Here is a 144,179-nt window from a genome sequence, read left to right as displayed (position 1 = left end):
TTTACATATGTACAATATGCGATTATACAAGCACATGCCACCGTACACTGTAAACTTGTACTAGTAATTACAAGCATTCAACAACAATGCCAAATTACTTGAAAGAGAGTCAAGATTCAACTATTCAACTGAGTTTTCATACAATGTTAGATAACCGTTTGCTCCAGAATCCGAAGCAACCATTGGCCATAAATACTATGCATATCCTCTTGCCACAACCATACTCTTGATAATTATCATTGAATTCTCTGTCCTCTCCTTTCTAAGTAATGCTCTTAGTCATTTTGTTTTCTTACAATGACGGCCTAATGCACTCGTCAAGACATGCACTCAACTAAGCTAGCTCAGACAAAAAGCAGCAATAACAAAAGAGCTGCAACTAGTTAGTTATTCTGGCAAAATATGGATCTCAAGCATATAAAACATAAATAGAAGGTTGCTTAGTAACATACTGCTTCTAAGGGTGAATATGGAGGCTGGCGGGTTAACATCTCTAAAACAGTGCACCCTAGGCTCCATATATCAGCCGCTAACCCATAGCTTCTGAACTTTGGATTGACGACCTGCAGTTACGACCAACAAGGATGAAAAAAATGGAAAAGATATGCGCCTAATGTAGCTAATGACAGTATGTTAAAATAATGACAGTATGTTAAAATAATGGCAGCAGAGAGTGCAAACCTCAGGTGCCATCCAAAAAGCAGATCCGTTCAAGGATTTAGCATCATTCATTCTAAAGGCCTGTAGAATATACACAGAAAGTCGATATGTCATATTCAGAAAAGTAAAGGATAATACCTGTCACTTTGTGCATTTGTATACGTGTGCTTGTCAGGTGTGCACACATATGTTTTTGTAAATGCATCTTTGTTGCTCATGCGCACTGTGCATGCGTATGTATTTGAGCACGTGCGTTTGTTGTTAGCGCACGCGTGCGAGAGAGAGAGAGAGAGAGAGAGAGAAGTCACTTCACTGATGAGACATACCTTTGCCAATCCAAAGCCTGCAAGTTTCACAGATCCACTTGCATCAATCAGTATGTTAGCACATTTGATATCCCTACAGAATGAAGGAACTTAAAGCTAAGAAACCAGCATGGCTGTGCGTAGGACTAATAAAAGATTAAAATTTTCATACTCATCCTCAGAGTAAAAAATATTGCAAACTTACATTTCCACCTTCAAGCATTCACATTGTAAAATAATCTTGTCTATGCTAGATAATGCTGTACAAGGTCATAGAGTTGCTTTGTGTTTGCTGACTATCACGACAAATCTACTTCTCATAAATCCACATTTTGGTTCAAAGATTTGACAACTCCCTTAAATCCAGAAAAGTATTTGGATAAGTAGAAGTATTATCAAAAGGCACCAAGGTTGTGCCCCATGGCACAAACTATATAAGTTTCCGTGTACTTTGTTTGGTTAGGATCTCTGTCCTTATCAAAATCAATCATCCATCAGAAATGAAAAGTGTACAACATGCAAAGTAAAGCATCTCTCCTATACCTGTGGAGCACATTCCGGTCATGAAGATACTTCAAACCATTTAGAATTTGCCTAGTGTATGCAGAGACTTGGGAATCTCTCAAGTTGTATTTGTGATAAATGGTTGCAAGTGAACCTTTGTTCATGAGCTCAAAGAAAATGTAAAGCTTCTTATCATCCTGGAAGAGAAAAGTCCAACCCAAAAATTTCAAATTATTAGGAGGAAGACAAACATGTATATGAGGCACATTGAAAACACAGGGAATACTTTAACACCTCCTATCACATGCAAACCGAACTGAGAACAGCACATAGAATTGATGAAAAGAGAGCCACAAACAGAAAGAAATTAAGGGATGGCTCTAAAACAATGTTAGAACCCAAAAGATTAAGTTATGAGGAAGAAGGAGGCTTCATGTATATAAGGCCCATCGAAACCTTATAAACAAATGATAGGAGATATTTTAACAAGATACATTAGCCACAATATACCAAATAGCAAATAAAGTAAAACATACTACACCAGTAATGTTTGCGCTTTTTTCATTAATTGTACTAGATGTCTAGGCCTCTTATGACACCAAACTCATCATCGGATCATGACGACACCCTACCCACAGCAATCGGGTCTACCAAGGCAAGAGGACCCTAGACGAGGCCCTGAGGTTGATTACGCTTCCTAAAGTGCACTTTGGTATTGAGGACCTCCTCGACGACCGATCAGTGTTCAGTGACAATCTGTTTGATGGGGGTAAATTGAGTAGAAGTTTGCATCAAATGAAAATTTTAAAGCAATTTTGTGAACTTAACAAGGAAAAATAAGGCAAGACCGAATAAGCGATAATCATGGTTTTGAGTTGCAGAAGTGTCAGCATAAACAGTTGCACATTTCACCCGGCGGAAGAATTAAGAGGTCATATTGCATTAGTCCCTCATTCTCACAAAATAATGTGGTGGATTGTAGGCTACAAACCACATTTTTTTGACAGCAACAATCCTTTGCATGTTTCATCTCCAAAAAGAAGCTAATGTCATGGCACTTTCTTAGAATATGATGCTTCTTGCCAAACTATGTCTAGGGAAAAAATGAAAGGTACTCAAAACATTTAAGCCACCAAGACAGGAACTACTTCCCTCATGATCAACAATTCCACTTTTAGTTCCCTCTACTATAGAGGTTAAGAACTATATGATGTTGCACAAGGATGAGTGGAACTAAATGACACACTGGACAAGAATAGATGGAGAAAATCAGCTAGTGGAGGAACTCCATTGTCGTTACCACAGCCACGACCAGTTATAGACAAGGGAGAAATGGTTGGAAATTAGTCATGTGGACCATCAGAGGATACTTGAAGATTAAATGACTTCGCTTTCTTATCCTTTTCCCCCTTTTGTTCTATTAGTCGGGGCTGCCATTTGCCAGAAAGTGTCGGATTCCTTTTTATTAAACCCAAGAGTTTGACCTGAATCTTCAGTTTGCCAGAAAGCTATTTTGTAAATCATCCACTTCCAGAAAACAAAGGGTTGATTGATTACAAGAGAGGCTCTCTTTCAAAAGGAGGAAAAAATTTACTTTCATAGAGAGAGAGAGAATTTTCATAAACTGACATCTACTCTACATATTTCCTTCACTCATATAATTACTATTGCGGGTAATAGTCAATTCATCACAAACTTTTTTTGTGGTGAGAGGGGGACCTAAAATGTCTGTCTCTGTTGCGAGTGGCTGTAACAGCTAAAAAGCCGCAACAGCTGTGAGCTTATTCAAGGATAATTGCAGCTAATATATGCAGTGGTTATGAACCTACCACTATATTGTGGCTGCAATCACAGCCATGTTCCCCTAAATATTTTGTTCAGCGATAACATAATTGATGCCAAAATGAAAGATAGTGCAGAAAGAAACTTAATAAGGAGGAACCACACCTTGTCTGTGCCAAAGTATTGCACTAAGTTCTCATGTTCAAACTGACTAAAAAGAGAAATTTCCTGAAAAGAAAGGACAGTATCATTAGAAAGGAAGAGAAAAGAACATCTATTGAACTCACACCAGATTTATGGTGGTATATACGGCACTCTTATAAATACTTTAGCATATACATCAGCTTGGCAGTTATAAGAACGAGTAACTCAAATAGTAATGCCTAAGGGCCAGTTCACAAGATACAGAAAGAAACAGGCAATTACCTGCTCAAGCTGCAATAATCTCTGCTTGCCTTGGCTTCCTTGATCTAACAAGGAAACCTCCTTTATAACCACAAAGAATCCATCACTGTGGAAACAGAGAAGCACGAGAGAGACAAATATAACATAAATACCAATTCTTATAAAGAAAAAGAGAGGAGAAAAAAAAAAAAAAAGCTATTCTCATCAATATCACTAAAATAGTTCCTTAGCTTTCAGCATTTGAATTTAGAATCATCAAATGGTTTCTGAAGCATATTTCCCATACATGCTGATTTATCACACTATCCATTCGTCAAAAGGAAAAAAAGAAAAAAGAATCGCATGCTATTCAAGCTAGTAAAGTTGCAGAAAAACAATGGAGAACTAAATATACCCAATTTTTGAAATATTAGATCTTTACTTCATCAATACATTCAATAATCAAGAATGGTCTTTAACAAGTGTCATACCAATCATGCTAGAACTCCAATTCCAAATATGAAGATCAAACACTTTAAGCAGTTGGGTAAACGTTTGTGATGTCTGTTTAAATGAGCGTTACGTCAACCAAATGATAACATGTTACGACTAGCTCAATTGTTCCTAATTCTAACCACAGCAGTGCTCAGAAGTGCCATAAAAAGCTTCAAATGACATCACAATGGGAGAACAGCAACTGCAATTTTCCCCACAAAATGCGTACAGCGAGTAAATCACTGATTATAAAGAGAAAAGCAAAGGAATCTTACTGGCAGAAGCCTTCATAGACACTTCCAAACGACCCACTTCCCAAAAATAGGCCCTTGTCCCATGAAGTGATCCTTTGTATGAAACTCCGACTGGCAGAGAGGGTGTTCCCCGCATCATCCTTACTCCCACTGGCAGGGAGGGTGTTCCCCACGTCATCCTTATCATCACACTCCTCATCTCTTAAAGAAGTTGACAAACAAGAGTGCCAATCATCCATACCTTGCGAAGTGCTTCTTTCACTAACCTTCTCGTCATCTCCATCCGACCAATCCTCTTTATTCAAAGGGCGAACAGGAGAATCCTCGTCTCCTCCAGGACCTTCTTGATTCAAAGGGCGAACAGGAGAATCCTCGTCTCCTCCAGGACCTTCTTGATTCAAAGGGCGAACAGGAGAATCCTCATCTCCTCCAGGACCTTCTTGAGGACCGAATGACTTCAACAGATCCGAAGTGGAACTGACTTTGTCCACAACAACAGGCCGCAACTTAACTGACGGCGGGGAAAGGACCGTAGGCCTCCCTCCCCCAATTCCTCCCCCAGCAATCTCCATTGCCCAATGTTTACAAACTGGACGTACTTCAGAGAAAAAAAAGGGGCACGTGCAAAGGCTTTGAAAGCTTCAAGATTATCTCTTTCTCTTCTGCAGGATCGGGAGGATATGACCTCATATTCGCCAAGGTCGAAGACGAAGTCAAGCGGGCGAAATTTGACTTCTTCTTTCCCTTCGGAGTTTCACTGCAGCTTCGCACAATTTTGCTTGGAAAACCACTGTAAGGTTTATTCCCGCGTTAAATAAGATTTAACATTGGGTTAATATCCAAAAACCTCAAACTAGTACATATGATAAATTTTCCTCAAACTATTTTTTTAATCACCAAGAACCTCAAACTTATATACATTTGACAAATTTACCCTAAACTGGTATGTGACAAACTTACCCTTTATTAATCTTCGTTAAATTTTACTGTCAAATTATTAAATTAAATAACGCGTGACAGTTGACCGAAATACCAATTTGGGATTTTACGTGCCGTTTGTCACAGTTTACAATTTTTGTGATTTTTTTGTGGTATTAATCTAATTTAGTGGAGGGTATATTTGTCACAAATTTATCAGTTTATGATTTTTTACAATCAAATAAATTAGTTTAGGATAAATTTGTCATAAATGTATCGTTTAGAATTTTTATGGTCGATCGGAATAAATTTGTCGGATGTACTTTGGGGTTTTTCGGGATATTAATCCTTTAACATTTATTTTTATCAGATTACGGAATATCTGCATTGTATATTTGCGAAAAGGTGATCAAGGCCTGGAATTTTCCCCAGAAAAATGAAATCTCAAGGACATAGTAAGGCTATGTTTGGGAACCTTATGGGAACAACTATTTGTATTCTTTTATTTCTAAAAAAAAAAAGAATAGAATTCTTTGGTAAAATTTTTGTTTTCAAGAATAAAAATCTATTATTATTTTTTTTTTTTTTTTTTTTGCATTTAGGAATAAATTTGGAACAAAATCAAGAAAAAGAAAAAGTTGTTTCTTATTCTTGAAAACAATTCTTAGAATAAGTACTTTCTTTTTTTTTTTTTTTGCTCTCTTTTCTCTTATTCTCTTCCCCTTTCTCCTTCTTCCTTTTGGCCCATCGCCAGCCATAGCCGAGGCTGGCGACACCGAGCCCCGTCGTGACTCTCGACCTCGCCTTGACTGGGTTTCAGTTCAGCGTCCAACGAAAGTGCTCCCAGGGCATGAGGCAACTTTGCGAGGAGGTTCAACAACTGCTGGAAGGACAAAGCATATCTGTCCACTTTGGTTTCTCAGTGTCACATCACTATCATGCTATCAAAACTTTCATATTGATACTCCTAGATTCTTGTATATGCTAAGGGAAAATGCAACTATGGTTGTTTTCATGGCGTGACAATCAATTCGACACACCTCTCCCCTATGGAAATGTTAATTAACCTATCGTGTAGTGACTAACCACTATGGAAAATTTCAGAACAACCTAATGGAATGATTAAAACTTATGGACACAACTGTAGAACGTGACAAGTTCGTTAGGAAATTGGGAAACGGACCATAGACACTATAAATACATGGACCATTTGCTCCAATTTAAAAGTTTAGAGTAGACCGTTAACATAATGAATTTTTGGAGTAAAACGGTACAAATGTGGTAAGTTGATAAAGGTATCTCCCCATTTGCCCAAAAGAAGACTTTCAGAACTATGAACCGTAAAGGGATGGCATGGCAAAAACCTCACGACAATTTGTTTTTGTAATGAGGTCAAGCAAAACCAGAAGTAGGTGGCTTCCTCAATTCTTCACAAAGGGATGGTCTAGTAACTGCGCTGCAAAAGGCCGATTCTTCGAATGTCGTCGCAAGCTTCTGCGGATGAAGTCTTGAGCATCTTTAGACAATGATTTCAGAAGTGGAGGAGGTTTGCCCTTGCGAATTTTCTCCAATGCTTCCTCCTGCCGCAATAAGAACGAAAATGTAGGAGACGCTAGCGTTAATCACAACTCCAGGGGGAGTTAACATGTGACAGTTGGATAAATCAATATGATTTGTAGACAAATCTAAGGGCATCATGCTTCAGGCAATCTTCTGCATTGATCATTCTGGAATCACGGTTACTACAGAAGTAGGAGACGTGGATGATATGTAACAGCTCACAAAAGTATCTATTGCTTTTTGCTCAAAATTCTTTAATGTTTAACCAAAAAGTAGAAGAAACAGGGCGTCATTTGCATGATATGGCTTCGAGTAGGATGGTATTACTTTTTCTCCTCCAGCGGAAGGTGCACACCTAACCGTGAAAACATTTTCCTTTTGTTTTAGAGCTGAGTTTTCTTTTTTCAGTTCGGAAATTCTTTTGAGAGAAGTCTTAAGACTAAAGCATAGTTCATCAATATATTTAGAAATTTTGACAGGAATTTTAAAATCACTTGCCTCAAATTCACATGTTGAGTCGATCCCGAGTCGATCCAGTCCGAGTCCGATTGTGCCATCGACATAGATTGGCATATCCATTATCACTTTCTTCACACTCGCATCACTCCAGGTTTCGGCTTTGAGAGCTTTTCAAAATTTTTCAGCTTTTCCTCTCTTCTTCTTCAGAAGAGGACAGTTGAGTCTGATGTGTCCCTTTTTCTTTTGGATCTTCATCTTCATTGATCCTTTCCACTTCATAGGACTGAAGAGTTTCAATCAGCTCGTCGACATATAGTGGCATGATTCTCTGCGTCTCTCTTATCGAAGTCTTTATGTGATTCCAATCCACGGAGAGTCCACGCGAGCTTGTTTACCTTCATGGGATCGAAGTTGGTTGACCTTGATTTTCAAGACCATTTACAATATCAGAAACGACTAAACATGTCGATATTGATTCTCCGATTTCATTACGAAGGCTTCGTATTGACCGAGAAGAATGTTGATTCTTGTTTCCTTCACTCGACTGTTCCTTCATAGGTGATATGCAATTTGTCCCAAACTTCTTTGCTGTACCACAAGAAGATATTCTATTATATTCAGTTGGTGATAAAGCACAATATAAGGAGTAAATTGCTTTTGCATCGAGTGTTTGTCTCTTGATTATTTCTTCTGAGACATTCCACTTTGGTTTCTTCGGTTTCTTTTCCTTTTTTCGGGACGATGCGGTGGTAGGAGTAATTCCTTTTTCTACAACGTCCCATTCCGGAGGATCCTTTGATCGTAGGGGAAAGCTTTCATCTTGTTCTTCCGGATGTTGTAATCCTTTCCATCAAAGTAGGGTGGTCCTGGTATTGCTTTGCCCTTCCATCGCCCCCACAGTGCTAGCATACTAGCCATGGATCTTTTACTATGAAGTAAAACACTTCAAATAAAGTAAGTACACAGCTCGATACCAATTGATATAGCTAGTATGAGTACCTAGAGGGGGTGAATAGGTGCCTAAACAATTTATCGATATACGGAAGCAATTCTTAACATATGATAGAAAATAAATTCTCTCTTAATTAACAAAATGAAATACGATTGAGGTAGAGAGAGTGAGGAAGAGAAAATTGAACACGGGATTTATAGTGGTTCGGCTTATTCCAAGCCTATGTCCACTCTTTCCGATCGACCGATTGTTTCCGGTGGATTTCACTATGATCAAAAGAGAAGTTACGACAGCTTTGCCTTGATTCCACAAAGTGTAGATGTTTTACCACACCTCCTCAAGGTCTCTCACAAATATAGACTCTCTTTTGTATACAAGTATTCGCTCAAAGGATTTATCTAAACAAATAGGAGCTTCGGACTTTGGAATTCTTCTATCGCGCACACCTCGAACAACTAAGAACGTCTTCCTTATATACTCCTTTATGCCATCATACCCGTTGGCACTTACTAAAGGAATTCCTCCAATCTACCCGTTGGACGGAATCAATTAGGAAGATTGTTCGAGCTATTAAAGGAACGTGTTGATAGCCCATCAATCCTGTTCGCCCATACAATCAGGATCTCGGTTTCCATAAGTAGAACATTCCAATAATATTTAGACAATCATCGAATCTTCAGTCATTGAATCAATCTTGATCAATCAAAGGATTCCTGATACGTCTTCTCCAACCACGAGATCTTCTCCGGATGATAAGGTTAAATCCTGAACAAAACATCCAGGTTACGGATAACCTTTCTTCAACGGATCGTAGACTGTCAATGAGGATAGACTTTGAGTCTTGAGTCTCGGCTGTCCTAGGAAGTCTTCGAGACTTTAACTAACAGAGTCTGCAGACCTTTAGACTAGACTGATGGAAACGTTTTGTCAACTTCAAAACACTTCACGAAGATTTCTCCAACACAAGTTTCGCAGATCCACTTGCATCAACCAGTATATTAGCACATTTAATATCCCTGCAGAATGAAGGAACTGGAAGCATGAGAAACCAGCACAACTGTTGGTAGGATTTATGAAGGGTTTTCATAATCATCCTCACAGTTAACAATATTGCAAATTTAAATTTCCACCTTCAAGCATTCGCATAGTAAAACAATCTTGTCTATGCTAGATAATGCTGTACTAGCTGATAATGTTGCTTCGTTCTATGCTACGGACATTACTAATGCTGCGAACATTGCTACATACAAGAGGCATGCGGACTTCTTGGCAAGATTGAATGTTGAATATGGTCATATACACATTCAAGTCTTTAGTTGGTCTTTATTCCCTACTTTGGAACCATCACATGCACTAGTTCACTCTAAAGAAAGCCTTGTAGGATAGCAATGCTCAATCTATCTATTATTGACCGATCTACTCTACAAACCAATGTTGGTACTGTTGTCAAATCTGATTCATTCGCTCGATATGATGATACCTCTAAAGAGGTTGTGAAGTGTGAGCATCGCCATAGGTTGTTCATACTAAGGCTACCTGTTGAAAGTTATATGAAAAACCTACAGATTTTTTCATAAAGAGTCACAAAGAAAGGCAAAAAACAAGGCAAACCATATTGAAATTGTTCCTATTGCACCTACTGCTGATATCAGTTTATCCTAGGAAGAACTTCAAGCATTTTGACGTCTATTGAAAGCTTATGTTGCTACAACCTCCTCCATGGTTACCAATTCGCCTTTTCATTCTACTTTGTACCTATCCACTATGGTATCTTCTTTGGGGGGATTTAATACATCAATGGTTTCTAGCTCATGGATTATTGATACAGGGGCTACATATCATATGATAGGTTCTTCTAGTCTTTTTCATAAATACACCCCTACTTCTGGTAGAGACAAAGTTCACATAGCTGATGGAATCCTCTCCTCCATTGCTGGAAAAGTGTCTATCAATCGTTCCTCCACTCTTCCCTTGTCTTCTGTTTTACGTATCCTATCATTCTTTACTAATCTCCTTTCTGTTAATAGTCTAACTCGAGAATTAAACTGCAGAGTAACATGTTTTCCTTATTATTGTGTTCTCCAAGATGTGGTAATGAAGAAAGAGATTGGACATAGTAAATTGGATGGTGGTCTTTATCTGCTAGAGGGTAGTGGAATTTCTACTTCGACTTTCTCTTTTATGCCTCATCAAGTCAATTAGGCTTTGATGAATCTCCACCAATGGCATTGCAGATTAGGTCATCCCCCTTTAGGAACTTAAGAAAAAAAATTTCAAGTTTTGTTCCAGCTTGTAATAAAGATGAAAGTCATCAACTTATCCATCTTCAAATGATAAAAGCTGTCACCTTATCAAGTGATTCATATTGATGTGCGGGGTCCTTCTTGTCATACTTCTATTTCTAGTTATCGATGGTTTGTCACTTTTATCAATTGTCATTCCCATACAACTTAGGTTTATTTGTTGAAACATAAGAGTGGCATTTTTTGCTATTTTCAAATCTTTCACAAACTAGTTCAAACTCAATTTGATGCTATTGTGAAAATGACAATGAGTACAATGAGGATCAATTTCGATAGTGTCCCTCTAATCATGGCATTATTCATCAAACCAGTTGTGTTGATACCCCATCACAATATGGTGTTGTCGAAAGAAAAAATCGATATTTGTTAGAGGTCACTAGGTCTCTTATGTTTGCCCGTCATGTCCAAGCTCAGTACAAGAGTAATGATATTTTAACCGTTGCTTATTTAATCAATCGGCTGCCGACAAGAATTCTCGATTCCCATACACTTATTGATGTTTTACAAGGATCGTCAACTTTTATTTTTCCCCCTGAAATTTTTGGTTGTGTTTGTTATACTCGTAAGTTGGAGCCCTATGGTCTCCGCTGCATTTTTTCTTGGGTATTTAGCTACTCATAACGATTATAAATGTTATCATCCTCCCTCTAGGGACACCATTATATTTGTGGATACAATTTTTTACAAGTCTAAATTATATTTATTTTGCCCCATCTTTTATGGGGGAGTGCCTGAGTGTAGAGGTGTTGCCCATTCTATATGTTCCTATGGATATTACTTACCCTTTTCCTCCGATAGTCTCTAATGGTCCTCCTCCTTCTCAAGAAGAGAACAGTGCAACGCAAGAAAATGATAGTATAGTTCCTCAAGGGAGATAACAAAACAACAACTTTAGGGGGAGACATTGAAGGCCTATCGTTGTAGGGATCCTGCTACCAACACTTAGCTTAAGACCACTGATGCAGGTTAAGACCACGATGCATTGCCTATTCAGCCATCATCTCTGGAATCGGATTCTACTACTTTTTATGGTGAGGATTCTCCTTATGATCTTCCTATTACACTTCAAAAATGTACTAGATGTGACAGCCTGAATTTTCAGAATTTGTTTTCAATTAAATAAATTGGGCATTTCGTCGACGCGCCTATAATGCTATTCTCTAAACTGATCACTCACGAGATAACTGGACTATTTGGGGAAGTAATTAAGGAATTTAAATGCAATGGACTTGAGAATTCTACCAGGAATTGATTACTTGACCGTGTTGATCTGCAAGGGTCGTTACGACCTCGAATCGATCGAGAGATCGAGAAATATGTCGATTCGACTAAGATATGTGATCAAAATATGGGTGATTCCACCTGATTGCAAAATTCTCATCGATTGGCACTAAATTGATTTTTTATCGTTTTGGGTTCCCTGTGTCGGTATTTGAAACCTCGAGATTTTCACGACAACCGAGAGTCGACAAATATGTTGAAGATATATGATGTGACTCGAGATAAATCGATCACAATTGCACCAAAAATTCCTAAAAGTTTCCCGGTAGATTAGGTCACGCTAAAAGTGCACCGGAGTGAAATTAACCGTGAATTTGAACCTGATTTCAGAAATTGAAAGTTCTGTCATGTCACGATCTATTTTAGGAACGTCGACTCATCTTCCGAAATTTTTTTGGAGATTCCGAGATTTTTGCGGAAAGTCGTTTTAGACGATTCGGAAAATTAGCGAAAATTCGAATGGGCCAAATTAAAGGAAATTTGGACTTCTAAGCTGAGCCTTTGAGTATTGGGGACTTATATAAAATTGTTTGGGATTTTTCTTCATCGAAATTGGACCTCAATTTGGGAAATTTCATGAAGAAATTGAAGCCAAAATTTAAGGAAATTTGGTGTTGGATTTTGGGGCAACAAATTTGGCTTTAAAATGGGATAAATGGTGGATTTTAATTCAAGAAAGAGTTGGGGACTAAGAGGATAAACATGGAGACATTTGGGGGACCAAGCAATGATGAAATAAGATTTTTATTCTTGACTTTGGCAGCCCCACCTTTGGCTTCTTACGCACGGTTTTCCCCCTGGCTGTCTTCATTTCTCTCGAAGTCGACCTCTACCTCACGGCCTATGCTTCTCTCCCATTTTTCCTTCGCCGCTCACGGAATTGCATCAACGCCAGCAGCTGCTTCTCCTTTTAGCTAGTGAAGCCGCACGCGTCCAAGCTGCCACATGTCTGTTTTCATCTCCACCGGTCAACTACAGCAAATTCTGCGCCCACGCCGTTGACTCCAAAGCAGCTCACGCTTTCCTTCCCCCATCTCTGCCGCTCGTCTGCTCCACTTCTTCGTGTCGTCTCTCCTTCAGCCTCTATCTTTGCTTTCATTTTTGCTCCCTTCGAAGACCGCTCGTTCATCCCTCATCCATGCTCCTCATCCATCATCATCTTTCTTCCGCTCTCTCTCTCTCACGGCCACAAGCCCACGAACCGAAGCCCTCATTTCCCAATTCCCCTCTGCTGCCACGCATCCACTTGGTCAACCGAAGGAATTCTCCCTCAGCCGTGTTGACCGCCCTTGCCAGCAGCCCACGCGTCTCCAACTTCTACCGAGCCTGCTGCTCGATCGCTCAGTCCACGCCAGCTTCCCTGCCGCTTTCGCCGCCACCGAAGATCAACGAAGCTGCTTTCTCTGTTTCGCTCGTGTCTTCACCCAGCGTCTTCAGCCACGCGAGCAGCAGCAGCCCACGCAAATTTTCGGGCCCAGCTTTGGCCGTAGACTCCAGCACGTTCGGCCCAATTGAAGTCCATCAACGGCCCATCTTAGCCCATGAATTTCAGTCCAGAAAGTTTAAAGCCCATCCTCGGCCCAATTCCAGCTCACTTGAGGCCCGCGCAGTCAAGCCCAATTCTGAGCCCAAGCCCACGAAGCAAGCCCAATCCAACGCAATAACAAATCTCAGTTTGGGCTGAGATTTGTTGGGCCAAGTTTAGGCCTGATCTAAGCCCGTGGGTGTCGTCGCGAGCCCAAGTTTGGCTGCCGTTGCACTGTCGTTGCGGTGAACCAGTTTCCGCAATAAACTAGTGTTAATTTAGCCATTTTGGCTTAGGTTGGTATTTTTAGAATTTAAATTGAATTATTTAATCATTTTAGAAATTAATTAATTAATAATTATTTTTTCGAAAATTAGACTGGATAGCCGTAACCTAACTTTGTGCTGATTGCAATGGTATTATTAATTTCTACAATTGAGTGCTATATTGAGTGCTATATTGTGCAATTTGAAATTAAATTGTAATTTTGGGAATTTATCTCAAAATTGTATAATTTCTTTAATTAATTAGAAATTATCGATGCGTCGATTTACAACACCAAAAATCTTTTCGGACTCTGTATAAATAGTGGGATTTTCTAAAGTAAAGATATGATATTTTTGGCTCAGATCGACCGTGTACCCACACACAATTATTTTTATGGGGTACCTTTAATACGATGAAATTAGGCCAAGTTGGATATTTAATTGAGGAATTGATGTGCAAAGCACAAGATCCTTGGCCAGGAGTATTGTATTGCGATTCAGCTTCGGGGAGCTTTAACATCATTATAGATTATTAGCAGCTTCGGTGACCACTATAGATATCAGCTTTGGCAAGCATTATAGTTATTTAGTAGCTTCAGTGAGCAATACTTGATTTAGCAGCTTCGGCAAGCACATGTTATCTAGCAGCTTCAACGAGCACATGTTATCTAGCAGCTTCGGTGAGCATTAGTTGACCTAGCAGCTTCGATGAGCAAAGTTTATACATCAGCTTTGGGGAGCAATCATATATGAGTATGTCTATTTCAGCTTAGGTGAGCAGTGTTCAAATCGACAGAATTTATAGATGGCATCGATGACATGGAGTCAAATGAGTCAACTGATTGATGGTTGAATTGAATGGGATTGAATTGAATTGTTTGGTCGAGTATTTAATTGTACTAACTTGCAAGGTGGAACTGAGGCGAGGTAAGTCATCTATGCTAAATGCATGATTGTGTGGTTAAGACGTCTCTAGGCGTATCACCCTCCTAATCGAGGTTTAGATCGTGGACTTGCTGAAACATTGTCTCATTACTTATTGTATAACCATTTTCAATTACTTAGAAGGTGGTCGTTGAGGACCAAAGCCCCAAAGACTGTGGAGGTGGAGTCAGAAGGATTGACATTTGGGTGAAAGCCGGCCTTTTTGTAGACTTTTGACCAAACTCCTTTTGTATCTAAATCCGTTGTTTATAAAAACATGTTTGTTTGTGAATGTGTTGTCTTGCTTTTCTATCCCGAGATGGTTACTGTCGGGGGATTTATCATTCACTTCTACATGTGTAATAAAATGAAAATGGTTGGCGACTCGTCCTGGGAAGTCGCAAAATTTTATCGACCAAAGAGGGATGGGCATGCGCTCGAGGATCGGGGCGTGACACTAGAACTTGTACTCAACACCCTATATCCCATGTTGTCTCATATGACTTTGTCTAGTTCCTATCGTGCTTTTGTATCTTCTCCATCTCCTGCCTCTGTCCGTGGAATTGGCGGAAAGCTTTTGCAAATGAGAATCGAAGGCAACAATGTTGGAGGAGATGCATGCTTTGAAAAAAAAAAAAAAAAAGTGGCACGTGTGATCTTGTTTTTCTTTCTCTTAGGAAACAACCGGTAGCATTTTGTAGTCAAATAGAAGATGGATGGTACTGTGCACAGATATAAAGTACGGTTTGTGGCAAAGGGATTCACTCAGACTTATGGGATTGATTATCAAGAAATATTTGCTCTTGTTTCTAATTGAATATTATTCAAGTGCTAGCTTCTTGTGCTGTTAACCAGGGATGGGATCTTCAGTAGTTAAATGTGAAGAATGTCTTTCTTCATGGAGAGTTAGGAGAAGCGTATACGGAGATTCCTCTAGGTTTTCTTGTGACAAAACTCAAGGTAAAGTGTGTTAGTTGAAAAGTGCACTTTATGGTTTAAAGCAATCACCTCGAGCCTAGTTTGGTAGTTTCAAAAAGTTATGGTTTCCGTTGGGTATAAACAAAGTAATGTTGATCATACTTTGTTTGTGAAGAGATCAGGTGCTAAAGTTATTACTCTTATTGTCTATGTAGACGATATTGTTGTCACAAGGAATGATTATGATGAAATCAAACGGTTGAAAAAGTTTCTTGGATAGGAGTTTGAGATATAAAGGAACTTGGAAAGCTCTGGTACTTTCTTGGGATTGAAGTTGCTCGATCTTTAAAAGGTGTGTTTCTATCCCAAAGGAAGTATGTCCTTGATCTTTTGACAGAAGTTGGGTTATTGGGTGTCATCCCTGTGATACATCTATTGAGGCCAATACCCATCTTTGTGAAAGGGATGGTGATCCAGTGGATAAGGGTGATTATCGGCAATTAGTGGGCAAGTTGATTTATTTGTCCCACACTCAACTTGATATTGGTTTTGCCATGAGCCTAGCGAGTCAATTTATGCATGATCCATACTCTACTCATATGAATGCCGTTCTTTGGATCCTTTAGTATTTGAAGTCTGCTCTTGGGAAAGAGATTCTTTTGTGTCCTCATGATGGCTCGAAAGTTGAAGCCTATGCAGTTGCTAATTGGACTGGATCCCCTATTGAGGCCAATACCCATCTTTGTGAAAGGGATGGTGATCCAGTGGATAAGGGTGATTATCGGCAATTAGTGGGCAAGTTGATTTATTTGTCCCACACTCAACTTGATATTGGTTTTGCCATGAGCCTAGCGAGTCAATTTATGCATGATCCATACTCTACTCATATGAATGCCGTTCTTTGGATCCTTTAGTATTTGAAGTCTGCTCTTGGGAAAGAGATTCTTTTGTGTCCTCATGATGGCTCGAAAGTTGAAGCCTATGCAGTTGCTAATTGGACTGGATCCCCTAATTGAAAGTTTATTTTTGGGTATTGTACTTTCTTGGGAGGGAATCTTGTGAGTTGTTGCAGTAGAAAGCATAATGTAATTGCTTGGTCTAGTGCTAAAACAAAGTTTCGTGCAATAGCACAGAGAATTTGTGAGTTGTTATGGCTTAAAGGATTACTTGAAGATATTGGTGTATCTATTCATGTTCCTATGATGCTATATTGTAATAATAAGGGTGCTATTTGTATTGCTTACAATCCTATACATCATAATTGTACAACACATGGAGATTGACAAGGACTTTATCAAGGAGAAGTTGGAGAGTGGTTTAATTTATATTCCCTTTGTTTAGTCTAGTGATCAACTCGCTGATGTGTTCACTAAAGGACTAAGGGTTAAATTGTTTCATCCTATTTTAGTCAAGTTGGGCATTTGTGATATTTATGCTCCAATTTGAAGGGGAGTGTTGAGAGTATCTCGCTGATTGGGGTATTTGTCTATTTCCTTTGTTATTTTATGTACGGGGACAATAAGGGTGATATTATAATTTTGGCATTTTTGCTTTATTATAAATAGATAGCTTGGGGTTATATCGACATAATCAAGCATTTAGTTCAATTTTTGTCTTTCAACACTTCAACGTCAACAAGACTTACATTCTCATGTATTTGTGCGTCTGTATCTCTTCAGTGCTAGTTCTTATGCCTATACTGATTCGGCACGTGTAGAGTTTATTTGTTTTGATCTCATCAAGAAGTGTGCTGTAGCTTTTTATCTTTTCGTGCTAAGTTGTTCTGAGGACAACCATAAATAATGTGTCGAGTTATTCTAAGTGCCAAGTTTGAGGTTGTAAAGCTTTAATTACGATGTTATCATCCCATCGAGTAATTTATTTATTTTTGAGTGATTTTCTGTAGTTCTTCTCGTTCAACTACTCTTTTGTTTTGCGATTCTAGGTTAAAGCTTGGTTCAGACTACCAGTATGTGTTGGATGCAAAAGGGTCTACGCCTGCGGAGGCGATGGGCATTGACTACAAGTTGACACTAAACTCGGCACTCAGCATGCATGCCGATGACATGAACAAAAGCTCGGTGGAGAAACTGAGTGTTAATCATCCTCCAGCAACAGTCCAAAGAAACTGCTGCTAGAATTGAGGAGAAGAGAAATCGCGTTATGCAACTTCATTCACGTGTTGATGAAGTACTTAAATTAAGTATCAACACATAATGTGTTCGGTCTGTGCATCTCTTAGAACTCGAAGTTAGGTTTTGCCTTCTTGATGAATAATATGATACCAATGAAATTACGGATATGTTGGTGAAATTGGAAAGTGAAACTGACGATAACATCCATTTTACTCAGTGTAGAGGTATTGACAAAATTGGCGCGAGAGGTTGGTAATGTAGACTTTTTGGCTGGGAGATTTGAGTAGCGACAGCTTGTTCTGGGTAGTCAACGGCAGTTGAGAATATTATTGTTCATTTAAGTGTTGAGGAGTAATGATACGGTGCTTGATATACCTATAGAACAAAACTGTCATAGAAGTCATCATTACAAACGCAAACGGGATTCTTTTTAATGTTTGCAATTATTTTTCTTTCTCTTCATGTTCAACATAATTTGGGGACTCGTAGAAGCATATGATGTGGGTGTCCTTCGGGAACAAAACTAGCTAAAAGTTATCACTAGTGTCAGGAAAAAATATTGTAGGTTAACACGTGCTTTATTTTGCTTCTATACAAGTACATATAGATGTGCTTAATCCTTTAACATCTCAAGGACCTAGCTGTATAACTCTCATCAAGAGAGTTAGCATATTACAAGAATTTGTGGACTGCTTGCCTCGTATTGGCAAAAGCTCTAGTACAATAATTTTGCTTAGCTTGAAGGTCAAATGAACTGAAGCAAGAAATACAAGACTACATTCATAGATATGCACTGGAGGTGCAAAGGATGGTGGAGGATGTTGAAGTAGTCATAACTTGAACATTGTGGAAAGAGAAGCTGCAGACGTCCTGAAGGTATGTTATGGTCTGATCATTTGACTTCTGGCACTGAAATATATGGCTAGAAATCTTTTGTGCCGTAAGTAAACAGAATTTAAGTCATGCCTTACAATCAGTAGGATCCCTCCAATTGGAACATGATCATTTGATCTTCTGATAGGATATGAGAGAGAGAGAGAGAGAGAGAGAGAGTAATTAAAGTCGGGTTCTGATTAAGTTGAGCCTTCTTCTACTTGCAAAGTGTAGTTATTTCTTCATTTTGGTGTTCGTGAAATAAACTGGAATGAAAAATGCAAAAAAAAAAGGAGAAAAACTCAGTATTTTGCCCCTGCATCAATAAGCCCGATTGTTGTTAGTACACAATTTGCATGACGCGATAGAAGCGCTTATCTTGACGTGACCTGTCATTGATAAAAACCCTTGAATTTATCAAACATGGCCTAATATCAAACAAGCAAAATCGGGAAAAGTATCAAAAAAATTTTAAACATATTGCAGTGATACCAATTCAGTCTTAAACTTTTCAATTTGATCACTTTAGTCAGAAACCTTTTACATTGATACCAATTCAGTTCATCCGGCCAATTTTGGCCTGCCGGCGCTGACGTGGACATCGGTTGGTGACCGGACGTTAACATAGCAATTTTTAAATATTTTTTTATTATTTTTTCCTTTTTCTTTTATTTTTCCTTTTCTTTTCTTCCTCCTTGGATTGTTTCGACGGTGGCCGGTGAGCCTCTAGTGAGGCTCGCCAAGCCACTAGGGGAGGGCCTTGAACCCCTACTTTGCCCCGGCGAGGGTCACGGCCCTCGCCCGTGTCACGCACCAAACCCTGAGCGCGTGCCCATTCCCGTGTGGTCGATAATATTTTACTACTTCCCAGGACGAGTCGCCGACCCTTTTTGTTTTATTACACATGCGGAAGCAAAAGAATAATCCCCTGACAGTAATCATCTCGGGATAGTAAAGCAGGATACGAATTTACAAAACAATCATGCTTTTATATTCACATAATGTCAAGTACAAGGTCTATGACCAAAAGACTACAAAAGTCTAGTCTTCCAAAAAAGAAGCAGTTCTAAGCTCGACCTACACTTTAGATCACCTTCTCTCAGCTCTAGGTCCTTCACTCGATGAACCTGAAAATGGTTATACAATAACCAGTGAGACATTGTCTCAGCAAGTCCACCCACTAAACTCCTATTAGGAGGGAAATACGCTTCAGGGCGCTCTAGCCATACAACCACACAATTAGAACAGGGAACTTACTGTTGACACCTAAATTTTACTATTCTACTTAAAGTTTAATCGCATACAAAACTAGGAATTAGTTGTTAAAAAAAAATCCAAAAAATTGTCATAAAAAAAAACAAAACAAAAAAAAATGCTTAAGGGGTTGAGTTGGGCACGATCTAGCCTAGGCCCGGCCTAGCTCCTTTCCCCTCCGGCCACGCTTTGTCTTCCTCCTTTGCACGTAGACCTGCAAAAGAGAGGAAAAGCGAGGAGGAGGGGGGGGGGACGAAAAAAAAAAAAAGGAGAGAAAACAGAGAGGAACCGGAGGAGATCGGCGAGAGAGGAAGGGGCTCGAGACCGAGAGAAGCCGAACCACCGCCTCGCCGCGCTTGCGCCCGACCCGGCGTCCCTTCGCACGAGTCGCCGACCGCGCTTGCTCGGCTCTTCGCAACACCAGCAACCGCGAAGCCCGACGCCGTCGCTGCTCGAACAAGCGAATGTGGAGGAGGGCGCGGCGGCGCTGCCGTCTGCCCGTCAAGCCGCTGCCCTGAACGCCGTCCCGGCAACTGCCTCTGTCCGGTTGCGCGCCGCCGCCGGCGCCACCGTCTGCGCTCGAACCCGCAGCCACTGCAGTGCTCGCCACCACGCCGGAGCGCTGCCCACCTTCGCCGCGACGACCCGCTGCGCTCCGTCTGCGGCCCGACACCCGCGAGATCCCGGGTGGCGGCGCGCCTCCGTCTCGCTCCGCCGTGCCTCCACTGCGAGAACCCGACGCCATCCGAGCCGCCGTTCTGCACCTCGGCGACGCCCACACCTTCGCGCCGTTCTTTGCCGAAGCCGGACGTCCGCCCGGCTGCCGTCAGTGCTGCTCGAGCCACCGTCCACTGCCTCGCCCACTTGGCCCGCGCTAAGCTCCACGCTAACGGATCGAACCGGTCGCCGCGCCGCGCCGCCGCCACAGCCGTCGAAGCTCCGCCCCGTGTTGTTTCGCGCCCTCCGCCGGTCTCGGCGCTCTGCGCTAGCACCCGATCCCGCCCGTCGCGGCGGGAGATCCGCCAAAGGCCCGGATGCGATCACGCTCGATCGAGATGCGGGAGTCTTTCCCTCCCGCCGCATCATCCCGCGCCACCACCACAGCTGCGCCTCGACTCGCCTGCGGCCCGAGCTTCGCGACCCTGCGCAGAGCCTCCTCACCGCCGCCCTGGCCGCCCCCTGACGCCGTCCGAGCCGCCCCTCCGCCCCGGCCGCGCGCCGCCGCTACCCACTGCGCGCCGCGCTCCTTCGATCCGTCGCGGCACCGGACCGCCGTTCTTTGCCCGTGCCGCCACCCAGCTGCCCGTCGCCGTCGCCGCCATCGCTGCCCGGTGTCGGTGCCAAGCCAAGCCTTGGAGAAGGAGGCTCAAATCGGGTCGAACAGGGTCAAGCAACCCTCCAAACCGGGTAGGGTTTGGTCTTGAGTGGGTCGAGGCTTGGGTTTGTCTCGGGCCGGGCTTGGTCAGTAAATGGGTGGGCTCTTGCGGGCTTAGGAAATATGTGGGTCTTTTAATTTTCTTTGGGCCTTGACTAAACTATTAAAAAAAAAAAAAAAAGAATTTTGGGCCCACTCGGGCCGTTTGCCGACTAGGCCGAAATCGGAGTCCGGTCTACGGCCGGACGGGACCCGACCCGCATCGAACGGGCTGAACCGGTGCTGTGGACCCGACCCGCCGGTCCGGCCGAATTTTATTTTTAAGTTTATTTTATTATTTAAAAAGAAATTAAAAATATTAAAAAAAAAATTTCGAAAATCGAAAAAAAATTATTAAATATTGAAAATAGTTTTAATTTTAAAAAAATAAAAAAAAAAATTAATTTTGTTTAAAAATTTAAAAAAAATTAAAAAAATTAAAAAAAAATCAAAAAATCAAAAATTTCGAAAATCCAAAAATGATGTGATTTGGTTAGGAATTGCTATATCTTGCTTTCTTAGTGTAATTAGACATCTATTTGCTTGCATATTGATTATGTCGTATGTTTAATTTATATATTTAATTATGTTTGATTGCATGTGTTTAATCTTATTACAATTAGGATCTTGGTAGTTTTGATTATTACTTTAATGATTGCGCGCCCGCATGATCACCTCACATGTTAGTGGATAAATATGAAATCAATCCAAATTGCCTGCCAAAAATCATTTTGTTAAAATGAACAAGATTAGGTACCGAAGGGCACTAATTGGTTAATTAGTGTAATCAAGTCCCCGAACCTAAATTCTGTTTGCGTAGGAAGTGAGGCACGCTCCCATGCCTCACTTGGTTTCTAGCCGACCCCAATAGGCTAGTGGCGACTCATTTTATGCAAAATTTCTTAAGAATATCCCAACGTCACGCGGGTATGGGCTTGGGAGAGCTCGCGCCTGTAATCATGGGCCTTAGGCCCGTCTTTTAGGCAATACCCTAAACCTTCCTCCCCGAGGGTAGGTCGCGACACTTACCTCGTCTCAGTTCCTTCCTGTAGGTCAGCATAGTTCATATCTCAAATGCACGAAATTAATGCATACGGCAATTGAAACACCTTACTTTTCTCAATCAACTACAAGGGTCTCAGCCAAATCCATCACAAGAGTCCCGATTATAAAACCAAACCATTATAACACGACCCATACCATGGCACACAATTTTATCTCATAATCAGGCGCATCAAACTCAGACAATCATGCATTCCAATTGTTAATTAAGCCACTCAAGGCACTGTCGACATCCATGTTCAGCAGTCTACTCGCATAGCCAGGCATCGTCTCTTTCCCATAGAGCACGGCTACATCACATTGACAACTATCTCGAAGGAGCTTAGGTCCAGAATCTACTGCAACCCGCTATCCTAATGCATGGGTAACCTGAAAGTGGGATTTAGTAACGTCCGGCGTAAACGTTAGGACGAGTTCACTTTAACCAGCACACGACCACTCAATCTCGGCCCAGGACACTGTGCATTGCATAAAAATGCCTCGATTAAAATAGCGATCCTGGCCTATTTTCTTTGTATTATAAATACATTGTAAATTAGTCGTGTGTGGTACACACGGTCAACTCGACCCAGAAAAGGTGATGTCTTTCACTTTTAAAATCCTACTGTTTTATATAGTTTATAAAACCATTTTCGGTGTTAAAATCCAACACCAGGATTTTCTATATAAATATTGAAAAATCACAATTTTGGAATTAAATACCAAAATCCAATCAGCACTCAATTTGCATAAATTAAAATTCAATTGCAGAAATTAATCACACCATTGCAATCAGCACGAAATTCCAGATCCTTTGGTTATCCCGCCTAATTTCCGGAAAAATAATTAATAATTAATTAATTTTGAAAATTAATTAATTAATTCAATTCAATTTCCAAAAATACTAACATAGGCCAAATTTGTTAAATTAAATACCAATACGGACCCGGAAAATTCCCAAACCCTTCTAGATAAATAATACAATTTATTTAGGCCTTAGCTAAACTATGCTAACCACCTAACATGCTCAATTAAATAATTAAATTTCTAATTTAATCTAACTAATTACCTAATTCCTAATTAAATAAATCTAAACACCCCTTAGACGTTATTAGCCTACTATGAAGAGTTTAGAGTATAAACTTCTTTGGTTAATTGCGGAAACCGGTTCACCGCGACGACGCGCAACGGCGGGCTGAAATCCTAATTTTCGGCGGTGTTGGCAAACTCTCGGGCCGGGCCTAAAACAGGCCCAACAAATCTCAGTCCAATCTGAGATTTGCTTTTGAATTGGACCGGGCCTGAAGCGGGCTGACTTCACAGGCTTGGGCCTCAAAATTGCGGGCTTCTAATCTTGTTGGGCTTCGAGGGACTGGGCTGAAATCCAATGGGCTGTAGACTTCGAATGGGCTGCTGAAGGCACTCGCGGACTGGGCTGAAGAGTAGCTGGACTTCACTGGCAGAGGCGTGCTGGCAGCGAGAGGATGGAGACTCGGTGGGCTGGGCTTCTCGGCTGAGGGAAAACCAATGGAATTGGGGCCGTTCGATCGAAGCTGAAGACGCATGGATGAGTAAGCGTCGCTAGCGTCCAAGGAGCTGAAGGCGAGCTGGCCGCGTGGAGCTGAGGGCGGTCAGCTTCGGTGGTCTTCAACGCTGGTTTGTTGACCGAGAAGTGGCTGCAGTCTCGGTGGATGAAGGGACGCGCGGCAAGGGGAACACGAAGAAGTGGGGATGGCAGCAGGCGGTTCGGTGGAAATGAAGTTCACGGACGCGCGGGAAAATTGGGGTCGATCGACCCTTGCTGGCTGGCTTCAACAGAACAGAAGACACGAGAAGGGGATGCTGATCTTCGGTGCAGCTGCTTTGGACGGTTGGCTTCTGCTTCGGTCAACAATCTGGTTGGGGAAATTTCTTTAGTTGACCAAGCTTGGAGACGTGGCCTGCAGAGGAGAATCGATGGTGGAGGTGGGCGTGTGTGAGTGGGGGAAGCATGAGCTGCAGGTGAGGAATTGCGAACTGAGATGGGTGGGAGAACATGACCGAACAACAGGGGGAAAAATGAAAAGGAGCTGCGAAGGGGAGAGGTCGGCGAGGAGGCGTGCAAGGAAAGCCAAGGTGGAGGGGCCCAAGGTCAAACATTTATCCCTTCCATAGATTACATGTCTCCCCTATTACTTTCCACCCAATTTTCCATCAAAGTAGTTCAAATTGAAGTCAAAAATTTAAGTCTCTTGCAAAGCTCCGAATTTCCATTTTTGGTCTTCAATTTCCTAACTCAATTCTTCAAATTGAGGTCCGATTTCACTGAAGAAAAATCTCGAACAATTTTCAGTAAGTCCCCGACATCCACAAGTTGAGTTTAGAAGTCTTAATTTCCATCAATTTAGCCCATCTGAATCTCCGCTAATTTTCCACAACATCCGAATCGATTTTTCATAAAAATCTCGAAATCTCTAAAAAAATTTCGGAGGATGAGTCGACGTTCTCGAGTAACTCGTAACACCACGTAACTTTCAATTTCTGAAATCGGATTCAAATTCGCGGTTATTTTCAATTCGGCACGCTTTTAACGTAACCTAGTCTACCGGGTAACTTTTATGAATTTTTTTTTGTACAATTGATTCATGATCGACTTATCTCGAGTCACAATGTACATCTCCGACATATTGGCGACCCTCGGTTATTGTGAAAATCTTGAGATTTCAATTACAGACATCGAGTACCAAAACAACAGAAAATCAATTTAGTGTTGATCGATGACAATTTTGCAATCGGTGGAATCACCCACATTTTAATCACATATCTCGCCGAATCGGCCTATCTCGATCTCTTATCGATCTCCGACGGTGCCGTAATGACCCTTGCGGATCAACACACGAACAGTCAATTTCTTGTTGAATTTTCAAGTCCGGTTACATTTATATTCCTTAATTATTTCCCAGATAGTCAGAGTTATCTCGTGAGTGATCGGCTCAAAGAATAACACCGAGACGCGTCAATGAAAGGCCCGATTTATTCAATTGAAATCAGATTTGAAAAATCAAGATGTCACAGCCCAACCTCTCCGGGGGCTGCCGGCAAGGCGGCTTTGCCCGAATCAAGGCCAAGGCGAGGCTGGCCTCGCCCAAATCCAAGTGAAATCACCTCACCGGCGCCTTGGAGAGGCCGGGTGAGGGCCACGACCCTCACCGGCGGCGGCGAGGGTTCAAGGCCCTCACCCGCATGGTCAATGAGGAGTTTTAGGCAACATGATAGTCCAAGGAGGAAGAAAAGAAAATAAAAAAAATTCAAAAAATATTTAAAAAAAATTTTAAAAAAAAAATTGCTAAGTCACATTCGGTCATAAGCCGATGTCCACGTCCACATCAGGCGACGACAGGCCAAAATTGGCCGAATGGACTAAATTGGTACCGATGTAAAAATGTTTAGGACTAAATTGGTCCAATTGAAAAGTTTAGGACTGAATTGGTACCGATGCAATAAGTTTATGACATTTTTTATAATTTTCCCAAGCAAAATCAAAGCAAATGCGAGCTCCATTACAGATCCCAAAGATATCTAATTTTGATCGATTGCTTATCCGGTACAAGTTGTGCGCACCTATCTACTCTTTCCTAGAGGCAGACAACCTGTCGTTAGAGGCAGACAACCTGTCGTCAGAGACGCCCGTGTCTTCGTCAACCTCTCTGCTTTCTTCCTTTCAACATGACATGCCATTTACAATTCCCAGATAAACAACCTGCTCGACTCAAGCAGAATAAAGACACTAGAAAATTAGTTGCAGCCCAAGACTACCGTTCACAAGGACAGTCGATCTTTGAGAAGCTCCAAATTAAACAGATGGCTCTCACTGCCAAAGAGATGTTATCTGGCTAAAAAAAAAAAAAAAAAAAAGGTATCACATAGCTTGGCAAAGCCTTGAGAGTGTTTGCCAGTCATCGATATGACGCTGACTATTGAGTGGTTCGAAGAATTGCAGCAGCATTACCAGTGCACTACAAATGATTTTAAGTAGGGAAAACTATGATGACACCCTTGCATTTTGGCTTATAAGATTTACGCACATAGCAGAGAGCTGAATATTGCTCCATGCTGTTTTTCCTATCCGAATGTCTAGCATAACAAGTTAAAACTTTATAGCTGGAAAGACTTCGTTTGCAATCAAAACACAAAAGGATGAATCTAAAAACCAAGAATTTTGACAACATCGAGGTGGCTAAGAAAAGTCGATAAGCAATATGAAAAATATCTAACAACCATTACGTCCATCCCGATGCTTCAAAACATGAGACCATTTGTTTTGGGAGACAACACTCTTCCAAAAGACCCCACCCGCGAAAGAAGACGAGGCTATTTGATTAAGTTACTCCCTGTATTAGTCTGGGGCTTCCGTTCAATGTCCAGTGAAAGCTCTTAGGGAATGAGCGATTTTGTGAGGAGGTTCGACAGCAGCAGGAAGTACAAAGCATATTTGTCCACTTTGGTGTTTCAGAGTGTCATTGTCACTGTCACACTGCCGAAACTTTCACGTTGATATTCCTAGATTCTTATATATGCCAAGGGAAACTACAACTATGGTTGTTTTCATGGCAATCAATTGCACATACCTCTCCCCCAGGAAAAGGCAAATTAACCATTGGCATACCAATTAACCACTATGTTTCATGATGATCTGGTGGAAATATTAGGGCTTATGGAGAGACTGTAAAACACGGAAAGTTTGTAAGGGAATTGAGAAACTGGCCATAGACCCCATAAATACATGTACTATTTGCTCAAAATTTAAAAGCTTAGTGTAGACTGTTGAAAGTCATAATTTTTGGAGTAAACAGAAGCAATGTGGTAAGTTGATGGAGGTATCTTCCCATTAGCCCAAAAGAAGAATAGTCCCACTAGCGATGCAGCAACAAGATAACAAATGAAAAGTGTAAAATTACCTTCAGAGCAATGGACCAATAGGGATGGCCTAACAAAACCTTATGATGATATGTTGTTGAAACGAGCTGAAGCAAAACCAGAAGAAGCAGGTGGCTTCCTCACAAAGGGATCGTCTAGCAAATGCGCTGCAGAAGGCCGATTATTCAGGTTTACTTCCAAGCATCTGAGGATGAAGTCTCGAGCGTCTCTTGATAAAGAATCGGGAATTGGCGGAGGTTCACCTCGGCCAATTCTGAACAATGCTTGCATCTGCCACGATAAGAAAAAATACCTTAATAGAGGCTAGTGTCCATCATAAATCCAGAGGGAACTAACATATGAAAGCTGAATAAATCAATAAGATCTGTAGACAAATCTAAGCACATCATGCCACAGGCAATCATCCGCCATGATCATTCTAGAATCACACTTATTGCACAAGCGAGAGACCGTGGATGATATGTAACAGTCCAGAGGGACCAACTACGTGAATGGTTTCCAACTACTTGCAATAGAACATGATTATCTATTGCTTTTGCTCAAAATGCTTATGTGTCCTAAATTTAATGAAAACATAAAAAGAAAGCAAGCATTAGTCGCATGTTTTAGATGGCATTAAGTGGGATGGTATCATTTCTTCTTGTTTTTTAATAAATTAAATTCAGACAAGCACAAATGGAGTGCAACCTTCACAATTCACTCACAAGACAGGAGCACTCGAAGCTTCAAGTGGCAGCCATTCTATCAACAAAGGGCTTTCTTGTGCTGTCGTGCCTTAAAAAGGGGTAACATCAGTAGGCGATTTACTGGCTAGAGCGAGTAATTACCATCATTGATGGAAAATATTACTACGTGTATGGAGAAGTTGCCAACTTGACGTAGGAAATAACTTCCATATCCAAAGTAACTAACCCTAGCAGAAAAGACAAACTATTCAGGTCAACAATTGATTCAGACAAGAGCAGCGGAGGATCAATACTGAGGGAAACACCAAAAGTGATAATGGCAAGTGACAGATCAGAGGACAACCACACAATAGGGACGTAGCAACGAACACGAAGCATTCACTGTCAGTGCTGCTCTCAGGACTGGATCAGAGATGACAATGACGATATTGGTTGCTCAAGGACCATGTGACAGTGAAGGAGAAGATGGAGAGATCCTCTAGACTGAATGGTAGGGTTATATGTAAACGCCACACCTATTGGGGGATGCTACTTACATATATAAAATACATTATTATCTTAATGCATGCCACCGTACACTCAATGTAAACTTATACTAGTAATTAAAAGTATTAAACAACAATGCCAAATTGCTTAAAAGAGAGTCAAGATTCAAATATTCAACTGAGTTTTCATACCATAACCATCTGCTCCGGGATCTCGACTGTCAGCCATAAATACTATGCATATCCCTTGACACAACCATACTCTTGACAAATGTCAATAATTCTCTGTCCTCTCTCTTTTCTACATAGTGCTCTTACTCATTTCATTTTCTCAAAATGACGGCCTAATGGACTCATCAAAACATGCACTCAACTTACCTTAGCTCAGATCATGAGTAGCAATAACAAAAATGTTGCAACTAGTTAGCAATTCTGGCATAATACAGATCTCAAAGAGACAAAACATAAAGAGAAGGTTACTCAATCACATACTTTATCTAATTTAGGATATGGACGCTGGCGTGTTAACATCTCTAAAACAGTACACCCTAGGCTCCAAATATCAACTTCCAACCCATTGCTTCTATTCAACTCAGAGCTTCTTCCCTTTGGATTGACGACCTGCAGTTACGACCAACAAGGAAGAAAAAAATAAAAAAGACATCCACTCACTACAGCTTAAAGATAGTATGTTGAAAAAAATAGCAGCAGAGGACGCAAACCTCGGGTGCCATCCAAAAAGTACTTCCTAAGGAGGTTTTAGCAGCATTCATTTCTGTGGCCTGTATGAATAAACACAGAAAGTTGATATGTCATTTTGGAAAAGTAAAGACAACACATGTCTACCCGTGTTTGTCATGCGCTCATCCATTTGTATGTGTGCTACACAATTTCAATGCCTGCACATATTCCTGCACGCATATGTATTTGTACATGCATCTTTTGTTGCTCTCATGCACGCTATGCATTGTGCATGCATCTTTGTTGCTCGCACGCCCACACATGTGCGCATGAGTGTGAGAGAGAGAGAGAGAGAGAGAGTTCACTTTTGCTGCTGACACGTACCTTTGCCAGTCCAAAGTCTGCAAGTTTCACAGACCCATTCGCATCAACCAATATGTTAGCACATTTAATATCCCTACAAAATGAAGGAACTGGAAGCATGAGAAAACAGCACAGTTGTGCGTAAAAGATATAAACAACTTGAAGCATTCCAATTGTAAAATAACCTTGTCTATGCCAAATATTGCTGTAAAAGCTCGTAGTGTTACTCTGTTGTTTGCTGATTATCAAAAAAAATCTACTTCTCACGACACTACATTTTGATTCAAAGATTTGACAACTCCCTTAAATCCAGTAAAGTATTTGGATAAGGAAAAGAAGTATCATCAAAAGGCACCGAGGAAGTGTGCCACGAAAAAAGTTACATAAATTTCAGTGTACTCCTTGTTTGGTTATGATCTCTTTCCTTACTAAAATCAACGTTCCATCAGAAATGAGAAGTGTAAATCACTATCTCAATTAGTCAAAACTACTAATGCAAAGTCAAGCATCTTTCTTATACCTGTGTACCACTTTCTGGCCATGAAGATACTTCAAACCATTTAGAATTTGCCTAGTGAATGAGGAGACTTGGGAATCTCTCAACTTGTGTTTGTGATAAAGGCTTGCAAGTGAACCTTTGGTCATGAGCTCAAGGAATACGTAAAGCTTCTTGTCATCCTGTAAGAGAGTAAAGATAATATATGTGTTAGAATATCCAACCGAAAAAATTTAAGCTATTAAGCAGAGAAAGACTAAAAGTATATAGGGCACAATGGAACCACATAGACAAGCGAAGTGGGATACTTTTAACACCCTCTCTCACATGCAAACCAGACAAACAACGGCACATGTAATTGATGAAAAGGGAGCAAAGCACAAAAATAAATTGGGGCAAAACCTGATTCCCACTCTATGTCAGAACCCAAAAGATTAGGCTAAGGGACGATGGCTATATGTATGTAAGGCCCAACGAACCAAGGGATGAAGGCTATATGTATATAAGGCCCATTGAAACCCCATAAACAAACGATATGGGATATCTTAACCAGATACATAGACAACCATACCAGATAGCAAAGCAAACATCAGTGATGTTTACGTTTTTTTTCATCCTAATGATGCTGGAAGTCTAAGCCTTTTATAAGGCCTATCTAATCATTAACTCACAACACACTCTTCCCTCTTCCCACGGCAATCAGGTGTACGAATGCAAGAGGCCCTTAGACAAGGCCCTAACAAACGGGGACAAGAAATCATTGTGAACATGGTTATACTCCGTAAGTGCACTTTGGTTTTGAGGACCACCTCAATAACCGATCAGTGTTTAGTGAGAATCTGCTTGATCAGCGTTAATTTAGTGAAAGTTTAAATCAGATGACAATATAAAAGCATTTTGTGAACTATAAAAGGAAAAATAAGGCAAGAAAGGATGGGACCAAGCTCTTCTTTTGTTAATTTCCTTGTACAACACAATCCAAGTTATAAGCATTCACCACGGTTTCATGTTGCAGCAGTGCCAACAAAAACAGTTGCATCGTGCACTAGAGGAAGATATCAGTAATCCCTCATTGCCACGAAACAATGTGGCAGATAGTAGGTGTAGCAAACCAAATTTTGTTTGACAGTAACAATCTTTTGCTTGTTTCATCTCCAACAAGAAGTTGTCATAGCACTTTCTTAATATCTGATGCTTCTGGCCAAACTATGTTTAGAGAAAAATAACCCAAAGGTACTTGAACATTTAAGCCATAAGATAGGAACTCCTTCCCTCACTTGAACAATGATCAAGTCCATTTTTAAGTTTTCTCTACTTGTAGAGGTTAAGAACCATATGATGTTGCATAACAGTGAGTGGAACTAAAAGACACGCTGGATTAGAATAGATGGAAAAAACCAGTTTGTGGAGGAAATCCGTTGTTGTTGCTACAGCAACGATCAATTATTGACGAGGGAGAAAAGGTTGGCGCATTAGTCATGTGGACCATCAGATGGTCAATTATAGGATACCTCAAGAATCAAATCACTTCATTTTCTCATCCTTTCCCCGCTCTATGCATTATTAGAGGGGGCTGCCATTTCTCTAAGCCTCAGATTCCTTTATATTAGTCCTGAGAGTTTGACCTTAATCTTCAGTTTGCAAGATAACTAATTTGTAAATCATCCACAACTACCCAACAAAGCGTTAATTGATTTCAAGACAGGATCTCTTTAGAAGGGAGGAAAAAGATTTACTTCCATTGAGAGAGAGAGACTCCATAAACGGACGTATACTCCACATATTTCCTTTACTCCTATAATTAACTATTTCAGGTAATAGTCAATTCATGACGAACTTTTCTTGTGGTAGGAGGGGGACCTAAAATATCTGTCTGTCAAGAGTGACTGTTACTGCTTAAAAAGCTGCAACTGCTGTGATCTTATTCCCACAATAAATGCAGCAAATACATGCAGCGATGATGATGCTACCACTATATTGTGGCTGCAACCACAGCCATGTTCCCCTAAATGTTTTGCTCAGTTCCGATGATATCATAATCAATGCCAAAGTGAAAGATACTGCAGAAAGCAACTTAATAAGAAGGAACCACACCTTGTCTGTGCCGATATATCGAACTATGTTCTCGTGGTCAAACTGACTTAAAAGAGAAATTTCCTGAAAAGAAAGCAGAGAATCACTCGAAAGAAAGAGTCAAAAGAAAATCTAGTGAACTCACACCAGATTTATGGTTTGTATATACGGCAGTCCAATAAGTAATTTTGGTCTACACATCTGGCATTCATAAGAAAGAGGCAAGTCAAGTAGTCATGCCTCACGACTAGTTGACAAGACACAGAAACAAGCAGTTACCTTCTCAAGCTGCAACAACATCTCCTCGTCTCGGCTTCCTTGATCTAACAAAGAGACCTCCTTTATAGCAAAAAGAATCCATCACTGTGGAAACAGAGAAACGTAAGAGAGAAATAGAACATAAATGCCAATTGTCTCGTGAATGATACCTTAACCAGACAAAGTTAAAATAATTCTTGCATAAAGAAAGAAAAAAGAAAAAGAGTTATTCTCATCAATATCATAAAGATAGTTCCCTAGCTTTTGGCATCTAACTTCACTATCAAGTAACAGTTTCAAAATCATGTTGCCCTCACACGCTGATTTATCACACTATTTATTCTTCACAAAAGGAAAAAAAAAACAATTGCATGCTATTAAAGTTATTATAGTTATAGAGAAACAAAAAACAACTAAATTTCACTAGATCTTAACTTTATCAGTGTGTTCAATAAGGTCTTCAATAAGTACAATACCAATCATTCTAGAACTCCAATTTGAAATATGAATATCTGGCACTTTAAGCAATTGGATAAACATTTCTCACGTATGTTCAAACACGCCTTATATCAATCAAAAGATAACGTGTTCAAACGCATACAAATGATTAGCTGAAGTGTTCCTAATTCTAACTAGGAATGCAGCACTACGGAAACTTCAAATGAACATAGGGAGAACACCGATCGAACTTCGTCCCAGAAAAATACTTATAGCGAGAATAACTTACTCGCTGATGCCTTCATAGACAGTTCCAAACGACCCACTTCCCAACAGCTCGCCCTTTTGCCAGGAGGTGATCCTTCGTCTGAGATTCGCACTGGGAGAAACAGTGTGGACTGGTTCTGATATGTCGGTAGAAAGGATGTTCCCCACATCATACTTATCATGAGACTCCTCTTCAGCAGTCGACAATAGAGAATCATCTTTTCCCGACGAAGTCCCTTCTTGACTAACCTTTTCATCATCTTCATCTGACCTGTCCTCTTTATTCAAAGGGCGAACAGGCGAATCTTCTTCTCCTCCCAGACCTTCTTGAGGACAGAACGAGTTCAACAGATATCTCGACCGATTGCTAGAAGGGCGAGGATAAATCCAGGGGGGCTGGTGGGGCTGGAGAAACCTGCCGCTGCCGGAGGAGGAGGAATAGTGGACATGAAACAAGGGCCCCCGCGTCCGCATTGGGGCGACTTTGAGCGACTTTTCCGTCTCAAAGAGAGGAAAATAAAAAACGCACTTGCAAAGTCTTTGAAAGCTTGAAATCTTTTTCCTACTTTCCTTCTCTCTTCGCCAAGGTAGGCGACGAAGTCAAGCGGGCGAGACTTGACTTCTTCTTCTTGAGGAGCGATTTCCACCTCCGTGGCTTGGTCGGCTTCGCGGCATTGAAGAGAGAGGAAGACACAGCAGGCCCCGTTCTGAAGCGGGAGCTTCCACTCATGAGTTCATCAATTTGACGTGTTAACCGCGTGGGGCTTGCCCCCAAGCCACCCTTTCCACGTGAAAAAGGGTCAGGAGGTGAGAGATCCCACCTTCTCAGCAATTAGTTGGGAAGATTATAAATTATTCGACTTAAATTGACTCATTAATTATAATACAATTTTTTTTATTCATACCCGACTCAACCCATTTAACAAAATCTAGAAAAACTTACTTCTTATATATATATAATGATGTTATTAAAACACTTTGATTTATCTCACTGTTATCCGCCCTTACATCACTTATGCTATTCACACTATGAGTCAATTCATGATTGCACTGCGACTCACTTTGCTACTATTCTTCACTACATTAAGGGTACCTTATTTCATTGTCTTTATTTTTTTACTAACTCATCCTTAGAGTTAACGGCTTATTCTAATGCTAATTGGGCTGGTAATCCTCTTGATCGTCGCTTTACTACAAGTTACTACTTCTTCTTAGGGAAGTCCCTTATTTCCTAGCGAAGTAACCGTCGCTCGATCGAGTACGGAAGCAAAATATCGTGCCCTTGCCAATACAACTTCGAAATTATTATGATTACGGTGGTTATTAGAGGACATGAGAGTTTGTCATAATGGTGGAATGGTCATTCATTGTGGTAACTGAAGTGCCATCCAAATAGCTCATAATGATGTTTATATATTGAAATAGATTACCATTTCATACACTCTCATGTGCTTCATGGTAATGTTCGTCTTGTTCCCACCTCCTCAATTGATCAAACGGTTGATGTTTTCACAAAGGCACATCCACCTAGGCGTTTTAAAGATCTTTTCTCCAAACTCCAGTTGACATCTTTATGTCACCTTGAGTTTGAGGGGGATGTTACATATATCTATCTTCCTAATTGATCATAATTGATTTCATTTTGATATTATAATATTATATTACTTTAGATAGCTATCTAGAATAGCCTATAAATAGGGTCTTGTATTATCAGTATTACGCACTTAAATATGCAGAAATTCACTTTTTCACTTTATTCTATGAGTCGACAAGAAGGGTGTTTCCCACATCACTCTCGTCCATAAACTCCTCATCTTCAACTAACTGGAAACAGTTGGAATCGTCTCCATCGGACTGACACATTGTTGAACGGCAACAGTGGAAGGTCGTGGAAGAAGGAGTTCTGGTCATTGGCTTGGAGCTTCCTCTCACATCTGCACGAGTCTCCCTTCCTATGGCGCTCTCCTTTTGCAGAGGATCGGAAGGATAATCCTACCTTTCTTCTTTCTCTTTTGGAAAATAGCATAAACAGTCTATAAATTTGGATTTAATATACAATTTGCTCCATAAATTTTTAATTTGTTCAATATAATATTTGAACTATAATATAATATACAATGTGGTTTCTGAATTTTTAATTTATTTAATGTAGTCTCTAAATTTTTTTGTACATATTCAATATGATCTCTAAACTAAACTATATAAAGTAACAAATAAATAATTCATGTTATATTGAGTTAAAATTTATAAATCATATTAAATAAATTAAAATTTTAAAAGTTAAATAGGAACCGTTTGTGTCATCATCCCTTATCTTCTCGTGAACAAAGATATATTAGTTGCGTTAAAAAAGGGTCAAAGCAACTGTCGGTACTCCAATGGATCAAGCCGGTCTCCATGCATTAAATTGGTTCACGTATCTGTCCTCTTCACTGACGTAGGGAAAGGCAAGACAGCTGGACAGCAGCTGCAACTCGCGAGACGACGTGCTCAAAGCGTACACGAGCAAAGCACGCGGAGAAAAGTTTCTGGATTTTCTTGTATTTCTGAAAGGAGGCAATATTAGTTACACGATAAAAGAGCGAATATTCCTACGCGTAAAACCCTACTCCAATTATAAGGAAAAACACGAACCTACCATCTTTGGAAACAATCGGAAACATCCTATGGTAGATATGGAAGAAGCGCAGCAACTATATTTTTCGAGGTACTAAGCTGGATGTCTGCAAAGTGATAAATCTGACTGATTTCAGCAAGATAGCTACAAAAAACTGGGGATTTATGCATCTTCAAGTAGGAAAGGAAGAGGATATTGAGACATCTCCAACCTGGATAGCTCCGGCAGCAGGATCTTTGAAACTCAATGTTGATGGGTCGATCTACAAGGGGTCAACGAAAGGAGCTATTGCCTACATTGTCCGGGACTCCTCCGGCAGCTTTGTGGACGACTTCACCAAGCTAGTTCGGGCGGAATCGATTTTTCAACTAGAAATTCTAGCAATGCTCGAAGCTCTGAAGTACTTAAAACAGAAGCAGCTGGGGAAGGCTTCGGTCGAGTCTGACAGCAGAAGTCTTGTGAAGTCCCTCACGCACACGGACGAGTTCAGTTGGGATGCACGTGCGACTTGGACGGAATGCAAGCATCTTCTTCAGCAATTGCCGCTAGTGGGCCTGATTTCCTGTCCACGATCTGCCAACGCTATGGCAGACTGGGCCACGCGACAATAAAGGAAAAAACACTTCCTCCCAACTAGCTGGGTTCTCCATCTCTAGGCCTTTGGGCCCTCTTATGTATTGATGCCCCAACTGTTGGGTATGCTCGTTCAGTTTTATAATATAAATAATACGCCTCATTTCGACCAAAAAAAAACCCTAATCCAAATGAGTCATTTACTAAACATGACACTATATCCTACGGTATTTCCCAACCAAAGAAAAGATTTCTTGACGAATTTAAAAAAAAATTAAAAATGACAGAAAAAATAAATTAAAGTATTCTCATACTAAATAAATATCGTAAATTGATTTAATTAAATAAGAAAATATCGAAATCTAAATCCTAAATCTATCAACCAAAAAAGGGTGCCCTAGTGCCCAAAACTCCACGATTCACTAGGGATCGGGGGAGCACAGGGCAAGTCGGCTGAGACGCGTCTTAAGTTTCTCAAACCCGAGATAGGCTCAAAGAGTGCTGTCAACTGCTAAATTAAAACGATTCAAAAACAAGCATTGTCCTGTGGCGCATAGTAATTGAATTCTGGTCACTGAAATATATGGCCAGACATCTTCTGGGGCAAAAGTAAACAAAATTTGAGTCCTGACGTACAACCAGTAGGATCCATCCTTTTGGAACGTGATCGATTGATATTATTCTTCGCAGAGTGAGGATGTGTAGTTTCATGCAGCATGATATGTTTCCCCAACTTGTTTTCAGCAGACCATCTAAAATGAAGTGGCAGGAAATCAAAAGAAAGTAAAGATGCAATTCAGAAGTGCAATTTCGAGCTCTTTTTCACCGATGGATACAGCGTCGGAGCACATAGAGTATATGGAATGCAAGATCTCGAAGATGAAGATAGATTGTGATTGCTATCTCGGCGGACTATAGAGCCTCCTTGCCGGCACAAATGAGCTCAATGATCCGATATGGCATCCTAAATTTCGACCCCATGCCGAATATATGAAATGGGCATCTTGTCGACGTGCCAATGGTCATTTTTCTTTGAGCTAATTACGCACGAGTTAACCAATCTATTGCGTGAAGCTGTTAAGAGATATAAACGCAGTAAAATCCCTAAAAGCTACCTAATTGATTGGATTTGACTAAAATTGCGTCAGGTCGATTTTAACCACAAAATTGAATTCAGTTTCAGAAATCAGACGTTCGAGCATGTCACGGTTCATATATAGGACGTTGTCTTATTTTTCGGGGAAAATTTCGTCAACTTTGGAATTTTTACGGAAAATCGATTCGGACAATTCGGAAAACGAACAGAAATTCGAATTGGCCTAATTAAAGGGTTTTTGGCCTCCTTACCGAGTCATTTGGTGATGGAGACTTGAAGAAATCGAATGGGCTTTTTCCTTGACAAAATTGGACACCAAATTGGGAAATTTGGTGGAAATTAAGGTCCAAAATTGAAGAAATTCGAAGCTAGGCATGGGGGATGCAACAATTGGCATCAAATTGAATTAATTGTAGGAAATTTATTCAAGAAAGAATTAGGGGACATGAGTATAAGCTTGAAAGACTTCTTAGGCATCTAATGATGAATTAGATATTTTCTCTTGGGCTTTTCTCCTATTTTCCCATGTCCTACGTGGCCGACCCCTCTGCTTTTCCACTTCATTTTCTGCTTCGCTTCCTGCCCATCCGTGGACCTCTGCAGCAGCCCACGATCTTCCTCCATTTCTGCCAAACCGTTGCCAGCGTCTTCACTTTCCACCGAGTCAACTCCAAATGCTACCAGCAGTCAAGAAGCCGAGCCCCTGCACCGATTGAAACCAGCGAATCACATCCACGCCACGCTGCTGCTTCATTGTTCTCTCCATCGCAAATCCTCCAAGGCAGTCCTCCAAGCTGCCGCGTGCTAGCTTCCACCCACGGAGCCCCCAACGCCAGCACAGAGTCAACGATCCAACAGAATTCTTCTCGAAGCTGACTCGCAAGCCCGTTCGTCTCTCTCTCCTTCGTTCGCGCGTCCCCACCGAATTCCCAGCTTGTGGCCACATGTCCATGTGCGGTATCTGCCTTCCTTTCATCCCTCGAAGCCCAGTGTTCCCCTGCAGCAACGCACGAAGCCAGCTGCTCCTCTGCCGGTTCTGTTCACGCCCACGGCCCGCACAAATTCAGCCCAGCATCTCCACAAATTTTCAGCGTCTTCGGCCCATCTTCAGTCCGCAAGCCCAGCCCATTTGAAGCCGCAAGTCAGGCCAGAATCAGCCTGTCTTCAGCCTCCGCAATTCTTCAGCCCGGTTCAGCCCATTTGAAGCCCGTGAAATCAGCCCGGCCTGTGTGTCTCAGCCCATCACTTAAAGCTCAGCCAAGGCCAGCAGTAATCGTGGGCCCTTGCAAGGCTTGTTTGGCCCAGCCCAAGCTCCCCTCGGCGTCGCCGTAGGCCCGAGTTTCGGCCACTTTCGCGCCGCCGTCGCGGTGAACCAGTTTTCGCATTAAACCGGTGAGTTTATGCACTGAACTTTTCTTAGTAGGCTAATGACATTTAAGGGTGTTTAGATTTAAGTAAGCTTAGATTAGTGTAATTATTAGTTTATTTAATTAATTTAGGTTAGTTAGATTAGTGATTTAGGTGGTTAGAAATTGTAATTAGTTAGTTTATTATGGCCTAGTAGTTAGAAGGGTTAATATCCTAAAAACCCTAAACTGATACATATGTGACAAATTTACCATAAACTATTTTTTTAACCATAAAAAACTCTAAACTGATACACCTGTGACAAATTTACCCCGACTAACCATAAAAAAAAACCCTAAAGTGGTACATTTATGACAAATTTACCCAAAACTAATTTATTGAACCACAAAAAAACCCAAAACTGGTAAATTTGTGACAATTATACCCTTTGGTAAATTGGATTAATACCACAAAAAAATCACAAAAATTATAAACTATGACAAACGGAGTGTAAAATCTCAAATCGATATACTAATCAACTGTCACGTGTCATTTAACTTAATTAAAATTTAACGAAAACTAACAGAGGGTAAATTTATCACAAGTATACCAGTTTGGAGTAAATTCGTCAAAGGTGTACCAGTTTAGGGTTTTTGGTGGTCAAAAAAATAGTTTATGATAAATTTATCACGGGTGTACCAGTTTGGAGTTTTTCAAGGTATTAACCCTAGTTATAATGGTTAGGAAAATTTAATTAGTTCAATAGGTGGTTAGATTAGCAATTTTAAGCCTAAGTTTGTATTTATTGAATTAATGTGTATTTATTTAATTAATTTAATTATTATTAATTATTTTCCGGAAATTAGACCGGATAGCCAGTTACCACAATTTTATACCGATTGCAATAGTGTGGTTAATTTCTGCAATTGAGTGTGAATTATGCAAATTGAGTGGAAACTATAATTTTTTGGGTATTTATCCTAAAATTAAGTAATTTCAATAATTAATTAGAAATTATCATGGCGTCGGTTTACAACGCCAAAATGTTTTCAAACACTATATAAATAGTGGGATTTTTTAAAGTAAAGATATGGAAATTTTGGCTCAAATCGACCGTGTACCCACACACGATTATTTTTATCGAGTATTTTTAACAAGAAGAAAATAGGCCAGGATATTATTTTAATTGAGAAATTTGAGTGCGAAGCACAATGTCATTGGCCGAGACTAGATAATCGTGTTCTGGTTAAGAGAATCCGCCATCCGCTATGTGTCGGGTGAACAATGCTTTCAGATGGAAAGCCGTCTTGAGATAGACGTTGTCGTGCTCGATGGGACAAGACGACGCTTAGCTATGTGATGGATAAATCTACTATGTGACGAATAGATCCGTTGTATGACAGATAGATCCGCTATGTGATGGATAGATCCGTTGTATGTCAGTTAAATCCGTTATGTGACGGATAGATCCACTATGTGACAAATAATTCCGCTGTATGTCAATTAGATTCACCATGATGACAGTTAGGTCGTGCTTGTGTGACTGTAATCACTTGAAATGCATAATTGACTAAGGTGTGGTGATTGGTGGAAATGTGATTTGAGACATTTCAATTGGTGTATGAATTTGCTATATACACATGAGTGTTTGAGTTGATGCGCCTAATTATGAGACAAAATTGTGTGGCATGATATGAGACGTGTCATAACAATTTGGCTTATAATCGGGACCCTTGTGATTAATTGAATTGATGAAGTATTTCAATTGTTATATGCATTGTGATATGAACTGTGCTGACATGCAGAAAGGAACGGTGAGGTAAGTTCTATGCTCTAATTGTGTGGTTGTGTGGTTAGGGTGCCTCTAGGCATATTACCCTCCTAATCGAGGTTTAAAGCGTGAATTTGCTGAGATTTATATCTCATCTTGTCGTTGACTCATTTTTTAGGGCCGTAGAGTGGAGGATCTGCAGCCGAGTTGAAGTGATCTGAAGTGTAGGTCAGATAGGATGCTCCTTTTGAGAGTCGATTTTTTGAAGTCCTTTGATTGTAGACTCTTGTATATGACTCAGTTGATTTATAAAGGCATGCTTTGTTATGAATTTGGTGTCCTGCTTTTCTATCCCGAGATGATTACTGGAAGGGGATTTGTTAATCGCTTTCATATGTGTAATAAAAAGAAATGGTCGGCGACTCATTCTAGGAAGTTGCAAATTTTTATCACCACCGAGGAATGGGCACGCGCTCGAAGGATCAGGGCGTGACATCCAAAGCATGCAAATCGTCGAAAAGAAGTTAGGAAATACCATCATAAATCCTCGTTTCCTTAGTCTTTTTTGCTTTTTGCTCAAGCCACTGGCCGTCTTACTGCTTTTGCATCTCCCATGACTGGTCTCTCTGTGATTTGAGCACGCAATTCCCTCCAATTATGTACACGCCATTTTGTACTTGAAACAAGCGGCCTGTCTTCTATGTCTTCTAGTCTTCTTTATTTGGTCGATGTCTTCTTGCACTCCAATTGGAAATGAATCGGTCAATCCAGTCGGACTTTGTCAGGTTGATTTATTGCAATATCCGATAGGGAAATACAAGAAACAAAGATTCTAAGGTGAGTCAACATAATGGTGAAGTGTAATTATTTCTCCATTTTAATGTTCACGAAATGATTGAGAATGAAAAACGCAAAAAAAAAAAAAAAAAAAAAAAAAGTATAGGACTCAGGTTCCCAAGAATATTCCCTACCACATTGTAAGTCGATCCTTGCATCGACGGGCTCATTGTTGTCGCTACCATCTGCTCATTGTTGTCGCTATGTTGTCGCTACCAACTGCATGACGGGAGAGGACTCTTTCATTACAAGTCCGATGAATATTTCTATGGCCAACGGCTTTTTCAGCTTCTAATGTGGCTGAAAGAGTCCCCAATGTGTTGTGGCCATTTAATTCATCGCGGGTCCCACCTTTTAGGGCCTGTTTGTTAAAAAAAATAATTTATTTCTCAAAACGAAAATTTCTCTTTTGTTTCATGGAAGGAAAAAAAATAGAGACGTGTTTAATAAAAATTTTACTCTAAAAACAAAAAAAATTATTTTTTTCTTAGGAATAGATTTGGAACAGAAATAAAAAATAGAAAAAAAGTAGCTTTTTGTTCTAGGAACAATTTCTAAACTCAATTTTTCTTTTTTCTCTTTTTTTCTTCTCTTTTCTTCTTCCTCTTCTTCTTCTTCCTTTTGGCCATCGGCATTGGCCAGACGAGGGCCGGCAACCTCACCAGAGCGTCACCGGCCCCCAGAGACGCCGAGCCACAATGAGACTCGGCCTCGCCTAGCCACCTCCAAGACGGCGTCGCCGACATTGGCTCGGCGAGGCCGACCTCGCCGCTGGCTAGGCAAGCTCGACATCACTAAATCTAGGCAAGGTTGACCTTGCCCAGCCCAGGCAAGGCCAAGCCTGGCTAGATAGCGCAACGCGAGGCTCAGCCTCGCCAAGCCAAGGCAAGGCTGACCTCGCACTGCTTAGGTGAGGTCAAGCCTCATTGGTGGCTTGACGAGGCTTCGACGAGCTCGCCAACCCTCGCCAAACCTCACCTAGCTAGTCCCCAACCACCGCAGTGACTAGCAACCAACCACAAAGGAGGAAGAAGGAAAAAAAGGAAAAATATAATAAAATAAAAGAAATAACAAAATTATACAATTTTACCAAACGCAATTATATCCTAGGAATAGAATTTTTTTTACAGTTACCAAGTGCGTTCTTATACTCAGAAATTGTTCCTAAGAACATAAACAAAACAAAAATCATTTCTCATAAAAAATTATTTTTCGGAATGTAATCGTTACCAAATGCACCATTAGTATCTTATGCTGGTGTTTTTGTTTCTATTTTTTTTTTTTTTTTTTTGCAAATACACATTAACAAGGCCGGGGATGGTTAAGACATGAATGAAGCCAAGGCAAGGCTGACCTCGCACTGCCTAGGTGAGGTCAAGCCTCATTGGTGGCTTGACGAGGCTTCGACGAGCTCGCCAACCCTCGCCAGACCTCACCTAGCTAGTCCCCAACCACCGCAAAGGACGGGCAACCAACCACAAAGGAGGAAGAATGAAAAAAAAAAAAGGAAAATATAATAAAAATATAATAAAAATAAAAAGAAATAATAAAATTATACAATTTTACCAAACGCAATTATATCCCGGAATAGAATTTTTTTACAGCTTACCAAATGCGTTCTTATACTAAAAAAATTGTTCCTAGGAACATAAACAAAAAAAAAATATCTTTTATCATAAAAAAATTATTTTTCGGAACAGAATCGTTACCAAATGCATCATTAGTATCTTATGCTGGTGTTTTTTGCTTCTATTTATTTTTTTGCAAATACACATTAACGAGGCCGAGGATGGTTAAGACATGAATGGATAGGAAAGTCATATCCAGAACCACTTCCACCTAATAAGAAAAGAGTATAGTCGAGTCGGATCGGATTGGATCACGTTTGACGTGTCACTCAATTTCAATCCATGATTTAAGGGATTAAAAAAATAACAAAATGGAAGAAGGCATGACTGCGTTGCACTCAACCTGATAAGATAAATATCATCAAAGAGCATCTTGGCCACGGTCAAGCTGGACCAAATTGGGTAAAAGTTGCACGCTATCAACAAATAAGCACAAGGCATGTGTCTGCTTTCTTCTCATCGGTCTCCTCTCCTGTTGGGCTTTGTCAACCCCGCAGGAAGCGCGAAGCCGACGTTAATGCGTCACCAATCAATAGGACTTCCACCAAATCCAACTTTGACTTGAGGAGGACTCAGAGCACGAGTCGGTGAGAGTGTCGGGGTTGTGAGGCACCCCTCGCGCGGAGATCTCTTGCCAAAGTAGTTATTGTAGCAATATAGATTCGCTTTCGAGCCAAAGAGGATCCATTTGTCCATCAAACTCAATCAGTCTTTTGATAAAGGAAATCTCCCATGATACATCAATCTTCTACAATTTGTGCCAATCCCATTGATTGAGTCGATTTTTCATGATTTGTGTTGATTCCGTTGATTCCGTCGATAAAATAATCTTTCACAATCTATACCGATTCTATAAATTGCTATCACTAATATTGTAAATTGTTATTTTTATAAAATCTTTTTAAATGTATTTTTCCCGCTCATGTACATATTATAAATATAATACAAATCTCCACACTGATTATGTGTGTGATCAAATTCAAATTCATACTCTTTCAATCTTGACTCCATAATATTTTCCTTCAACCCATATTTCAAATCCAGCAGAGTTGGCAATTTGTACATAAGGTAACAAGTTTAAAGACCATAGACACTATAAATACATGGACTGTTTGCTTCAATTTAAAAGTTTAGGGTAGACTATTAAAGTTACTATGTTTAGTAAACGGTACAAATGCCGGACCTTCAAAGCTAGGAACTAGAAAGAGATGGCATGGCAAAACCTCACGATAATTTGTTTTCGTAACTAGGTCAAGCAAAACCAGAAGTAGGTGGCTTCCTCACTTCTTCACAAAGGGATGGTCTAGCAACTGCGCTGCAGAAGGCCGATTCTTTGGATTTCGCCGCAAGCATCTGCGGATGAAGTCTCGAGCATCTTTTGATAATGATTTCGGAAGCGGAGGAGGTTCGCCCTTGCGAATTTTCTCCAATGCTTGCTCTTGCCGCCTCAAGAACGAAAACGTATGAGACGCTATTGTTAATCACAAATCCAGGGGGAACTAACATATGACAGCCGGATAAATCAATAAGATTTGTAACAAATCTAAGGGCATCATGCTTCAAGCAATCATCTGCATTGATCATTCTGGAATCATGGTTACTGTAAAAGTAGGAGAAGTGGATGATACGTAACAGCTCGCATGGGCCAATGAGTGAATGCTTTCCAACTACTGCTAATAAAGCAAAAGTATCTATTGATTTTTGCTCAAAATTCTTAGATGTCCTAAATTTAACCAAAAAGTAGAAGAAACGGGGCGTCAGTTGCATGATTTACTATGGCTTTGAGTAGGATGGTCTTACTTTTTCTCCTTTATAATAAACAAAATTCATAGATAGGCACTACACACCGCAACCTTCACAATTCACTCCCAACTTCAGCAGCAGTCCTTCTATCAACAAAAGAGTGTTTTTGTGCTGTCGTGCCCTAAAAAGGAATAACATCAGTAGGTAATTTACTGGCTAGAGCCAGTAATTACCATCCCCATTCAAAACTTCCTACGTGTATGAAAAAGATGCCAACTTGACCTAGACCATCAAAATCGTCATAATATTCAAAAGTCACCAACCAAATTGAAAATACCTTCCAAATACAAATAAGTAACCCTAGCAGAGGATCCAAGTCAATGATTCAGAGAAGAGAAGCGGAAAACCAACACTCAAAATCAATGAGGGAATCAACAAGTTTGACGATGACGACTGACAGATGACAACCACACGTTGAAAGGACGCAGAAGGGAACACGAAGCAATCATTCTCGGTGCTGCTCCCAGAACTGGAGCAAAGATGGTGATGACAATATTAGGATTTGAATCTCTCTTGGCTGCTCGAGAACCATGTGACAGTGAAGGAGCAGATGGAAACATTCTTGAGACTGAATGGTAGGGTTATACGTGTACCGAATATCCATAGATGGGATACTATATACATTTGTACAATATGCCATTATCTAAACACATGCCACTGCCCACTCAGTGTACACTGGCAGCAGTAATTTAAAGTATTAGACAACAATGCCAAATTGGTTAAAAGAGAAAACCAAGATTCAAATATCAACCAAATTTTCATACCATGTTAGCTAACCATTTGCTCCAGAATCCCAACCATCGGACCTACATACTATCCACATCCTTTAACACAACCATACTCTTGATAATTGTCATTGAATTCACTGTCCTCTTTCTTTTCTATGCAGCAGCCTCACTCATTTTGTTTTTTCAGAATGATGGCCTAGTGGACTCATCACAACATGTGCTCAACTTATTTACTAACTCCGGCATAACATGGATCTCGAGGATATAAAACATAAAGAGAAGGTTAATTAAATACCGGTTCAAAGTCAGAATATTGACCCTCACGTGTTAATATCTCTAAAACAGTGCACCCTAGGCTCCAAATATCAGCTGCCAACCCATAGCTTCTGTTGTTTACATTTTTGAAGACCTGCAGTCGCAACAAATGAGGATAAAAAGAAATGGACATGATATGTGCCTTCTACAGCAAATGACAGTTTTTAAAAAATGGAAGCGGAAGTTGCAAACCTCAGGCGCCGTCCACAAATGAGTTCCTTCGAAGTATTTAGCCACATTCATTTCAGTGGCCTGAACGGAAATACAGCGAAAGTTGATACGTTATCTTGGAAAAGTAACCATGTTTGTCATGCGAGAAGGCCTATGTATTTGTACATGCATCTTTGTTGCCCACACACGCTTTGTGCATGTGTGTGTATTTTAGCATGTGCCTTTGCTGCTCATGCATGAGCGCACTGGGGGAAGAGATAGAGAGAGAGAGTTTGCTATCGCCGATGGGACATACCTTTGCCAATCCAAAGTCTGCGAGTTTCACGGATCCACTTGCATCAACCGGTATGTTGGCACATTGTATCCCTACAGAATGAACTGGAAGCATGAGAATCCAGCATAGCTGTTGGTAGGATTTATGAAAGGTTAAAGTTTTCATAATCATCCTCATAGTTAAGAATATTGCAAATTTACATTTCCACCTTCAAGCATTCGCATAGTAAAATAATCTTGTCTATGCTAGATAATGCTGTACTAGCTCATAACGTTACTTCGTTGTATGCTGATTATCACAACAGATCTACTTTTCATAACACTACATTTTCGTTCAAAGATCTGACAACTCCCTTAAATCCAGGAAAGTATTTGAATGAGTAAAAGAAGTATTATCAAAAGGCACCGAGGGAGTGTGCTATGAAACAAAATATTTAAGTTTCCCTGTGTTCGTCGTTCGGTTGTGATTTCTTTCCATACCAAAATCAACCATCCATCAGAAATGAGAAGCGTGAATCACTATTTTAATTCGTCAAAACTAAATGCAAAGTCAAGCATCTTTCTTATAATACTTGTGGACCACATTCTGGTCATGAAGATACTTTAAACCATTTAAAATTTGCCTAGTGTATACAGAGACTTGGGAATCTCTTGAGTTATATTTGTGATAAATGGTTGCAAGTGAACCTTTGGTCATCAGCTCAAGGAATATGCGAAGCTTCTTATCACCCTGGAAGAGAAAAGAAAATCATATATTACAATATCCAACCAAAAAATTTCTAATTATTAGGTGGAGGAGGAAAGGTATATAAGGCACATAGAAAACACATATGGATTACTTTAACACCTCCTAGGACATGCAAACTAAACCCGAAATGAAAGGAGAGCCATGCACAAAAAATCTAAGGGATACATGGCTCTAGAATCATGTTAGAACCCAAAAGATTAAGCTATGAGGTAGAAGGAGGCTACATGTATATAAGGTCCATCAAACCCTATAAACAAACGATGTGAGATACTTTAACAAAATACATCAAGAGACAACATACCAAATAACAAATGAAATAAAACATACTACACTGGATGTGTAGGCCTCTTATGACACCAAACTAATCATTGAATACATGACAACACCCGACCCGCAGCAATCGGGTGTGCCAAGGGAAGAGGCCCCTAGATGAGGCCCTGAGGTTAATTACGCTTCCTCAGGTGCACTTTGGTATTGAGGACCTCCTCAATAACCGGTCAACGTTTAGTGACAATCCGTTTGATAGGGGTTAACCGAGTAAAAGTTCGCATCCAATGACAATTTTAAAGCAAGTTTGTGAACTTGAAAAGGAAAAATATGGCAAGAACGAATGGGACCGAGCTCTTCTATTGCTCGTTTCCTCGGACAACACAAATATCCAAGTTATAAGCGGTCATCACGGTTTCAAGTTGCAGCAGTGCCAACGAAAACAGTTGCACAGTGCACCTGGCGGAAGAATAAGAGGTCATATAGCAATACAAAACAATGCGGTGGATTGTAAGGGTACCAAACCAAATTTTGCTCGTCAACAACAATCTTTTGCATATTTCATCTCCAAAAAGAATTTATGTCGTGGCACTTTATTAGAATCTGATTCTTCGTGTCAAACTGTCTAGAAAAAAATAATAACTGAAAGGTACTCAAACACTGAAGCCGCCAAGATGCGAACTACTTCCCTCGCTTAAACAATGATCAATTCCTTTTTGGTTCTCTCCATTGTAGAGGTTAAGAACTATATGATGTTGCATAAGAGTGAGTGGAACTAAATGACACGCTGGACTAGAATAGATGGGAAAAAATCAACTTGTGGTGGAACTCCATTGTTGTTACTACAGCCACGACCGGTAATAGACAAGAGCGAAATGGTCGGAGTTAGTCATCTGGACCATCAGATGGTCAATCAAAGGATTCCTGAAGACTAAAGCCTTCTCTTCCTTATCCTTTTCCCCACTTCGTGTTTTATTAGTCAGTGCTGCCGTTTCTCTAAGCGTTAGATTCCATTTTATTAAACCTGAGAGTTTGACCTTTGCAAGATAGCTAATTTGTAAATCATCAACCCCTAGAAAACGGAGGATTAATTGATTACAAGGATAGGCCCTCTTCATAAACTAACGTCTACATATTTTTTTACTCAAATAATCACAATTCTGGGTAATAATTAATTCATCACAAACTTTTCTTCTGGTGGGAGGGGACCTAAAATGTCTATCTATGTCATGAGTGGCTGTTATAGCTAAAAAGACGCAATTGCTGTAATCTTATTCCAAGGATAGTTGGAGCAAATACATGCAGGAACCTGCTGGGCAGTCTTGGGACTAGGAATCAGACTAGACCAACCGATCTGGTCCAGTCTAATGGAACCGGTCACTTGGCAAGTCCGCCTCCAAATTTCAGCATTTTGAAGGTAAATCCTTCCCAAAAAATATGCACTTATTGTTATTTTATGGTTTGTTGCTTTGTAAAAAAATATAGTCAAAATTGAGAAATGGACTGAAAACCACCCGCGAACTCGACCGACGCCCTTGGAACTGCCTAGATTTGGCTGGTCTGGTCCGGTTCGATATGATCCAGTCCAGGCAATTCCAATTCAGTCAGTTCGATATTCTCACCCTACTACAAATGGGTAAGAAGATCATATTGAGAATCGATTTCCGCCTCAAACAAGAAAGGGAAAAAAATGGGTTAGGTTAAGTCGGTTCTCAAATCATGGAAACATGTTCTTATGAGGTCTCACTCAATTTCACTCCACCAATAAAGGGATCAAAACAATTTTAAAAAAATAAAATTAAGGGAGGCATGATTGGGTTCTACTCAACCTGATAAGATAAAAATCATCGAAGAGCATTCTTGGCCGTGATCAAGCTGGACCAAGTTGGGTAAAGGTTGCACACTATCAACAAAAAAGAACAAGACACCTGTCCGCTTTCTTCTCAATGGTCTCCTCTCCTCTTAAGCTTTGTCATCCCCGAAGCGCGAAGTCAACTCCCACTTGAGGAGGATGCAGAGCACGAGAGTTGGAGAGAGGGTTGGGCTATGAAGCAGCCTTCGAGCGGAGATTTCTCACCGAAGTAGTTATCGTAGCAATTGAGATTCGCTTCCGAGACGGGGAGGATCCATTTGTCCCTCGTACTCTGTCAATCTTGACTCCTCAGTATTTTCTTTCGAACCCATCATATCAAATCTGGCAAAGTTTGCAATCTGTACATTTGTTAACAGGTTTTAAAACCATAGATACTATATATATATATATGCACGGTTCGCTTCAATTTAAAAGTTTAGAATAGGCTGTTAATGTTATAAACTTTTGAAGTAAATAGTCGAAATGTGATAAGTTGATGGAGGTATCTTCCCATTGGGCTCAAAGAAGACCTTCAGGTTTTATTTGGTCATCTATGTAAAAGTCAAATAGGATATGTCCTATCCTATTCTGTGCTTGGTAGCTGTCCAGGACACAAGCACAGGATAAAGAAGGATATATCTTGGAAAAAGAAAATCGTAATGCTACATTTGGTCTCTTGTGTTTATTTCCTATCCAAGATAAGATAAAATCAAATATATGAGAATATATAGTCAGGATAAAATTATGTAATGGGAAATATGAGATAGTAGTGGATACAATTTATTAAATTCAAGATATTAGAGTTATTTTTCTCCAATAACAAATGTTTTATATAATAAAACTAAAATAATAAAATAATAAAAATATATATATGATATTTGAATTTTAATATAAAAAAGAAAATTTAGAATAACGAAAAAAATTTATTTTTATTTATTCCTATTTTTATTTATGTATTTGAATTTCTCTCTACTCTATAATATATATATATATATATATATATATATATATTGTGCGTGTGTATATATATCTCTAGTATCTATACTATTACACAGACTAGGAATAATATTATAGTTTATTATTTGATAAATTTTTCATTAAGAAATGATGGAAGGAAAAAAAAAAAAAACAGAGAGATGGAAAAATAATATAATATAAACTTCAACATCATTAAGTCTGGCAAAGTCAAAGCCTCATTTGAAGCGAGCTTGTTGGAATCGGGTTAGCTCGAGCTTGCCTATGGCTGGTCGTCGACCGTCGTCGTGGCTAGTGAATAGCTGAAGAATAAGGAAAAATAAAAGTGAAAAACAAAAATAAATAATTAAAAAAATTATTTTTATAAAAGGAAAAATAAAAAATAATAGTAAATTCGATTTTTTAGAAAATCTAAAAATATTAAAGAAGTGCACGGATGAAAATTTAATCATATTTTTCATGCCAAACGGTAGAAAATAGTTTCTAATTTATTTTCAAATTTCAAGCAAAAACTAAAAATATTGTAATTTTTCTGAAAAATACTTTTAGAAACAATAGAAACTTATTTTTTAAAAATTATAAAAATTTTCCATTAAATTTTTATCGCGTGAAAGTGTTTTAACAATATTATTTAAAAAAAAAAAAAAAAAGAAACGAGCTATCATAAATTTAATTAAATAGGTCGGATATAGATTGAGAATTAGTCGGGTCGGGTAGCAGCTCCCTTATCCCGGGCAAACCGCGGAGCCTTGGTAACCTTTTCTGTTCGTAAAGGGCCGCGCTTCCTCCGCTATCCGAAATATCGCGATTATATTTTGTGGGTCCCACCTTTCAGCACGTAGAAAACCAACCATGACCATGATAGGGTTCGTGTCCCCTCGCTTCAGTATCTTCCTGCCTTCGCAAAGCTTTTTCCTCCTCTTCTCTTTGATCGCGATGCCGGAGGGAAGCTCCGACTGCATGTCCTCCACTTCTCCAACTCCTTCCCCCACGATCTGCCGCGCCTGCCCTTCGAATGAATTGGGTTGGTCGGATGGAGATGATTCGGACGGTTCTGCTGTTGAAGACGAGGAGTCGGTGGAGGATGAACATGGTGCGGGGAACATCCCTGCTGCCAGCGCTTTAGAACCGTGGCGCCCTGTTTCTCTCGCGCGGAGGTTCAAACGAAGAATCAACTCGTGGATGAAGATGCGGGTGTTGGGAAAGGGTTCGTTCGGAGATGTCTATGATGTCATCACTGAGTGAGATTCCCTCTTTCCTCTCTTTGATTAACGTTTAATGTTTGGGGGGCGAAGAATGATTGGATGTTTTTCGCATGGCGTCTGGGTGCCGTTGGGACCAAATCATGTAATCTTTTTGGTTCACAGAGACATGCCAAACACGCTTAAAGGATTTGATATTCATATTGGAGTTCTGGCTTGAGTGTTGTGGAACTTATTGAAATTTCGCTTCTTTATTTCCGCAGTGATGGATCCTACTTCGCTGTAAAGGAGATTTCTTTGTCAGATCATACCAATGATAGCTTACTGCAGCTTGAGCAGGTGACCGCTTGTGTCTTTCTGTATCTTTCTGTACTTGCACAACTATATACAACCATCGATCAGGTGTGTGTTCGATAATCTTTTTCTTTCGACTCTTTCTCTCTAGTGATACTCTGCTTTCTTTTTTCAGGACATTTCTCTTTTAAGTCAGTTGGAACATGAGAACATAGTTCAATATATCGGCACAGACAAGGTGCGGTTCGTTCTTGCTAAGTTGCTTTCTGCGGTGTCTTTCACTTTGGCATCGATTGTGATCTCACCGGCGCTCGGCAAAAATATTTTGGGGGTGTTATAGCAGCCACGAGATAGTGCTGTCATCATCATCACTGCATGTATTAGCTGCAATTATCTGTGCGGCTTTTTAGGAGTGACCGCGACTCATGACGGAGATGTCCACCACAAGAAAAGTTTGTGATGAATTTACCATTACCTGCACTAGTAATTATACGAGAAAGAAAATACATAGAGTAGATGTCAGTTTATGGAGCCATAACGAACTCAACAATGATTTCTAGTCCCTGTGAAAATAATTTCCTCAGGGCCTTTTCTCGGAGCCTCTTGTCTTCGTACACCTGATTGCTGTGGGAAGGATGTTGTCTTGATCCAATGATGGTTAGGTATTATAAGAGGCCCGTACGTCCGGCATCATTAGGATGAGAAAAAGTTAAACGTCACCGATGTGTGTTTCATTTTATATTCTATCTGGTACGGTTGTCTCTAGCGGATCTTGTTATAATATCCCATATAGTTTGTTTATGGTGTTTTGATGGGCCTTATATAATTGTAGCCCCCTTTCACCCAAAAGCATAATCTTTTGGGTTCTGACATAATTTCGGAAGCAGCTAATGCTGCAATTTATTTCCATACATGACTTCCTTTTCCGCTATTCCATGTGCCGTTTTTTTATCTGTTTGCACACAAGAGGGGCCTGTTATAGTATTCCACATTGCTTGTTTATGTAGTTTCAATGTGCCTTATATTCATTGTCTTGTTCCACCTAATAGCTTAGACTTTTGAGTTGGTTATTCTAACATATATGATTTTCACTCTCTTCCAGGATAATGAGAAGCTTTACGTATTCCTTGAGGTCATGATCAAAGGCTCAGTTGCAACTCTTTATCGAGAACGTGCCTTGATAGAACCCCAAGTCTCTTCTTACACCGGGCAAATTATAAATGGTTTAAAGTATCTTCATGACAAGAAGGTGATACACAGGTAGAAGAAAGATGCTTTTGCATTAGTAGTTTTGACTAATTGATATAGTGATTCGCACTTATCATTTCTGATGTAAAGTTGATTTTGTTAAGTAAAGAGATCATAACCAAACAAAGAGCACATTGAAATTTGTCTATCTTGTCCCATGCCATCCCATGGATCCTTTTGATGATACTTCTTTTACTTATCCAAATACTTTTTGTGAATTTGGGGGAGCTGTCAAATCCTTAAACCAAAATATAATGTTATGAGAAGTTGATTTCTCATGATAATCAGGAAACAACGGAGTAGCATTATGAGCTTGTTCTGTAATATTTAGCATAGACAAGATTCTTTTACTATGTGAATGCTTCAAGGTGGAAACATAAATTCGCAATACTGTTTACTGTGAGGGATGAAAACTTTTAACCTTCTAGATATCCTACTTGCATATGTGCTGGTTTCTCATGCCTCCAGTTCCTTGATTCTGTAGGGATATCAGATGTGCTAACATACTGATTGATGGAAACGGAGCTGTGAAACTTGCAGACTTTGGATGGGCAAAGGTATGTCCCATCAGCGAAATCAAGCTCTCTCTCTCTCTCTCTCTCTCTCTCTGTGCGTGCGTGAGCTCGCACGAGCAGCAAAGGCACATGCCCAAATACATACGCTAGACAAAGCATGTGCAAGCGACAAAGATGCATGTACATGTACACACACAAGCGCGCAAGACAAACACACCTATAGACTGCACAAACTAAAGCATGTGTTGTCCTTTACTTTTCCTAGATAACATATCAACTTTCTGTGTTTTTTCGTACAGGCCACCGAAATGAATGCTGCTAAATCCTTCAAAGGAACTCTTTTGTGGACGGCGCCTGAGGTTTGCAGCTAGCGCTGCCTTTTTTTAACATTCTATCATTGGCTGTAGAAGGCGTATATCATTTACATTTCTTTTTCATCCTCATTGGTTGTAACTGCAGGTCTTCGAAAGTGTAAACAACAGAAGCTATGGGTTGGCAGCTGATATTTGGAGCCTTGGGTGCACTGTTTTAGAGATGTTAACATGGGGGGGTCAATATTCTGGCTTTAAACTGGTATTTAAATAACCTTCTTTTTATGTTTTATATCCTCGAGATCCATGTTATGCTGGAGTTAGTAAATAAGTCGAGCACATGTTGTGATGAGTCCATTAGGCCGTCATTCTGAGAAAACTAAATGAGTAAGGGCACTACATGGAAATGTGTTAGGAGGTGTTGGTGAGAGAGCTACATGATGTGTGGTTTTTATGGTTAGCTCCTTCACTCTTTTACATTTGTTGTTCTACTATGCCTATTTATAGGCGTGAGTCACGGCCTTAGAAGATTTAGTCTTCTCTTGAATGCTAGACTTCTCTAGGCTTCTCTTACATGTTGGACTTTTCTTCTTTCTTCTAGAAAATTTGTCTAGGGAATTCTAGAAGTTTAGCAATTCTAGGAAATTCTAGAAAATGGATCACCATTTCCAACAAAATGAGAGAGGACAGTGAATTCATGAAAATTATCAAGAGTATGGTCATGTCAAAGGATATGGATGGTATTTAGGGCCGATGGTTGGGGTTCTGGAGCAAATGGTTAGCTAACATGGTATGAAAACTGGGTTGATATTTGAATCTTGGTTTTCTCTTTTAACCAATTTGGTATTGTTGTCTAAAACTTTAAATTACTGCTACAAGTGTACACTGAGTGGGCGGTGGCATGCGTTGAGATAATCGCATATTGTATATATGTAAATAGTATCTCATCTATGGATATTGGGTATACACATGACCCTACTATTCAGTCTCAAGAACCAATATCTGCTCCAGTAATTTAAAGGTTCTTGAGACGTGTGGTCATATGTATACCCAATATTGGGAGAAGCAAACACTATTCAGTCTCAAGAACCAATGAGGGAGTCGCCAAGAGAGATTCAAATCCCACTATTGTCATCACCATCTCTGCTCCAGTACTGGGAGAAGCACCAATATTGTTTGCTTCGTGTTGCCTTCTGTGTCTTTTCAACGTGTGGTTGTCCTCTGATCTGTCACTCATCATCATCAACCTTGGTGACTCCCTCATTGATTTCGCGTGTTGGTTATCCGCTTCTCTTCTCTGAATCAATCATTGACCTTGATCCTCTGCTTGGGTTAGTTATTTGGATATGGGAGGTATTTTCAATTTGGTTGGTAGACTTTTGAATATTATGACAATTTTGATGGTCTAGGTCAAGTCAGCATCTTTTTTCATATGCATAGTAAGTTTTCGAACAGGGATGGTAATTAGTGGCTCTAGCCAGTAAATTACCCACTGATGTTATTCCTTTTTAGGGCACAACACAAAAACACTCTTTTATTGATAGAATGACTGCTGCTGAAGTTGGGAGTGCTCTGGTCTTGCGAGTGAATTGTGAAGGTTGCACTGTCTAGTGCTTATCTATGAATTTTATTTATTATAAAGGAGAAAAAGGAATACCATCGTACTCAAAAGGCATAGTAAATCATGCAACTGATGCCCCGTTTCTTTTGCTTTTTGTTAAATATCGGACACTTACGAATTTTGAGCAAAAAGCGATAGATGCTTTTGCTTTATTGGCAGTAGTTGGAAAGGATTCACGCATTGATCCCCTCGAACTGTTTTGATGGTCTAGGTCATTCCAGAATGATTAATGCAGATGATTGCCAGAAGCATGATGCGCTTAGATTTGTTTACATATCTTATTGATTTATCCAGCTGTCATATGTTAGTTCCCACTGGATTTGTGATTAACACTAGCGTCTGCTCCGTTTTCATTCTTATTGCGGCAGGAGCAAGCATTGGAGAAAATTCACAAGGGTGAACGTCCTTCACTTCCAAAATATTTATCAAAAGATGCCCGAGACTTCATCAGTAGATGCTTGCAACGAAATCCGAAAATCGGCCTTCTGCAGCACAGTTGCTAGACCATCCCTATGTGATGAACCCACCTACTTTTCCTCGTCCTCATATATCGTGAGGTTTTGGCATGCCATCCCTTTTGGGTTCATTACTGTGAAGGTCTTCTTTGGGGCTAATGGGAAGATACCTTCGTCAACTTACGGCATTTCTACCGTTTAGTGCTTACTCCACTCCATAAATTCATAACATTAACAGTCTATTTTAAACCTTTAAGTTGGTGCGAACAGTCCATGTATATATAGTGTCTACGGTCTTTAAATTTATTACCGAATGTAAAAATTGCAAGCTCTGCTGGATTTGAAATGATGGATTAGAAGGAAAATATTGAGGAGTGAAGATTGATGGAGTTTGATGGACAAATGGATGCCTTCCACCTCGGATAATATTGTGCAACTTTAACGCAATTTGGCCTAGCTTGATTGTGGCCAAGAGGATACTTGACAATATTTGTCTTATCGTGTTGAGTGTTATATTTTTTAATCTCTTTAATCATGGAGCGAAATTGTATGTGATGTCATACGGACAAGTCTCCATGATTCGAGGATCAATCCGGCCCGATCCATTTTCTTTTTCTTATAGTTCTTTTTTTTTTTTTTATAGTTGGAGGTAGTTCTCAATATTATCTTCCAATCCACTGGAGTCTTAATTGAGTCTCGGCTTTGTTAAAATGTGTCATTCAAAAAGAAACAAAAACAAGAAACATCAATATACAAGAAACATCAATATAGGTTGTTAGAGGACCAATTTGACCCAACCCAATTTCTTTTCTTTCTAGTTGGTGCCGGCTTTTAACGTGATTTTCCTATCCATTTGTGTTTTAATTAAGCCTGGATTTCGTTAACACCTATCCTAACATAAATAAGAAACGTAGATATAGAATGCCAATTCGAGGCCAAACCAACCCGATCTTTTTTTAATTATTTTTTTTGTTCTCGATAAATCTTAGACTCTTGGCCTCGTTAAACAAATAAGGAAAAAAAGAAAAAGAATCACCAACGTTTAAAGTGTCGAAAATGCCCACAAAAATGATCACAGGAAGCCTTTTAACGAAATTACAAGTCCAGAAATAATTCATTGGACTAATCAAAATTAAAGTTTCATCCGACAGCCGCTCTCCTACGTTGTTTCTCCTTTCCACCCTTTGCGACCGCCGCTTGAATGGCGGAGTAGAGCTCTGCCACCGTGCGAATGGCGGAGAAGAGCTCCGAGTCCGACGGCTCCACCGTCTTCCTCAACTGCGCTTCGACGGAGGTATGTAGCTTGGGTGGGGGATTGGCGAGTACGAGGACATGGGGTACACCCGCCGCAATTTAGAACCATGGCGCCCTGTTTCTCCCCACGGGGTTTTCAAGCGAAGAATCAACTCATGGCAAAAGCAAAGGCTATTGGGAAAGGGGACATGTGAAGATGTCTATGAAGTCATGACTGCGTAAGATTTTTGTATATCTTTGACTTTCTTTTGTTTGGAATGCTGTATTATCAACATATCTTTTACACCAAATCTCTGCTTTCTATTTTTGCTTAAGCACACATTTAGATCATGATTACCACAATTGATCCCTAAAACTTTTTCCAGTAATCTTGTGACATCTTGATTTTCGAGTGATTTCGATGAGATGAAATGGGCTTTTCATCGACGTGCTTCTAGCCTTATTCTCTGAGAGGGCCCCTAGATAACTAGTCTATCAGGTGAAACCATTAAGGGATTTTAACACAATAGACTTGAGAATTCGACCAGGAATCGACTGCTCGACTGTGTTGATCTGCAAGGGTCATTACGACACTGTCAGAAATCGATCAGAGATTGAAGATATATCGATTCGAGTGAGATATGTAATCAGAGTGTGAGTGATTCCACCTGAATGCAAAATACTCATCGATCAGCACTAGACCGATTTTTCTATCGTTTTGGTACCCGGTGCCCATAATTGATACATCGAGATTTTCACGACAATTGAGAGTCGCCAATGTGTCGAAGATGTACAATGTGACTCGAGATGTATCGATCATGGGTCAATTGCACCAAAAATTCCTAAAAGTTACCCGGTAGACTAGGTCACGCTAAAAGCGCGCCGGATTGAAATTAACTGCGAACTTAAACCCAATTTCAGAAATTGAAAATTCGGTCATGTCACGACCTATTTTAGGAACGTTGACTCATTCTCTAAAGAATTTTCAGAGATTCCGAGATTTTTATGGAAAATCAGTTCGAACATTGCGGAAAATTAGTAGAAATTCAGATGGGCTAAATCGATGAAAATTGGGACTTCTAAATTGAGCATGTGAGTGTTAGGTTTATAGAAAATTATTCAGGATTTTTCTTTATCGAAATTGGACCTCAATTTGGGAAATTGAGTGATGAAATTGAAATTAAAGCTGTGAAATTTGGTTTTAAATAAGGGGCTGAAATTTTGGGCATTTAATTGGATAATATATGGATTAGAGGAAAGAAATAGGAGACAAGTGAGTTAATGTAATAGCTAAGATTGACAAGGTTGGGCCCCTCCTTGGCTTCTTGGACACGCTGGTCAGCACCCCTATCCGCTCGCCAATCCTGCTTCTTTTCCTTTTTCTTCCTTCGGTCTCTCAATTGGGCAGATCTCTCTCTCTCTCTCTCTCTCTCTCTCTCTCTCACGCCTGCTTTTCTCTCTCTCCGTGTGCGAGCACTCCCTACCGAAGCCATCAGCTGCTCCTCTCTTCGTTACCAGCATTTCCTTCTCCGCCGAGCTGCCACGAAGATCGAAGCAAGCCAGCTCATCTTCTTCTCCCATCTTTGCTGCACGTGGTGGTCAATCCTTGCAAGATTGTTGACTCCTTGCTGCGCGTCCATTTCCTCTTGCCTGCAAGCCCACAATCCACTGAGAAGCAATTCCACCAAAACAGTCTCCACCGAAGTTGGAGCTCGCCCTTGCTCCTTCCACCGAGTCCATCTCCGTGCTCGAGCTTCTCCACTTTCGGCCACATTTCGCTGTAGCTGGCCACGCATCAAGCAGCGATTGATGCTGCTTCTCGTCTCCATGCACGGTCAACAAACCGGCCATTTTTGACCCAGCAGCAGCGAACTCCCTCCTTCGCTACTTCCTTATCCAGCATCAACCAATCGAAGCAACTCCAATCCATGAGCCAGAATTCGGCCCAGCAAATTGCCACTTTTTCTGCAGCCCATCTTTGCACGTCTTTAGCCCATGCGTTTCTTCATTTCCAAGCCCACGCAATGCCAGCTCGCGTGAACAACCCACAAACCGTTGGAGTTCAGCCCATCTCCAGCAAAATTTGAAGCCCAAGCTCAGGCCCAAGTTCAGTTTGGTTTTAGCTCACTTGAAGTCAGCCCAAGAAGCCAGCGAAGCCCGGTCCGATGCAAAAGCAAATCTCAGATTTGGGCTGAGATTTGTTGGGCCCTTTTTAGGCCCGGTCCAAGTTTGTCGACGCCGTCGCGGTGAACCAGTTTTCGTGATATACCGGTGAGTTTATTTACTAAACTCTTCTTAGTAGGCTAATGACGTCTAAGGGGTGTTTAGATTTATTTAATTAGGAATTATGTGGTTAGTTAGATTAATTTAGTGATTTAATTATGCAATTATGCATGTTAGGTGGTTAGATTAGATTAAGCGAGGCCTAGATAAATTGTGCTATTTATCTAGAAGGGTTCGGGAATTTTCCGGGTCCATATTGGTATTTAATTTAGTGATTTTGGTCTAGGTTGGCATTTTAGTATTTAAATTGATTTATTTAATTAATTTTAGAAATTATTTAATTATTAATCATTTTCCGGAAATTAGTCCTGGATAGCTAGTGACCGGAATTTTGTGCTGATTGTAATGGTGTGTTCAATTTCTACTATTGAGTGTTAATTTATGTAAATTGAGTGCTATTGGAATTTCGAGTATTTAATTCCAAAATTTGTGAAATTTATTATTTATTCAGAAAATCTCAAGTGTCGGGTTTTAACACAAAAAATGGTTTTATGTAATATATAAACTAGTGAGATTTTAAATTGGAGAATATCAATTTTTCTAGTATGAATTGACCGTGTACTTACACACGACTATTTTATCGTGTATTTCTAATATAAAGAAAATAGGCCAGGTTCACTATTTTAATTGAGACATTTGAGTGCAATGCACAATGTCCTGGGCCGAGATTGATTGGTTGTATGTTGGTTAAGAGAAACCATCCTGGGTTGTTAAGCCAGATGTTACCCATTCATTGGGACTCGGGTCGCAATAGATTCTAGACCTATGCCCTTCGGGGAAGCCGTCTAATTGAGAGACGTCGCCGTGCTCAAAGGAGGTGAGACGACGCCTGGCAATGCCAGAAAACTGCCAATATTGGAGTCGGTCGTACCCTTGAGGAGTGTAATTAACAATTGAAACGTATGATTGTTGAGTTTGATACACCCGATTATGAGACCAAAACTGTGTGACATGGAATGGAATGTGTCATAACGGTTTAGCCTTATAATCAGGACCCTGGTGATTAATTGAATTGATGAGGTGTTCCAATTGTTATGTGCATTGATTATATGCATTGCGATATGAATTGTACTAACGTGCAGAAAGGAAACTGAGGCGAGGTAAGTCCTCTATGCCAATTGTGTGGTTGTGTGGCTAGAGCGCCCTGAAGCGTATTTCCCTCCTAATATGGGTTTAGTAGGTGGACTTGTTGAGACATTGTCTCACTGGTTATTGAATAACCATTTTCAGATCCTTAGAATGTGGTCATAGAAGACCAAGGTCTCGAAGTCTAAGGAGGAGGAGTATGGAGGATCGGTGGATGTGTCTTAGTAGTATGTCGTAGGACAACCTCTTGTGAGAGTCAACCTTTTTGTAGGCTTTCGACTAAACTCGTTTTGTGCCTGAATCTCGTTGTTTGTAAAAGTGTGCTTTTATGAATTGATATCCTGCTTTCCTATCCCGAGATGATTATTGTCAGGGGATTTATTTTCGCTTGCGCATGTGCTTAAAAATCAATAGGTCGACGACTCGTCCTGGAAAGTCACAAAATTATTATCGACCAAACAGAGATGGGCACGCGTTCAGGGTTCGGGGCGTGACAAATCTTGGTACAGTTGTGGATAGAACAAAAGAAACGCCAAACAGGCCATACCTACACACAACACATGGAAAATGAACCTGTTAATTAAGAACCATGAACACTCGATCCTTATCCTGATTCAATGGAGATAGGAGGAGCGGAATTGAACGTCGTTACCTACTCGATCTCGGCATAGTGCAGCAGAGGAATCACTAGGAAAAACGGAAGGATCTGCCAATGGAGAGCAAGAAAGCTTTTTTGATGGACCTAAGAACAAATCAATCTGAGTGTATATAATTGAGAAAACGTTCATAAATCGAATAGATATCAGGTTTCGATATAAACTTTTTATTTGTGGCCAAGTCCCATTTTCTTTGGATTTCATTATGCTTTAGTAAAATATTATTCTCGTGTTTTTTTTTCCTCTAGAACACTTGTTGACGTTTGTTCTATCACCCAAGAAAATTTTCCCATTGAATGGGCAATTAATTCCCCCTAATCGACATATTGCGTTCCTTTGGTCTATATGTTAATTTAGGCTCCGCAATCCAATGAAAAATATATGTCTTGCTTCTGTTAATTTAGTAAAATATTATTCTTGTGTTAAAATATGTCTCGAGTTTCAGTCCAATGTGAAATTCCGAACACTTTGAATTGGATATGTTGCGAACGTTCGAAATTGAGCAATGAAGATCCGAAGATCAACTTCCCAAAATTCGAATGTGCATTGGAGAATTTGGCCGCTAAAATAGGAAAGTCCAACTTTCACTTGGAGATATGTTTTGGATAAAATCGTTTAAGATAGGAAACAGAATCCTATGAGAAGTCGGCAAAGGAATAAGGGCCAATTAAATCTTGTGGTAAGATTTGCGTGTAATTCCTTTATGAGATTGAGAGATTATTTCTTGAGGAATTTCGGGAAAGAATAAGGGCCAATTAAATATTGTGGTAAAATTTGTGTGTAATTCCTTCGTGAGATTAAGAGATTATTTCTTGAGGAATTTCGAGGTTAAACACTGCATGCGTTATTGGATGTAATTTCCCTGTATCGCTTGATTTATAGTGAAATTCGTCGCTGCTCTCCCCGTGGACGTAAGTCTTTACGATCGAACCACATAAATCCGGTGTCCGATTTATTTTTTTTTCCATCTATATTATTGTTCGATCGCTCACTTTATTGCAACACTCGTGCTTTTTCTTTTCACTTTAGAACACTTGTTGGCATTGGTTGGCCTATCTCTCACCTTCAAAATTTGCAATATGAATTTTTGAATATTTACGTAAGCTAAAATTTGCTCCTCGTGATGAAATTTCAACCGCAAACGTCGGTTAGAGAGAACAATTGACTTTGAGGAGTCACTAGATGATCTAATATATTTTGCAAAAATTAAGTAAACAACCATAAGTTTTCTCAAGTTAAATTAATGTATCAACGACAGTTTATTCGAGGAAATTTTCCAGATGAAAGATGTGAAAATGGCATCAATATCCGAAACAGCGTCCTTCGCGAATGTAACAAAAGACAATGGACAAATAGAGCTTTTATACATTACTTCACATTCCATCAACTACAAACGCATGGATCTGTTAAATAATTTAACAACTTGTATATTCTTTTGGATGGAAGTGACAGAAAGAAAGCCCATCAATTTCGATTCTTTTTAAGGAAAAAAATGATAACTCATTTTTTATTGAAAAGATTAAACTTCTATATATTATCTGACTAACCCCAAACTTGTTTATCAAATAGTTGTAATTTGTACCTCCTTGATAATCATTTACTTACTCTTTGCATAATCAATTTTGGGGTCAAGTACAATGGGTGTTCTCCCATGTTTCATTTGAGGTATGGATGGCATAAGCGCCGCTATTCTGGCATAATCAGTGTGTGTCGGAAACATGGTTTAGAAACAATGAATTGATTGTAAATTCAAATGCTGAAGTGGAACTATGATATTAGTGAGACTAACTTTTTTTCCCCTCTTTTTTTCTTTATATCATCTGGGGTGGACGAATTATCTAAACTATGTGTGGTCAAGGCAGCATTCACAATTATATTCACTCTCATGCTTTCCTATTTCCACAGGGATGGATTCTTTTTCACCGTAAAGGAGGTTTCATTATTAGATCAAGCCTTTCCTATTTCAACAGGGATGGATTCTTTTTCACCATAAAGGAGGTTTCATTATTAGATCAAGGAAGCCAAGCCAGCTTAGTGCAGCTTGAGCTGGTAACTGCTCGTTTCATTCTGTATGTTGTGAATTGGCCTTTGGGCATGTGTCACGGGCTGATCAATTGGGATCGTGACCGCGTGGCGACTCGGGCTAGCTAAGTCTTTCTTGATCGAACACTTGCTCGCTCGCTCATCACCCAAGCCAAGCCTTGCTTGATCGAACTCTCACTCGCTCGCTCAGCCGGATGAGAGAAAGTTTCTAGAGAGAGGGGCTTTGAAAATAAATGAGCTTTGTATTACTGAAATGATTGGATGGATACAAATGAGGGGGAAGGAATCACTTCTTATACTCGAGGTTCTCTAATTACATCCGTTGATCTAGAATTCATCCGGCGGACGAGATCGCACCACCTCAACTACCAACATAAATGATAAATATTAGCTACCAACATAAATAAAACTAGAGACTTCTAGAATTAGGCATAATGACGGTAATGCCCGCCCTTGAAAATTTCAGAAAGACGACTTGATGGGAATCCGAGAGAGCACAGGAGGTCCTCCACGGCAAGGTCACAGCCCCTTAGCACCGGAACCTCTTGGCCGTGACACATGACTACTTGATTAAGATCTTATAACTTCCAAGCTGACGTCTATGCGAAACTATTTATAAGGCTGTCGTATATACAACCATACTGGATTTAGTTAAATAGATTGGATATGGATTGAGTTATCCCGAGCAAACCGCGGAGCCTTGGTACCCTTTTCTGTTCGTACAGGGGCGCGGCGAACATAAATAAAGGACCGCGCTTCCTCCGCTATCCTTAAGTTGGCTAAAAGGCTATCCGAAATATCGAGATTATATTTTGTGGGTCCCACCCTTCAGCACGTAGAAAACCAACCATGATAGGGTTCGTGTCCCCTCGCTTCAGTATCTTCCCGCCTTCGCAAAGCTTTTTCCTCCTCTTCTCTTTGATCGCGATGCCGGAGGGAAGCTCCGACTGCATGTCACTCCACTTCTCCTCCTTCCCCCACGATCTTCTACACCTGCCCTTCGAATGAATTGGATTGGTCGGATGGAGATGATTCGGACGGTTCTGCTGTTGAAGACGAGGAGTCGGTGGAGGATGAACATGGTGCGGGGAACATCCCTTCTGCCGGCGATTTAGAACCATGGCGCCCCGTTTCTCTCGCGCGGAGGTTCAAACGAAGAATCAACTCGTGGAGGAAGTTGCGGGTGTTGGGAAAGGGTTCGTTCGGAGATGCCTATGATGTCATTACTGAGTGAGATTCCCTCTTCCTCTCTTTGATTATCGTTTAATGTTTGGGGGGCGAAGTATAATCGGATGTTTTTCTCATGGCGTCTGGGTGCCGTTGGGACCAAATCATGTAATCTTTTTGGTTCACAGAGACATGCCAAACACGCTTAAAGGATTTGATCTTCATATTGGAGTTCTAGGGAGTTCTAGCTTGAGTGTTGTGGAACTTATTGAAACCTCGCTTCTTTATCTCCACAGTGATGGATCCTACTTCGCTGTAAAGGAGATTTATTTGTCAGATCATACCAATCATAGCTTAGTGCAGCTTGAGCAGGTGACTGCTTGTGTCTTTCTGTATCTTTCTGTATTTGCACAACTATTCATAAGGCTGACGTATATACAACCATAGATCAGGTGTGTTCGATAATTTTTTTCTTTCGACTCTTTCTCTCTAGTGATACTCTGCTTTCTTTTTCAGGACATTTCTCTTTTAAGTCAGTTGGAACATGAGAACATAGTTCAATATATCGGCACAGACAAGGTGCGGTTCCTTCTTGCTAAGTTGTTTTTTGCGGTGTCTTTCACTTTGGCATCGATTGTGATGTCACCAGAACTCGGCAAAAATAATGTGGGGGTGTTATAGCAGCCACGAGATAGTGCTGGCATCATCATCACTGCATGTATTAGCTGCAATTATCCTGTTAATAAGATCACAGCAGGTGCGGCTTTTTAGGAGTGACCGCAACTCATGACAGAGATGGTCATTTTAAGGTCCCCCTCCACCACAAGAAAAGTTTGTGATGAATTTACCATTACCTGCAATAGTAATTATACGAGAAAGAAAATACATAGAGTAGATGTCAGTTTATGGAGTCTTTGTCTCTCTCTCTCTCTCTCTCTCTCTCTCTCTCTCTCTCTCTATCACAATGTAAGTAATTTTTTTTTTCGCCCCTCTAAAGAGAACCTGTCTTGTAATCAATTAACCCTTTGTTTTCTGGTGGTGAATGATTTACAATATCTTGGTTACTGAAGATTTGGGTTAAACCCTCAGGACTAATAGAAAGGAATCGAAGCATGAGAAATTGAAGTCATTTAATTCTTCATGGGTCCTTTAATTGACCATCTGATGTCCGCATGACTAGTGCACCACCTTTTCTTCCTCAACTATAACTGGTCTTGGCTGTAGCAATAACTATGATGTTCCTCCGCGAGCTAATTTTTTCCATCTATTCTAGTTCAGCGCGTCTTTTATTCCACTACTCATATCTATGCAGCATCATATAGTCCTTACTTCTGTAAGTAGAGAAAACTGAATGTGGAATCGTTCATTGTTCAAGTGAGGGAAGCAGTTCCCATCTTAGTGGCTTAAATGTTCAATTATCCATTTTTTTGGTTCTTTACTGAGCATAGTTTGGCGGCATCAGATTTAAGAAAGTGCCATGACATAACTTTTTGGAGATGAAACATTGCAAAAGATTGTCGCTTTCGAACCAAATTTGGTTTACTACACCTACAATCCACCACATTGTTTTGTGGCAATGAGGGACTAACGAAATAGGACCCTCGCAACTTTTTTTGTTGGCACTGATGCAACTTGAAACCGTGGTAAACGCTTAGAACCTGGATATTCGTGGTGTTCGAGGAAATCAACAACAGAATGGCACAGCCCCGTGCATTCTTGCCTTATTTTCCTATTTAAGTCCACAAATTTACTGTTAAATTGTCATCTGATGTGAACTTTTACTAAATTAACCCCCATCGGGCAGATTCTCACTAGACACTGATCGTTTATTGAGGAGTTCCTCATTACCAAAGTGCAATTTGGGAGCCATAACGAACTCAACAATGATTTCTAGTCCCTGTGAAAATAATTTCCTCAGGGCCTTTTCTCGGAGCCTCTTGTCTTCGTACACCTGATTGCTGTGGGAAGGATGTTGTCTTGATCCAATGATGGTTAGGTATTATAAGAGGCCCTGTACGTCCAGCATCAATTGCACCAAAAAATTCCTAAAAGTTACCCGGTAAACCAGGTCATGCTAAAAGCGTGCCGGAGTGAAATTAACCTTGAATTTGAACTTGATTTCAAAAATTGAAAGTTTTGTGGTGTCACGAGCTATTTTAGAACATCAACTCCTTCGAAAAAATTTCAAAGATTCCAAGATTTTTATAGAAAATTGATTCGGACGTCGCAGAAAAAAAACGGAAATTCTTATGGGCCAAGTTAAAGGAAATTTGGACATCTAAGCCGAGCTATTTAATGATGGGGACTTGCAAAAATAGTATGGACATTTTCTTCGACGAATTTGGACATCAATTTAAGGAATTTGATAAAGAAATTGAGGATCAAAATTTAAGAAATTCGTATGCGATTATGGGGCTGCATTTTTGCTTCAATTTGGATTCTTTGTGGGATATTAGTGCAAGAAAGTAATTGGGAGCATTAGATATTTGTGTGTGGGTTTGGGACCAAGCATTCAAGGGAATTGATTGATTTTGTAGACTTTTTGGCCCCTTTCTTCTCAACTTACCGTGCACGCCTTCGCCAACTTCATCTCCTTCAATCTCTGCCCGCTTGTTTCTGTTTTCATTTTCCCACGTCCGAAGCTCACCTCCCACCGAAACACCTGCCCATCATCTCCACGTTCTTGCTTCATCCAGCTCGTGTCTTCTGCCCAGCTGCCAGCACGTCCACGAAGAATTTTCCCCACTCACGTGCTGCCGCTCCCCACCGACTTCTGCTCTCCAACTGACGCAGCTGCTTCTCTTCTGCTTCGTTGAAGATCGGCCATCCACTGGAATTCAACGCCTGCAGCAGCTCCGTGTTCGCTGCTCCCTCATCCCTTCTGCCGAAGCCACGCCCACATCATCATCATTATCTCTCATCTTCATCATCCATCATCCGCCCCACCTCTCCACGTTTGCCTGCCACCTTCGATTTTTCCCCAACCGAAGCAACTTCCACCAATTTCTCCCAGCTCCGCCACGTTCAAGTCAACCAGCTTCGGTCTCTTGCTGGTTCGTTGACTCCTCTCCACGCTGTGACGCCACGCTGCAGCTCTCCGCGCCCATCTCCAAGCTCGGTCAACCTTCGGCGAAGAAGACCACCGAAACAGCTTCACGTTCGACGTCTCCAGCAGCTCGCAATTGTCAAGCATCGTGGGCCATTTTAAGTGCAGCCCAATTCCACCGAAAGCCCAGCAGTTTCCTTTTCTTTTAGCTCGGCCCAGCAACTCCAGCGAAGCCCAGCAGCCCACGCCACTTGAAGCCTGCAGCAATTTCGACCCAGTTTCTTCAACGATGGAGCCCATTTGAAGCCCAAGCAAAATCAGCCCAGGGGATTTCGGCCCAGTCTTGAAGTCAGCCCACCGGCCTGCGGCAAGCCTAGCCCAAATCCAAAACAAATCTCAAATTGGGCTGAGATTTGTTGAGCCGATTTTAGGTCCAGCCCGAGTGTCCACCGATGCCGTCGAAAATTTGGATTTCGGCCGCCGTCACGGTGAACCGGTTTTCGCAATTAACCAGTGAGTTTATACTCTAAACTCTTCTTAGTAGACTAACGACGTTTAAGGGGTGTTTAGATTTATTTAATTAGGAATTAGGTGGTTAGTTAGATTAAATTAGAAATTTAATTATTTAATTAAGCATGTTAGGTGGTTAGCACGATTTAGCTAAGGCCTAAATAAATTGTACTATTTATCTAGAAGGATTCGAAATTTTCCAGGTCCGTATTGATATTTAATTTAATAATTTTGGCTTAGGTTAGTGTTTTTATAAATCAAATTGATTTATTTAATTAATGTATGTAATTAATTATTAATTATTTTCCGGAAATTAGGCCGGGATAGCCAGTGATCGGAATTTCGTGCTAATCGCAATGGTGTAGTTAATTTTTGCAATTGAGTGTTGAATTTGGTAATTTGAATTTAAGTTGTAATTTTGGGAATTTACCCTAAAATTGTATAATTTCAATAATTAATTATAAATTACCGAGGAGTCAGTTTTTAACGCTGAAAAAGTTTTCAGACTATATAAATAGTGGGATTTTTTAAAAGAAAAATATTGCATTTTTGACTCAGGCCGATCGTGTACCCACACACAATTATTTCTATCAGGTATTTTTAACACGAAGAAATTAAGGCAAGACAGTACTTTAATTGAAGAATTCAAGTGTGAAGCACAATGTCCTTGGCCGGGAGTGAATAATTGTGTGATAGTTTATAGTCAAGGCATGTTGACTATGGGGAAATTGAGGTGATATGTGTTGGGTTGAGGAGCTAAATGTCCTTGGCCCGAACAGCAAAAGCAGAAGCAGCGACTGGCGATGCTCAAAGGAGCTGCAGCCTCGCCGAAGCTGCCGTCGCTATCGTGCCATCGGGCCAGAGCGTCACCTCGCCGCCGTTCGCCGCCGTGCTGCCGTCCTCGCGTGCCTTGACCTCCCTCTCGCCCAGCTCGCTGTTCCAGAGCTGCTGTCCAGCTCCGTTTTGGCCAGCATAGGCCACAGTTCAGCCACCTCCGGCCACCTTACGCCGCCACCTCGACCCATCGAAGCTCCCTTTGCCCTCCACCAGCCTTGCTCCGCCATCTCAGCCCCGAATCCGCCCCTTCCAGCAGCGAACAGAGAAGGCAAAAAATGGGTATGACAGTGAGGTTTTGGCCCGTTTTGGCCACCTTCCCAAGCCCGGATGCTCGACCCGCCTTGAGGAAAGTCGATCCTCACGTCGATATCGTCGTTTTGAGTGAGTTTTGCTCATTAATGCCTTCTTAGTTTGCTAATTATACTTAAAGGTTGATTAGATTTAATTAAGTGCAATTATGTGGTTAGATTAGAATGGATTAGCGATTATTAGTTAATTGCATTGCATATTAATTGTTTGGTTAGTGTACTTAGATAGAGAATTGCCTATAGTACTTATTGGATGCTTCTTGGGATTTTTCCCGACCCTTATCGGGTGTTAATTAGGCAATTCGGTTCTAAATGGAATTTTTAGGAATTAAATATTAATTTTCGAAATTAATTATTTAATTATTTATTTTCCGAATATTCAACTAGGATGGCCAAGTGACCGAGATTTTATGCTGATGATCATGGTGCAATCTGTTTATTTAATTGAGCTTTATATTGTGCTAAATTGAATTTATTGTATTTATTTATTTAATTTTCGAAATTAATTAGTTAATTAATTATTTTCCGGAAATTCAACTAGGGATGGCCAAAGGACCAGAATTTGGTGCTGATTTTCGTGGCGCAGTCCGTTTATTTAATTGAGCTTTATTTTGTGCTGAATTGAATTATTTGTGAAATTGGGAATTATTCTTTAATTGAATAATCTTTGGTTATTAATTGAAAAATAACCGGGCATCGGTTGATAATGCCAAAAATATTTGAATGGACTGCAGAAAAGGTGGGAGTTATGGAAAGGAAAATATTATATTTTGGCTAAGGCCAATCGTGTGCCCACGCACGATATTTTATCGGGTATTTTTAATACAAAGAAATTAGGCCAAGACATTACTTTAATTGATGAATCTAAGTGCGAGGCACTTTGTCATTGGGCCATGAGGAATTAATCATGTGTTGGTTTATAGTTGAAGCAAGATGATTATTGGAAGTTGATATGATGTGTGTTGTGTTGAGGGAAGCCAATGGATCATGAGCAGGTAAAGAACTAAGTATTACATGATGGCAAGACTTCGTGTGGGTTACCTCTAGCGCCTTATACCATTGCTTATTGTAGTCAATGGCTAAGTGTTACATGGCGACCTGAGTCACATGGGAATTACCTCTAGCGCCTTGCAGTATTGATATGCATAGTGAAGGGCTAAGTGCTACGTCTTGTGTGAGTTACCTCTAGTGCCTTATGCTATTGCGTTTTGTAGTGAAGGACTAAGTACAACACGATAGCGAGATTTCGTGTGAGTTACTGCTAGCGTCTTATACTATTATGAATTGTGGGCAAGGACTAAGTACCGCACGATGATAAGATTTCGTGTTGTGGTCACCTCTAGCGCCTTGAGCCTATATTTGAGTGGGAATGTTGAATTGGAACATTGAGATTAATTAGCAAGTATAGATGGAATCACCGATATGATTTGATCCGTTTGTCACGAATTGATTGATTGAACTAAATTGGCCGGAGAATGGTCATCGTTGACATGTAATCGACTAGGTCGATTGATCATTGCTTTGATCTGATGTTGTGAATTGATTGATCGAATAGAAATGACCGTGAGTGGTCTTGTTGGCGTGTAATCAACTAGGTTGATTTGATTGATGCTTCGATCAGTGATGTGATTGCCTAAATGCCTATTTGATATGTGCTAATATGCAGGTGGAATCTGAGGCCAAGGTAAGTTCTCTGACTCATGTTGTGCATAGGCAGCCCTAAAGTGTATTAGTTTACTAATCGGGTCTTAGGGGGTAGAACTTGCTGAGACGTGGCCTCAATGGTTATTGAATAACCATTTCAAGACCCTGATAAGGAGCCCAAGGAGGAAGAATCTGAAGAGAACCCTAATGTGGAACCAGATGAGAAGCCAAATTTCAGCATTTTGAAGGTAAATCCTTCCCCAAAAAATATGAACTTATTGTATTTTTATGGTTTGTTGCTTTGTAAAAATGGGAAAAAGCCACGAAAACCCCGAACTTTGCCCAAAGTGACACATTTACCCCAAACTTTTTTTTGACGTGAAAACCCCAAACTTTCCAAATCGTGACACATTTACCCTATCAAGGGCATTTTTGTCTTTTTATTCTGTTATTTCCTTTTTCTTTTTTTTTCTTTCTCTTCCCTCCGCCGCCTATGGTGGAGCCGGGCCGGAGGGAAGCCGGCGTCCGCGACCTCACCGGCGCCGGGCGAGGACGGCCCTCGCGGATCTAGCGAGGGCGGGGGACACCCTCGCCCGACGCAGCGCGGGCGGCCTCGCCGACGCAGCGAGGGCGGCCCTCGCCGGATCCGGGAGGGCAGGGACACCCTCGCCCAACGTAGGCCGGGGCCGTCCTCACCCGACACAGCGAGGGCGACCCTCGCCGGATCCGGCGAGGGCAGGGACACCTTCGCCTGACGCCGCCCCGGCGGAGGGAAGAGAGAAGGTAAAAAAAAAATTTAAAAATTTTTAAAAATGAAAAGACCAAAATGCCCTCTAATTTTGGGGTAAATATGTTACATAACGAAAGTTCATGATTTTTTGTGTCACAAAAAAAAGTTTGGGGTAAATGTGTCACTTTGGGCAAAGTTCAGGGTTTTCGTGGCTTTTTCCCTAAAAAAATATAGTCGAAATTGGGTACTGGACTAAAAACCACCCGCGAACTCAACCGACGCCCTTGGAACCGCCTAGATTTGGCCGGTCCGGTGTTCATAAAATTCTAAACGCAAGTGCACGTATCGAACAAGTAATATAATGATGAGATAAAGTATCGTCCCACGGAGATCGATGATTAATAAACCAATTAAATACTAAAATAGACTAATTCTAAAATTTATCTAACAAATCAAAATATAATTAAGAATGAATTAAAAACGAAATTTGTAGATTAAATGCAGTAAATCGATCAGATAAATATGTTAGAGCATCCGATTTCACCATAACCACTATATATGAATTTCAGATTGTTGTGAATACAAGAACGATATCAAACATGTGATAGCAGAATTTCCTAATCTATTTACTATCCTATCTCTAGGTATAGCAAAACTACTCAGCTTATTAATCCACTATATCTCTATGTGAATTAAAATAAACATGAGTGCATTAAAAACTATGAATATTCTCGGTTTACAATGAGTCTTTTGGATCACCTTATCACCGAAAGCTACACAAATAACGCGGTATATTTCTATCCACGTTTAATTCATGGTTATATATTATAATGAGCAATTGCATATTATCACCTCTCAGTCCTCAAACATGCACATCATATCATTCAAGTGGTGGCTAGTCACTCAAAAGCAGTAAACGCAATAATATATAACTCACATGAATGAAATCAATTGTAAAACATAAAAATCATGAAATTCATATCATCATGGTTAGGCTACATCGTAGCCTAACAAAAGAAAATTAGAACATAGTAGAATAAGAAATAAAAATAGAAATATAGATCAAACCCAGCATCTTGAATCAAAGGACAAGAATTCTATCACCACTTTTGTCTTCTCTTCAAAATACTTGAAAACTCTCAGAACAATGGAAAACGATCTAACCCCCCTCTAAACCCTAGCTGCTCTCTTTCCTATTTATAGGAAATCTAAAATATCTACTTGTAGATAACATTAGGAACAAAATCAAGAATTTCCTGATTTGATATCCATCTTCCATCGCTGCTTTTATTTGAATTCTGATAATTGCCATTCTTTTCCTTATCTTCTCCATATCTCATTATTCTGCATAAACAAGGAAAATTTAAATAATCAGAAGGAAATTCAAATATTTTCTCATAGATAATGCATTAATTGTTGCCTAAAATAGGTAAAATAACTCTATTTTTATAGAGTTATCAAACCCCAAACTTAACATTTTGCTAGTCCTCGAGCAAAATCAAGACATAACACATACTCAACCTAACAACCTTCTCTATGACATCTTTCCATAATTGCTCAAATTCACAATTCAAAGAAAAACACAAATTTCATCCAAACATTGAAATCGATTTATAAATTAAGACCAATTCTAACTATATGATCCAAGTGTGTGTGTGAAAGTCCTAATCTTTTTCGAATTATATGCAATCCAAATAAATTCACATTAACATGCAACCTCTCAAAAATTCTCAATAATTATGACCAAATCTCATAGGTTTGCTTTTCATTCCTCTCTCCACTAATGTAAGCTAATTATCCAATCAAAAATCAATAGGACTTTTCTCGGGTTGTAATGTAAGGCTGGGCTAAAGGTGAAATAACAGGAATTTTAAGCTCAAATCACCCATCAACACGTTGATTTCTAGGATCTAATTAGAGCCAATGTCACTGTCCAATTTCACTCCTTCAAGATAATTTTTCTGCCGCCATATATCATCATTCTTTTTTTTTCTTTTTTTCTTTCCATTTCTCTTTTTTTTTTTTTTTTTTTTTTTTGAATTGCTTTATGGTGGAGTTTCTCCCAAAGTCCCTCCAAATATGACGTAAAATTTCCAACCCATTGAGTATCCAAATGGCTCACTCAATTGAAAGTTGGATAGGGAACCATAAAAGCAATTTTTTTTTTTTTAACAATACACCCCAAACTACCACTGCAATCACTTTTTTTTTTTCTTTTTACTCCATCATTCCTCCCAAATTTCTATCAAGCTCAAATAATTTTTTTTTCCCAAAAGAAAATCAACGTGTTCATAGGGCATGGGATAAGGATATAATTTGATCACGGCTAGGCTAAACATATATGGGTGCCAATGAAAAATTGGGTAATAATTAAGGCTCAACGGGGTGACTAGGGATAAATAAATAGGGTTGGCTTGAAAGGCTCAATCGATCCAAAAACTGCCTATATCATTTTCTCAATTAGACTTAGCTTAGGATTTCGCCTCAAGAGAAAATCAAACAAATTCTAAGATTTGGGTGAAATCTAAGAAAATCACATATTTCACATGAATGTTCTCTAGATTTACACATAATTCAAAAAGTAAGGACTTTTAGTGCTCAATAAGTGGATCAACATAATCAGAATTAAGATTAACTCACACCTCAATTGCAAGTTTAAATAAAATTTAAATTTTCCTAAGAATCATAAAAATTCACAACCAAGAATGCAATAATGAAAAAATTATCCAAAAAATTTGTCGCCCCCAAACTTGAATGAAGCAAAGTGTCCTCAATGCGAAAAATAGAATAGGAAGAAGAAAACTTCCCCGGTTGTAGGATAAGTCCATAGATGATCTTGATGATTAAACTCTTGAAATGTGCTCCCTAAAAATTAACCTGGATAAAATAGAGAAAAGTTAATCTTTTTTTTTTTTTTTGCAAAACATAAACTTAAAAATAAATAAAAACATAATTAAAATGCTTGGGTTGCCTCCCAAGAAGCGCTTGCTTTATAGTTTTCAGCCAAACTATCTCGGATGTCGCTATTCTCGGAGGATGAAGTTCAATGGTGGTCTTCGCTTGTTGTAACCACCTTCAAAGTAGGGCTTCAAACGTTGACCATTCACTTTGAATGTGCCATCAGTGTCATGCGCAACTTCAACTGTTCCATATGGGAATACCTGTGTAACTGTAAAAGGACCAAACCATCTAGACCGCAACTTTCCTGGAAAAAGTTTAAGACGAGAGTTATAGAGTAAGACTTTTTGACCAATTTTAAACTCTCTTCTGAATGTGCTTGTCATGCCATCTTTTTGTACGCTCCTTGTACAACTTAGAATTTTCATAGGCCTCATTGCGAAATTCCTCCAATTTATTCAGTTGCAATAATCTTTCTTCACCTGCAGACTGCATATCAAAATTCAAAAATTTCAATGCCCAATATGCTTTATGCTCTAATTCCACTGGTAAGTGACAAGCTTTTCCAAACACTAGCCTAAAAGGAGACATCCCAATTGGAGTTTTGAACGCTGTCCTATAAGCCCAAAGTGCATCATCAAGTTTTATTGACCAATCTTTCCTAGAGGCATTCACTGTTTTTTCTAAAATTCTCTTGATTTCCCTATTCGAAATCTCTACTTGACCACTAGTCCGAGGATGATAAGGGGTTGCAACCTTATGTGTGACTCCATACTTACTCAAAAGTGCTGCAAATTGCTTGTTGTAAAAATGTGTCCCCCTATCACTTATGATTGCTTTAGGAGTACCGAATCGGGTAAAAATATTTTTCTTCAAAATTTCACCACAACTTTAGCATTATTTGTTGGTAATGCTACAGCTTCTACCCACTTAGACACATACTCCACAGCCACTAAAATATATAAATTTCCATAAGAAGGTGTAAAGGGTCCCATGAAATCAATACCCCAAACATCAAATAATTCACACACAATAATGTTGTTTAAAGGCATCTCATTTTTTCTTGAAATATTTCCAGTTCTTTGACACCTATCACATGAAGCTACATAGGAGTATGCATCTTTAAAAGTGTAGGCCAATAAAATCCAGATTGTAAAATCTTAGCTGCAGTTTTTGTGGCACCAAAATGGCCACCTGTCTCTCCATCATGACAATGATGTAGAATGTTTGCCTTCTCTTCATCTGGAACACATCTCCTTATAACCTGATCTGCACATACTTTAAACAAGAAAGGTTCTTCCTAAAAATAATTTTTAACATCAGAAAAGAATTTTTCTTCTGTTGATATGATAATTCAAGAGGAAGAACATTACTTACCAAATAATTTACAAAGTCAGCATACCAAGGAATTGACTTGATGGAAAAAAATTTTCTCATCGGGAACTCTTCTAAAATTGGTCTTACCTCTTCCTTTGAATTTGGAATTCTTGATAAGTGATCTGCAATTAGATTTTCAGTACCCTTCTTATCTTTGATTTCCAAATCAAATTCTTGCAGCAATAAAATCCACGATCAACCTGGGTTTTGATTCTTTCTTTTCAACGGATACTTAAGAGCAGAGTGGTCGAATAAACTATAACTTTTGAGCCAATTAAATAAGAACGAAATTTATCAAAAGCAAATACTACCGCCAAAAGTTCCTTTTCTGTTGTTGAATAATTCAATTGTGCACCCGACAAGGTTCGACCGGCATAGTATATGGTTTGAAAATTTTATTCTTCCTTTGTCCCAAAACAGCTCCTACCGCATAATTGCTAGCATCACACATCAGCTCAAAAGGTAAATCCCAATTTGGTGCTGCCATGATTGGTGCTGAAATTAACTTCTCCTTTAAAGTGTTAAAAGCCTGCATGCATTCAACAGAAAAATTAAAAGGAGCATCCTTTTCCAAAAGATTAGAAAGAGGTTTAGCAATTTTTGAAAAATCTTTTATAAATCGCCTGTAAAATCCTGCATGCCCCAAAAATCCTCTGACAAGTTTCACAGATGTTGGCGGAGGTAATTTTGCAATGACCTCCACTTTGGCTCGATCGACTTCTATTCCGTTTTGAGAAATTTTATGCCCGAGCACTATTCCTTCCTGCACCATAAAGTGACACTTCTCCCAATTCAAAATAAGGTTAGTCTCCTCACATCTTTGTAAGACCAAGGCCAAATTATTTAAACAAGAATCAAATGATAGGCCAAAAACAGAAAAATCATCCATGAAAATCTCAATATATTTTTCAACCATATCGAGAAAATAGCCATCATGCATCTTTGAAAAGTAGCTGGTGCATTACAAAGACCAAAGGGCATTCTTCTAAAAGCAAAAGTACCATAGGGACAAGTAAAAGTAGTTTTCTCTTGATCTTCCGGTGCAATAGGAATCTGATTATACCCCGAATATCCATCCGTAAAGCAATAAAATTCATGCCCAGCAATTCTTTCTAACATCTAATCAATAAATGGTAAAGGAAAGTGATCTTTTCTAGTGGAATCATTCAATTTTCTGTAATCCATACACACACGCCACCCAGTAACTGTTCTAGTTGGAATCAATTCATTGTTGTCATTTTTTTGAACAGTCATACCACCTTTCTTTGGCACAACTTGTACAGGACTTACCCAACAACTATCAGAGATAGGATAGATGATACCTGCATCAAGTAGCTTAATTACCTCAGTTTTCACTACTTCTTGCATCTTCGGGTTCAAACGCCTCTGAGGTTGGATAATGGGTTTATATTGCTCTTCCATCAAAATTTTGTGCATGCAAATTGAAGGACTAATTCCCTTGATATCAGCTATTTTCCATCCAATTGCACATTTATGCTCTCTTAATATTCTCAGCAATTTCTCCTCCATCAAATCTGTCAAAGAAGAAGATATAATTATCGGTAAAGAAGAAACTCCATCTAAATAAGCATATTTCAAATGAGAAGGTAAGGGTTTGAGTTCAAGAATTGGAGGCTCTTCAATTGATGGTTTAGGCTTTGTAATGTGTTGTCCCAACTCTTCAAATTTAATTGCCTTTTGCCTTGAATATGGTGGAATTGCCTCCATGAAATTTGCGTACTCCTTTATCTCCTCATTATGAATATCTTTGTCCCTTAGTTGAATCGAGACATGCTTCAAGTGGATCTTCAAAAATATTTTCCTGGAAAACCTTATTCACCAACTTGTCAACTGTCTCAACTCTAAAACAAGAATTATCATCGATGGATATTTCATTGCTTTAAAAACATTAAATGAAACAAGATCATCTTGAACTCTAAGGATCAACTTCCCCGTTGTACATCAATAAGAGCTCTTCCTATTGCTAGAAAAGGTCGACCTAAGATAAGTGGTACCTCAAAATCTTCCTCCATGTCAAGAATTATGAAATCTGCAGGAAAGATAAATTTGTCAACTTTTACCAAAATATCTTCCACAATACCTCTCGGATATTTAATTGATCGATCAGCCGGTTAAGTGACACTCGTGGTTGCTTTTACCTCGCCCAATCCTAATTTCTTGAAAACAGAATAAGGCATCGATTAATACTTGTACCTAAATCACATAATGCTTTTTCAAAGTAAGAATCCCCAATAGTGCAAGGAATAGTAAAACTCCCTGGATCTTTTAATTTCGGAGGCAATTTGTTTTGTAGGATGGCTGAACACTCCTCGTTTAACTTCACGGTCTCATAATCCTCCAGTTTCCTTTTGTTTGCCAAAATCTCCTTCAAAAATTTTGCATAACTAGGCATTTGCGCTAAAGCATCTGCAAAAGGAATGTTAATGTGCAATTTTTAAATACATCAAGAAATTTAGAAAATTGCTTATCTATTTTGTGCTTGGAGTCACCGAGGGAATGGAATTGGCGGCACATATGGCTTGGGATTATCTGGAAAAAGTTTACTCTTGCTTGTCTCCTTTGATTGTTTATTGACCACTTCTTCCTTGTCTCTGACAATCTCTTCTTCTCCTACTTGTTTACCACTTCTCAGGGTAATAGCCTTTATGTTTTCAATTGGATTTTTCTCTGTGTTGCTCGGCAAAGAACCCTCTTGCCTTCCTGACATCATGCTTGCTAATTGACCCACTTGCATCTCCAGATTTCTGATTGAAGCCTCTTGGTTTTGAAATCTCACATCCGTGCTTTTGATGAAGTCATGAGTTGTGTTAGCAAGTTTGGTGACTATATTTTCCAAATTTGACTTTGTCTCTTCTGATTGTTTGAATCCGGTGGTCTCGTCACATTCTGATTGTTCCATGAAAAATTTGGATGATTGCGCCATCCCGGATTGTATGTGTTGGAGTAGGGATTATTCTGTGACCTGTTAAAATTCCCAACAAAGTTAGAATTTTCATGAGATTGTTTGAAAGTATTACCTACCTGACACTCTGTGCTAACATGTCCCCCACCACAAAAATCACATGTCAAAGTGTGAATTTTCATGGCTGAAACACTCATATTATCAAGCTTTTTGTTGATTGCTTCAAATTGTGCAGCAATTGCAGCAAAAGCATCCACTTCATGAACTCCGCTAACTTTTCGCATTGGTAATCTCTCGCAGGCCACTGATAATTATTGGACGCCATCTCTTCTAATAAATTGTAGGCTTCTTCTGGTGTTTTATTATTTAAAGTCCCCCCGCAGCTGCATCAATCATAGAACGAAGATTTGCACTAGAGCCATTATAAAAGTTTGTACCTGCATCCATACGGGTAGTCCGTGATGTGGGCATCTCCTAAGAAATTCTTTGAATCTTTCCCATGCTTCATATAATGATTCATTATCCATCTGCATAAAATTAGTAATATCGTTACGCATCTTCGCAGACTTTGCAGGTGGAAAGAACTTACCAAGAAATTTTTGAGCCATATCATTCCATGTAGTAATTGATCCTGCAGAAGAGAAGAAAGCCAACTCTTAGCTTTATCTCTAAGAGAGAATGGAAATAATCTTAATTTAATAGCATCATCTGTAACTCCATTATATTTAATGGTGTCACAGATTTCAAGAAAAGCATCGATATGAGCGTTTGGATCATCGCTTGGTAGCCCACTGAATTGCACTAATTGTTGAAGCATCTGAATAAGTGACGGCTTAATCTCAAAGTTGTTAGCTTGAATTGCAGGTCTTCTGATACTTGATGCGGTGCCTTGAACTGTTGGCGCAGCATAATCTCTTAAGAGTCTACGTGGATTTTCATTATCACCGTCTGCCATCTTAGCGTGAATTTTCTGTTCTCTTAGTCGCCTTTTGAATGTACGCTCGATTTCTGGATCAAGTTCAACAAGTTTCCCTTGTTGGCTACGTGTCATAAACCGATGTATACCCTGAAAAATAAAACAAAACAAAAGTTAGATTAAACTTAGAATTATCTGGTATCAATATTAATTAGTATTAAACAAACGATTCCCCCGGCAACGGCGCCAAAACTTGTTCGTAAAATTCTAAACGCAAGTGCACGTATCGAACAAGTAATATAATGATGAGATAAAGTATCATCCCACGGAGATCGATGATTAATAAACCAATTAAATACTAAAATAGACTAATTCTAAAATTTATCTAACAAATCAAAATATAATTAAGAATGAATTAAAAACGAAATTTGTAGATTAAATGCAGTAAATCGATCAGATAAATATGTTAGAGCATCCGATTTCACCATAACCACTATATATGAATTTCAGATTGTTATGAATACAAGAACGATATCAAACATGTGATAGCAGAATTTCCTAATCTATTTACTATCCTATCTCTAGGTATAGCAAAACTACTTAGCTTATTAATCCACTATATCTCTATGTGAATTAAAATAAACATGAGTGCATTAAAAACTATGAATATTCTCGGTTTACAATGAGTCTTTTGGATCACCTTATCACCGAAAAGCTACACAAATAACGCGGTATATTTCTATCCACGTTTAATTCATGGTTATATATTATAATGAGCAATTGCATATTATCACATCTCAGTCTCAAACATGCACATCATATCATTCAAGTGGTGGCCAGTCACTCAAAAGCAGTAAACGCAATAATATATAACTCACATGAATGAAATCAATTGTAAAACATAAAAATCATGAAATTCATATCATCATGGTTAGGCTACATCATAGCCCTAACAAAAGAAAATTAGAACATAGTAGAATAAGAAATAAAAATAGAAATATAGATCAAACCCAGCATCTTGAATCAAAGGACAAGAATTCTATCACCACTTTTGTCTTCTCTTCAAAATACTTGAAAAACTCTCGAACAATGGAAAACGATCTAACCCCCTCTAAACCCTAGCTGCTCTCTTCCTATTTATAGGAAATCTAAAATATCTACTTGTAGATAACATTAGGGAACAAAATCAAGAATTTCCTGATTTGATATCCATCTTCCATCGCTGCTTTTATTTGAATTCCTGATAATTGCCCTTCTTTTCCTTATCTTCTCCATATCTCATTATTCTGCATAAACAAGGAAAATTTAAATAATCAGAAGGAAATTCAAATATTTTCTCATAGATAATGCATTAATTGTTGCCTAAAATAGGTAAAATAACTCTATTTTTATAGAGTTATCATCTGGTCCAGATTCGACATGATCCACCGTGCAATTTCAGTTCGCCCGCCGATATTCTCACCCTACTACAAATGGGTAAGAAGATCATATTGAGAATCGATTTCCGCCTCAAACAAGAAGGGGAAAAAATGGGTTAGGTTAAGTCGGTTCTCAAATCATGGAAACATGTTCTTATGAGGTCTCACTCAATTTCACTCCACCAATAAAGGGATCAAAACAATTTTAAAAATAAAATAAAATTAAGGGAGGCATGATTGGGTTCTACTCAACCTGATAAGATAAAAATCGTCGAAGAGCATCTTGGCCGTGATCAAGCTGGACCAAATTGGGTAAAGGTTGCACACTATCAACAAAAAAGAACAAGACACCTGTCCGCTTTCTTCTCAATGGTCTCCTCTCCTCTTAAGCTTTGTCATCCCTGAAGCGCGAAGTCAACTCCCACTTGAGGTGGATGCAGACCACGAGAGTTGGAGAGAGGGTTGGGCTATGAAGCAGCCTTCGAGCGGAGATTTCTCACCGAAGTAGTTATCGTAGCAATTGAGATTCGCTTCCGAGACGGAGAGGATCCATTTGTCCCTCATACTCTGTCAATCTTGACTCCTCAGTATTTTCTTTCGAACCCATCATATCAAATCTGGCAAAGTTTGCAATCTTTACATTTGTTAACAGGTTTAAAAACCATAGATACTATATATATATGCACGGTTCGCTTCAATTTAATATATATAAAAAAAAATTAGAATAATAATAATAAATTATTTTTATTTATTCCTATTTTTATTTATATATTTGAATTTATTTCTACTCTATAATATATATATGTATATATATATATATATATCTCTAGTATCTATACTATTACACATATTAGTGGAATAATATTATAGTATATTATTTGATAAATTTTTCATTAAGAAATGATGGAAGGAAAAAAAAAGAGATGGAACAATAATATAATATAAACTCCAACATCATCGTATCCGGCGAAGTCAAAGCCTCGTTTGAAGCGAGCTTGTTGGAATCGGGTTAGCTCGAGCTTGCCTATGGCTGGTCGTCGGCTGTCGTTGTGGCTAGTGAATAGCTGAAGAATAAGGAAAATAAAAGTGAAAAAAAATAATAATTAAAAAATTTATTTTTATAAAAGGAAAAATAAAAAATAATAGTAAATTCGATTTTTTTGAAAATTTAAAAATATTAAAGAAGTGCACGGATGAAAATTTAATCATATTTTTCTTGCCAAACGGTAGAAAATAGTTTCTAATTTATTTTCAAATTTCAAGCAAAAACTAAAAATATTGTAATTTTTCTGAAAAATACTTTTAGAAACAATAGAAAATTATTTTTTTTAATTATAAAAATTGTCCATTAAATTTTTATCGCGTGAAAGTGTTTTAACAATATTATTTTTTAAAAAAAAAAAGAAACGAGCTATCATAAATTTAATTAAATAGATCGGATATAAATTGAGAATTAGTCGGGTCGGGTAGCAGCTCCCTTATCCCGGGCAAACCGCGGAGCCTTGGTAACCTTTTCTGTTCGTAAAGGGCCGCGCTTCCTCCGCTATCCGAAATATCGCGATTATATTTTGTGGGTCCCACCTTTCAGCACGTAGAAAACCAACCATGACCATGATAGGGTTCGTGTCCCCTCGCTTCAGTATCTTCCTGCCTTCGCAAAGCTTTTTCCTCCTCTTCTCTTTGATCGCGATGCCGGAGGGAAGCTCCGACTGCATGTCCTCCACTTCTCCTCCTCCTTCCCCCACGATCTGCCGCGCCTGCCCTTCGAATGAATTGGGTTGGTCGGATGGAGATGATTCGGACGGTTCTGCTGTTGAAGACGAGGAGTCGGTGGAGGATGAACATGGTGCGGGAACATCCCTGCTGCCAGCGCTTTAGAACCGTGGCGCCCTGTTTCTCTCGCGCGGAGGTTCAAACGAAGAATCAACTCGTGGATGAAGATGCGGGTGTTGGGAAAGGGTTCGTTCGGAGATGTCTATGATGTCATCACTGAGTGAGATTCCCTCTTTCCTCTCTTTGATTAACGTTTAATGTTTGGGGGGCGAAGAATGATTGGATGTTTTTCGCATGGCGTCTGGGTGCCGTTGGGACCAAATCATGTAATCTTTTTGGTTCACAGAGACATGCCAAACACGCTTAAGGGATTTGATATTCATATTGGAGTTCTGGCTTGAGTGTTGTGGAACTTATTGAAATTTCGCTTCTTTATTTCCGCAGTGATGGATCCTACTTCGCTGTAAAGGAGATTTCTTTGTCAGATCATACCAATGATAGCTTACTGCAGCTTGAGCAGGTGACCGCTTGTGTCTTTCTGTATCTTTCTGTACTTGCACAACTATATACAACCATCGATCAGGTGTGTGTTCGATAATCTTTTTCTTTCGACTCTTTCTCTCTAGTGATACTCTGCTTTCTTTTTTCAGGACATTTCTCTTTTAAGTCAGTTGGAACATGAGAACATAGTTCAATATATCGGCACAGACAAGGTGCGGTTCGTTCTTGCTAAGTTGCTTTCTGCGGTGTCTTTCACTTTGGCATCGATTGTGATCTCACCGGCGCTCGGCAAAAATATTTTGGGGGTGTTATAGCAGCCACGAGATAGTGCTGTCATCATCATCACTGCATGTATTAGCTGCAATTATCCTGTTAATAAGATCACAGCAGGTGCGGCTTTTTAGGAGTGACCGCAACTCATGACGGAGATGTCCACCACAAGAAAAGTTTGTGATGAATTTATCATTACCTGCAATATTAATTATACGAGAAAGAAAATACATAGAGTAGATGTCAGTTTATGGAGCCATAACGAACTCAACAATGATTTCTAGTCCCTGTGAAAATAATTTCCTCAGGGCCTTTTCTCGGAGCCTCTTGTCTTCGTACACCTGATTGCTGTGGGAAGGATGTTGTCTTGATCCAATGATGGTTAGGTATAAAAAGAGGCCCGTACGTCCGGCATCATTAGGATGAGAAAAAGTTAAACGTCACCGATGTGTGTTTCATTTTATTTTCTATCTGGTACGGTTGTCTCTAGCGGATCTTGTTATAATATCCCATATAGTTTGTTTATGGTGTTTTGATGGGCCTTATATAATTGTAGCCCCCTTTCACCCAAAAGCATAATCTTTTGGGTTCTGACATAATTTCGGAAGCAGGTAATGCTGCAATTTATTTCCATACATGACTTCCTTTTCCGCTATTCCATTTGCCGTTTTTTTATCTGTTTGCACACAAGAGGGGCCTGTTATAGTATTCCACATTGCTTGTTTATGTAGTTTCAATGTGCCTTATATTCATTGTCTTGTTCCACCTAATAGCTTAGACTTTTGAGTTGGTTATTCTAACATATATGATTTTCACTCTCTTCCAGGATAATGAGAAGCTTTACGTATTCCTTGAGGTCATGATCAAAGGCTCAGTTGCAACTCTTTATCGAGAACGTGCCTTGATAGAACCCCAAGTCTCTTCTTACACCGGGCAAATTTTAAATGGTTTAAAGTATCTTCATGACAAGAAGGCGATACACAGGTAGAAGAAAGATGCTTGACTTTGCATTAGTAGTTTTGACTAATTGATATAGTGATTCGCACTTATCATTTCTGATGTAAAGTTGATTTTGTTAAGTAAAGAGATCATAACCAAACAAAGAGCACATTGAAATTTGTCTATCTTGTCCCATGCCATCCCATGGATCCTTTTGATGATACTTCTTTTACTTATCCAAATACTTTTTGTGAATTTGGGGGAGCTGTCAAATCCTTAAACCAAAATATAATGTTATGAGATGAGAAGTTGATTTCTCATGATAATCAGGAAACAACGGAGTAGCATTACGAGCTTGTTCTGTAATATTTAGCATAGACAAGATTCTTTTACTATGTGAATGCTTCAAGGTGGAAACATAAATTCGCAATACTGTTTACTGTGAGGGATGAAAACTTTTAACCTTCTAGATATCCTACTTGCATATGTGCTGGTTTCTCATGCCTCCAGTTCCTTGATTCTGTAGGGATATCAGATGTGCTAACATACTGATTGATGGAAACGGAGCTGTGAAACTTGCAGACTTTGGATGGGCAAAGGTATGTCCCATCAGCGAAATCAAGCTCTCTCTCTCTCTCTCTCTCTCTCTCTCTCTCTCTCTGCGCGCGTGAGCTCGCACGAGCAGCAAAGGCACATGCCCAAATACATACGCTAGACAAAGCATGTGCAAGCGACAAAGATGCATGTACATGTACACACACAAGCGCGCAAGACAAACACACCTATAGACTGCACAAACTAAAGCATGTGTTGTCCTTTACTTTTCCTAGATAACATATCAACTCTGTGTTTTTTCGTACAGGCCACCGAAATGAATGCTGCTAAATCCTTCAAAGGAACTCTTTTGTGGACGGCGCCTGAGGTTTGCAGCTAGCACTGCCCTTTTTTAACATTCTATCATTGGCTGTAGAAGGCGTATATCATTTACATTTCTTTTTCATCCTCATTGGTTGTAACTGCAGGTCTTCGAAAGTGTAAACAACAGAAGCTATGGGTTGGCAGCTGATATTTGGAGCCTTGGGTGCACTGTTTTAGAGATGTTAACATGGGGGGGTCAATATTCTGGCTTTAAACTGGTATTTAATTAACCTTCTTTTTATGTTTTATATCCTCGAGATCCATGTTATGCTGGAGTTGGTAAATAAGTCGAGCACATGTTGTGATGAGTCCATTAGGCCGTCGTTCTGAGAAAACTAAATGAGTAAGGGCACTACATGGAAATGTGTTAGGAGGTGATGGTGAGGGAGCTACATGATGTGTGGTTTTTATGGTTAGCTCCTTCACTCTTTTACATTTGTTGTTCTACTATGCCTATTTATAGGCGTGAGTCACCGCCTTAGAAGATTTAGTCTTCTCTTGAATGCTAGACTTCTCTAGGCTTCTCTTACATGTTGGACTTTTCTTCTTTCTTCTAGAAAATGTTTTCTTCTTTCTTCTAGAAAATTTGTCTAGGGAATTCTAGAAGTTTAGCAATTTTAGGAAATTCTAGAAAATGGATCACCATTTCCAACAAAATGAGAGAGGACAGTGAATTCGATGAAAATTATCAAGAGTATGGTCATGTTAAAGGATATGGATGGTATTTAGGGCCGATGGTTGGGATTCTGGAGCAAATGGTTAGCTAACATGGTATGAAAACTGGGTTGATATTTGAATCTTGGTTTTCTCTTTTAACCAATTTGGTATTGTTGTCTAAAACTTTAAATTACTGCTACAAGTGTACACTGAGTGGGCGGTGGCATGCGTTGAGATAATCGCATATTGTATATATGTAAATAGTATCTCATCTATGGATATTGGGTATACATATGACCCTACCATTCAGTCTCATGAACCTTTCCATCTGCTCCTTCACTGCCACATGGTACTCTAGCAGCCAAGAGAGATTCAAATCCCACTATTGTTATCACCATCTCTGCTCCAGTACTGGGAGAAGCACCAACATTGTTTGCTTCGTGTTGCCTTCTGTGTCCTTTCAACGTGTGGTTGTCCCCTGATCTGTCACTCGTCATCATCAACCTTGGTGACTCCCTCATTGATTTCGAGTGTTGGTTATCCACTTCTCTTCTCTGAATCAATCATTGACCTGGATCCTCTGCTTGGGTTAGTTATTTGGATATGGGAGGTATTTTCAATTTGGTTGGTAGACTTTTGAATATTATGACAATTTTGATGGTCTAGGTCAAGTCAGCATCTTTTTCATATGCATAGTAAGTTTTCGAACAGGGATGGTAATTAGTGGCTCTAGCCAGTAAATTACCCACTGATGTTATTCCTTTTTAGGGCACAACAACACAAAAACACTCTTTTATTGATAGAATGACTGCTGCTGAAGTTGGGAGTGCTCTGGTCTTGCGAGTGAATTGTGAAGGTTGCACTGTCTAGTGCTTATCTATGAATTTTATTTATTATAAAGGAGAAAAAGGAATACCATCGTACTCAAAAGGCATAGTAAATCATGCAACTGATGCCCCGTTTCTTTTGCTTTTTGGTTAAATATCGGACACTTATGAATATTGAGCAAAAAGCGATAGATGCTTTTGCTTTATTGGCAGTAGTTGGAAAGGATTCACGCATTGATCCCCTCGAACTGTTTTGATGGTCTAGGTCATTCCAGAATGATTAATGCAGATGATTGCCAGAAGCATGATGCGCTTAGATTTGTTTACATATCTTATTGATTTATCCAGCTGTCATATGTTAGTTCCCACTGGATTTGTGATTAACACTAGCGTCTGCTCCGTTTTCATTCTTATTGCGGCAGGAGCAAGCATTGGAGAAAATTCACAAGGGTGAACGTCCTTCACTTCCAAAATATTTATCAAAAGATGCCCGAGACTTCATCAGTAGATGCTTGCAACGAAATCCGAAAAATCGGCCTTCTGCAGCACAGTTGCTAGACCATCCCTATGTGATGAACCCACCTACTTTTCCTCGTCCTCATATATCGTGAGGTTTTGGCATGCCATCCCTTTTGGGTTCATTACTGTGAAGGTCTTCTTTGGGGCTAATGGGAAGATACCTTCGTCAACTTACGGCATTTCTACCGTTTAGTGCTTACTCCACTCCATAAATTCATAACATTAACAGTCTATTTTAAACCTTTAAGTTGGTGCGAACAGTCCATGTATATATAGTGTCTACGGTCTTTAAATTTATTACCGAATGTAAAAATTGCAAGCTCTGCTGGATTTGAAATGATGGATTAGAAGGAAAATATTGAGGAGTGAAGATTGATGGAGTTTGATGGACAAATGGATGCTTTCCACCTCGGATAATATTGTGCAACTTTAACGCGCTTGATTGTGGCCAAGAGGATACTTGACAATATTTGTCTTATCGTGTTGAGTGTTATATTTTTTAATCTCTTTAATCATGGAGTGAAATTGTATGTGATGTCATACGGACAAGTCTCCATGATTCGAGGATCAATCCGGCCCGATCCATTTTCTTTTTCTTATAGTTCTTTTTTTTTTATAGTTGGAGGTAGTTCTCAATATTATCTTCCAATCCACTGGAGTCTTAATTGAGTCTTGGCTTTGTTAAAATGTGTCATTCAAAAAAGAAACAAAAACAAGAAACATCAATGTAGGTTGTTAGAGGACCAATTTGACCCAACCCAATTTCTTTTCTTTCTAGTTGGTGCCGGCTTTTAACGTGATTTTCCTATCCATTTGTGTTTTAATTAAGCCTGGATTTCGTTAACACCTATCCTTAAGAAAGGCAACATAAATAAGAAACGTAGATATAGAATGCCAATTCGAGGCCAAACCGACCCGATCCTTTTTTAATTATTTTTTTTGTTCTCGATAAATCTTAGACTCTTGACCTCGTTAAACAAATAAGGAAAAAAAAAGAAAGAATCACCAACGTTAAAGTGTCGAAAATGCCCACAAAAATGATCACGGGAAGCCTTTTAACGAAATTACAAGCCCAGAAAAATATTCATTGGACTAATCAAAATTAGGGTTTCATACGACAGCTGCTCTCCTACGTTGTTTCTCCTTTCCACCCTTTGCGACCGCCGCTTGAATGGCGGAGTAGAGCTCTGCCGCCGTGCGAATGGCGGAGAAGAGCTCCAAGTCCGACGGCTCCACCATCTTCCTCAACTGCGCTTCGACGGAGGTATGTAGCTCGGGTGGGGGATTGGGGAGTACGAGGACGTGGGGCACACCTGCCGCAATTTAGAACCATGGCGCCCTGTTTCTCCCCACGGGGTTTTCAAGCGAAGAATCAACTCATGGCAAAAGCGAAGGCTGTTGGGAAAGGGGTCATGTGAAGATGTCTATGAAGTCATGACTGAGTAAGATTTGTATATCTTTGACTTGTTCTTTTGTATGGAATGCTGTATTATCAAGATATCTTTGACACCAAATCTCTGCTTTATATTTTTGCTTAAGCACACATTTAAATCATGATTACCACAGTTGATCCCTAAAAAATTTTCCAGTAATCTTGTGACATCCTGATTTTTGAGTCTGATTTCGATGAGATAAAATGGGTTTTTCATCGATGTGCTTATAGCCTTATTCTCCGAGAGAGGCCCTTACAAGATAACTAGTCTATCGGGTGAAACCATTAAGGGATTTTAACGCAATAGACTTGAGAATTCAACTAGGAATCAACTGCTCGACTGTGTTGATCTGCAATGGTCATTACGGCACTGTCAGAAATCGATCAGAGACCGAAGATATATCGATTCGATTGAGATATGTAATCAGAGTGTAGGTGATTGCACCTAAATGCAAAATACTCATCGATCGACACTAGATCGATTTTTTTTATCGTTTTGGTACCTGATGCCCATAATTGATACCTCGAGATTTGTTGCCAATGTGTCGAAGATGTACAATGTGACTCGAGATGTATCGATCACGGGTCAATTGCACCAAAATTCCTAAAAGTTACCCGGTAGACTAGGTCACGATAAAAGCGCGCCGGATTGAAATTAATCGCGAACTTGAACCCAATTTCAGAAATCGAAAATTCAATCATGTCACGACCTATTTTAGGAATGTTGAGTCATCCTCTAAAGAATTTTCAGAGATTCCGAGATTTTTACGAAAAATCGGTTTGGACGTTACGGAAAATTAGCAGAAATTGGATGGGCTAAATCGATGGAAATTGGGACTTAAACCGAGCCTCAGTGAGTGTCGGGGGATTTATAGAAATTGTTCGGGATTTTGCTTCATCGAAATTGGACCAAATTGGGAAATTGAGTGATGAAATTGAAATTAAAGTTGTGAAATTTGATTTTGAATAAGGGGCTGAAATTTTGGGCATTTAATTGGATAATATATGGATTTATCAAGAGGAAAGAAATAGGAGACAAGTGAGTTAATGTAATAGCTAAGGTTGACAAGGTTGGGCCCCTCCTTCTTGGCTTCTTGGACACACTGGTCGGCACCCCTATCCGCTCGCCGCTCCTGCTTCTTTTCCTTTTTCTTCCTTCGGTCTCTCAATTGGGCAGATCTCTCTCTATCTCTCTCTCTCTCTCACATGCCTGCTTTTCTCTCTCTCCGTGTGCGAGCACTCCCTACCGAAGCCATCAGCTGCTCCTCTCTTCGTTACCAGCGTTTCCTTCTCCGCCGAGCTGCCACGAAGACCGAAGCAAGCCAGCTCATCTTCTTCTCCCATCTTTGCTGCACGGGTGGTCAATCCCTGCAAGATTGTTGACTCCTTGCCGCGCGTCCATTTCCTCTTGCCTACAAGCCCACAATCCACCGAGAAGCAATTCCACCGAATCAGTCTCCACCGAAGTTGGAGCTCGCCCTTTCTCCTTCCACCGAGTCCATCTTCGTGCTCGAGCTTCTCCACTTTCGGCCACGTTTCACTGCAGCTGGCCACGCATCAAGCAGCGATTGATGCTGCTTCTCGTCTCCACGCAAGGTCAACAAACCGGCCATTTTTGACCCAGCAGTAGTCCAGCGAACTCCCCTCCTTCGCTGCTTCCTCGTCCAGCATCAACCGATCGAAGCAACTCCAGTCCATGAGCCAGAATTCGGCCCAGCAGATTGCCACTTTTTCTGCAGCCCATCTTTGCACGTCTTCAGCCCATGCGTTTCTTCATTTCCAAGCCCACGCAATGCCAGCTCGCGTGAACAGCCCACAAACCGTTGGAGTTCAGCCCATCTCCAGCAGAATTTGAAGCCCAAGCTCAAGCCCAAGTTCAATTTGGTTTTAGCTCACTTGAAGTCAGCCTAAGAAGCCAGCGAAGCCCGGTCCGACGCAAAAGCAAATCTCAAATTTGGGCTGAGATTTGTTGGGCCTTTTTTAGGCCCGGTCCAAGTTTGTCGACGCCGTCGAAAATTCAAATTTCGGCCCCTGTCGCGGTGAACCGGTTTTCGCGATACACCGGTGAGTTTATTTACTAAACTCTTCTTAGTAGGCTAATGACATCTAAGGGGTGTTTAGATTTATTTAATTAGGAATTATGTGGTTAGTTAGATTAATTTAGTGATTTAATTATGTAATTATGCATGTTAGGTGGTTAGATTAGATTAAGTGAGGCCTAGATAAATTGTGCTATTTATCTAGAAGGGTTCGGGAATTTTCCGGGTCCATATTGGTATTTAATTTAGTGATTTTGGCGTAGGTTGGCATTTTAGTATTCAAATTGATTTATTTAATTAATTTTAGAAAATTTTTAATTATTAATCATTTTCCGGAAATTAGTCCTGGATAGCTTCGGTGACCGAATTTTGTGCTGATTGCAATGGTGTGTTCAATTTCTGCTATTGAGTGTTAATTTATGCAAATTGAGTGCTTGATTGGAATTTCGAGTATTTAATTCCAAAATTTGTGAAATTCATTATTTATTCGAAAATCCCGAGTGTCGGGTTTTAACACCAAAATTGTTTTATGTAATATATAAACTAATGGGATTTTAAATTGGAGGATATCAATTTTTTTAGTGTGAATTGACTGTGTACTTACACACGACTATTTTATCGTGTATTTTTAATACGAAGAAAATAGGCCAGGTTCACTATTTTAATTGAGACATTTGAGTGCAATGCACAGTATCCTGGGCCGAGATTGATTGGTCGTGTGTTGGTTAAGAGAAACCATCCTGGGCTGTTAAGCTAGATGTTACCCATTCATTGGGACTCGAGTCGCAGTAGATTCTGGACTTACGCCCCTTCGGAAAAGCCGTCTAATTGAGAGACGTTGCCGTGCTCAAAGGAGGTGAGACGACACCTGGCAATGCCAGAAGACCGCAAATATTGGAGTTTGCCGTACCCTTGAGGGGTGTAATTAACAATTGGAACACATGATTGTTGAGTTCGATGCACCCGATTATGAGACCAAAACTGTGTGACATGAAATGGAATGTGTCATAACTATTTAGCCTTATAATCAGGACCCTGGTGATTAATTGAATTGATGAGGTGTTCCAATTGTTATGTGCATTGATTATATGCATTGCGATATGAATTGTACTAAAGTGCAGTAAGGAAACTGAGGCGAGGTAAGTCCTCTGAGCCAATTGTGTGGTTGTGTGGCTAGAGCACCCTAAAGCGTATTTCCCTCATAATATGGGTTTAGTAGGTGGACTTGCTGAGACATTGTCTCACTGGTTATTATATAACCATTTTCAGGTCCTTAGAAGGTGGTCATAGAAGACCAAGGTCTCGAAGTCTGAGGAGGAGTATGGAGGATCAGTGGATGTGTCTTATCAGTATGTCATAGGACAACCTCTTGTGAGAGTCAACCTTTTTGTAGGCTTTCGACTAAACTCGTTTTGTGCCCGAATCTCGTTGTTTGTAAAAGTGTGCTTTTATGAATTGATATCCTGCTTTCCTATCCCAAGATGATTATTGTCAGGGGATTTATTTTCGCTTCCGCATGTGCTTAAAAATCAATGGGTCGACGACTCGTCCTGGGAAGTTGCAAAATTATTATCGACCAGACAGAGATGGGCACGCGTTCGGGGTTCGGGGCGTGACGAATCTTGGTACAGTTGTGGATAGAACAAAAGAAACGCCAAATAGGCCATACCTACACACAAGACATGGAAAACGAACCTGTTAATTAAGAACCATGAACACTCGATCCTTGTCTTGATTCGATGGAGATAGGAGGAGTGGAATTGAACGTCGTTACCTACTCGATGTCGACATAGTGCAACAGAGGAATCACTAGGAAAAACGGAAGGATCTGCCAATGGAGAGCAAGAAAGCTTTTTTGATGGACCTAAGAACGAATCAATCTGAGTGTATATAATTGAGAAAACGTTCATAAATCAAATAGATATCAGGTTTCGATATAAACTTTTTATTAGTGGCCAAGTCCCATTTTCTTTGGATTTCATTATGCTTTAGTAAAATATTATTCTCGTGTTTTCTTTTCCTCTAGAACACTTGTTGGCGTTTGTTCTATCACCCAAGAAAATTTTCCCATTGAATGGGCAATTAATTCCCCCTAATCGACATATTGCATTCCTTTGGTCTATATGTTAATTTAGGCTCCGCAATCCAATGAAAAATATATGTCTTGCTTCTATTAATTTAGTAAAATATTATTCTTGTGTTAGAATATGTCTCGAGTTTGAGTCTAATGTGAAATTCCGAATATTTTGAATTGGATATGTTGCGAACGTTCAAATCGAGCAAAGAATATCCAAAAATCAACTTCCCAAAATTCGAATGTGCGTTGGAGAATTTGGCCGCTAAAATAGGAAAGTCCAACTTTCACTTGAATTTGGATTTTGTTTAAAACATACAAAGATATGTTTTGGATAAAATCGTTTAAGATAGGAAATAAAATCATATGAGAAGTCGGCAAAAGAATAAGGGCCAATTAAATCTTGTGGTAAGATTTGCGTGTAATTCCTTCATGAGATTGAGAGATTATTTCTTGAGGAATTTCGGGAAAGAATAAGGCCCAATTAAATCTTGTGGTAAAATTTGCGTGTAATTCCTTCGTGAGATTAAGAGATTATTTCTTGAGGAATTTTGGGATTAAACACTGCATGCGTTATTGGATGTAATTTTCTTGTATCGCTTGATCTATAGTGAAATTCGTCGCTGCTCTCCCCATGGACGTAGGTTTTTACGATCGAACCACATAAATCCGGTGTCCGATTTATTTTCTTTTTCCGTCTATATTATTATTTGATCGCTCGCTTTACACTTTAGAACACTTGTTGGCATTGGTTTTGCCTGTCTCTCACCTTCAAAATTTGCAATATGAATTTTTGAATATTTACGTAAGCTAAAATTTGCTCCTCGTGATGAAATTTCAATTGCAAACGTCGGTTAGAGAGAACAATTGACTTTGAAGAGTCACTAGATGATCTAATATATTCTGCAAAAATTAAGTAAACAACCATAAGTTTTCTCAGGTTAAATTAATGTATCAACGACAGTTTATTTGAGGAAATTTTCTAGATGAAAGATGTGAAAATGGCATCAATATCCAAAACAGCGTCCTTCGCGAATGTAATAAAAGACAATGGACAAATAGAGCTTTTATACATTCCTTCACATTCCATCAACTACAAATGCACGGATTTGCTAAATAATTCAACAACTTGTATATTCTTTTGGATGGAAGTGACAGAAAGAAAGCCCATCAATTTCGATTCTTTTTAAGGAAAAAAATGATAACTCATTTTTTAATTGAAAAGATTAAACTTCTATATGTTATCTGACTAACCCCAAACTTGTTTATCAAATAATTGTAATTTGTACCACTTGATAATCGTTTACTTACTCTTTGCATAATCAATTTTGGGGTCAAGTACACTGGGTGTTCTCCCATGTTTCATTTGAGGTACGGATGGCATAAGCGCTGCTATTCTGGCATAATCGGTGTGTGTAGGAAACATGGTTTAGAAACAGTGAATTGATTGTAAATTCAAATGCTGAAATGGAACTATCTTAGTGATATTAGTGAAATTAACTTTGTTTCCCCTCTTTTTTTCTTTATATCATCTGGGGTGGACGAATTATCTAAACTATGTGTGGTCAAGGCAGCATTCACAATTATATTCCCTCTCATGCTTTTCAATTTCCACAGGGATGGATTCTTTTTCACCGTAAAGGAGGTTTCATTATTAGATCAAGGCTTTCCTATTTCAACAGGGATGGATTCTTTTTCATCGTAAATGAGGTTTCATTATTAGATCAAGGAAGCCAAGCCAATCAGTGCTTAGTGCAGCTTGAGCTGGTAACTACTCGTTTCATTCTGTATGTTGTGAACTGGCCTTTGGGCATGTGTCACGGGCTGATCGATTGGGATCGTGACCACACGGCGACTCGGGCTATTTTGGATCATCCAAGCTAAGTCTTGTTTGATCGAACACTCGCTCGCTTGCTCATCACTCGCTCGCTTAGCCGAATCATAGAGAGAGAAAGTTTCTAGAAGGAGGGGCTTTGGAAAGAAATGAGTTTTGTATTATTGAAATGATTGGATGGATACAAATGAGGGGGAGGGCATCCCTTCTTATAGTCGAGGTTCTCTGATTACATCCGTTGATCTAGAATTCATCCGGCGGACAAGATCGCACCGCCTCAACTATCAACATAAATGACAAATATTAGCTACCAACATAAATAAAGCTAGAGACTTCTAGAATTACGCATAATGACGGTATTGCCCGCCCTTGGAAATTTCAGGAAGAAGACTTGATGGGAATCCGAGAGAGCACAGGAGGTCCACGACAAGGTCACGGCCCCTTAGCACTGAAACCTCTTGACCATAACACATGACTACTTGATTAAGATCTTATAACTTCCAAGCTGACGTCCATGCAAAACTATTTATAAGGCTGTCGTATATACAACCATAGATCTGGATTTAGTTAAATAGATTGGATATGGATTGAGTTATCCCGGGCAAACCGCGGAGCCTTGGTACCCTTTTCTGTTCGTACAGGGGCTCGGCGAACATAAATAAAGGGCCGCGCTTCCTCCGCTATCCTTAAGTTGGCTAAAAGGCTATACGAAATATCGCGATTATATTTTGTGGGCCCCACCCTTCAGCACGTAGAAAACCACTCAAAAAGAGAAGGAACCGTGATAGGGTTCGTATCCTCTCGCTTCAGTATCTTCCCGCCTTCGCAAAGCTTTTTCCTCCTCTTCTCTTTGATCGCGATGCCGGAGGGAAGCTCCGATTGCATGTCCACTTCTCCTCCTCCTTCCCCCACGATCTTCTACACCTGCCCTTCGAATGAATTGGATTGGTCGGATGGAGATGATTCGGACGGTTCTGCTGTTGAAGACGAGGAGTCGTTGGAGGATGAACATGGTGCGAGGAACATCCCTGCTGCCGGCGCTTTAGAACCATGCCGCCCTGTTTCTCTCGTGCGGAGGTTCAAACGAAGAATCAACTCATGGAGGAAGTTGCGGGTGTTGGGAAAGGGTTCGTTCGGAGATGTCTATGATGTCATCACTGAGTGAGATTCCCTCTTCCTCTCTTTGATTATCGTTTAATGTTTGGGGGCGAAGTATGATCGGATGTTTTCCCGTGGCATCTGGGTGCCATTGGGATCAAATCATGTAATCTTTTTGGTTGCCAGAGACATGCCAAACGCGCTTAAAGGATTTGATCTTCATATTGGAGTTCTAGCTTGAGTGTTGTGGAACTTATCGAAACCTTGCTTCTTTATTTCCACAGCGATGGATCCTACTTCGCTGTAAAGGAGATTTCTTTGTCAGATCATACCAATCATAGGTTAGTGCAGCTTGAGCAGGTGACTGCTTGTGTCTTTCTGTATCTTTCTGTATATACACAACTATTCATAAGGCTGCCGTGTATGCAACCATAGATCAGGTGTGTGTTCAATAATTTTTTCTTTTGACTCTTTCTTTCTAGTGATACTCTGCTTTCCTTTTCAGGACATTTCTCTTTTAAGTCAGTTGGAACATGAGAACATAGTTCAATATATCGGCACAGACAAGGTGCGGTTCCTTCTTGCTAAGTTGTTTTCTGCGGTGTCTTTTACTTTGGCATCCATTGTGATGTCACTGGCACTCGGCAAAAATATTTTGGGGGTGTTATAGTAGCCACGAGATAGTGCTGGCATCCTCATCACTGCTTGTATTAGCTGCAATTATCCTGTTAATTAGATCACAGCAGTTGCGGCTTTTTAGGAGTGACCACAACTCATGACAGAGATGGTCATTTTTAGGTCCCCTCCACCTCAAGAAAAGTTTGTGATGAATTTACCATTACCTGTAATAATAATTATAGGAGAAAGAAAATACATAGAGTAGATGTCAGTTTATGGAGTCTTTCTCTCTCTCTCTCTCTCTCTCTCTCTCTCTCACACACACACACACAATGCAAGAAATTTTTTTTTCTCCCTTCTAAAAAGAACCTGTCTTGTAATCAATTAACCCTTTGTTTTCTGGTGGTGGATGATTTAGAATATCTTGGAAACTGAATATTTGGGTCAAACTCTCAAGACTAATAGAAAGGAATCGAAGGATGAGAAATTGAAGTCATTTAATTCTTCATGGGTCCTTTAATTGACCATCTGATGTCCACATGACTGATGCGCCCATTCCTCAACTATAACTGGTCTTGGCTGTAGCAATAACAATGATGTTCCTCTGCGAGCTGATTTTTTCCATCTATTCTAGTTCAGCGTGTCTTTTATTCCACTACTCATATTTATACAGCATCATATAGTTCTTACTTCTGTAAGTAGAGAAAACTGAATATGGAATCGATCATTGTTCAAGTGAGGGAAGCAGTTCCAATCTTAGTGGCTTAAATGTTCAAGTATCCATTTTTTTGGTTCTTTTCTGAACATAGTTTGGCAAGGAGCATCAGATTCTAAGAAAGTGCCATGACATAACTTTTTGGAGATGAAACATGCAAAAGATTGTCGCTTTCGAACCAAATTTGGTTTACTACACCTACAATCCACCACATTGTTTTGTGGCAATGAGGGATTAACGAAATAGGACCCGAGCAACTTTTTTTGTTGGCACTGATGCAACTTGAAACCATGGTAAACGCTTACAACCTGGATATTCGTGGTGTTCGAGGAAATCAACAACAGAATGGCACAGGCCCATGCGTTCTTGCCTTATTTTCCTATTTAAGTCCACAAAATTACTGTTAAATTGTCATCTGATGTGAGCTTTTACCAAATAAACCCCCATCAGGCAGATTCTCACTAGACACTGATCGTTTATTGAGGAGTTCCTCATTACCAAAGTGCAATTCAGGAGCCATAACGAACTCAACAATGATTTCTAGTCCCTGTGAAAATAATTTCCTCTAGGACCTCTTGTCTTTGTACACCTGATTACTGTGGGAAGGATGTTGTCTTGATCCAATGATGGTTAGGTATTATAAGAGGCCCATACGTCCGGCATCATTAGGATGAGAAAAAGTTAAACGTCACCAATGTGTGTTTCGTTTTATTTTCTATCTGGTATGGTTGTCTCTAGCCTATCTTGTTATAATATCCCATATAGTTTGTTTATGGTGTTTTGATGGGCCTTATATAATTGTAGCCCCCTTTCACCTAAAAGCATAATCTTTTGGGTTCTGACATAATTTCGGAAGCAGGTAATGCTGCAATTTATTTCCATACATGACTTCCTTTTCCGCAATTCCATGTGCTGTTTTTTATCTGTTTGCACACAAGAGGGGCCCGTTATAGTATTCCACGTTGCTTGTTTATGTAGTTTCAATGTGCCTTATATACATTGTCTTGTTCCACCTAATAGCTTAGACTTTTGCGTTGGTTATTCTAACATATATGATTTTCACTCTCTTCCAGGATAATGAGAAGCTTTACGTATTCCTTGAGGTCATGATCAAAGGCTCAGTTGCAACTCTTTATCGCAAACATGGCTTGATAGAACCCCAAGTCTCTTCTTACACCAGCCAAATTTTAAATGGTTTAAAGTATCTTCATGACGAGAAGGTGATACACAGGTAGAAGAAAGATGCTTGACTTTGCATTAGTAGTTTTGACTAATTGATATAGTGATTCGCACTTATCATTTCTGATGTAAGGTTGATTTTGTTAAGGAAAGAGATCATAACCAAACAAAGAGCACATTGAAATTTGTCTATCTTGTCCCATGGCATCCCATGGATCCTTTTGATGATACTTCTTTTACTTATCCAAATAGTTTTTGTGAATTTGGGGGAGCTGTCAAATCCTTAAACCAAAATATAATGTTATGAGAAGTAGATTTTCTCATGATAATTAGGAAACAACGGAGTAGCATTACGAGCTTGTTCTGCAATATTTAGCATAGACAAGATTCTTTTACTATGTGAATGCTTCAAGGTGGAAACATAAATTCGCAATACTGTTTACGGTGAGGGGTGAAAACTTTTAACCTTCTAGATATCCTACTTGCATATGTGCTGGTTTCTCATGCCTCCAGTTCCTTGATTCTGTAGGGATATCAAATGTGCTAACATACTGGTTGATGCAAGTGGAGCTGTGAAACTTGCAGACTTTGGATGGGCAAAGGTATGTCCCATCAGCTCTATCAAGCTCTCTCTCTCGCTCTCTCTCTCTCTCTCTCTGTGTGCGTGCGCGAGCTCGCACAAGCAGCAAAGGCACACGCCCAAATACATACGCTACACAAAGCATGTGCAAGGGACAAAGATGCATGTACAAATTCACACGCATGCGCGCAAGACAAACACACATATAGACTGCACAAACTAAAGCATGTGTTGTCCTTTACTTTTTGTTAAAAATTGATTCATTTTTAGAAAATTCTAGACTACACTAGTCTACTCAAGACAGAAAAAGTTGGCGGAAACAAACCGGCAAAAAGCAAGCCTCGAAGACTCTCAAACGCTGAAGAATTTTCTGGTACGGGGGCAGCAGAACACGTGGACAGCAAAAAGGCCAAAGAAAAGTCAACAAAAGCTGCTGAGATTAGAAAAATGAAGAAAAATGAAAAGTCCCCAGAAGATCCGTAGAAGTCGCACAGGCGACAAGTTTGTAATATTATATTACTTTTTGTACTCAATGTCGGTGAAGGAAAGGCGGTGCTCACGCCTATAAATAGGGGTGTGGTGTCTGTTTTAGGTAGCCGAAAAACCAGAAAACACTCTCTTCTCTTGTAATATCAACTTCCTTAATAAAGGTTTCTTTTTTTCCTATACTCCCTTGCCATTGTAGTCCACTTTTATTCACATACACACTTGCACAAACACTCACGCTTCCGCGAAAACACTCAATAGTGGTATCAGAGCCACGTCTTTGATTGGTGTTGGGCGTTTGTCCTACCTACCCATTCCTAAAACTACCTTTCCAAATACCCACTAATAAACCATGGCCAACTCTACCTCATCCTCATTTCCCATCCCCATTTTTTATGGGAACAACATCGTGGAAAAATGTTGCGAGGCTCTGTCAGAAGGTGCAAGTGTTTCAAAGGATCAACTACAAAAGGATGCAAGGGCGCTATATTTTATCCAGCAAGCACTCTCGGAAACCGTATTTCCAAGAATAATTGGAGCAAGGACTACAAAAGGGGCTTGGGATATACTACGAGAAGAATTTCAAAGATCAGAAAAGGTACGCATTATTCGCCTTCAAACTCTGAGAAGAGATTTTGAGAATGTGAAAATGAAAAATTATGAGACTGTACAAGAATATTGTGGAAAATTAAAGGAACTCGTTAATCAAATGAGAGCCTATGGAGATGGGATAACTGATCAAAGGGTGTTGAGAAAATATTGGTGTCACTTACCAAAAAATACAACTCCATAGTTACAACTATAGAAGGAACTAAAGACTTGACGACCCTATCAATAAGTGAATTAATTGGTTCTCTAGAAGCACATGAGAAAAGACTAATGGCACAAGATGAGATTCAGTTGAAAGTGCCTTTCAGTCTAAAGTAAATATATGGTCTCATCAAACTAAAAATGGTGGAAGGAGCTCATGGAAAAACAAAAGAGGAGGAGAAATTATAAAAAAAGAAAATTATCCACCTTGTGGTATTTGCAAGAAAACAAATCATTTGGAGAAGGATTGTTGGTTTAAAAATAAAAAACAATGCCGCTTTTGTAAAAAATGTGGCCACGTAGAAAAAGATTGTCGCTCGAAAACAAATAATCGAGCAAACTATGTAGAAAAAAAAAGAAAGTGAAGAGAATACATTCTACATAGGCCAAGCGGCAAATGACAATAAAAGTGAAACATGGTACATCGATAGTGGGTGTAGCAATCACATGACAGGGGACGAAACTATATTCACTGATATTGATAAATCAGTGAAATCCCAAGTAAAGTTGGGCAATGGTGCATTAGTAGATGTCAAAGGAAAAGGCACCATCGCCGTGGAAACAAATAAAGGCCCAAAATATATACATAATGTATATCTAGTCCCTCGTCTTGCACAAAATCTATTAAAGTGTGGGCCAAATGATACAAAGTGGGTATTCTCTATATTTTAATAGAGATACCTGCATTATCTATGATAAATATAAAAATATCATTGCCTCTGTTAAGATGAAAAACAACAATTTTCCTATTCAATGGAAATATGTCAAAGATATAGCCATGAAAGCTCAACTTAATGATTCATGGCTATGGCATCGAAGATTTGGCCACTTCAATTTTGCTGGGCTAAAAATTCTCCATCAAAAAAAATATGATGAGAGATTTTCCAGCCACCATAGAAATTTCAGATGTTTGTGAAGGCTGTCTCCTTGGAAAACAACAGAGACAGTCCTTCCCATCTGGAGTTGCATGGAAAGCTAAGGAGCCATTGGAACTTGTCCACACGGACGTGTGCGGTCCGATGAGGACACCTACACCCAGTCAAAATAAATATTTCATCCTATTCATTGACGATTATACAAGAATGACGTGGGTATACTTTCTTCGAGAAAGATCTGAGGTTTTCTCTATTTTCAGAAAATTCAAGAAACACGTCAAGAATCAAAGTGGCCAAAGAATCAAAGTCCTAAGGAGTGACAGAGGCACATAATATAATTCAAAGGAGTTTAATAAATTTTGTGAAGATGAAGGAGTCCATCATCAACTAACTGTTGGCTACGCCCCATAACAAAATGGAGTAGCTGAAAGAAAAAATAGAACCACCATGGAGATGGCAAGGTCCATGCTAAAGGAGAAAGGCCTTCCCAACACTTTCTGGGCAGAAGCAGTTTATACTGATGTATACCTACTAAACAGGTGTCCAACTAAAGCTGTACAAAATAAAACTCCAGTTGAAGCATGGAGTGGACGGAAGCCTTCAGCAAAGCATCTCAAAGTGTTTGGATGCATATGCTACGTCCACATCCCTGCTAAAAAAAGGAGTAAGCTAGATGAAAAGATAGAAAAAGGAATATTCCTTGGCTACAGTGACCAATCAAAACGCTATCGGGTTTACAACCTAAGAACCAAGAAGCTTATGATTAGTCGAGATGTCGAGTTCGAAGAGAATGCTGCCTGGAATTGGGAGGACGAGAAGATCGAGAAGAAGTACATCACCTTGCCAGACATACCTGCTCAAGAGGAGTCAACGTCAGAAGAAGAAGGAGAAGTACCGGATTCCACTACTCACGACATAACTCCACCAAGCTCTCCAAGAGTAACGCAAGAAGAATCTACTCCAGAGTCTCCAGTACTAAGCGTAAAAGCACTTAGAAGAATTTACGACACATGCAGCTTTGCTATTTTGGAACCAGAAAACTACGAACAAGCATCCAAAGATGAAGTCTGGATAAAAGCCATGGAGGAAGAGATCAAGATGATCGAGAAAAATGAAACTTGGGAGCTTGTTGATCGACCCGAAGACAAAGAGATCATTGGCGTCAAGTGGGTTTACAAGACAAAGCTCAACGCGGATGGATCAATCCAAAATCATAAAGCAAGGCTTGTGGCAAAAGGATACTTGCAACAACCAGGTATTGACTATACTGAAACTTTTGCTCCTGTTGCTCGCCTTGATACTATCCGAGCACTCATTGCTTTAGCAGCTCAAAAAGAGTGGAAGATTCATCAACTTGATGTAAAATCAGCATTTCTAAATGGATACCTTCAAGAAGAAATTTATGTAGCTCAACCAGAAGGCTTTACGTCAAAGACAATGAAGAAAAAGTCTTAAAGCTTAAGAAGGCCCTATACGGGTTAAAACAAGCACCACGAGCATGGTATAGTAGGATTGATGAATACTTCATCAAGTAAGGATTCAGGAGGAGCATGAGTGAGCCAACGCTCTATATCAAGACCCAAGGTAATTCTGACACACTTATTGTCTCTTTATATGTAGATGATCTCATATATACAGGAAACAATGAGAAAATGATCCGAGAATTTAAAGAAGAAATGATGAAGACATTCGAGATGACGGACTTGGGCTTGATGAACTATTTCCTTGGTATTGAAGTCAATCAAGATGAAGGAATTTTCATCTCACAAAAGAAATATACCATGAACCTCCTGAAGAAATTCAAGATGAACTATTGCAAAGCAGTTTCAACTCTGCTTATGACAAATGAGAAACTATTGAAGGAAGATGGAGCAAAAAAAGTTGACGCCACCCTCTACAGAAGCCTAATTGGGAGTCTACTATATCTTATTACTACACGGCCATATATTATGTATGCGACAAGTTTACTGTCATGATTCATGCAAAGTTCGAGTCAAATTCACTTTGGAGTTGCCAAGAGAATTCTCAGATATCTACGATGAACTATAGATTACGACATTTGGTATCGCCCAAGTGCAAACGCCAAGCTCATCGGCTACACTGATAGCGACTGGGCAGGTTCAGCTGATGATAGGAGAAGTACTACTAGCTATGCTTTCACATTGGGTTCTGGAATATTCTCATGGGCATCCAAAAAACAAGACTCAGTGGCACAGTCTACTGCAGAAGCTGAATACATCGCAGCTGCTACGACCCCCAGTCAAGCAATATGGTTACGAAGAATTCTAGAAGACATTGGAGAAGCACAAATGGAATCAACTCTGATATTTTGCGACAATAAGTCTGCAATCGCTATATAAAAGAATCCAATATTTCATGGAAGAACCAAACATATCGACATCAAATATCACTTCATACGAGAGGTGCAAAATAATAAAGAGATCGAGATGAAATATTGCAAAACCGAGGAACAAGTAGTGGACATCTTCACTAAAGCACTATCGCAAGCCAAGTTCGAGATATTGCGGGAAATGCTCGGAGTATCACAAAAATGGATCAAAGAGGAGTGTTAAAAATTGATACATTTTTAGAAAATTCTAGACTACACTAGACTACTCAAGACAGAAAAGGTTGGCGGAAACAAACCGGCAAAAAGCAAGCCTCGAAGACTCTCAAACGCTGAAGAAATTTCTGGTATGGGGGCAGCAGAACACGTAGACAGCAAAAAGGCCAAAGAAAAGTCAACAAAAGCTGCTGAGATTAGAAAAATGAAGAAAAATGAAGAAGTCCCCGGAAGATCCGTAGAAGTCGCACAAGCAGCAAGTTTGTAATATTATATTACTTTTTGTACTCAATGTCGGTGAAGGAAAGGCGGTGCTCACGCCTATAAATAGGGTGTGGTGTCTGTTTTAGGTAGCCGAAAAACTAGAAAACACTCCCTTCTCTTGTAATATCAACTTCCTTAATAAAAGTTTCTTTTTTTCCTGTACTCCCTTTGCCATTGTAGTCCACTTCTATTCACATACACACTTGCACAAACACTCACGCTTCCGCAAAAACACCCAACACTTTTCCTAGATAACATATCAACTTTCTGTGTTTCTTCATACAGGCCACCGAAATGAATGCTGCTAAATCCTTTAAAGGAACTCTTTTGTGGATGGCGCCTGAGGTTTGCACCTAGCGCTGCCATTTTTTTAACATTCTATCATTGGCTGTAGAAGGCGTATATCATTTACATTTCTTTTTCATCCTCATTGGTTGTAACTGCAGGTCTTCGAAAGTGTAAACAACAGAAGCTATGGGTTGGCAGCTGATATTTGGAGCCTTGGGTGCACTGTTTTAGAGATGTTAACATGGGGGGGGGGTCAATATTCTGGCTTTAAACTGGTATTTAATTAACCTTCTTTTTATGTTTTATATCCTCGAGATCCATGGAGTTAGTAAATAAGTCGAGCACATGTTGTGATGAGTCCATTAGGCCGTCGTTCTGAGAAAACTAAATGAGTAAGGGCACTACATGGAAAAGAGAGAGGACAGTGAATTCAATGAAAAATTATCAAGAGTATGGTCATGTTAAAGGATACGGATAGTATTTAGGGCCGATGGTTGGGATTCTGGAGCAAATGGTTAGCTAACATGGTATGAAAACTGGGTTGATATTTGAATCTTGGTTTTCTCTTTTAACCAATTTGGCATTGTTGTCTAAAACTTTAAATTACTACTACAAGTGTACACTGAGTGGGCGGTGGCATGCGTTGAGTCAATCGCATATTGTATATATATGTAAATAGTATCTCATCTATGGATATTGGGTACACGTATGACCCTACCATTCAGTCTCAACAACCTTTCCATCTGCTCCTTCACTGCCACATGGTACTCTAGCAGTCAAGAGAGATTCAAATCCCAATATTGTTATCACCATCTCTGCTCCAGTACTGGGAGCAGCACCAACATTGATTGCTTCGTGTTGCCTTCTGTGTCCTTTCAACGTGTGGTTGTCCTCTGATCTGTCACTCGTCATCATCAACCTTGGTGACTCCCTCATTGATTTCGAGTGTTGGTTATCAGCTTCTCTTCTCTGAATTAATCATTGACCTGGATCCTCTGCTTGGGTTAGTTATTTGGATATGGAAGGTATTTTCAATTTGGTTGGTAGACTTTTGAATATTATGACAATTTTGATGGTCTAGATCAAGTTGGCATCTTTTTCATACGTGTAGTAAGTTTTCGAACAGGGGATGGTAATTAGTGGCTCTAGCCAGTAAATTACCCACTGATGTTATCACTTTTTAGGGCACAACAACACAAAAACACTCTTTTATTGATAGAATGACTGCTGCTGAAGTTGGGAGTGCTCTGGTCTTGCGAGTGAATTGTGAAGGTTGCACTGTCTCGTGCTTATCTATGAATTTTATTTATTATAAAGGAGAAAAAGGAATACCATCGTACTCAAAGGCATAGTAAATCATGCAACTGACGCCCCCATTCCTTTTTCTTTTTTGGTTAAATATCGGACACTTATGAATTTTGAGCAAAAAGCGATAGATGCTTTTGCTTTATTGGAAGTAGTTGGAAAGGATTCACGCATTGATCCCTGCGAACTGTTACATATCATCACGTCTCCCACTTCTGCAGTAACCGTGATTCTAGAATGATCAATGCAGATGATTGCCGGAAGCATGATGCGCTTAGATTTGTCTACATATCTTATTAATTTATCCAGCTGTCATATGTTAGTTCCCACTGGATTTGTGATTAACATTAGTGTCTGCTCCGTTTTCATTCTTATTGCGGCAGGAGCAAGCATTGGAGAAAATTCGCAAGGGTGAACGTCCTTCACTTCCGAAATATTTATCAAAAGACGCCCGAGATTTCATCCGTAGATGCTTGCGATGAAATCCGAAGAATCGGCCTTCTGCAGCACAGTTGCTAGACCATCCCTTTGTGATGAAGCCACCTACTTCTGGTTTTGCTTGACCTCATATATCGTGAGGTTTTGGCATGCCATCTCTTTTGGGTTCATTACTGTGAAGGTCTTCTTTGGGGCTAATGGGAAGATACCTTTGTCAACTTACGGCATTTGTACCGTTGAGTGCTTATTCCACTCCAACAATTCATAACATTAACAGTCTAAACTTTTAAGTTGGTGCAAATAGTCCATGTATTTATAGTGTCTATGGTCTTTAAATTTGTTACCGAATGTACAAATTGCAAGCTCTGCTGGATTTGAAATGATGGATTAGAAGGAAAATATTGAGGAGTGAAGATTGATGGAATTTGATGGACAAATGGATGCTTTCCACCTCGGATGATATCGTGCAACTTTTACGCAATTTGGCCTAGCTTGATTGTGGCCAAGAGGATACTTGACGATATTTGTCTTATCAGGCTGAGTGTTACGTAATAATGCCATCCTCAATTTTGTTAATTTTTTAATCCCTTTAATCGTGGACTGAAATTGTACGTGATGTCGTACGGACAGGTCCCCATGATTCGAGGATCAATCCAGCCCGATCCATTTTCTTTTTCTTCTAGTTTTTTTTTTTTTTTTTTCTTATAGTTGGAGGTAGTTCTCGATATTATCTTCCAATCCATTGGAGTCTTAAGTGAGTCACGGCTTTGTTAAAACGTATCATTAAAAAAAGAAACAAAAACAAGAAACATCAATATAAGTTGTTGAGGATCAATTTGACCCGACCCATTTTCTTTTCTTTCTAGTTGATGGCGGCTCTTAACGTGATTTTCCTATCCATTCGTGTCTTAATCAAGTCTGGATTTTGTTAACACGTATCTTTAAAAAAGGCAACATAAATAAGAAATGCGAATATAAAATGCCAATTCAAGGCCAAACCGACCCGATCCTTTTTAAAATTACTAGTTTTTTTTGTTCTCGACAAGTCTTAGACTCTTGGCCTCGTTAAACAAATAAGGAAAAAAAAAACAAGAAACACCAACTAACAAATAAGGAAAAAAAAAAACAAGAAACACCAACGTGAAAGTGTCAAAAACGCCCACAAAAATGATAACGGGAAGCCTTTTAGTGAAATTACAAGCCTAGAAAAATATTCATTGGAACCACCCACCTGGGTGGCGTAGCTGGCTTTGGGCCTCCTCCCCCTCACGAAGGGGAGGGGTTCGAATCCCCAGCGCGTCGCAGGGTGACTTACCCGCTGGCGTGAGTGTGGTGGCTAGCTTGCGTCAGCCCCAGGGTTTGCCCGCCGGCTGTCGGCTTACGGGTTTCCTTGGGTCACCAAAAAAAAAAAAAAAAAATTCATTGGACTAACCAAAATTAGGGTTTCATCCGCCAGCCACTCTCCTACATTGTTTCTCCTTTCTATCCTTCGCGACCGCCGCGCGAAAGGCGGAGCCGTCGGACTCGGCGGAGCCGATCTCTGAGTCCGACGGCTCCACCGTCTTCCTCAGCTGCGCTTCGACAGAGGTATATAGCTTGGGTGGGGACGGTTCTTCCTCTAGTGATGATGGGATTGGAAAGTACGAGGACGTGGGGCACACCGGCCGCAATTTAGAACCATGGCGCCCTGTTTCTCCCCACGGAGTTTTCAAGCGAAGAATCAACTCATGGCAAAAGCGGAGGCTGTTGGGAAAGGGGTGATGTCTATGAAGAATCAACTCATGGCAAGAGCGGAGGTTCAACAACTGTAGGAAGGACAAAGCATATCTGTCCACTTTGGTTTCTCAGAGTGTCACGTCGCCACTATGCTATCAAAACTTTCATATTGATACTCCTAGATTCTTGTATATGCAACTATGGTTGTTTTCATGGCGTGACAATCAATTGGACACACCTATCCCCTACGGAAATGCCAATTAACCTATTGTGTACTGACTAACTATTATGAAAAATTTCAGAACAACCTAGTGAAATGATTAAAAATTATGGACAAAACTGTAGATCGTGACAAGTTTGTTAGGGAATTGGGAAACGGACCATAGACACTATAAATACATGGACTGTTTGCTCCAATTTAAAAGTTTGGAGTAGACCGTTAACATAATGAATTTTTGGAGTAAAACGGTACAAATGTGGTAAGTTGATAAAGGTATCTCCCCATTTGCCCAAAAGAAGACCTTCAGAGCTATGAACTGTAAAGGGATGGCATGGCAAAAACCTCACAACAATTTGTTTTTGTAATGAGGTCAAGCAAAACCAGAAGTAGGTGGTTTCCTCAATTCTTCACAAAGGGATGGTCTAGCAACTGTGCTGCAGAAGGCCGATTCTTCGAATGTCGTCGCAAGCATCTGCAGATGAAGTCTCGAGCGTCTTTTGACAATGATTTCAGAAGTGGAGGAGGTTCGCCCTTGCGAATTTTCTCCAATTCTTGCTCCTGCCGCAATAAGAATGAAAACGTAGGAGACGCTAGCGTTAATCACAAATCCAGGAGGAGCTAACATGTGATAGCTGGATAAATCAATAAGATTTGAAGACAAATCTAAGCACATCATGCTTCAGGCAATCTTCTGCATTGATCATTTTGGAATCACGGTTACTGCAGAAGTAGGAGACGTGGATGATATGTAACAGCTCACAAGGGCCAATAAGCGAATGCTTTCCAACTACTGCTTCGGATATAAAATGTTAATTAAATGCCGGTTCAAAGTCAGAATATTGACCCCCGCGTGTTAACATCTCTAAAACAGTGAACCCAAGGCTCCAAATATCAGCTCCCGACCCATAGCTTCTGTTGTTTACATTTTTGAAGACCTGCAGTTACAACCAATGAGGATGAAAAAAAAATGGAAATGGTAATTGCCATCCACAGCAAATGACAGTTTTTTCAAAAAATGGCAGCCGAAGGTGCAAACCTCAGGCGCCGTCCACAAATGAGTTCCTTTGAAGGACTTAGCAGCATTAAAGACACAGAAAGTTGATATGTTATCTTGGAAAAGTAACCATGTTTCGCTTTGTGCATGTCTATACGTGTGTTTGTCATGTGAGAACACGTGTATTTGTACATACATCTTTGTTGCTCACACGCTTTGTGCATGCGTATGTATTTGAGCATGTGCCGTTGCTGCTCGTGTGTGAGCGCACGCGCAGAGAGAGAGAGAGAGAGAGAGAGAGAGCTGATGGGACATACCTTTGCCAATCCAAAGTCTGCAAGTTTCACAGATCCACTTGCATCAACCAGTATATTAGCACATTTAATATCCCTGCAGAATGAAGGAACTGGAAGCATAAGAAACCAGCACAGCTGTTGGTAGGATTTATGAAGGGTTAAGTTTTCATAATCATCCTCGTGGTCAACAATATTGCAAATTTACATTTCCACCTTCAAGCATTCGCATAGTAAAATAATCTTGTCTATGCTAGATAATGCTGTACTAGCTCATAATGTTACTTCGTTGTATGCTGATTATCACAACAAATCTACTTCTCAGAACACTACATTTTTGTTCAAAGATTTGACAACTCCCTTAAATCAGAAAAGTATTTGAATGAGTAAAAGAAGTATTATCAAAAGGCACCGAGGGAGTGTTGTATGAAACAAAATATTTAAGTTTCCCTGTGTTCGTCGTTCGGTTTTGATCTCTTTCCATACCAAAATCAACCATCCATCAGAAATGTGAAGTGTGAATCAGTATTTTAATTAGTCAAAACTAAATGCAAAGCCAAGCATCTTTCTTATAATACTTGTGGACCGCATTCTGGTCATGAAGATACTCTAAACCATTTAAAATTTGCCTACTGTATGCAGAGACTTGGGAATCTCTCGAGTTATATTTGTGATAAATGGTTGCAAGTGAACCTTTGGTCATGAGCTCAAGGAATATGTAAAGCTTCTTATCATCTTGGAAGAGAAAAACAAATCATATGTTACAATATCCGATGGAAAATTTCTAATTATTAGGCGGAGGATGAAATGTATATAAGGTGAAAGTGCTAGTATGAACACCTAGAGGGGGGTGAATAGGTGTGAAGACAATTTTCACAAAGAACTGTTAGAATATTTTGCTTTTAAAACTAAGTCTGATGATCGGCAGACTTTAAAAGAGTTTAGACTTTAACTACAAAATTGAAGTACGAGTAAAGTAAATGAGTTTAGTGACGAGAAAATGAACATAGAATTTATAGTGGTTTGGCTTAGATCAAGCTTACGTTCACTCTCTCACGCTGACAGCCTTCTGGCTGGTTTCCACTAAAAATCAAAAGGGAATTTACAATATTGTGATCTTGACTTCACAGTGAAGAGTTGTACTACTCTCACAAAGTCTCTCTTTGAGTCTCTCTTTTTTTAGTACAAATTTGAGCGCAGTGTAGAGAATAACAAGTAAATGGTAAGCTTCAGACTTTGGAATTCTTCTTTCACGCACTCTATCGAACAACTCGAGAGTCCTCCTTAAATACTCCTTCGTGCCTTCTCAACCAAATTGTTAAGGATCTGGATAATATCGATTCTGCAACCATAGAGAACTTGTTAATCTTGAAAACTTAAATAAGATTCAATCATCCATATCCATAATCACAATCACAACCACAAAAGATTAAATGCAGTATATAAACAAACAAGTTCAGTCCAAACAAGTTCAAAGTTCAATTCTGCAAACAAATAGTTCAAAGTTTAGTTCAAATTCAAATATGCAAACATTCTCCCCCTTTTTGTCAACAACAAAAGAAGAGAATTTCAAAATGATAGAGTTGAAAAGAAAAAGAGTCAATTAGGTTTGCCTAGGGGCTCAAACCAGTCGGAAATTCTCAAGCGACTGCACTGCCTCTTCCACTTTGTCTACTGCCTGGGACATCTGCTGATTTAAAGTCTCAACTTTAGCATCAATAGAATGTATTTTAACATGAAGTCCATCGAGAGAGTCTGTGGAAGACTATTGGGCAGTGTAGAGCTTCTGAATCTCGTACTCCATGGCGTATTGCTGAGCTTTTATCTCCAAAAGGAGCTCAACCGACCTTGCATAATTGGGATCAGGTTTAGTTGGGACATTGGCTTCAGTGAAGTTAGTTTGAGGAGTATCAAGAGATGGAGGAACATCGACTTGAATATGAGCATCTTGTTGCTTTTCCTGATTGGGAGTCTCTTCTTCAATCTCAGCCTCAGGAAAGTGAGATGCAAAGATTTCTTCTGGATCTGTAGGGGATCTGCTAATGCCATCACTAGCAGTAGGGACGTCATCACTAGCAGTAGGAATTTTCTCAAGATCTCCCCCTGACTTGTTGCCTTCAGGTTGAGATGATACTTCTCATTTTGCAGCCTATTCTTTTTCAACACCGGATCCCTTCCCTTGTGAATTTTCTTCGTCTTTTGAAACAACATCTCCTCTTTCTTCTTCAGAAACTCCTTTCTCAATCTCGTTTGAAAGTGGTATAGCACCACTTGCTCCATCTGAGTTTTCATCTTCATGGTCCTTCTCTGTTGATCTTACAAGCTCAATCTCTTCTTCGTGCTCATCTTCTTCTTCTTCTTCTTCTTCTTCTGCTTGTTCTTCCTCTTCCATTTCTGCTTCTGCTTCTAGTTCTGCTTCAACTTCTTCTTCCTTTGTTTCTTCAGAATCAATTCCATGAAGATTCCTCAATGCAAGAGCAGAAATGGTCAAGTCATCCTCCTTTTCTTCATCAATCAGAAGGACACGCCCCTTCTGCTTCTTCGGAGTTGCTTGGGCGACACTCTTCCCTTTTCTTTTCTTTGCAGAAGTCGATTCTGCCTTGGTCCTGCTGGTTGATTCCTTCTTCAGACGCTCAATCGCCTTTGTTAGATCCTTCAACCTCATCTTTGAGATCATCTTCAGTCCTATCACCATAGGACTAATGGTTCTTGTGCAGAGCAGAGAGGGAAATTGGATCTTGAAATGGCGAAATAGCTTGGTGATCAAACCGAGTAAAGCAACTGCCCTTTTTCCTTCATAACTATCTTGTACACGTGTAGGATAATGGTGTGGGGCAGAGAAAAAGCAATGCCATTACAGATGGCCAACATGATCTTTGCTTTGAATCTGGACACGTCAGTCTTTGATGCCGCCTTTGGTCTGATGCATTTTATCACAATTTTGTGCAACAACATGCTGGATGCTGGTAGTCGAGAGTAAGTGATACTCCTAGTAAGGATCCTGTCCTTCACCAAGAAACGTGTTGCTTGATCGATTGAGATTTGGATCGGTTGAAAGCCATATCTTTCTACTTCCAGAACGTTAGCGAGGGTGTCAACATCCACAACATAAGCTTTTTCACAGATAATGAACTAAATGCGAGTCTGGTCAAGAAAAGACAGATTCGAGTAAAAGTAAGCAATTAACTCAGGGTAGGCCACATCAGTTTCAACACAGAATTTTTCAAGTTGAAGAGCAGCCAAATTTGCTCTTAAATCAACCTCGATTGAGTCCAAGAAATCGAAATCCACTGTTCGAGGGTTTATCACCCCTCTTTTCAACATTTGGGTACAAACCCTTTTGTGTTCCTTAGAACGAAACATTCTCGTTCTCTCTCTAGGAACATCAGCAGCAATGCCCATTCTAGGTTGGAAATTCGAATAAATCCGCCCATCATCATCCTTGCTTTTAGGATGCTCAGAACTGAATCTAGGGTCAGAAGGAAAATAAAGAAAAGCTTTGTCTGCCAATCCTTTCGGCACTATAACCAATTGTTCCATCGTTCTTAAGAAAACAGTCTCGTTTCTATGCCCATGTCCTCTTAGAAAATTGGTGACAAAAGTTATCGAGAGCCACCTATTTTCAGATAAGTGTAATGCTTATAAAGAACATTGGGGGGGTTAAAGTTCGAGAGGTACCGCGTCTTGCTCGACTTCTTGTTCCAGAGGTTGGCGCGGAGGGTTCTGTGGAGAGTGCTGCGGAGAATGCTGCAGAGAGTTGTCTTCAATGAGATCGAAATGCACTGGTCCTTCTAGCATGCTCCTTGGATCTTGATTAGCAATCCGAGAGGATTTCCCTTGGAACGACATGGATACAGACTATGAAGATTTTGAAGACATATTTGAGTGAAAAAGATCGAAACTTGCAAAAGGGTTTTGAGAGTGTTGACACCTAAATTTTACTATTTTATTTATGACTCAGTCGCATACAAAATTAGGAATTAGTCACTAAAAAAAAAAACAAAACAAAAAAAGACAACAAAAACAAAAACAAAAAAAGAGAAAGGAAAAGGTTTGGGGCTGGCCCAACGTTTTCCTCCTCCTCGCGTCCTTCGCACACGACCTGCAAGAAAAAAAGGGGAAAAACACAAAGTGAGAAAAGAGCAGGAGAGAAAAAGTAGTAAGGAAGGAGGGGCTGTGGAGGCTACCTAACGTCGTCCCTGCATTGGCCGTACTGTCCCAGTCATCCCTCGATGCTGTCGCCGCACTGGATCTCCGTCGAGTCACTGCTGCCCACCACCATCTGCTTCAATGTAGTCCCGACGCTGAGCCAACTGAAGGCGGAAGGAGGGCATCAAGCAGAACATAGAGAGAGAGCTCGAAGGGGAGAGCTCGAGAAGAGCAAGCCGTGTCGCCGCCGATGCTTGAGCCGTGCCACTATCACCGTCACCGACGAGCCACTCAATTGATGTTGTTCGCCGCTGTCTTCCTCGGAACCCAGATCTGAAGAAACGGGAGAGAGAGAGAGGACTAGAGAGGAGAAGGGGGGGGTCTCCGATGCTGTTTGAGCCTCCTCGTGCCACCGCCGCTCCACTCGAGTTGGCCGTCGTCGCACTAGTCGCCGAGGTTCCTCCTCGCCCATGAGCTTGCACCACCGCTTCACCTACGAGCTTGCGTTGCTGTCCCTGTCGCCGCCGTCGCCGTTCCTGCTGCTGCTGCCGCCCTTGCTCGCTTGTGATCTCGCCGCTCGATGCTTGCTCCTCGCCCATGACCCGATGCAGCGCCTACAACGCCTCTGCCCACGACACCATCACCGTCCCTGCTGCTGCTGTTGTCATCCATCGCCCACTGCGTCGTAGTCGCTGAGTTGCCGACGTCCCGAGCGTCCTCCTTCGACGCTGTAGAAGCCCTGGATAGAAGGGCCACTCCAAAACCGGGTCTTGGCCGGGTTGGGCGAAAGTCACGAACTGGGTAGGGTTTTCTCACATCCGGGCCGGGTATACTTAAGTTGGGTTTGGGCTAGTTTAGGATATGGGCCGGGTATATTAGACCAGATTGGGCCCGTTGGTTGGGCCCAATACGAGCCAAGGAAAGGCCTGACCAAGGTTGGTTGGGCTTTGCCTTTCAAGTGGGCCGGTTCAACCCGGCCCCCATTCGAGCCGAGCCCGAGCGGGTTTGACCGACCCGCCCGATCGCCGGACCCCCATCCGGTTAAACCAGACCCGACCAAGCCTGGCCAAAAAAAAAAAATATATTATTTTATTATTACTATTATTTTAAAAAAATTTAAAATTTAAAAAATTTAAAAATTTTGAAAATCCAAAAATGATGGGATTTGGTTAGGAATTGCTATGTTTTGCCTTTTTAGTGTAATTAGACCTTTATTTTCTTGTATATTAATTATGTCACACATTTAATTTGCATATCTAATTATGTTTAATTGCACGTGTTTAATTTGATTGCAATTAGGATCTTGGTAGTTATGATTGTTACTTTAATGATTGCGCACCCGCATGATCACCTCACATGTTAGTGGATAGGTATAAAATCAATTCAAATTGCCTGCCAAAAAATTATTTTGTTAAAATGAATAAGATTAGGTACCGAAATGGCACTAATTAGTCAATTAGTGTAATCAAGTCCCCGACCATAGATTCTTTGGTTGCGTAGGAAGTGAGGTATACTCCCATGCCTTACTTGGTTTCTAGCTGACCCCAATAGGCTAATGACGACTCATTTTGTGTAAAATTCCTAAAAAGAAAATCCCATTGTCACATGGGGTATGGGCTTGGGAGAGCCCGTGCCTAATCATGAGTCTTAGGCCTGTCCTTTAGGCAATACCCCTAAACCTGCTCCCTCCTCCTGAGGATAGGTCGCGACAGCTTGACGACTCTGCTGGGGAATCGGTTTTAAACCTTGGAGGACTTAGGCCAAAATTAATCTTGTTAAAAATATTTTTGTTTGGCAGCAAGGACTCTGGTTACGCCTCTAATATTAAATGTGTTAAATGTTTTTACAGAATGGGAGGTATAAGGGGAAGTGTTTGTTCATTTTTTTCTTGTAGGGAGGTGTAGGAATGTATGGTTTATTTTCTATGTACGGAGTGTTGTTTGCTTATAAATTGTCATGCCTATGTCCCTTGCATTGCACTACACCATAGCATACACTACCTGCCGCCGGACCGGGGTCGCATATGATCACTTAGGATGGTGTTGAGGTGGATACCACTCCAACTACAATCATGTAGTACGAGTCGCCCATCTCTACCCCGAAATTCCTTTCATGTCAAAGGTACCCACCCCGGTCTGCAATTGCGTGACACGGGTTGGTTCTTTGACGAAGCCAGAGTCATGGGTAACACAACCTAGCCACAAGCATGTTGGTTCAGTCCTGTGATCCCATGGCTTCATTTTGAGCCAGACATAGTAGAAGTCGAACCACATCCCATATGCATGTCTATGTAATTGAAAAAAAAACAGGGACAAAGGTTGATACCCACTGTAAGTATCATTTTCCTTTTTATTTGCTCATTTTGTATTGAACTTCCATCTTGAAATTCGCGAATATCAATCGATTGCTCTCGGTGCTATAAGCTTATAATTGAAAAATTGACAATCATTTTTGACAAGTGAACATTGAATGCAAGTTCTAAACACTTTGATTTGGACCTCGATGAACACATGGTTTTGTTTAAATTTCTAGTTATGGGCTCGAAATCATTTTGAAAAAAAAAAACTTTCAAGTTGTGATTTTATATTGGGGCACAAAAACTGAAATTGCATTTTCTATCAAATTCTCTCATTCTCACATTTTGGGACTAAAATGCAAATCATTTTGTGTACAAATTTCTCAAAATAGAAGTCACTTCATTTTTCTAAAAGTAAAATCACAAATCAATCTTTCAAAAATCAATGACTTTTGCATACGAAATTTTTGGAATAAGAGTGGACATTCGATTTATGGCCGTAGATTGATTATTTTAATGATGTATTCTCTTATGATAAAATCTTGGCAAAATACTGAAACCTCGTAATAAGGATTATGGGGCATGTACCGTCGCCTCGATTTTGTTGTAAGAAGTGACCACATTGAGAGATCATTTTCTCATTCACACACTCCACATACTGACATTGTCATTTGTTTTTTTTTTTTTTTGCAGGTTAGGCGTGATACTCCTTGACATTAGGACAAGAGTTGATTTTTACTCTTATATATACAAGAGTTTCTTGTATTTTATCTTTGTTCTTATTCTTGTTAAGAATCATGTTTTCCATTTTGAGTTTTGATTGCGAATCCAATTGTTGCTTTTGTAAATCATGTGACTCACATTTTTTTGATGATGGAATTCAGTTTCGTGAAAATCATTAAAAAAAAAACCCAAAACAAAACAAATTCAGAAGTGTTTCAAGCAAACCTTTACGTCTACCTTCCAAAATGAATTTCGAGAAAAATTTACTTAAGGCTCTCTCTTCACGTGGTCACTTTCTCAAGTAGGATGAGGTGTTTATTTGAGATCGGCATCTGCCCCTTCTAAAAGATAAAAGTGTAGTATCGTGGAACCCGAGAAGCAAGCATGCGTTGAGGCTTCGTCAGCGCCAATCTTCCAATAGAGGCGGAACGAAGTTGAATTCCATTTGAGAAGTTTCTTTATTTGGAGATGTCTTAGGTGTCAAAATAGCCCATCGATCTCATTCACTTTGCATGATGAGACAAATGGAGGGAGTTGCCAAGCATCTAAAAAGGCAAATTCGAAGGAAGAGTAAACTGTATCGATTTTAATTATTCATTTCTGATACCGTTTCTGACATGACTTTCTTTTTATTGTCAAGGAGACATCAAGAGTGCCAAGTTTTGTAACGTCCCAACAAATGCGATGGAGCGTTATTAAGTCCTGTTCATCTTAAACAAAGAAAGATTCAAATGAAACATATGGGGAATATTACCCCTACCTCCATAAGGGACACCTTGGGATGTTGATTGCCTGACTTTGGAAAGGGATGTATTTCGTTCCTAAACTTGATTCTCTTTAGTATAAAGGAATGACATATCCTTTTCTTTGGTACATGACAGACTTGAACTGAACAAAAGTTTCTCAAATAAAGAGTGGGAGAACAACGTTGATTCAGAGAAAATCCTCTCATTCCCCCACCAATGAAGTGTGCTGGAACAATATTGTCAAATTCATCAAGAAAGGATGTATCGTTCCTCAACTGAACCTAATTAAGTATGGAGATAACCCGTTTCATCTCCTCTTCTTACAAGGTGATAAATGAAAAAAAAAAGTTGCACATTGACCGTAGAAGCAGCGCCTTCCACCAAGGAATCAGGAAAATATCAAACACTTAAAGGCGAATGCAAGGGAAGGGTGTTGTCGAGTTACCGATATCCACGAAGGTGAATCCAAGAGATGTTAGCGCCCAAAGGATGAAAGCGAATGAAGGGTAATAATGTATCATTTCCAACATTTCAATCCCTAAAGATTTTTGTGCTAACATAATCTTTCTCATTCTTTACAGGGTTATCGAGTCACCATGCCACAGGTAAGTACCCTTCTTCTCAATTTATTTTTTAAATTAATAAAAAAAGAAAAAAAATGAAGAATTTCCATTACAAAAAGAACATTTGGCACTTTTCTAGAGACAAGCACAAAAATGGATAATTGAGAAAAGAGATTTCTACAAACTTTTTGAGCATCCTTTTTATCTCAAAATTGTTTTCTCGTTTTGTGGGTTATTTATTTTGAATCAAATTTCCCTATAGAGATTGATCAACTCAGATGATCTCGGCAGAGTGAAATGGAGATGTTAACCATGCCAAACAAGAAGTTCTTAGGATGAAGAAAGGTAAGCCATTTCCAAACACGTCATTCAAACACTTTTGAGAGTTGAGTGAAAGGCGACCTTCTCTTAGGACGAATGATTCATTCGCATTGAGCGCAAAGATCAAAATGATAAAGGCATTTCCTTCATCAACCCCAAGCATTGAGCTAACATCTTACCACCCCTTTGGGCATAATAAAGATGATCCTTCAAAGTACCCCTATCAAGAACGACCCTACATTGGGGCAGCATAGGAGGTTACGGTCATGTTGTAAAGCGAAAGGTTGAGAAAGATTCAATTACTTTCACTTGCATCAACCTTCTGGTGATAGCTTCAAATGAATTCTCATTAGATCTTGACTCATCCCAATGTGAAGAAGAGCATTTTCTTCTCTACTCAAACACTGATATCCATTGCTTTAACCAACTTGGGCCTAATTATTCATTTCTGAACCCCGAGTGGTGATCATCTCCCTTCACTGGGGCAAGGCATAAGAATTGACCAAATATAATTGACAGTCACGAGAAAATATGAAAAGCATCTTGAAAGTCATAAGAGTTACAAAAGTTAAAAGAGCAAAAAGTTCAACAAACTAGGGGGCATGAAAAAGCAGTGTGCCTGGTAAAAGCAAGGCCAATACCCGTTAAGAAAAAAAAAAGCCAAAGAGCTGCATTTTATGTGGAAGAAAAAATTGTCAAAGTCTAAATGCTTGCGCAAAAAATTCATCGCAAGAGCAAAGGAAATTAGAGAAAGGAGCAAAGCTCCCATGCATAAATGATTAGTCAAGGGATTTTCGAGATGTGCTGTGTTTCAAAAGCCAAATGCTTTCGAAAGGTCAAGTGGCCCGGTCACGATGCCATGATGATCACCGACACTTAAAAACCCTCTTGAAAATTTTAAGCCTTTTGACCCTCTTCCGAGCCAACATTACAACCCTCTTCCAAAGTCTCTTCTGATTGGGATGGTTTGAGTGAAAATGAGAATACCACAAAGAATACCACAAAGAAGCTATTACTTGAAGGAGTGGAAGTAATTCTATCTTGTCTTATCTTCCAAGTTCTCGACTTGTAAACGCGATGAAGATAGCGACAAATGTTCCTTTATTGGTCTCGAAGCAATAATCCCTTTGTGTAAGCCCATAACCGAGCCTATATTGCGATCCTTTCAAAGACCCTTTTGTTCGATCAGATTGTGCTCATTGCGAATGTTTCTGAAAGCCTTTGACATGGGTTATGTGAAATACCCTCAGCAATCAGTTACTTCCCATGTGAATGGATGGGATCAAGCAGTCATTTTATCGAGAGTGTGTGAGAAACCCTTTATGACTAAGAAGCTCTAGTTTGGCATGCTTAATGAGCATTTTTCTCGAGTCGTAGCCGTTCTGACAAGAACTTGACTCTTGGAGAATTTGATGATTAATGATATATTCACGAGGAAGATGACAGTTTTGCGCCACATGATGCTAATTGACATCGAATGTTTTTCTAAAGTAGTCGGACTTAGCTTGATTAGCTTGTTCAATAAATGCTGCAATGTTGCTAATATGTCTCTTGATGACGTCTCTAATGACATTTGTTCAAGTTGAGTTTGACAGGATTCCTCAGTGCAGCCATGCAATTTTCAAGGGATTAGCGGGTGCTTCCTTAAAAACCGAAAGTCCATGGGTTTTCCTCAAACCATGTATTTTCAGCCCGGTCGAAACCGTTGTTACACGGTGAGACTTCGTCCCTCTTCTTCTTCTTATGACACGGAGAGCTTTATAGCCTGGAGAGCTTTTGTATCCCGGAGAGCTTTGTAGCCCGGAGAGCTTTGTAGCCCGGAGTCCTTCTTCTTCTTATGACACGGAGAGCTTTGTAGCCGGAGAGCTTTGTAGCCCGGAGTGCTTTTGTAGCCCGGAGTCCTTCTTCTTCTTATGACACGGAGAGCTTTGTAGCCCGAAGAGCTTTTGTAGCCCGGAGAGCTTTGTAGCCCAGAGTCCTTCTTCTTATGACACATAGAGTTTTGTAGCCCGGAGAGCTTTTGTAACCCGGAGAGCTTATGTTGCCCCTCCATTCTTCAAGCCAAATGGCATAATTTTGTAGCAAAATGTTCCCCATGGGGTGATGAAAGAAGTTTTAGTCTTGTCTTCCTCTTTCATCCGGATTTAGTTATAACCGGAAAATCCATCCATGAAGGAGAACAATTCGAATCCAGTAGTACTGTCAACTACAACATCAATGTGTGACAAAGGAAAATTATCCTTAGGGCTTCCCTTTTTCAGGTCACGGTAGTCAACACAAACTTAGACTCGTCTATCCTTCTTCATAACTAGGACTATATTAGCAATCCAATCGGCATAATGGGTGACTTCAATGAAACCAACATTTAAGAGCTTCATGACTTCTTCTTCAATCTTTTTCGATAACTCAGGGCCCTATTCTATGGAACAAACCCAATATCCTGCGTATCATTCTCTTCTTCTTACTTCTGTCCTTCTAAGCTTTTACTTCGTGGGTGAAATATTAGGATCGAGTGGTAAGGTATGTTCCACTATCTTAGGGTCTAAAGCCGGGATATCAGCATACAACCAAGCAAAAATATCTTGGTATTCTTTCAAAAGTCCAATTAATCTATCAGCATCTGCTTGAGAGAGACCTGCCCCAATTTTGGTTTCTTTGGGGTTATTCGAATCTCCTAAGTTCATAATGATTGGTTGCTTCGTGGTAGGGGGTTTGGACTCTTCATGTTTGAGTTATTCCATTTCAATAACTCGAGGATCATCCTCATTCTTTGAGTCAGAATAATCAGGTTCGCTAAAGTCTCTTGAATGCGAATTCGAGCCATGAAAATGACTATCATGGTGTGAAATGTCATGCCTGAAATGCAATAAAAAATGGTTAGTATATAATTATAAATGAATGCAATGTATGCAAATGTTATGAAATTTTTATTTTCGAATTAAAGTTTTTGAAAAATTTATTAGGGAACTAGCCCTCATGTCATTCAACGTCCTTGTTCAACTAAAATATTTTAAAACTATAGATCGTGTAGAGGCCCAGGCCTCAAGGCATTATCATAGGACTAGTTTGGGAAACCTCACATGTCTATTAACAAAATGTGAATTTTATTGATATGCTAAAACTGCATTACAACGTGTATCATCTTGGATCCATAAAGTTTTTGATATAGATTATTACAAGTGTAAATGAATGAAATTAATGGAATTCCCTCGCAGGGGAGAAATGAATGGAATACGACTAAAATGAAATGTAGAATTAGAAACATCCCTTACACAGTGGGAACTACAAGCTCTTCATCTTCACGAACGGTGCCAACCAACCCATCATCAAACAACTCAGCGAAGTGGTAGACATTGGCCTCCTCTTCTTGTAAGAACTTTAGTGGGCTAGGAAAGAAATTCTTCAATGGTGAAGGCAAGAGGCGTTGGTAGCTTTCAAGCCTTTATGATTACTTTGACCCTTAGGGTCGCCCTGATAACCTAGGCTTTCGCGTTTGTTGATCTTGACCACCTCAATGAGATTTGGCATGCTTTGGGCAAGCTTACCCAGACCTTTTTCAATGGCAAAACTGTTCTTGAGAAGTTCTTTACTTGACATTAAGGATGTCTTTGAGAACTGAGGTTTCCTGATGATTGACCCAACGGGCACATGAGTGATAGACACCAACTCAAAAAGTGGTAGCTTGACTCTCCTTTGACCTCAAACTTGATGAAAGGTATAGCGGTGTTATGGAAAGTCTCCACGTCTCTTTTGCATCGGATAGTCACTACCTTTCCATTGATGGGAAGTTTCATCATATGATGAAGACTAGAAGGAATGATCCCCACAGCGTGGATTCAAAGCTGTCCTAACATCAGACTAAAGTTGCTTAGGATATATGACACTTGGAATTTTTGAATAATGGTAACAGGGCTGTCAAATCAATCACAGGTTGATTTCCCTATTGATTCCTTTCTCAACCCATCGAAGGCTCGGACGGAATCTTTGAAGGGCGGACATTTTCTATTCCTATCCCCATTATCGACCAGGACCCTCGAAATCCTAGTTCCAAAATGTTAAGTAGACACATATAGTGCCTTAGTGTGTGCTTGGCCTTCAGGAGGGAGGTCTTTCTTAGAGAAGGTTATTTGATCTTTAAGAAGTATAACACCCATAAAATCCTCCAATTATACCTCTTCAATGGTCTCAGGCACATGGACTTCATTCAAGATTTTGAGGAGGGCATTTCTATACTTTTCAAAGGTCTTAAAAAGGTCCAACAAGGAAATATGAGCAGAAAATTTGCGCAATTGATCTATCACTTTTGCCTCACTTGTCTTGAGTATTTTGAGGGGTTGTTCAGCTTCCTCATCAGTTACGACCTTCTTTTCCACACCTTCATGTAGTGGGTAGATTCGACACGATCGAATGACGGTGTCAATTTCATTTGTATTATAGTTCCAAGTGACCGCTTTTGTATCTTAAGTAGGAGATACCTTGGTATTAGAGCATTCACCAATTTCTGGTGGCAATTCAATGACGATAGGTCCAAAACCCGCGCTTGAGATCTTCATGGCTTCAATATTGTCAATCAATGAGCCGACCTCAATGACACTCTTGTCGATTGCACCAGCTCCACGGGGAATTTTCTCCTTAATTAGATCAATCACAATAGGCTCAATCATAACCATGAAGTCATCCCCGGAATTCATCTCCCCATCCACTAGGGATAATGCCTTTGGGATTTTGGAAATAACTTGGAGGAGGAGTATACTTGACCATAAAGTCATACTTCCCACTTAGTTGTCTCAAGGTGTCCACCAATTCACCTCTCTCACGGGCTTTCCTTACAAACTCACGATCCCAATGAGAAGTTTTGTATTCATCCTCATCCTTGTCATCAGAGTGGACCTATTTATCTTTCGGAAAAGTTAGAGTAAAGTCTTCTTCATCATCCCATCCGCTTGGGATAATACTTTTTACGTCAACGAAAAAACTTGGTGGTGGTGTGAACTTCACCTTAAAGTCATATTTGCTACTTGGTTGGCTAATGATATCAACAACTTCATCACTTTCGCGAGCTTTTTGAACAAACTCATGGTTCATTCGAGAAGCTTCATATTCATCCTCACTTCCAATATCAGAGTCTTGGTACATAGGGGCTTTGCTTTTCGAGGTTTGATGATCCTCCTTTCGAGTGTCATCCTAACTTGGATTCCTAACATTCTTTATGACTTTTGAAATTATGTCCTCGCCAAACAAATCAACCTCAACTAGAGACATCTATCTCGGAGCGGGCTCACTATCTTCATATTAAAGAACTCCTAGCTCAGCAAGCTTTACCAAGCAAGCTATCTTCTCATCACAAGTGATGTCACCTTCTAGTTGGTGATTAGCGAAGGGTGTGATCTGTTCCAACCTCTGGATATCTATCAGAAGTATATGCTTGTCATCATCCCCCAAAATCATATTGACATCTTCAAAGTGTTTCGCAAGGGGATTTTGTTGGACATTCGCATTGAATCCTTAAAGGTGACCCTTCTCTCCCATGTGAATCATGGAACAGAGCACCAAGTAGCTATCCACATGGTGACCCTTCTCTCCCATGTGATACTCACATGTCTTATTAAGGTCGAACCTAGGGAATTTTGGCAGATTATCCACGAGATGACTTTCAATTATCATCGGAAGTAACTGAGACATGGGTCTAGGCAATGGAGTAAATTGCATTTATGAGGCTTTTCCTTGTGATCAAAGTTTTGGGAAGAGCTCCCTATCTCCACAGCAAGTTTATGAGCTTAAAGGTTGTACATTCTATGAGAAAATGAGTTTTGTATATAAGCAATTTTCACAGTTGACTCCTTATCTTTCTTTGGGGGCATATCAACAGTTTGTGGTCTCGGTCAACCTTCCTTCACGCATGATCCCCTCAATGTGTTCACCTAACTCCACCAATGTGGCTAAGTTGGTACAAGTGTGGTTGTACATTTTCTCGAAGAAGTCTCGAGGCATAACTTGAAGTAGCAATTTCATGGCCTCCTACTTAGACAAGGGGTGGCTTTCCTTGAGATGCAGTGGCTCTCCACCTTTGAGCATAAGCTCTGAACCTTTCAGTTCTCCTTTTCTTGACCAGAACCAATTTCTCTTGAGTTGGGGCGATCTTAGTGTTGAACTTATATTGTTGGAGGAATTCATCAGCGAGATCCTCCTAAGTATGGATCTTCTCCAAGTCCAACGCTTTAAACCACGTCAACGCAGGACTGACCAAGCTATCTTGAAAGGAATTAATTATGAGAGAAGGATTGTCTGAGTAGCGAGCCATCTTGCCCATATAGTATTTTAAGTGGGTCTTGGGGCATCCAATGCCGTCATACTTCCTTGTAAACTCGAGCTCCTTGTAGAATTCAAGAACCAAAACCTTAGCGAAGGGTGACAGCTTATCGAACCCCTGCAATTGATAGCCTTGCAATATGCATAGGCGCTCCTCGATCTTCATGAGGTTTCTCGAACTTTCTTCATCAAAATATGGAGTTAGGGTCGCCTTAGACGGAACCTCTAGATCAATAACCATTGGGGTAGCAATTTGAAACTCTTTAGTAGGCCCTTTCTCCACGAGTTCAACTATCAACACATTAAAGGGCGTGATAGAAGGATTCATGATAGGAGCAGTGGGAGCTACATGAGTTAAGTTTTTGACTTGGTTGGAGAGATTAGCTAATAGTGCCATCATCTGTGCCATTTGATTCTCCATGTTAATAACACGAACATGGGTATCTTTGTTCTCCATTCTTGCTTGGTGGCAAATACGTATAATAGACCGCTTCTCAGCCGTCTTTTAGTACCTTTTAAAAGAAGATTGTTCAAATTAGTACAAGTTAAAAGAAATCAAGAAAATACAAAACCTAGTCAATTTTTTATATTTTCTTGAGATGAAATAATGATAAGAAGTGTACATGATCCTAGTATCATATAGCATCCTCTCATCAATATTTCTTCAAAAGAAATTAAACAATTGAGAAGGAATGATAACAAATTTTTAATCAGAATGCCCCTTTTCTTAAAATTACATGAAAATGTTCATGACTTGTATTGATTACATCAAACAATACAAGAGAAACATAACCTGGCACTCTTGCAAGTTAAAAGGCGGTTCAATTTTACATGTAATATGAAAAATGAATACAGGGAAATCTTAATAGAAAAGAGGGAAACGCTAAGGGGACCCCATTACAAGAAAAGAATACAGGCTAAAAGCCTAAGGTGTGACATCTTGAATTTTCAGTTCTGTTTTCAATTGAATGAATTGGGCTTTTCATCAACACGCCTATAGTTCTATTATCTGAGCTGATCACTCATGAGATAACTAGTCTATCTGGTGAAGCTGTTAAGGGATTTTAACGCAATAGATTTAAGAATTCAACCATAAATCGACTACTCGACCGTGCTAGTCTACAAGGGTCATTACAGCACAGTTAAAAATTGATTAAGGACCAGAAATAGGTCGACTCGACTGAGCCATGCGATTAAGTGTGGGTGATTCTACCTAATTGCAAAATTCTCGTCGATCGGCACTAGACCCATTTTTCCGTCGTTTTGGTATCTTGTGTCCGTATTTGAAATCTCGAGATTTTCACGACAACCGAGAGTCGCTGATGTGTCAAAGATGTACAATATGGCTCGAAATTAATCGACCACGGGTCAATTGCACTAAAAATTTCTAAAAGCTACCCTATAGGCTAGGTCACACTAAAATCGCGCCAAATTGAAATCAACTACGAATTTGAATCCGATTTGAGAAATTGAAAGTTCTGTCATGTCATGATTCATTTTAGAAACGTCGACTCATCCTCTGAAGATTTCTGCAAACCGAGATTTTTGCGAAAATTCAAAATATGGCCATTTTTTACCAGAAAAATCAGAGGACCGTTTTTTGTCGCATTTTTGGGATTCAAGTAGGTTCAATTGGTAAGGAAAAATATTAATTTGGTCGAGGACACCTTGGTTGGATTTAGGGGCCCGAATTGAATTCAATTTAAGGAGAATTGGTTCAATTTTGGGGAGCTTGGCCAAAATTCGTAGGCCAAGGGTCCATCAACATTTTGGACCACTTGGGATTGCTTCTAGGGGGAATTTTGTGCACCAAATTGGCCTTGGATGACAACCAATTGTGGAGGGGCCTTGCCAATGGAGATAGAGATAGAATAGAAGACTTTGGAGGCTGGGGGGAACCCTCCACTCTTCAGATGGCTCCTTCTTCTTCAAAGGGCTTGCTTTATCCATGGTTGATCAACTTTTGAAGCTCCAAAGCTAGAGAGAAACCAGAGGAAAGTCCCTTGCCCGTCGACACCCCTAGCCGCTACCCAGCTCCATCGCACGCCCGTCGCTCGCCATCATGCCGTCGCGTCAGCCCAGCCGCTTGTCTCGCCTGTCTCGCAACCCCTTGCCATTTCTGGAGCTGCTAGGCCATCGTTCAAGCCACCGGAATCGCCGCCGTCGCCCGCTGTTGCCTGCTGCAACCACCGTCCGCTCGTCCTCACCGTTTCCAACTCAAGCCGAGCTCGTTCTAGCTTGCTCGGCCCAGCAACCAAAACCAAAGACCAGTAAGGTTCCTTGGACTTCAAGGCCCATTTTTAGGCCCGTCTAGTCCTTGTTTGGTGTCGTCGCCTGGAGGTTTTTTGCTTGTCTCCGTGTTGCTGTCGTCGTGGACTCACCCGATTGCAAAACCGGTGAGTTTACTCATTAAACTTTGCTTAAGGAGTTAATGATGCTTAAGGGGTGTTTAGATTAGGCTAATTAAGGTTTAGGTGGTTAGTTAGAATGGATTAGCAATTTAATTATTCGTTTATGCATGTTAGGTGGATAGAACGGCTTAATTAGGGACTAGATAGATCGTGCTATTTATCTAAATTGGTTCGAGAATTTTCCGGGCATGTTTCGGTGTTTAATTAAGCATTTCCGGCCTAAGTTTGCATTTTTGGTAATTAATTGTATTTATTTGATTATTTTTGGTATTTATTTAATTATTTATTATTTTCCAGAAATTATACCGGGATAGCTGATGACCGGAATTTTGTGCTGATCACAATGGTGTGCTTGTTTTATTTAATTGAGTGCTGATTTGTGCAAATTGAGTGGTAATTGTAATTTTGGGTTTTTATTCCAAAATTGTGGAATTTAGAAAATACCGGGTGTCAAATTTCAATGCTGAAAATGTGTTTACGCACTATATAAATAGTGGGATTTTCGAAAAGAAAGATATTGCGTTTTGGCTGAGGTCGACTGTGTACCCACATACGATTATTTTTATCGAGTATTTTCAACACGGTAAATCGTCAGCTTGGGTGAGCAATAATATATTTATATAAGCTTTGGTGAGCAATAATACGTATATCAACTTTGGTGAGCAATAATATATATTTCAGCTTTGGTGAGCAATAATACATATATCTGCTTTAGTGAGCAATATTAATAAATCTTAGCTTGGGTGAGTAGTGATCGAATTGAGTCGATTGATTGAATGGATCGATGGATTGGTGGTTTGGGTTGAATTGATTGGTTGAGATTATGAACTGTACTGACGTGCAGGAGGGAACTGAGGCAAGGTAAGTTTTCTGACTTGTGTGTATAGCTGCCTCTAAGTGTATTTCCTTCCTAGTCGGAGTTTAGGGGGTGAACTTCTTGAGACGTTGTCTCACCCCGTCGTGGGCTCAACCTTTTTAGGTCCTTAAATGGCGGTTCCTCCGGAATGTTTTGGCCGACCCATGAGAGTTACTGAGCGGGTTTTTAACTACCCCGATCTCGGAAGTCACTGGGTCTATGAACTTGTGGTGACTACCGTCTGGGTTGAAGAGGACTTACCTCATAAAGTGCCTCATTGATTCAGAGCGTGGTTTCGCTACGAACCCAATGGATTCAGGGTGGGTCCTCTTCGGGGTTTTGAAATCCCCACTATGGTAGTCGATGCCACTCTAGGTGAGAGTGCAGCCGACCCTCTTGATGGTGTGGTGGAGGACCTGACGGCCCTTGAGCCTGTAGAGACCGAAGGATCGGCGTGTGGCATCCGAGAATTTCGACAACTCAAAATATCAATTTTAAGGAAAGGAGATTTGTCTTTGAATGGCCATATGGACAATTACATTATCGGCCACTTTATTTTATCTCTTGGACCAAACCCCCCTATGTGAAATTTGTTATGGGAATATAATATTGATTCCTATATAAAAATCAAATGCCCTAAAGTGGTGTAGGAATTATGGGCTTATTATTGATATTTTCTATGGGCTATTTAAATTGGACATGGGACAACTTGGCCCAAAGTTTCGGGCCCAAAGCCGGCCCAAGAGGCCCACAAGGCCGTCGACCGAAAGAAGGGGAAAGGAGGAAGATTTGCATGCCATATTACACTTGTCCAAAACCAACTTACACTTGTCATTCCCATGCAAACCTCATGATTACTAGCTAATCATGAGGGTGAAAGAAAGATAAAGGGAGAGAGAGGGGCGGAGTGAGCGAGGGAGTGCTCGCGAGAGAGAGAGAGAATCCGAGAGAAAGAGAGAGTGAGACCGAGAGAGTTCGAGCGAGAGAGAGAGGGGTGAGTGCGGGCCGCGAGGGGGAAGAGGAAGGCTGTCTTCCACCGTGACCTAGCTGCCGCCGTCGACGCTGCCTAGTTCCGCCGTCACCGAGCCGCATCCGAGACCCCGAGTTCTCCGTTTTGCTGTGGTCACATAGGACTTAAGGCAAGTAGAAGTTCTTCAATCTATCTTTTGCTTGCTGTTTTATCTAGTGAGGAGTTGGTAGGTGTGAGAAAATGTGGAATTTGGGGTTGCATGTCAATTTGTGATGAAGGAGATGAAGCTGGCCGAAGTAATGGAGCAAAAGTAGAGCAAGTTTTGGTGGGTTTCGCTTTTGAATTGAAATGAGAACTCAAGGATTTAGCTATGGTGGATTTTTTAGAAGTAAAGAGGCTGTATTATGGTGTAATGTGCTTATAAATCTTGGCTGTGGACGTTGGATACCGAGACTCAAAGTGTAGGAATAGTTCTCTTTAGGCTAGTGAACTGTTTTCGCAAGAACAGCATGACCACCGGTGATTTATCGATTTTTCTGGAATTTTATAGCCAAAATTTGACTTTGAATCCTTAATGAAAGTTGGAGAGAACATCTGTGAGAGTAACATATCAAAAATTTAGCATAAATGGATAAGATTTGGTCGACGAAATGATTTTCATACGGAAATGCTAAATCTGGAAATTTTACAGAAACTGTAGCAAGAAATACCGAAGTTTTTACTCTTGATATGTATGGAATTTGACTTGGTGATAGAGGCATCTCTTAATCTGAATGGTTGTACTCACCCCTTTTGGGGACTAACAATTCAGATTAAGAGATGCCTCTATCACCTGTCACACGTGGTACTTTCTATGACTTACCGTCTGACGTTGAGGTTGAGTGCTCATCCTGTCACACCCCTGTGTTGGTGTTCGTGGACTGGTGTTCATCCATGTTCGAGTTTTAGTTATGTATGACGTGGGTCTACCTGATGGCCCTGTAGTCCAGGAGTTCCTATCCATGCATGTTCGTCGTGACGGGATCATGATGGGGATGCTGCCGCCGCCACCAGCCGATGCACCGGGCCGGGTGTGATTGCGCATGTGACTGGTAGAGGATGACACTTTTTGGATAGCCGACACTGGATGATGGATCGATGTACATGATTGATGTGGGGTCGGGTACTTTTGGGTTATAGCCGAGCTTAGTAAAGCTTTGGCCTTTTGTTGTACCAACTCGTGATGTCCATCAAAGTTATGTAAATAAAAGTGTTTCGGCTCTAACGTACGTATATATATGAAAGGTGTAGTTGGTGTGCATTGCATTGTATTATTTGGTTTGAGTATGGGTTAGGGAGATGTCGAATATGCTTCCATTATAAGAACTGTGCTGAGACCTATAAAAAATAAATAAATTATAAACCCCCAGGATATATGGACCCACTATAATCTCAATGGTATCAGAGTGACATGTTATTAGGAAAGTGAAAGGCAAGCAAATTGTGGCGACCCTAACGGATCGGGGGCCGTTTCGGGGGTGCCACACGGCAAACGTGTTTGGCTAGCTTGTCATAGGACAGCTTTGTTTTGAGAGCTGGTCTTTTGTAGACTCCTGTTTATAGACTAGTCTGTATATAAACCGGGGTGTTTATAAAAGTGTTTTGGTTGTGAATTTGTTTCTTGCTTTTCTATCCCGTGTTGGTTGTTGTCAGGGGTATTAGTTCGCTTCCGCATGCGCATTAAAATGAATGGGTCGGCGATGCATCCTCGGACGTCGTAAATTTTATCAACCAGCGAGGGATGGGCACGCGCTCAAGATTCGGGTCGTGACATAAGAACTAGGTGGGATCGTGTGGAAATGCTTGTTATCATGGCCAAGTGTTCCTCATCGATCAAGGCATTGTCTTCTTGCTCCTCAATACAAGCTCGTCAAAAACCTTGGGGCTCGGCAATATCAGGCAGCTAAACATCAAGCTCAAGTTCTACTTGATGGTAGATGTAATCGATGGTAGCATGATGAGTCATCATCTCTCATTCCAAGTTGGCTTCATCAATGGCAACAACGTGATGCGAGGAATGGGAGTACCAAATTCTGGTACTGGCTCGAATCGTGGCATTAATATGGTCAATTTGGTTTTCCTCAATGACTTCATCGTGATAATCAATACGATATAACCCCAGCTTGAGGATTGGCAGGATCATTTGAAGCGCGCGATATTGGCAGAGCACCCTTAAAGGGTAATACGATGTTAAACCCATCAATCCCACGAGGGGGAGTGGGTCATCAACTCCACTAACAAGGTGCACCTTGGGATTCCCAAGTCACTGAACATGCCATTGGATTAAGCTACTGAACATGTCATTGGATTAAGCTAGGGTTGAGTTTTTGAGGAAATGAAACCATATAGAGAAAGACCATGACAAAAAGAATTCATTTCTTTGGTAAAATCTAAGAATGGGATGATGATATCTCGTGACATCGACAATCTTCATGTGAAGGGAAAATTCTTTGATATGCGAGAAAAGTCAAATTTAGAGAAGTCCTAATGGGGCTCTAAGAGTTCCTCGGCCATTTTCTTTGAAATGATTAAGAGACACGAAAGTTTTGGCAAGAATCATGTGTGTAAAGCAATTAAAGGCGCACACTTGATTGACAATGTGAGTGACTAAAGGATCCATTGTTTTTTTTTGGGTATGTGGGAATACCACAAAGCCAAAGAACATGGGTAGGAAGACACGAGAAATTTGATTCCCAGATTTAGGTTCTAGGCTAAGGAAGTGTCGTTCAAGGAAGGTATAAGGCACGAAATTTGAGTTTCCCTTAAGAATAGCCCTAATTTTGTCAGTAGGGATATTAAGGAATTGAATTAGAAGAGATTTTGGATCTTGATCAATAGGAGGAGTGACGAAACCTAAAGAAGCTTTATCTAACCTGATGGCTTTTTGGAACTCCTCAATTGTAGGGATCAATTCATATCGATTAAACACGAAGGTGGAAGTCATGAAATTCCAAAAATGAGCCAATGCTTTCACCATCACAATACGTGGTTCGACTTTTAATAAAGTCGAGAGGAAGCCTATACGTTTTTCCACATAATCTTGATGTCTTGGGTTAAGATTCTCCCATAGAGTCTTGAGATTCCTCGGCAAGGGAACAATGTCCAATTCAGGTTCACCCATCTAAGTCTAAACCTAAAAGGGCATTCGTGATTAAAATGTATCATCATTGAAATATGAAATGCATAACCGAAATGCAGAAAGTAAGAATATAAGAGCAATAAGAAAGGAACGTATCTTACCCACCAAACACATGGCAAGTACAAATAATGTCACATGAAACTGCGATGTTTTGACACCTAAGGCAAAGGTGTTAAAGGCTTAAGGTCCCCATTCCAAAGGATAAAAATAGTTTACCCATCTCTACTATCATCGGCCAGTACTATTTTTATCGGTTAGGATGAGTGGGTTTATGTAGGTAATAGATTACCAGGAGTATTTACTCACATATTCCACCTATAAATCCTCCTAAGGTCCTAAATTGGGTGATCAGGATTTTAGACCGTGGTTGTGTGTGTGATGTTGTGCTAAAGCTCGTAAACATGCGTTTAAACTTAAGCATCCAGCACTTCAATATAAACCCTCATACATTCATACACTCTTACTCCACTTGCAAAACAAAGGGTTTACAAGCACGCCTCCCCTTATAATTCCCACCTACAAAACCATTTAACATGATATTAACGACTAACCTGATTTTCCAGGCGACTTTGACATGCAGGTGATCCTATACAAGACACGTTAATTAAACACATCAACCATTTTTAAACGGCTTCACGTCCTCTTAATCTTGTAACTAGTCCCCAATGGAGTTACCAAGCCTGTTGTGACCCAATCTCGCCGCCACCAATCCTCCATCATGAGAAGAGGAAAGGGGGAAAGGTTAGATTTAGGAGTACTTGATCATGAGAGTTCCCTCATGGCTTGTGTTCCGAAAGACGTCATCACCTCGCCTTTCAGGTCAAGCCTCTAGTGAGCTCCCTCCACGAGATTATGAGTTCTCCCAAACTCGTACCTCACGTGATAGTAAAGTGTCACGACCCGTACCCAAACGGGCGACACATCTTGGGAGAGGAGGTGGGGTGTGAATATTAGATTTAAGGGTATTTTTACCATGGTAGCTCTCTCGATAGTACACTTTGCCCATAAGGACAGCATCACTTCATTTATTGGGAAACTGCCACATCGAGTATGCTAAACCATGGTGAGTTTCATTGAAACTCGTACCCCGCGCGGCGGGTTCATTTATACAGTTCAGTTGTTTATGACAACCTAAAAATAAGATGGGAGTCGCCACTAACCTTGTTTTTGGGGGTAAGCTAGAAACTCAATTGAGGGTCGAGAGCATTCCCTCAATTCATATGCAACCAGATATTTATGTCCAGGGACTTGGGTTATGCCAATATTTCTATTAGCGTCCTTTCGAAACCTAAACAATATGTTGTGTTTACCTAACGTGTCCATGTGTTTCTTCTTACATTTTTAAAATCATTAGTTCTAAACTAAATGATCATGCGTAGTTGGTCGTTTTCATGCTATTTTATCTCTAAAGAAAATGAAAAGAAAACATTCAATTATATTGAAAATTGCGAAGCAGTAAGTAAACAACCAAGAAAAGCTGTAAATCTATTATCTATTCCTAGTAAATATAAAAGAGAAATACAATTGAAAAAAAGAAGAAGAAAATAGAATCCACAACTCATCGGACTTTATACAACAAAAAGAACCCGAGACATATGTTGGGGAAATGAATAGTACATAATAACGATCAAAATGGACATCGACCCCCACCATCTTCGCGTTTTCTCCATCTTCAGGATCCTAATGTAAACATAACCTAGAAATCTACAACTAGGTACATAAAATGGAAAGAAACAAGCATACGCATAAAAAATATCAAAAACACATCATGTTAAGATCAATTACTTAAAGAAAGTTCAATGCAAAAATCAAATTTTGGGGTCTCAAGGTCGGCCTTTGTCTTTCATGCGTGGGTACCACTAAGACACCTACCCAATCCATTTTTGTGACTTATAGCCATTATTGACCAATTGTATTCTTGCATGGCTAATAACATTTATAAGTCTCATAACCAGGCGATCTATGTGATCCCAAGGTTTTCCCTTGATATCATGCACCAAACCTACCATTCATCTAGAAGTCACATGCATCGTAGAAATTAAACATGCATGCAGATCTTTTGGACCTTGTTTCCCAACCAATCAAGCAAGAAAGTGAATCGTCGACGGGTCACTTATTACCAAAAGCATGCGCCAATTGCAAATACAGGCACTTCTAAATGAATGATGTGATTGTATGCATGGAGGGTACATGTGATATTTCAAAGACATCTTTTAAAATCATATACAAAAAAATTTGGGATAAAGTGATGTCTTGGCAATGAAAGGCATTGAATTGCCAAGGCTAGCTTGGGGCTCGCATAAATGCACTCATAACCGTCACAAGCATTTCAAATACAATTCAAACTATAACTTTCACGATGTTAAATCAGGATTTTTAAAAAGGTTTGAAAATATTTAGGATTAAGGCATATCTAGGTTATGGAACACATTCAATTGCTAAGGCTAGCTCGGGGCTCGCATAAATGCACTTACAAGCATCGCAGGCATTTTGAATATGGTTCAAACCATGATTTTTCTTTAAGCCAAATTGAGGTTTGGAAAAGAATTTCTTAGAAATTGTTTTTGGAAACATCACATGTACCAAAGTATTTTTTAAAAATTTGATTTGGAAAGAAGAATCGTCAAAAATCATTTAACAATGAATATTGAGGTATTTAAAGTGACTTTTATGAAGATGGAATGACCTAGAAAGTTTATCTAAACAATCACAATCATGTTTATATCAGAAAATTTCAGAACAAGTATGTAAAGACAGCAAAATTGGGCAATACTTAACGACAATTTGACAATGACAAAATTCCCTAACATGCACAACGAGATAACAAACAACTTTTGTGAAGAAAATTTTCATAATGGAGCTACACATTATTTTACAAAAATCAAACAACAAGTAATAACATGTCAGAAAATTATCAAAACAGCAGGATACTCAGCCAATATCACAAGGATTTGTCCTATAAAAACAAGTTTGAAAATCGCCAAATTTATACACAACATAGCCAACATGATGATAAATAAGTTTTATCAAGAGGCCAAGTATAGAATCCTAATAGAAAAATGAAACAAAAATATCAAAGATCTGTTCAAACAGGAGTTAGAACAGGGGTTCGATTTTGATCCCATGTCCAAATTTTATTATAGTTCTGAAAAAATGGAAAGTGGTCCCAACGATGAGCAATCTATATGAAATTAGTGGCATTGGAAACCTCTAAGCGTGCCTTACGACTCGAGTCTGAACTAGGTCAAATTGGTACTCTAAGATCAAGATCTCTAAAGGTGCACATATTGGTAACTAAAAGCCAAAACACAAACATGCATTAATAAATCTCAAAACCATTCAAATAATACACAAATCACATGAAAAAATCGCATGTGACATAGAATTAGATACGGCAAATAATTGGGGTGATAACCTAACTCTTGATTGGTATGAGAAAATGTCATACAATTCGATGACAGTAGGAGATAATTCAAGATTCATGATGAAATACTTGAGGGTTTCATGGTGATAACCTCTAAGCAAACCTGTGATTTCTTCTTCTTGCATGCGAGATTTTGGTGCTGATCTTGAAGCATCCTTGTGTTGTCTAACTGCTGAACAAGGTAAGGAAAGATCTAACTCTAAATTGAAAGTTATCCATTGTTTCATCAAGGGAGCTTGAGGATCTAACCAAACAGTGATGGATATAGTTTGTAGTTGCTGTTTTTTTGTGATTGATCTAAGCTTAGTGAGTGTTAGATTGAAGGTAGGAGCTATTGCATGTCACTCTTGAGTCTTGCATGCCTCGAAATCCTTGTGTGAGTATGCTGTTTTGTTGAGCGAAGTGATGAAATAGATGCCGAGTGTGTTGTTTTGGTAGAAGTCGTGATAAGTGGCTTACGGATGCAACGACACTTCGAGCCGAGCTGTGGAATTGATCATTTGTTAGAGAAAGATATGCTGAAGTTGCTTTGAGTTGCAGTGAGTAAGCATCGGAGTATTTTAGAAGAGATTTGTGGATAGATAAGTTGTTTAGTTGAGTTAGAAGTGAGAAAATTTGTGGATCTATTCTGTTCTAAGTGAAAACAGTTATGGAGTCTTCTGTTTGTGTTTAATTTTCTTTATGTATGTTAATAGAAATAAGAAAGAAACTATTCTACATGATAGAACATCTATGAGATCGAGTTATACACGTAGCTATAACCATATGAATATAGAAAACGTAGAGATAGAAGTGAACTTAGTAAAACCAGTAAACTGTTTTGTGAGAAACGGTTTGACCTTTACTGATTATACGAATTTTCTGTATTTACCTAGTTAGATTTGGACTTCGAATCCTTAATGAAAATTTTAGAACACATCTTAAGGAATAACTTGTAAAAATTTGAGATTAAATCGATAATATTTGGCTAGTGAAACAATTTTCTTTGTAGATACGAAATCTGGACGTCGGTACAGGGTATTAGTAAAGATTATGGCAATTGTTACTCTTAATACAGTGAGAATCAGACTTAAGTTTCTTCACGGGAATTGTTAGTCTATGTCTTAAATATAACATAATAAAATTTGGTAGTATTTCGACAAGAATTGATATACCTTTTGTATCCGAAATCGAAACCGTACATTTAGTTAGTAAACTGTCAGGACCCGAGAACATATATTAGAGGTTGTGTCTTTTATATTAGGCTTTTGTGATGCACGTAGAGTCTAATAAACCTCATAATAGAAGTTATTCATATAAGAGTAAGTCTCATATATCATTTGAGATATAAGTGCATATAGTATCATGTGTGTGCAATGAATGCGGTGCATAGTGCTTGATTATGGGGTAAATATCTGTTTGCCATGGAATGGGACATGACGTAATGGGTTTTATCTTATAATTTGGACACGCACATGTGCTAGGTTCATGAGAGTTAGATAGATACTTTAGATTCTTTTCTTTTGCATACGATAAATGCATTAATCAAAGGTGTGGTGGTGTGAAACGTGTGCTTAAGATGAATGAACCCATCGGTACCGAGATACCAGTGATGCCCCCGGAAGTTTGGGATGCCTTTGCTGCGTGGTCTTGGATGCCTCGGTAGAGAGATACTGAGATGCCTCGGAGTGAGATGCCCTTCTGTGTGATCAAGAATGCCTTGGTTGTGTGATACTGAGATGCCTCGGAGTGAGATGCCCCTTGCTGTGTGGTCTTGGGAGGACCTCGGTTGTGTGATGCCGGGATGCCTCGGAGTGAGATGCCCACAATTAGAGGTATTGTGGAAGTCCGGATAACGTACTTTCCGGAAGTGACTCGATCAGGCCGGTAGAGTCCCGGTTGTGACTGATTCGAGGGTGGATTTTATGCACACTAAATATAATTCTATTTGGCGAGTGAGTCCATTTATTATCATTGCATTACATCTTGATATGAGATTGAGTTTGAGAAAGGTAAGCATAGAAATGGATGCTCATAAGGTGATTATATACATAATGTGTAAATATCCAATTGTTTATGCTTGAGATATATTCTTTTAGCATCATAAATTGTTTGATGATTCTCTTGTAATCTTGATGGCTGTGGATTGTTTAAGTTAGAGTTTTATCATTCTTTACTGGGGAAGGTTGTTTGCTCATACCTTACATTTTCATATTGATAGCATGGATGTACCGCCAGTAGCTCGATACGGGGCGGTAGTGCGTCTTGATGTTTCTCTTCATGACGTGTATGATCCCAACATTGACATGGTTTTCTCCAAGTATGAGGCGACTTTATGGATGGATGACGGTAGAGCTGAGTTATTACCGATGACGTTTGTTGCATGGTTTATCAACCATGAAGGGGAGATGTTCGGACCTTTACCCTTTGGAGCAGGAGGACCTAGAGCGGGAATGGATGGCGCCTAGATGCCTTGGATCATGTAGAGGCTGACTAACTTTTGTTTTTCTATTGTTAGATGCGGGCTAGTGTGGGAACTCGTGGAGTAGATACCCTCACCCTTTATCCCTGGCTTGTGTTACGCCTTACTTTTGTAATGTATATGTTGTATATATAGGCGATGAACATGGAAAGAGTCCAGGTTGATAAATTTTGTAAGCCCCGATGCTGAAAAGAAGTAATGAAGTTTCTCGTGTTCTTGTTTATGTGCATGAATGATTTGGCCAATACTTGAATTGAATGTATAGTGAATTGCAGGATAACCTCATAATATAAACTTGAGATTTTAAATAATCCATGTTATACATGCTAACCTTCAATGGTAAACACTATAGGTTATCATAAAGGAGTTTATAAGTTAGGTAAGATGTTAATGATAATTATAATTCCGCTTGCGCTTAGTACGTGACGCTCTGGGACGTCATAGCTCTTACATTAATCATGCAAAATGATACTCAGATACAATGACATCAATATGTACTCAAACCTTGTAACATGTAGTTTAAGTGTAAGAAGACGTTATCTCAAAATTTAGTCACTAAATGTCTCAAACAAGCATGGTAAGATGCATATATGGCAAGATTTAATTTCAGCATTAAGCTCACATAACACACACAATTTCAGCCATCTTAAGTCGTGCAAAAATCCTACGAAAAATCCTACGTATAGAGCATGTAATGATGAACGTTTCTCATTAAGAGTTTCAAACCTAAATGTGATCACACGAATCATAGAAAAAATGACAAAACGGAGATGCATATCTAAGCTTTGTATTACTGCAACACACTTTCACCTAAACTCATGCAAATGACTCACTTACCAACGTCAAGACTTTGCGAAGCATTCATCAATTGAACATACGTATCATGTATTTCAACTTTAGGATTTGAGACCAAACAAGCTCATTTGTGGACTCAATTTTACCAAAACAGAATTCAAATCAATGTAAGGTCGATTGTCCTATGTTTAGATCTAATTGATTTTGACCTAGTTAAACATGCCTAAAAATTCCGAAAAAATATGAACATTCTTCACACTAGTACAAAAACTATCATGAAGGAAAGTTCCTCCAGAAACTAACACATTGATCAGTAAAAAGAATGACAAAATCAAAGATCAACACGAAACAGACTGACCTGGGCTTGGATCTAAGTAGAGTTGACCTAATTAAATATATCCAAAAATCACAAAAAAATTACAGGACATGTACAAGACGATTTGAAACAAAACTCATGAAGCTAAGATTTACCAAAAATCATCATAGGAGGCTAAAAAAAATAGTAAAATCTCATTTCGGAACAAGAATAAGACCGAAAATCCTCCTAAACTACTACAGAATCGCTCATTTTCAAATGTGTTTTTTGAGGGTCAAATGACACTTGATTGAGGTGTGCATCATTTTGAAGCTTGGGATGTGTATTATCTAAGCCTGAGAGGACTCGAGTTGAAACGAGGTCATTTCGGATTTCGTTTTGGCCAAAACAGTAGATTAGTCTTATAGCTACAATACTATAGATTCAATCTAAATCAACCACAAACATTCAAGTTCATCATTTAAAAACACTCAATTGTAGCAAATCATCATCCAAATCCATGATCTAATATCTAGTCATCATGTATTTACTTAAAATTGAACCCTAGCCCCGGCCAGCTAATTTGGCCTCGCTTCATGGGGTTCAAGACCGAGAAATTACCTTTTATCGCAATTTTTATTGATTATAACTACGATCATTCGAATCAAGCTCCTCGAGGATCGTAAGTAGGTCAACGTGGAACATCTAAGGGCTGGATTGAAATCCAATCGAGCCGGATCATCATCGGTTTGTAACTACCAAAGGAACCAGTTAAGCTAAATCGATCTTCAAGCGTTAGTGAGATCGAGCTAACTGGATCCCTTCTAGCTACTGGATGATGAAGCTTTAATCACCTTGGGCTCGTGGACAAGCTGAAAAGAGGGTTAAAGCTTTGCAGATTCTCTAGTAGCTGTTGCTTAGATCTGGAACAAGACTAGTTCAAGAATGAACCGGTTTAGGTGCACCGATAGAGATTTCGATGCCGGAATAGATCTGGCTGGAGATGGATCTTGCTCCAATCACCATTGGGAGTGAGGGATGAAGGAGCAGGACGATAGTGCGGCGGTGAAGACTGTTGGTAGGGGCTAGAATCGATGACAAAAAGCTCGCCGGAGAAAGATCCAGTCGAACCGAACTAGAGAGAGAAATGGAGATCTGATTTTTGGCACAAAAACAGAGAGAGAGAGAGAGAGAGAGAGAGAGAGAGAGAGAGAGAGAGAGAGAGCTCTAGAAAGAGAAAATTTCGTGCAAAATGAAAGCCCCCCCTAAATTAGAGGGAAAATTTGACTTATATACTTTTCAAGTTAAGCGATTCTAGCCATCGGTTCGATCCGATAGTCGAAATTTTGATCCAACTATCAAAAATAGATTCAAATGCTTTATCATGATCTCGAGATGCCGGGTAATTGATCTAGTGGATTTGATTTGCAAAAACCTGAGTCAAAATCGAGAATTGGGTCGAAATGTCCAATTATGAGTTAATTTGCAATTTGATGAAATTCAAGGATCAACCTCAAAATTTTGGGAAATTGAAGGTGCAAAAATGAAATTGACATTGAGAAGATCCAGGAACCGATTGCCGAGGTTAGGAATCGGCCGACAAAGGGCTAAATCGGCCGGCCCCACCGGTGGCCAGAACCGATTCGGTCCGATTAGGCCAGATTTTGATTGGTTTGGTCCGGTTCTTGCTGTTTCATCCACTTAAGAGCCCTGTGGGTCTAAAATTTATGCAATTTAATTTCTAAATGACCAAATTGAAAAGAAATTTTATCATATTTAAGAAGAAATTGGCCAATTGAGATATAATTAAGCTAATCAAACCTTATGAATGTGATCTAGGGGCTTTTTATTAACCTAATTGAATGTTTATCAGGAAAAACAACGGGTCAAAATCATAGGTGCTCTAAATTGGGCTTAAAGGGTTAAAATGGTCAAATTTGCAATTCAATGGGTAAAATTGCAAATTAACCAAAATTGAGTTCAATTAATATCATGATTGTCCTATCTAATGAACTACCCACGTGCAAGATAACTCATCACCTTCAAATTGACCTTAAATTGAAGCACTTGGGCTTATGCCAAAAATGAATCTAGGCCTAATGTCAAAATTGGACCTAGAATTATGAAATTAAACCATAACCATAAATTGGTCAATTTAAATTGTGATGATTGAAGCTTAATTGCTTGATTTTCTTATGCTTGGGGGAATAAAATTCTTCAAATTGATAAGTTCTAGTGTGAATTTCTTTAAATCAATTTTGAATTTGGACTTATTTTAAGGAAATAAGTGAGAAACAATCTTCTATTCGTAAGTTATGAATGATCGATTTTGGTCCTTTAATTAGGGCTCAAAACGACAATTCACATTTTGACCTAGCAATTCACGAAATTGAATGCACAGACAGATTTAAAATAGTCGATAAACACAATGTCGAAGAAATAACTATGCCTAATAATGGCTGAAATAAAAATTTTGGTCAATTTAGAACCTAAAATTGAAAAATTCAGAATTCAAGGTCCTTGATCGAATTTTATGAATTTCGACACAAGAGTCAAATTGGCATTAAAAGAAATGTATTTGTGCATTTTTTTTTTGTCAAAGTTTGAGCAAAAGTCAACAGCTTTAGTTGACTTTTTCTAAAATGCTGATTTTTTTGTTATTTCTTTGAATTTTTGAAAACTTGATTTGACAAAAGTGAAACTAAGGCTAAATGGTATCTTTTGGGCAAAAAGTTAATTTTTGACACATGGTTGACTTTTGGTTTAAGGGTTGACCAAAAAGTCAACTCGAAAGTCAATTGTTTGAATTATCGGGGTTTTCCTTGAAAATGAAGTAGAAATTACTTAAAAACAATACTACAAAAGAAAGAATGAAAAACGACACTTTTTGACTGAGAAATTTGGGCTCCATCGCAATTAAAAACCCAAATATTGATTTTTACCTTTTAATGACGCGTCGACTAAAAATCGGGTATCAACACTACCTGCAAAAGAAGACGAGGCCATTCAATTAAGTTGCTCCCTGAGGGGTTTCTCAGAGTGTTGTTGTCACTATCGCAATACCGAAACCTTCATATTGATATTCCTCTATTCTTATATATCCCAAGGGAAATTACCATTACGCTTGTTTTCATGGCATGCCGATCAATTGCACATACCTCTCTCCCTTGCAAAAGATAGAATAACCACTATGGGTAACTCACTCAATTAAATATTTCAGGACGATCTAGTGGAAATATTAGAGAAGACAGTAAAAACGTGTAAAGTGTGCAAGGGAATTGGGAAACTGAGTACAGACCCTATAAATGTGTGGACTATTTGCTCCAAATTTTAAAGTTTAGTGTAGACTGTTAAAAGTTAAATAGGTAGTTTCGCAGTAAATAGTAGAAATGCGGTGAGTTGATGAAGGTATCTTGCCATTAGCCCAAAATAAGAATACTCCAACTAGCAATCTAACAACAAAACTACAAACAGAAAGAGTAAAATTATCTTCACAGCAATGAGCTAAAAAGGGATGGCCTAGCAAAAGTTTCTGATCATACGTGTGATATCCCAAAATTCAACCATTTTCGAAATATATAAAATGCTTATTTTATCCATGCACCGATAGTTAAATTACTATGAATTGATTACTCATGAGTTAACTAATCTAATGGAAGAGGCCATAAAGGACTAAATGCGAATGACCAGAGAGTTCAATCAAGGATAGATCGCTTGACCATAAAGATCAACAAGGGTCAATATTATGCTATTATAAGTCAATTAGTAAATGGATATAAATTGATTCGACGGGAGTACATAATCAGTTCGTGAGTGATTTTGCACGATTACGATACTCACTATGAATGATAGTGAACCAATTTTAGATTGATCTTGTACTCATAGTAAATAATTGAATTCTCATAATTACATGACAATTGAGGGTTATCCATGATTTAAAAAGGTAAAAACGTTGATCGAAAATTATCGATTACGGGTCACAAGCGTGATAATCCTTAAAAACCACCTGATAGTTTAAGTCGTACTAAAGTCGAATTTGATCGATTTTAGCTAAGAAATTTTATTCAATTTTGGGTATCAAGCTTTGAAGGATTTCAAGACTAATCTATTAAACATCGTCTCATTTATCTGTCATGTCACAACCCCAACTCCATCCCAAGGATCACGAGTGACGGGAGTTATTTTCATGACGGCCTAGGCTTGTCGCTTGTTCCATTTCTTTTTATCTTTTCATTAAACATACGCGGAAGCGTTATAAACAACACCCGGACAACAACAAGCACCTAGGAAAACAACCAATTATAAACATACAATTACATCAGTTACATTTACAAGCCATTTTATCACAAGCCATTATATTTACAATCACTACATGCTCTATACTAAAAAGGCTGGGTAAACCTTAGCTCCTCTAGTGAGATTGCAACTCCACCATGCCTAAAATTCTGAAAAATAACGGGGTGAGTCATGGATTCAATAAGTAAAACCCCTAATTCTCTACTAGGAGGATATCTCATAATCAAAATCTACTAAATACAACACTCGCAATGTAATGTCGATGGCAAATTAATAGCAAATTTATTGCTACACCTCGACTACATGCAGATGTCCATTACCGCCTACTTCAATGCATGCTTACCTTCAGCATATCAATGAACACATCAACATATCATGCTTATGCATATACTAACACTTGTAACATGATTCTTTTATCATCGTCCTGGCTCAAATAGGCCCTCTCGACTCGATCGAGGCTTCCATCTTCATACTAGGCTTCCTGGCTCAACCAGGGCATCTTGGGGCTAGCTTACTCGAGGCATCCAAGCTCAACCCAAGCATTGTGGCTCAACCAAGGCATCCCGTTCAATGAACGAGGTATCGCTATATGGCGATAGGTGTTTTTTCCTCTTTAAGTGCATCATAAAGTGTATCATACAAGTCAGTTTTTACTTTTCTTCTTAGTCCACTCATACATAGCCCGAAGGCGTGCTCATTCAAGTGAGTGTGCCATGGCTCTTAACATCATATTATATAATATGTCGAGCACTGTTCTTAGTTTGTGGCTTGAACCGCATGCTTAGGCCATCACGATTTGACATCGATTCCAAGCCAAGTGAACCTTGACCTCATCCTAGGGCGTGAATGCACTCAAGCATGAAAACATGAGTAAACCATACAAAAGAACATTACAACATACATACGGCTTACACGGGTGAGCATACCACTAAATTCGATAATGTAAGCTATCGCCCTAGCCAAGAGTTAGAGATTCTACTTACTTTTAATGAACCAGAAATAATTTTACCAAGAAATAGAACTATCCAATGAGGTGGTGGGTGAGTAAGGTCAAGATAGGAAGAGAGTGTGACACCCCGAACCCTTCGCAGGTTGTCACCAGCGCCGATGTTACACTTTAATACCTTTCTTTTTCTTTCGAACAAGCGTCCTAATTTGCAGACACATTTTTTTTTTTTTAAACAAAGCGGTCCCAACGCGACTCATAGCGGAAGCAAATTAAACATCACCATCTATCCCCCTACCAATCCATGATACAAATACACACCAGCTAAACATCAGGATTTTTATAAACAAACATCGACACATTATTTACATATATTTTCGAGATGGGACTACTCTCGGGTCGGTACATAACAAGGAAAAGCTAGGACTCAGCCATGTCCAGCCTAAAACCTCAAAAAGAGACTCTCGACCCTCAACATCATGCGAGCACAAAAACCCCCCATCGAAAGTGTCGATTATCTACATCAAAAGAGATCCAGCTCCTATTCATCGCGCGCAGGTCTCACACCCAACCCGGTGCATCGGGCGGCGGCGGCAGCATCCTCGCATAGCTCCATCCCGTC

The 144,179-nt window shown here is 39.7% G+C and overlaps 5 protein-coding genes and 1 non-coding gene across 8 annotated transcripts in view; 3 read left to right on the top strand and 3 right to left on the bottom strand.

Annotated features, from left to right (window-relative positions):
* The window catches only part of LOC104452744 (mitogen-activated protein kinase kinase kinase 1), a 27,472-nt gene extending 22,378 nt beyond the window's left edge, over window positions 1–5,094 (bottom strand). The window contains exons 1-7 of one of the 3 annotated variants that reach the window (XM_039316284.1): window positions 4,406–5,085; window positions 3,678–3,762; window positions 3,417–3,479; window positions 1,509–1,666; window positions 987–1,059; window positions 682–741; window positions 453–563 (exon numbers count right to left, since the gene is read on the bottom strand). In XM_039316284.1, the coding sequence (XP_039172218.1) occupies window positions 453–563; window positions 682–741; window positions 987–1,059; window positions 1,509–1,666; window positions 3,417–3,479; window positions 3,678–3,762; window positions 4,406–4,956 (1,101 nt within the window). In that variant the 5' untranslated portion in view covers window positions 4,957–5,085. Of the gene's footprint in view, window positions 1–452; window positions 564–681; window positions 742–986; window positions 1,060–1,508; window positions 1,667–3,416; window positions 3,480–3,677; window positions 3,763–4,405 lie in introns of all 3 variants that reach the window. The other 2 variants (XM_039316285.1, XM_039316286.1) reach the window with 2 other exon arrangements.
* Window positions 5,095–26,953: 21,859 nt separating this feature from the next.
* LOC104452743 (mitogen-activated protein kinase kinase kinase 1) lies at window positions 26,954–33,619 on the bottom strand. The gene is given in 9 exon segments (XM_039316700.1): window positions 26,954–27,394; window positions 28,788–28,916; window positions 29,018–29,077; window positions 29,361–29,433; window positions 29,860–30,017; window positions 31,930–31,992; window positions 32,188–32,261; window positions 32,264–32,271; window positions 32,894–33,619. Coding segments are annotated over 9 exon segments (1,227 nt in total). The 5' UTR covers window positions 33,346–33,619; the 3' UTR covers window positions 26,954–27,184.
* Window positions 33,620–43,991: 10,372 nt separating this feature from the next.
* On the bottom strand, window positions 43,992–50,978 carry LOC120295838 (mitogen-activated protein kinase kinase kinase 5-like). The gene is made up of 7 exons (XM_039317434.1): window positions 50,613–50,978; window positions 46,603–46,760; window positions 46,053–46,125; window positions 45,779–45,838; window positions 45,567–45,680; window positions 44,821–44,843; window positions 43,992–44,340 (listed from the first exon to the last, which is right to left on the bottom strand). The coding sequence occupies exons 1-7, from the start codon at window positions 50,976–50,978 to the stop codon at window positions 43,992–43,994; spliced, it is 1,143 nt and encodes a 380-aa protein (XP_039173368.1).
* Window positions 50,847–87,367, top strand: LOC104452741 (mitogen-activated protein kinase kinase kinase 1-like). The gene is made up of 9 exons (XM_039316666.1): window positions 50,847–51,113; window positions 51,338–51,413; window positions 82,836–82,886; window positions 83,017–83,079; window positions 83,964–84,121; window positions 84,603–84,675; window positions 84,939–84,998; window positions 85,099–85,212; window positions 86,901–87,367. The coding sequence occupies exons 1-9, from the start codon at window positions 51,055–51,057 to the stop codon at window positions 87,087–87,089; spliced, it is 843 nt and encodes a 280-aa protein (XP_039172600.1). The 5' UTR covers window positions 50,847–51,054; the 3' UTR covers window positions 87,090–87,367.
* Window positions 78,713–78,818, top strand: LOC120296525. Its single transcript, XR_005553473.1, has one exon. It is a non-coding gene; the product is annotated as a small nucleolar RNA R71 (small nucleolar RNA).
* Window positions 87,368–95,182: 7,815 nt separating the features above from the next.
* LOC104455020 (mitogen-activated protein kinase kinase kinase 1-like) lies at window positions 95,183–104,139 on the top strand. The gene is made up of 7 exons (XM_039317433.1): window positions 95,183–95,537; window positions 95,759–95,834; window positions 95,980–96,042; window positions 97,881–98,038; window positions 98,516–98,588; window positions 103,850–103,909; window positions 104,011–104,139. Exons 1-7 carry the CDS (start codon window positions 95,236–95,238, stop codon window positions 104,137–104,139), a joined length of 861 nt encoding a protein of 286 aa, XP_039173367.1. The 5' UTR covers window positions 95,183–95,235.
* Window positions 104,140–144,179: the final 40,040 nt, after the last annotated feature.

Source organism: Eucalyptus grandis, chromosome 7 (assembly GCF_016545825.1).
Source record: "Eucalyptus grandis isolate ANBG69807.140 chromosome 7, ASM1654582v1, whole genome shotgun sequence".
Lineage (NCBI taxonomy): Eukaryota > Viridiplantae > Streptophyta > Magnoliopsida > Myrtales > Myrtaceae > Eucalyptus > Eucalyptus grandis.
This window is presented reverse-complemented; position numbering and strand designations above follow the sequence as displayed.

Excerpts from the sequence above, each read along its gene's own strand:
- LOC120295838 (XM_039317434.1), bottom strand. The coding sequence starts at position 50,978 with ATGTTCCCCGCACCATGTTCATCCTCCACCGACTCCTCGTCTTCAACA. Across the intron at positions 45,681-45,778 it reads ATTTGTGGACGGCGCCTGAG|GTCTTCAAAAATGTAAACAA; the intron begins GTTTGCAACTTC and ends TTGCGACTGCAG. Across the intron at positions 44,844-45,566 it reads AATATTCTGACTTTGAACCG|GGTTACTTATTTGTATTTGG; the intron begins GTATTTAATTAA and ends ATCCTCTGCTAG.
- LOC104452741 (XM_039316666.1), top strand. The coding sequence starts at position 51,055 with ATGAAGATGCGGGTGTTGGGAAAGGGTTCGTTCGGAGATGTCTATGAT. Across the intron at positions 51,414-82,835 it reads GCTTACTGCAGCTTGAGCAG|GAGATTTCTTTGTCAGATCA; the intron begins GTGACCGCTTGT and ends TTCGCTGTAAAG. Across the intron at positions 82,887-83,016 it reads GCTTACTGCAGCTTGAGCAG|GACATTTCTCTTTTAAGTCA; the intron begins GTGACCGCTTGT and ends TTCTTTTTTCAG.
- LOC104455020 (XM_039317433.1), top strand. The coding sequence starts at position 95,236 with ATGCCGGAGGGAAGCTCCGATTGCATGTCCACTTCTCCTCCTCCTTCC. Across the intron at positions 95,835-95,979 it reads GGTTAGTGCAGCTTGAGCAG|GACATTTCTCTTTTAAGTCA; the intron begins GTGACTGCTTGT and ends TTTCCTTTTCAG. Across the intron at positions 98,039-98,515 it reads GACGAGAAGGTGATACACAG|GGATATCAAATGTGCTAACA; the intron begins GTAGAAGAAAGA and ends TTGATTCTGTAG.